The 139,696-nt window shown below is 41.2% G+C and overlaps 5 protein-coding genes across 8 annotated transcripts in view; 2 read left to right on the top strand and 3 right to left on the bottom strand.

Annotated features, from left to right (window-relative positions):
• The first annotated feature begins 18,527 nt into the window (after positions 1-18,527).
• On the top strand, positions 18,528-32,029 carry PMPCB (peptidase, mitochondrial processing subunit beta). The gene is made up of 13 exons (XM_063308052.1): positions 18,528-18,664; positions 20,869-21,009; positions 22,043-22,129; positions 24,603-24,732; positions 25,503-25,701; positions 27,006-27,085; positions 27,598-27,710; positions 28,240-28,383; positions 29,238-29,398; positions 29,929-30,014; positions 30,084-30,172; positions 30,449-30,524; positions 30,613-32,029. The coding sequence occupies exons 1-13, from the start codon at positions 18,566-18,568 to the stop codon at positions 30,675-30,677; spliced, it is 1,470 nt and encodes a 489-aa protein (XP_063164122.1). The 5' UTR covers positions 18,528-18,565; the 3' UTR covers positions 30,678-32,029.
• DNAJC2 (DnaJ heat shock protein family (Hsp40) member C2) lies at positions 30,936-50,607 on the bottom strand. 4 transcript variants are annotated; one of them, XM_063308048.1, is made up of 17 exons: positions 50,455-50,606; positions 48,022-48,212; positions 47,027-47,102; positions 45,666-45,764; positions 44,784-44,925; positions 43,999-44,079; positions 42,877-42,942; positions 40,774-40,865; positions 40,559-40,680; positions 38,964-39,113; positions 38,034-38,122; positions 37,879-37,948; positions 35,650-35,834; positions 34,312-34,412; positions 33,149-33,256; positions 32,418-32,572; positions 30,936-31,068 (listed from the first exon to the last, which is right to left on the bottom strand). In XM_063308048.1, exons 1-17 carry the CDS (start codon positions 50,510-50,512, stop codon positions 30,994-30,996), a joined length of 1,860 nt encoding a protein of 619 aa, XP_063164118.1. In that variant the 5' UTR covers positions 50,513-50,606; the 3' UTR covers positions 30,936-30,993. The 4 variants fall into 4 exon arrangements, with proteins under 4 accessions (XP_063164118.1, XP_063164119.1, XP_063164121.1 ...); XM_063308049.1 differs by having other exon boundaries at positions 32,418-32,560; XM_063308051.1 differs by lacking the exon at positions 30,936-31,068 and having other exon boundaries at positions 32,426-32,560; positions 34,298-34,412; positions 50,455-50,607.
• Positions 50,608-51,619: 1,012 nt separating this feature from the next.
• On the top strand, positions 51,620-64,657 carry PSMC2 (proteasome 26S subunit, ATPase 2). Its single transcript, XM_063308046.1, has 12 exons — positions 51,620-51,774; positions 53,319-53,356; positions 54,407-54,488; positions 55,274-55,373; positions 56,318-56,449; positions 61,206-61,278; positions 61,399-61,494; positions 62,213-62,377; positions 63,006-63,093; positions 63,361-63,563; positions 64,194-64,290; positions 64,399-64,657. The coding sequence occupies exons 1-12, from the start codon at positions 51,705-51,707 to the stop codon at positions 64,554-64,556; spliced, it is 1,302 nt and encodes a 433-aa protein (XP_063164116.1). The 5' UTR covers positions 51,620-51,704; the 3' UTR covers positions 64,557-64,657.
• A 4,293-nt stretch (positions 64,658-68,950) lies between these two features.
• On the bottom strand, positions 68,951-88,282 carry SLC26A5 (solute carrier family 26 member 5). Its single transcript, XM_063308045.1, has 18 exons — positions 87,962-88,282; positions 87,264-87,403; positions 86,468-86,578; positions 84,848-85,014; positions 84,148-84,312; positions 83,663-83,815; positions 83,455-83,537; positions 83,218-83,365; positions 82,233-82,346; positions 81,772-81,849; positions 80,803-80,898; positions 80,130-80,236; positions 77,605-77,674; positions 75,249-75,341; positions 74,162-74,272; positions 72,274-72,486; positions 71,793-71,847; positions 68,951-71,046 (listed from the first exon to the last, which is right to left on the bottom strand). The coding sequence occupies exons 1-18, from the start codon at positions 88,114-88,116 to the stop codon at positions 70,916-70,918; spliced, it is 2,190 nt and encodes a 729-aa protein (XP_063164115.1). The 5' UTR covers positions 88,117-88,282; the 3' UTR covers positions 68,951-70,915.
• A 21,497-nt stretch (positions 88,283-109,779) lies between these two features.
• The window catches only part of RELN (reelin), a 165,668-nt gene continuing 135,751 nt past the window's right edge, over positions 109,780-139,696 (bottom strand). The window contains exons 42-56 of the mRNA XM_063308080.1: positions 138,558-138,814; positions 137,714-137,868; positions 135,938-136,152; positions 134,495-134,672; positions 134,020-134,195; positions 133,240-133,346; positions 132,111-132,353; positions 130,002-130,177; positions 129,433-129,506; positions 128,339-128,500; positions 127,505-127,662; positions 123,681-123,900; positions 122,470-122,667; positions 121,389-121,487; positions 109,780-110,838 (exon numbers count right to left, since the gene is read on the bottom strand). Coding sequence (XP_063164150.1) covers positions 110,742-110,838; positions 121,389-121,487; positions 122,470-122,667; positions 123,681-123,900; positions 127,505-127,662; positions 128,339-128,500; positions 129,433-129,506; positions 130,002-130,177; positions 132,111-132,353; positions 133,240-133,346; positions 134,020-134,195; positions 134,495-134,672; positions 135,938-136,152; positions 137,714-137,868; positions 138,558-138,814 — 2,515 coding nt within the window. The 3' untranslated portion in view covers positions 109,780-110,741. The remainder of the gene's footprint in view (positions 110,839-121,388; positions 121,488-122,469; positions 122,668-123,680; positions 123,901-127,504; positions 127,663-128,338; positions 128,501-129,432; positions 129,507-130,001; positions 130,178-132,110; positions 132,354-133,239; positions 133,347-134,019; positions 134,196-134,494; positions 134,673-135,937; positions 136,153-137,713; positions 137,869-138,557; positions 138,815-139,696) is intronic.

The following is a 139,696-nucleotide window of genomic DNA, read 5'->3' as shown; positions in this document are numbered from 1 at the left end:
GGCCGCCGACCACAGTCTCCCTCGCCCGAAGGGGCCTCGTAGACCTGGGCGCCCGGCGAGTCCCGGTCGAAGGGCGCGCAGGGTCCGGCAAGCTCAGCAGGACGCGCCTCTCTGGCGAGGGACGGGGACGAGGGCACGGGCCGGGGCGCAGCGCGTTGGGGGAAGAGCCCGGGAGGGCGATGGGATGCCGGGGGCCGGGAGCGGCCGAGGGGGCGACCTGGGATGGGCGGAAGGAGGGGAGGAGACGGCGGCCGGGGGCTGCTCCTCCCTGGGGAAAGACGCCAGCCTTGGGCGCCATTCGAGGCAAAGCGGCTCGAAGGCGAAGCGGCTGCAGCTCTGCAGGGAACGCGCTGCCAGCCTTCCCTTGACAGGAACTCGGAAGGAACCCGAATCTCCGCGGAAGGGCGGCTCGGGCCCTCGCTTCCTCCCTCCCCGAGCCCCCCGGCGTGGAAGTGCCCGGCAAGGTCCGGCTCGCGTCTCACCTCTCCCGGCTCGGCTCCCGGAGGGCTGCCGCTTCCTCCTCCTCCTCCTCCATAACTGGGCTCTTGAGCCTCCGCCGCTCCGGGCAAGCCCTGCCGCTGAGCCGCAGCCGCGCCGCGGTCCCTCGCCCGCCGCAGCCGCCGAGGGCAGCAAGGAGAGCGCGGGGCAGGGGCGCCACGGCGCTGGGCACCGCCTCCCCATGCACCGGGCGAGCCTGGCACGGAGCAGCTCCGCGGGGCGCCGAGAGCCGCGTCTTGGCCCCGCCCGGCCCTCCTCCCAGTCCAGGGCGCTCGCGACCGCCCTCTCTCGGGGCGAGGCGGAGCGGGACGGGGCCCCGGGCTTTCGCAGCCTCCTGGCTCTTGGGCGACGGGTAATCCCCGGAACCCTGGCATAAACTCTGCGGGGCAAATGCCGCCGTGCTTCGGATGCTGAGAGGGAATTTTCTGGGGCGGGAGAACGGGATATTGTTGCGGGTGGGGCTTTGAAAAGGGGGATTTGGCGCGGCCAGGTACTGGCAGTGATAAGCGGTCTAGTGATACCATTTCTCCCTGGCATTGCATATGCCAGTGTTTCTCAACCTCAGCGACTTTAAGATGTGTGGACTTCTTGCAAGCTGGCTGGGGGAATTCTGGGAGTTGAAGTCCACACATCTTAAAGTCGCTGAGGTTGAGAAACACAGGCATATACTTTGATAAACAGCGCGATCAGCAGAAGCGGTTGGGGCCCTGCGGATAGTGGCCGGAATTGGCGTGTTTAATCTTTAAACTCTCCCAAGTTTTATGTTATTTCTGCGGCAACGGATTAACACAGTGGTTCCCCTTATGTTGTAACAACATCTTTGGATCTCAGCCAGAAAAAATTCAGCAGCAGCAGCAGACAGAGGGAACGTAGGAGACTTCCACTAGCGATGATCACAACCACTGACTACAGTTTTGATAATTAAGTCTATCATCTTAGGAGGCATTTGGGGATGCCAGAAGATTTGCTGCCTGGACTTATTGCTATCACAGTTATGCCATTGATTGTACTTATTTATTAGATTTATATTCCACCTTGTGTAGAGGAGTTCAAGGTTGTGTATGTAGCCCTTCCTCCTCTTATTTTTCCCCAGAACATCAACCTTGTGAGGTAGGCTGAACAAAAAGAGTGACTGGCCCAAAATTTTATATTGTTAATCGAAGCTGATCAGAGTCTTTGGAAGTGGAGCAGCAGATAAACTGAATTAATAAATAAAAAATAAAGGTGTTTGATGATCATAAAGTTTATGAAGAGTAGACAATAACCTTCCGAACTTGAGTGAGTTAGAATAATATTCAACTTGAATGTGAAGAACTGCCAGATTTTACTTAAGGAAAGCTCCTGGGCAGTGCCTTTAATAACTTAAAAGAGTCTGCAACTCAAAAGGTAATTCACATAACTTATTTCGTACTTCCTTTCCATTTGAATATTCTTGGCATTGTGTCTGTTCAACACCCTTGAACAAGGTAAATTGTGTGAAATACAGTGTGATGACTGCAACACTCAAGCACTCATTAATTACGACTGATAAGCTGCTGCTTAGAAATCTATTTTAATGGTACGAAGCATTTCAGTACAGAAGAAAAGTTGCGAATGAAATTTCCCACGCATTTCTACGATTAAAAGCTCCGTAACTGCAGATTCTTCCCCCCGCTCCCCCTTAGTTGTGCGCCCCCTCTTTCTCGTGCCAGCAGATGGCCGTCATTCATGGATGACCTTGGCGGGAGGAGCTAGCCCAAACAAGATGATTCACATTCCAACCATGCTCCCCCTCCCTGCTGGTCGACTCGCATGTTGACACGTGTTGCAGCAAGATGGATGCGAGTCCAATCAGATGTTCTGGGAACATTTGATCAGGGAGCATGACATACAGTTTCATTGAGTTGCATGTCAGACCGGACAGCAAGAGAATGTGGCATTTCTGTGAATTATCCTCTCATGTTTATTCTACATACCTGTTGATGTGCAATGCTTGAAAGTGTGTGAATCCGTATAAACAGGGATATTGTTCCTAATCTTCCAATAAACACAGCAGGGTCGGCAGGACCAAAATCAGCAAGATGGAGGACGGAGTGTTGTGATGCAAGCCCCACCCACTTTTGAATATGCATGACAACATGCATGCAGAAAGGGTGGGGCTTGCATCACAACACTCCGTCCTCCATCTTGCTGATTTTGACCCCCACCCCATGAATGCTGGTGAATAAACTAGAAATCTCTTGTTTCTAGTATCACTGGGATCAGTATCCCTAACACAGTAAGTAGAGAAGACAGCTGTCCTGCCTCTCTTTTCTTTTTATAGGAAATATTAGCACAAACTTTCAAAAGGCCTTACCCAATTTGGACAACCCGTATAGACCAGTGTTTCTCAACCATGGCAACTTTAAGATGTGTGGACTTCAACTCCCAGAATTCCCCAGCTAGCATTTCAAGTCCATACAACTTAAAGTTGCCAAAGTTGAGAAACACTGATATAGACCGTCAAGCTTCAGTACGAAACTGAATTAGACAGTCCTTCAAGGAACCAATCTCTTAATAAGTAAGTTTTTATTGAAGAAAAGTTTGAAAGCTTATTTTGCATATTCAAATCCTATTTACAGAATCAACATTCACCATTGTCCAAGTTTTTTTCCGTCCAACCTGTGCAATGGGCTGTCCAGCCCCCATTTTTGGTCAGAAGATTTTCCATCTCTCCTCTTTTTTGACAATGGTCAGATCTTCTACAGGTAGTCCTCATTTAACAAGTATTTGTTTAGTGACAGTTTGGCCTTATGATGGTGCTGAAAAAAACGACCAGTCCTCACACTTACGACCATTGCCACATCCCCAAGGTCACATGATCATGATTTGGGTGCTTGGCAACAGGTTTGCACATATGAGCATTGCAGTGTCACGTGATCGCTATTTTTAACCTTCCTGGCCGGCTTCTGGCAAGCAAAATCAATGGGGAATCATGTGATTCACTTAATAACCACATGGTTCACTTAACTACTGCAGTGATTCACTTAATGACTGCTGCAAAAAAGGTGGTAAAATTGGGTTGGATTCACTTAATGACCACTTTGCTTAGCAACCAAATTTCCGGTCTCAATTATGGTTGTTAAGTGAGGATTACCTGTATTCAGTTCTTTCTTTCTGACTGTGAGAACTCTTTCCAGACAAAGGAAAATAAATGCAACGAAATATCCTCAAGCATAATCTACAAGCAACTTTAATTTTCCCACCATCCTTGTTCCTAGACATGCCCAGCAGCCAGATGTGTGAACTAGTTTCATTTAAGCACATACTTCCCAAGTGGTACAGACATTTTAGGAATGTTTTACCTGTTTCAACATTTGATGCCATTCATTACAAATGTGCCTGGGTAACGGAGCCCACCATCTTTGGAAGATACCTTTCCAATATATTTTTCTTTTTTACACATGTACTGTTGCCAAAAAGAGATTTCAAAAACATAGTCAATATTTTAGGGTAGAAATCTACTGTTTGAAACCAAGAGTCACTGCAAAACTTCTTAACAAACAAGTACTTTTACGCGGCAGAAGGGAAAATACTGGACAGTAATCAGATTAACTATTTTTTACTATAATTAAATATAAATATTAATTAAATTGAAATCCCTGCAATGCTTTTTGGAATGTAGCTATTGTAGGCATACCAGACTGAATGTAGCTTTTTAGATGTTTATGGTATTATGTTATAAACTAAAAGTGGACTGAATTATATACTGTATAACTATCTCGCCATATGCTGAAACTGGAGAGAAAGCTTTCTCACCAGTATTTGTGCCCTGCAATCATCCAAAATCCCAAATTACTTATTTTTATCTACTAACTAGGTTCAATGCCTTTCATTTTAGAATAATGATTTTATAAAATATTAACTTCAACTCAGTTGAATTTTTTGCATCAGACAGTTGTATTAGACACTTAACTTCCAATCTTCAATGCTGATTATTGAGAGAGATAATATATGATCTTTTTTAGTTTTTGCTACCCTGTAACTACAAGGTATTATGTGACATTCATTAATTGCATATATTAATAATATATAATTATAATATTAATAATACACAATGCCAGCTGCCTAGAATTTGGGATTTGTAATATCTTTAATTAAGTTTCTGCTTGATGAATATCTACCCTTGAATATCTGTAGGCTATAAATAATCAGTAAAACCATCACCAGTGTAATATGCTGGTTTTATAATTTCCCAAGGGAACTTTTTTAATTGAAACATTTAGGAGTTTCTTTGCAAACCCAACACAAAACCTATTTGTTGTTGTTTATTTGTTTAGTCGCTTCCGACTCTTCGTGACTTCATGGACCAGGCCACGCCAGAGCTTCCTGTCGGTCGTCAACACCCCCAGCTCCCCCAGGGACGAGTCCGTCACCTCTAGAATATCATCCATCCACCTTGCCCTTGGTCAGCCCCTCTTCCTTTTGCCTTCCACTCTCCCTAGCATCAGCATCTTCTCCAGGGTGTCCTGTCTTCTCATTATGTGGCCAAAGTATTTCAGTTTTGCCTTTAATATCATTCCCTCAAGTGAGCAGTCTGGCTTTATTTCCTGGAGGATGGATTGGTTTGATCTTCTTGCAGTCCAAGGCACTCTCAGAATTTTCCTCCAACACCACAGTTCAAAAGCATCGATCTTCCTTCGCTCAGCTTTCCTTATGGTCCAGCTCTCGCAGCCATATGTTACTACAGGGAACACCATTGCTTTAACTATGCGGGCCTTTGTTGTCAGTGTGATGTCTCTGCTCTTAACAATTTTATCGAGATTGGTCATTGCTCTTCTTCCAAGGATTAAGCGTCTTCTGATTTCCTGACTGCAGTCAGCATCTGCAGTAATCTTTGCACCTAGGAATACAAAGTCTTTCACTGCTTCTACATTTTCTCCCTCTATTTGCCAGTTATCAATCAAGCTGGTTGCCATAATCTTGGTTTTTTTGAGGTTTAGCTGCAAACCAGCTTTTGCACTTTCTTCTTTCACCTTCATCATAAGGCTCCTCAGTTCCTCTTCACTTTCAGCCATCAAAGTGGTATCATCTGCATATCTGAGATTGTTAATGTTTCTTCCAGAGATTTTAATTCCAGCCTTGGATTCCTCAAGGCCAGCTTGTCGCATGATGTGTTCTGCATACAAGTTGAATAGGTAGGGTGAGAGTATACAGCCCTGCCGTACTCCTTTCCCAATCTTAAACCAGTCCGTTGTTCCGTGGTCTGTTCTTACTGTTGCTACTTGGTCGTTATACAGATTCTTCAGGAGGCAGACAAGATGACTTGGTATCCCCATACCACTAAGAACTTGCCACAATTTGTTATGGTCCACACAGTCAAAGGCTTTAGAATAGTCAATAAAGCAGAAATAGATGTTTTTCTGAAACTCCCTGGCTTTTTCCATTATCCAGCGGATATTGGCAATTTGGTCTCTAGTTCCTCTGCCTTTTCTAAACCCAGCTTGTACATCTGGCAATTCTCGCTCCATGAACTGCTGAAGTCTACCTTGCAGGATCTTGAGCATTACCTTACTGACATGTGAAATGAGTGCCACTGTTCGATAGTTTGAACATTCTTTCGTGTTTCCCTTTTTTGGTATGGGGATATAAGTTGATTTTTTCCAATCTGATGGCCATTCTTGTGTTTTCCAAATTTGCTGGCATATAGCATGCATTACCTTGACAGCATCATCTTGCAAGATTTTGAACAGTTCAGCTGGGATGCCGTCGTCTCCTGCTGCCTTGTTATTAGCAATGCTTCTTAAGGCCCACTCAACCTCACTCTTCAGGATGTCTGGCTCTATCTCACCGACCACACCGTCAAAGCTATCCCCGATATTGTTATCCTTCCTATACAGGTCTTCTGTATATTCTTGCCACCTTTTCTTGATCTCTTCTTCTTCTGTTAGGTCCTTGCCATCTTTGTTTTTGATCATACCCATTTTTGCCTGGAATTTACCTCCGATGTTTCTAATTTTCTGGAAGAGGTCTCTTGTCCTTCCTATTCTATTGTCTTCTTCCACTTCCGTGCATTGCTTGTTTAAAAATAGTTCCTTATCTCTTCTGGCTAACCTCTGGAATTTTGCATTTAATTGGGCATATCTCCCCCTATCACTGTTGCCTTTTGCTTTCCTTCTTTCTTGGGCTACTTCTAGTGTCTCAGCAGACAGCCATTTTGCCTTCTTGGTTTTCTCTTTCTTTGGGATGTATTTTGTTGCCGCCTCCTGAACAATGTTGCGCACTTCTGTCCAGAGTTCTTCTGGGACCCTATCTACTAAGTCCAGTCCCTTAAATCTATTCTTCACCTCCACTGCATATTCCTTAGGAATATTAGTGAGCTCATATCTAGCTGATCTGTGGGTCGTCCCTAATCTCTTTAGTCTGATCCTAAATTGTGCAAGAAGAAGTTCGTGATCTGAACTACAGTCAGCTCCGAGTCTTGTTTTTACCGACTGTACAGATGTCCGCCACCTTTGGCTGCAAAGGATGTAATCAATCTGATTTCGGTGTTGTCCATCTGGTGAAGTCCATGTATAAAGCCGTCTCTTAGGTTGTTGGAAGAGAGTGTTTGTTATGCAGAGTGAATTGTCTTGGCAAAATTCTATCAGCCTATGTCCTGCTTCGTTTTGTTCTCCCAGGCCATACTTACCTGTAATTCGAGGTGTCATTTGACTGCCCACCTTAGCATTCCAGTCTCCTGTGATGAAAATAACATCTCTTTTAGGCGTGTTGTCCAGTAGGTGCTGCAGATCCTCATAGAACTGCTCTACTTCAGCTTCTTCAGCATTTGTGGTTGCGGCGTATATTTGGATCACTGTGATGTTAGATGGCTTGCCCTGAATTCGAATTGAGATCATTCTGTCATATTTTGGATTGTATCCAAGCACTGCTTTAGCTACTTTACTATTAATTATGAAAGCTACTCCATTTCTTCTGTGGTCCTCTTGTCCACAGTAGTAGATCTGGTGGTCATTTGATGTGAAGTGGCCCATTCCAGTCCATTTCAGTTCACTGACGCCCAGAATGTCTATCTTTAATCTTGACATCTCACCAATAACCACATCCAATTTGCCCTGGCTCATAGATCTTACATTCCAGGTTCCAATGGTGTGTTGATCCTTAGAACATCGGATTCGCCGTTCACCACCAGCACCGTCGGCTGCTAGCCGTCCTTTCGGCTTTGAGCTAGCTGCGTCATCACGTCTGGGGCTAGTTGAGCTCATCCTCTGTTCCTCCCCAGTAGCATTTTGACCATCTTCCAACCTGGGGGTCTCATCTTCCGATGGTATACCGACATATCTCTGGTTGTACTGATCCATTGAGTTTTCACGGCAAGAATACTGGGGTGGGTTGCCATTACCTTCCCCAGGGATCACATTTAGTCTGACCTCTCTGTCATGACCTTCCCGTCTTGGGTGGCCCTTCACGGTTTAGCTCATGGCATCATTGAGGTGCTCAAGCTCCAGCACCACAACAAGGTAACGATCCTTTGCTGAAGCAAAACCTATTTACTGGGTTTAAAAAGGAATAAGGAAAAGATGATTAGAAGGAAAGATTACAAAACCCAAGCATTTGCATGTAAGCCATTAATTTGTTATTCTTTAAAACTGTGCAACATTAATCATCTGCTGTCAGGAAGGTTAGTGGAAGACAGAGATTTAACCAGATTTACTTTACAAGGAACATAATGTATTGTTTGTTTGTTTGTTTATTTATCCAATTTGTCCGCGCCCATCACCTCCCATCCAGGGACTCTGGGCGGTTTTTATTTGCACTTAGTAACTTCATAGAACTGATCTAAAATTTATTTGAAATTCTGCCTTTGTGTACCTTTCTTGTTTCTATAATCAAATTATGTCTATTTCTTTAGAGGGATGGACAGAGAAGACAAATAGAGGGTCCTGCTACATGCATAGCAGACATAGACTGCTTTGAAAGTTCATATCTGAACATTAGTAATTGTCATGTTCTCCGTTTCAATGTCCTGTATACATCGTAACGTTTCACATGTCACTCTTCTAATCCGTGTTTCCCTGTTGGAAATTTCCAGCCCTGCGAGGCTGTAATCTCTGGAATGCATGTTTGGGTTGGTGACTCTATTCAAGGTTACTTTCCCAGGCCGGTGTATGACGATGGTTGACATCTGGGATGGGGTGGTTGCTACGATGAGGCACAGGGTGGAGTTGGCCTGAAGCAACAGTATTTGATTTGTATTTCGCGTGCTTTTGGTTTATTCTCAGCTTTGTCTGTATCTGCACACTATTCCTTTAATAAATCAGTTATCTTAAAGCTCGGGCTTGTGAGACTGAGTATATTGGAGTAGGCAACCATTACATAAAGCCGAGAATCATTTCTTTAACCTTTCCGCTAGCCCCATCCAAGTATTTGGTGAAGAGGGACGCTAGCGATGTCAGAACCCAGACTGCAAGCGTGCGAGGAGGGCGAAGGAGAACCAGACACCACAAGAGCGCTTGTGGTCCCGAGCTCCCAAGCTCAGAGGGCAGCCCGACGGGATAAGCGGGGTGCCCTGACGGAGGACTGGGGTTTACCGTCTGAAGTGAGCGGCGCTACAGGGGATGACTATCGAACCAGGGAGGAGGGAGACTCCGAGGTCGAATCACCCCAAGCATCCTGGGAACCGGAGATCCCGCTGTCGCCTACGGTGGTAGTGACTACGGGTCCGTTGGAAGCCCTGGTCACCCCTGCACGTATGAGGGCGCTGGAGGAAAAAATGGACATTATTGTTGCCCTGTTAAAGGACCACCCCAGGGGGTCGGAATCTCGGCAGGAGGGTCCGGAGGAAGTTCCACCTCGACGGCCCAACCCGGGAGCGAGGTCCCCATCCCCACCAAGGGGGAGAAGTAGGACTGGGGTGTTCCGGCAAGCGAGGGGTAGAGAGTTGGGAGTGACCAGGGAAGGGTCACAGGCAGCGGGCAGGTGTTCGTTGGCCTTTGCGGAGCCAGCGGAGCCGAGAGAGGCGGCAAGAGCCCCCCCCCCTTTCATGGTGAAGTTCGATGGCAACCCTACCAAGCTGTCCTTCTTCCTTACCAACGCTAGAAATTATATAGCTGACTGGGGGCGAAGCTTTCGCTCCGAGTCGGGCAAAATCAATGCCATCGCCAATAAGCTAAAGGGGAGGGCAGCAGATTGGTATGTGCAATTATGCCAAGCCGAAGCCACAGAACTAGAGGAGTTTGAGGAGTTCCTGTGGGCACTAAAACAACACTTCGAAGACCCCTTGGCCCAGGAACGGGCGAAGCGGGCGTTGAGGAAGCTCTCCCAGGGATTCCTCTCCGTCGCGGACTACGCTTTGGAGTTTAAAGCCCTGGCTGGAAAGGTGGAGGACTGGTCCCAGTCGACCCTAGTGGAAATGTTCAAACAGGGACTGGAGACGGAGGTCCTCCGATGGGCGTTGGGACGGGACGACCCGAAAACATTGTATGGGTGGATTCAGCTGGCCGGTAGTGCTGAAGACGCCCTAGAGACGTTCGCCCATAATAAAGAATTGAAACAGGGAAAGTTCAGTAAAAGTGTCCGCACCCCGGGATTCCCAAGCCGCCCTAAGTCGAAAAGTTGGGAGGAGGAGAAAGAACGCCGTTTTGCGAAAGGACAGTGCTTGCGATGTGGGAAAGAAGGGCATCGTGCAGCGGCGTGCCCAAGAAAGAGATCCGAGGAGCGACCTGGGAAGGCGTCCAGCAAGTCCCCTTCAGTACCAAGGAAGGTGAGAGCTGCCCACGCGGAAGACAACCCTGACGATCACCAATTTGGAGGAGAGGAGGAACAGCTGGACTTCGAACAACCGGTGGGAAAAGCCAGCCACCTGCCCTGAATGGTGCCCTAGGGCAGGTGAAAGAAGAGGGGCGCGACCACGATTCGGTGAGTGGGAATTTTCCTACCCTGACGGTCAAGGTAAAATTGGGCTCCAGTACCCGAACTGTGGAAGTGTGGGCAATGCTGGACTCGGGCTGCTCGCGATCCCTGATGCACCCCAATCTGGTAGCCGCATTAGAGCTTCCCAGGTTCCCGTTGCAGCGACCAATGATTTTTACCCAACTGGACGGGACTATGGCCGGGGGAAAACCAGTAACCCACTCCACCGGACTGGTGGCGTTGCAAATGGGAACTCATTGGGAGAAATTACCCTTTGTAATAGCACCAGTGGGGGGCCCATTGGTCATCCTGGGGATGCCCTGGTTTGTCAAGCAAAATCCGGCTATCAACTGGCTGCATAGAACTGTGACGCTCGCTGATGGATTTTATAAGGTGCCAGAGAAGGATTTGTTGGAGGACAATGAAGGGGGGCGGGCAGCCATCACCATGGTACAAACGCTGGAACCGCTAGAGGGACTGCCTGCCCAATATCAGGACTTCGCAGATGTGTTTGGCGAAAAGGAGGCAGATCGCCTGCCCCCTCACCGAAAGACTGATTGTGCTATTGAATTGTTACCCAATGTAAAGTTGCCTAACCCAAAAATCTATGCCATGTCCCCGAAAGAGTTGGCCACATTGCGAGAGTTCATTGACAAGAATCTGGCCAGGGGTTTTATTGAGCCAGCCAACTCTCCGGTGGGGGCACCTGTCCTATTTAGACCTAAAAAGGACGGTTCTTTGAGGCTATGTACAGATTTCCGGGGGCTCAATGCAGTGTCAATATTAAATAAATATCCTTTGCCCCTCCTAAAAGACATGTTAGCACATCTGGCCAGAGGCAAGATTTTCTCAAAACTGGATTTGAGGGAGGCCTATTTTCGCATTCGCATAAGGGAAGGGGATGAGTGGAAAACAGCATTCAACTGTCCTCTGGGGTCTTTTCAATACAAAGTGTTACCTTTTGGGTTGGCAGGGGCACCTGGGGTATTTATGCAGCTCATCAATGAGGTCTTGCATGACCACCTGTTTAAGGGGGTGTTGGTATATTTGGATGATGTATTGATTTATACTGAAACTATGGCAGAACATGTTCACCTGGTGCGTCAAGTGCTTGCTAAACTCCAAAAAGCTGAGTTGTATGCTAAATTATCCAAATGTGCTTTTCATCAATCCCAAATTGATTATCTCGGCTACCGAATTTCAGCAGGGGGGATTGAAATGGACCCAGCAAAAGTGGAAGCCATTGTCACCTGGGAACCCCCACGCACGCGACGCCAATTACAAAGTTTCCTTGGCTTCGCCAATTTCTATCGGGCATTTGCCCAAAATTTTGCAGAAATCGCCCTCCCCCTCACTGACTTATTAAAAACCAAAGCTCAGGGGGACACTCGACGATCAAAAAATCCAGGCGCGCTCCTTAAATGGACTCCAGCCTGCCAGCAGGCTTTTGACGCGCTTAAACAATTGTTCACAACTGAACCCATCCTCAAGCATCCCGACCCAACTAAACCATTTGTGGTAGAGGTCGATGCCTCCGACTTCTCTATCGGAGCCCTCTTGCTCCAAGGTGACCAGTCAGGCACTTTGAAACCCTGTGCATATTTGTCTCACAAGTTTACTGAGACGGAGAGGCGATGGCATGTCTGGGAGAAAGAGGCTTTTGCTGTAAAAGCAGACTTGGACACTTGGCAACACTTATTGGAGGGGGCTTCCCACCCTTTTGAAGTTTGGACTGACCATAAGAATCTCGAAGCCTTAACCACCAGTCGCAAACTCAGCCCCAAGCAACTCCGCTGGGCCAAATTTTTCAGCTGTTTTGATTTCTCTCTCAAATTCATTCCGGGGAGGAAAAACTTTTTGGCCGATGCCCTGTCCCGCCGGCCCCAAGATTCTGGCCCTGCTCCAACTGTCCAAGGCACAGTATGGACTGAAAAGCAATTGGGATTGGCAGCCGTGACACGCAGTCAGACATGCGCCCGTCTAACTCAGCAGCTGGCCACTCCTCCCTCTCAGCAGCCAGCCACTCCTCCCTCTCCCGCTCCGGGGCAGTTGCCAATTTCCTCAGATTTGCAACAACAGTTTCTTCTTCACCTGAAATCTGATACATGGTTGCAGACCAACTTAGACTCTGTTACTTTTCATGGGGGTTTTGCATGGAAGAATGATCACCTTTATGTCCCGGCGGCTTTGCGAAAGACAATCCTCCTGCGCTGCCACGATGATAAGCTAGCAGGACACTTTTGCTACCTTAAGACCCTCCATCTCATCCGACGTCAATTTTGGTGGCCAGCGCTCCTCAGGGACGTCAAAGACTATGTCGCTGCCTGCCCTGTTTGCGCGGCAACTAAGTGCAAAGTTGGAAAGCCCCACGGCTTGCTACAACCGGTGGCTAACCCAACCTGCCCTTGGCAGGAGATCTCCATGGATTTTATAGTGGACTTACCCCCCAGTCAATGTAAAACCGTAATTTGGGTTGTCAAAGACTTCTTTTCCAAACAGGCCCACTTCATCCCCTGCGCATCCATTCCCACCGCGCAGCAGCTGGCCTGTCTATTTCTCGTACACGTGTACTGCCTACACGGGAGCCCCTCCCGTTTGGTGAGTGACAGGGGTTCACAATTTACGTCACAGTTTTGGCGGGCTTTTTTGAAACTGGTTGGCACCAAACAAGCCCTTTCTACGGCATGGCATCCGAAAACGGATGGATCAACTGAAGCTGTCAATTCCACCTTGGAACAATATCTCCGTGCCTTTGTCAATTATCAACAAGACAATTGAGTCGACCTCCTTCCCTTTGCTGAAGTAGCCTATAACAACGCTGTCCACCAAAGTACTGGCCAAGTTCCTTTCAAAACAGTATTCGGCCGTGATTTCGTCCCGATTCCGGAACTCCCGCATCCGCAATCTCTCCCTTCCTCTCTCACCAATTGGGCTCAAACCTTAGCCGACTCTTGGCCAAAGATCCAGCAGGCATTACACCACTCGCAAGCCTCTTACAAAAAACATGCCGACATTAGGCGTTCCACCCAACCCGCATTTAAAGTCGGGGACAAAGTCTATCTTTCCACGAAATTTATCAAATCCCCACAACACTCCAAAAAGCTTGGCCCTAAGTTCGTTGGTCCATTTCCTATTGTTGCCCAAATCAATCCTGTCACTTTTAAATTGGATTTACCACACAATCTTAAACGTTTGCATCCTGTTTTTCATTGCAGCTTACTCAAGCCGCTTGTTCTGTCGGATCGCTGGCATCCTCAGCAAGCACCCCCTCCACCCATTATGATTGACGCTCAGCAACACTTTGAAGTTAAGGACATTCTTGATTCTCGTCGCAACCGCCCTACTTTACAATATCTCATCCGATGGAAGCATTTCCCACACCTGGAGTGGGTTGCCGCTCCCGATGTGCGTTCCCCGAACCTCGTCGCTAAATTTCATGCTGCCTATCCCTCCAAACCTGCTCCGTAATTTTTTTAGGGGGGCAGTATGTCATGTTCTCCGTTTCAATGTCCTGTATACATCGTAACGTTTCACATGTCGCTCTTCTAATCCGTGTTTCCCTGTTGGAAATTTCCAGCCCTGTGAGGCTGTAATCTCTGGAATGCATGTTTGGGTTGGTGACTCTATTCAAGGTTACTTTCCCAGGCCGGTGTATGACGATGGTTGACATCTGGGATGGGGTGGTTGCTACGATGAGGCACGGGGCGGAGTTGGCCTGAAGCAACAGTATTTGATTTGTATTTCGCGCGCTTTTGGTTTATTCTCAGCTTTGTCTGTATCTGCACACTATTCCTTTAAGAAATCAGTTACCTTAAAGCTCGGGCTTGTGAGACTGAGTATACTGGAGTAGGCAACCATTACAGTAATAGTGCATTTTTAAAAAGAAATTAAGACTAAAATAAGGTATCTTCAGTGAGATTACAGTGAGTTTATTCCAAGAATTAACTTGTTTGCTTTGCTTTGCCAGTACAGGTAGGATATTCCAGCTGGACGACTTTGGATCAGTCACTCTCTCTCAGCCCAACCCACCTCACAGGGTTGTTGTTGTGGGGAAAATAGGGAGTGGAAGCATTAGATATGTACATCGCTGTGATGCGTAGCTTCTCCCCAGTGAGGCGCAGACTCGAACTTAGGCTGGCTAAGGAAATCTGGTTTATTGAGAAGGATACGGTCACTAGAGAAAGACGGGAATGAGCACGTGTTGGGCTCCTTCCCTTTATATACCCGTGTGTAGGCCTTGCCTCTTTCCGCCCCCCCCCTTGTCCGTGTGTCCGTTCCTGGCCCTCTTGATGGGTGATTCGGGTGGGGCCATCCAACTGCCATTATCCTCCTTCTGTGTGCGCCCCAGGTGAATGCCCTGGGGCCCTTTGGAGTGGCTGGTGATTATGTTGATGGCCGCCCGGCCTTGGGCGTGCCACCCGTGCAATCTGTTCTTGAGGGGGACAGCCTATGCATGCTTCCTGCCCCTCCCTTCCAACAGGAAGGCATGATCACGTTGTGAGGCATGTATGCCTTAGAACGGGGCATGACAATCGCCTTAAGTTGCCCAAAATAAAGGCGGGACAAAAATAAATAAGTAAATAAGTAAATAAGTAACATTGAATAATAGCAGAAAATTTCTAAGTAACTGGTAAAATAGACTTTTTAGATTGATTTTACATTTCAAAGTATCTCACACTTCAAGAAGGCAGCATCTGGTTTCTAAATGTCCTATAATTCCTACTTTAATTAATTCCTGCTGGCCATGCTGGCATCTGATAGCCCCATCCTCTGTGGATCTGTGCTTCTTTACAGTCAACGAATCTAGTGGCCCTCCCCAACAACCCAGGATTGTAAGTTAGTTTGAAGTTGCCTAAAAAATGGAATTGTAGAAACAGCACCTTACATAAAGAAGATGCAGCTCTTCTAAATGCTTGTTAAGTAGCCAAACAGTAACTAAATTACCTCTGTGGAACATCTTGTTAATGTTTTCTACTACAGATTAAAGTTACTATGGTAACTTATCATTTTGGCCAGGTGCAGAGGTTGAATTCAACTGTCCCCTTTTCGAATGTTAATTTTTGCACCTGGGGGGAAGGAACTTGCTTGGACTTGTTTTAGTTTCTTTTTCTCTTCTGTGTAGGCATGTAGAGTCGAGTTAAGCAGCTCTCACTGAGGGCCTGCAAGAATGCAGAAGCTTTTAAATACGTTTTGCTTTCTGTAAATAAAATTATTTTTATAGAAATGCCTGGTGTGTGACTTTTCTGATCTCTCCTGGGCCAAAGGCTTTCCCAGCAATCTGCCAACACATCTCCCATTCAAAAATATATTTATCCCCAGAGATCACAGGATTCCGTGCTTGAGTTCTTTCAGGGAAGCAGTTTTCCAAAACAGTTACATTCATATTCATCCAGAACTAGTTCTCAAAGTGATGTAGCCAAGAAAAGCGGTATAGATTGCACACAGGGTAAGATTTTAGAAAGGTTAAACAAGATAAAGATATCCCCTAGCCGAGTCTGACTTCTGATGACTCAATAGGCACATCCATGCAGGCCTTTGGTCAGCAACATGAAATTGGTTTGCAGTTGCCTTATTTTGGACTTTTCTCTTTTTCCCCCCACTTCCTAGTCTAGTTATCTTCCGGCAGTCTCCTATCTAAGCAGAGATCCAGCATGACCTGTTTAGCTTTTGAGTTGTTCCCTCCCCTCAAAAAGATCAGCAGGATATTGCTCCCTGCTGAGTAGGCAAATATGGGGTAATACATAAAATAGGACTGTTCCCTTTGTGACACGAGGAAAAGATCTGACACAATTGACTCAATAATAACCTGACTCATGCATTCAGGTAAAATGCAGATTTCAGATTTATTGCAGATGTGTGCAGAATGGAAGCAAAAAGCCACGACTAAAGATTCCTGCCCAAACTGCCTAATTAAAAGCACACAGGCAAGCCAGAACCCCCGCCACACTCCTTCCCCCTTCCACCGACAGTCCAGCATTCCAAGTCCAACCATCCCTGGCTGATACGACCTTGGACACCATCATTAGATGAAACAGTATTCTTTCCCACTCTCAGCAAATCTCCCCCTCCCATCTGGTACTTGACACATGTTGACTCAGATGGCAGAGAACAAAATCAAATGATCTACCAGTTCTTTGATCGTGGGTCCTGACACATGTTTACAATGTACATTACGCAAAGAAAGAGGAGGAGCTTGATAAGGAGAGATAAATAAGCAAAAATCTCTCTGGGGAAGTAGAGGGAAGGAGGTTAGTTTCAAGAAGTTATCTGAATACAAAGAACCAGCAGGATTTGTATCATCAGGAAGAGTTTGATGATCCAAAAATAAAAGTACTAGAGATGTGCAAATACAGTCATGATGGGCTCAGGACTGCCATTATCTTAGATCAGTGTTCTCAATCTTGGCACCTTAAAGATGTGTGGACTTTAACTCCTAGAATTCTGGGAGTTGAAGTCCACACATCTTCAAGTTGGCAAGGTTGAGAAACAGTATCCTAGATGGTTGCCTCCTTTTGACTGATGATAGGACTGGCCTTGGGCTGAAGCTAAGGAACTATTTAAAACTATATAAAAGAACAAGAGAGCAAAAAGAACACATCTTTTTCTAATTTACAGGTGTTAGTGCACCAATAAAGGTTTTCTGTCCCACTGTAGCAGGATTCCCACAGCAGATGTCAGCATCTTGCTGATCTGATCTCAACAATGCCAAGCAGGATCAGTGCCAAGTCCCCCCTCATGGGGGACCATGAGGAAATCCAAGGGCTATTGGCTTGACTGGGAAGTCAAAATGAAGCGCCAAACCACTTTTACTTTGTGGCAAGAAAACAACATGTATATTATTGTATCTGTTTCACTCTGCTTTTGTCCTTTTAAATTTTGCTGGTCATTGAATAAATATTGTTGACTAAATATTATTGATTGATTGTTCAAAACAACATGTGTGCAAGTATTACTGGGAATCCACTTTAAGGAAATTTTGCTTCAGAATTCCCCCTGAAACTACTGTGAAATAAGAATTTTAAAGGATTCAGATCAAATGTTGGTATTGAGAAAAAGAAGTGGCATCTAAATGCTTTTAGTATCTTGCATCCCAAGGGAAAATTTGTGCATGGTACAAGTCTTCTGTGTGGTTAGAACATTCACTACTAATTTATACTGACAGGGTAATAGTAAATATATTAATTGATTTTACGAAGTAGTGGAAGAAAACATCTTATCCCAATCACTATTGTTTTGCAGATAAAAAGGAGCTAAAATTACAAATAAAACACGTTTATAACATGAAACATTTCATTAATTTTGCTGTGAAAAAATTTAAACTTTCATGTTACATAATCACACAGCAAACAATATACAGCACTTACTGCAGTACTGTCTGTGAGAATTAAACCTAAAGAAACTGAATTACTCAAAAATAAATCTGACTTTATTTAAAATCATGTGGCATAATCATAACATAAATTTTAAATCTCTTTCACAGTAGAGACTAAGATTAAAATATACCAATGTCATGTAAGCATAAATAGATCCTGGATGTAAGGTCCAATTACCCAAGTTTGTGATTTTGCAGTCTCATAGTGAATCCCAATATGGCGTTACACAAGAGCAGCTGTTAAAAAGCGCTTCAAAATGCATGGAAAAGAGGAATAGCATTATAATAATAAAAAATATCACATCAGCCCTGCTGTGTTCCAAACAGCTCTCTGGCTTTTTTTTTTCCTGCAAACTGCAAGAGGCCAAAAAAAAAAAAATCTAAAAATCTCCCTCCAGTCCAGTTCTACTGCTAGTCACTTCTTATGCAAGTCGATGTACTACTTTTCTTGGCAACAATTTAGAAGTTATTACTGCCTTCTCAAGTTCCCCCACTTCCTTTCAGCCCTGGGATCTCCTAATAGTCTCCCATCCAAGTACTAGCCAGGTCCAACCCCGCTTAGCTTTCTCAAAATCAACCAAGATCCGGTAGATGCCGCTCCCTACTATGGATGGTTTCCTAATCTGAGTTGATATCCAAAGAAAAAGCCATAAGGAACTTAAGGCACACGTTTTGAAAATGAGGTGGAGGAAAAAAAACACCCACAGTTTTACGGTTTTTTTGTAAAGCACGTGGCTCAGCCCCGCCCACCCCTCTTCGGATCGAGTGACACACACTTCCGGAAATGCTCCGAAGTTAGCCGATTCCTCAGCTTTGGGAGCTAAGATGGCGGCGGCTGTAACTGTGGCTTGCCGAGCGGGCCGGCGGCTTCTCTGGGCCCGGCCGGGACACCTAAGCGCGCGGTGCTCAACCCCCGGACAGCGGGTAAGTGACGATTCGCACGTGACGGGTAGCGAACGGCCGGCTGGACTGCCTTGGCCGCCCTCCACTGCTGCCGGCCGCATCAGGGACAGAGGCATCCTGCTTGACGCACTGCACTTCGGGAGATGTAGTCTCCTGGCGGGGATCGTTGCAGAATGGGAAGGCCTGGGCTATAGAATTCCGGAAGACAGCTAGATGGCAGCGATATAGTGGTGCCATCTAGCGGTTGCCTGGAGTATTACAGTCAAGGTCTGACAATCCCGTATAACGATGGGCGTCTTTTCCTTTTTTTCCCTCCATGGGGAGCGAAGGGGAGTTGCGTTTCTTGCGCTTTGGAGGAAAATTCTGAGAGTGCCTTGGACTGCAAGAAGATCAAACCAGTCCATCCTCCCGGAAATAAAGCCAGACTGCTCACTTGAGGGAATGATATTAAAGGCAAAACTGAAATACTTTGGCCACATAATGAGAAGACAGGACAGCCTGGAGAAGATGTTGATGCTGGGGAGAGTGGAGGGCAAAAGGAAGAGGGGCCGACCAAGGGCAAGGTGGATGGATGATATTCTAGAGGTGACGGACTCGTCCCTGGGGGAGCTGGGGGTGTTGACGACCGACAGGAAGCTCTGGCGTGGGCTGGTCCATGAAGTCACGAAGAGTCGGAAGCGACTAAACGAATAAACAACAACAAGGATTTGTTAAGCAACAAATCGGAATTCTCTGTCGAATTGCTCCGAAATCCAGCCTTACCTTTATTATTGCCAGGGCTGCCCACTGGAAGTTATGGAATAGAAAGGAGCCGAGTTATATTATCTGTAGTTAGAATAAGTACAGATAAAAGTTGTGGTCAGCCTTAATGTGGGAAATTGTTCATTGTGGTTTGTTCACCATGGTTTATAGATTAGAGCATTTTGCAAACTCAGTCATTTGTTTATTCAGTAAAGCATAGATTAGCATATCAGTTGGCTTGACACCAGTTGTAAGCCAGGTTGCTAGAAAATTAGCTGCTACTGGACTTTCAGAGCTTAAGATGTAGCTTTGAAACAGACTTAAGAACAGATACCCTTTCTGGGAATTAATCACAGTTGAAGATGGTGATATTTTAGAGAGCTTTTAGCTTATAAACCAGAGAACAGAGATTTATTTTTATCTTGATTGTCCATAAACTACTCTAGAACTTTTTAACCTTTTTTTGTGCCTTTGACTCAATCTTGATTCCTGGCGACTGCCTGGACAAGCCCCTGCAGTTTTTTTGGCAAGGTATTTCAGAAGTGGTTTGCCATGGCCTGCTTCCTAGGGCTGAGAGGGAGAGACTGGCCCAAGGTCACCCAACTGACCTTGTGCCTAAGGCGAGACTAGAACTCACGGTCTCCCAATTTCTAGCCTGGTGCCTTCACCACTGCACCAAACTGGCTCTCCCTAGAACTTTTGGTAAGGTTAAAATGTGGCATAAGAACATGTTGATTAAATAAAACTTTATAACAGAAGCTTGCCAGGGGCTCCATTTTCAATTTTCGTGGTATGTGAAAAAGTATAATAGTGTTGAAATGAGGAATTGAATGTTGAGTTTAAAAGAGAGCATTGAAATGAAAGCTTTGGAACGTAAGCACTCAGAATAAAGTCTGTTTCTCTCAACATGCAATTCTCTTCATTGGCTGTGTTTTATGATAAGCTACAATATGATGACAAATAACCAAATTGTGGCTTAAGAAAATTACATGATGGCTTAACATGGTACAGGAAAACATCCAGTGATTGGTGAACACATCACATTAAAACATGAGTCATTGCTCATTGTACTTACTGGCTGAATGTTCGGAGACCTTAGAAAGGTCCCTGTGCACATACTTGCATACACATCTATGGCAACAGTGTCTGTCATCATGTGAAGGAGCTCTTTGTATCTTGATAGGGCCATGGTTCCACCACCAAATGCATGGCTTTTGGAGAAGCCAGCTCCCCCCATCTTAAATATCAACTCCACTATGTCCAGGACATTGAGAAGATTTCCTCTCCTTAAAGTGAAGACTCAGTGTGCGTTTTCCTCTATAGGGACTCTCTGCATGGCACTCACAAAAATAATGTTGTGGGCACAGAATTGGAGTCAACCTAGTATTTCCTCTGTCTCAAAACAACCGAAACTTTAATTTCTCTTAGATAAACGTATAATGAATATTTTTATCATACTGCTCACAATATACTTTTTTTAATAGGCTCTCCATCTTGGGAGAAGCAGATACAGAGCTACCAAGGTAGCACCCCAGATCGTCCTGAATGTTCCTGAAACAAAAATCTCAACTCTGGAAAATGGCCTGAGAGTTGCTTCTGAAGATTCTGGACTTACAACATGTACAGTAAGTAACCCTTGCAAATGAAGAGCTGCCTGTTTTGGAGATATGCAGAATATTCCATATGAGAATCATCTGTCACCAGAATGTTCTGAAACTTCCTGTCCCATCCACCCCAGCACATTCCAGGAGTGATGGTGCTCTTACAAAAGTATATTTGGGGTCCAGACTCTATCTGGAACACCATGGACTACTTCTTGTTCTCAACAGTTCATTTCCACAAACCACCTCTGGAATGAGAAACCCTTAGAGAAAAAACAGAAAGTTTGGGAGCCAGATTGCTCCTACACAGCCCATTTTGCACAAGCTTATCTTTCTCCAGACTTTTAATCCTTGGAATATTGCTAATAATTTTTCTAAAAAACTTACTACTTCAAATATAGCACAATTTACGGTTTGAATTGTACATTTTGGTTTATTTTATTTTGCTTATTTATATGGTACTTACACCATCACAAACCCAAGTTTCAAAAATTAAATCACATAATGAAAATAAATGAGGCAGGGCAAGATATAAACATATGCTTCCATGAGATTGCCTTTGCAAGCATTGGCGTGAAGAAGTTTTTCCATAGAAAGCTGCAAACATGGTAAATCTGGTTGCAACTTGTAACATATTTGAAATAGTCATCTTGGAGTTTTATATCTACTATAAAAATGAAATGTAAGATGTTTTGACAAATGGGAAAAAACTGTCTTAATTTCTTTACTGCTGCTGGACCTTGATAGTACAGTATCTGTTGATCTGTTTGTTCAGTCATAGGATACAGAGCTATAAATTAAGAAGATGCTCGCTTGATAGATCAGAAATGCAGAGCAATAAGTAGAACATCTCATAAATGGAGTTGAGCACTAAAAAGGGGTCTAACATGGCACTAAAAAGTTAGACTTCTCTAACTGTTCCTCCATGTTCTAGCTCCTGAATGCCAAACTTGCCTTATTAAGGTTTTAACCATTTCAGCAAAAATCAATATTTGGTTTCCTCAGCATGTTAGAAGCTGTATTTTATTGTTTAGTAAAACAATGTGTTTTGATTAAGGTGGGACTTTGGATTGATGCTGGAAGCCGATATGAGAATGAGAAAAACAATGGGACAGCTCATTTCCTGGAGCATATGGCTTTTAAGGCAAGTTCTTAAAATAATTTCTTTTACTGGTTTTGAAAGGACCAACTCAGAGATTGTATAGTTCTTACTAGTAGATATTCTACAAAAATTATTTGGTTCTGCTCCATTGCAGTTGCCATCAGTAGCCAGTGGGCTTGAAAGGGTAGTCTTTTTTTTTTAAGTCAGCTCCTGCCTCATTGCTTATCACTATTTTATTATTTTACTATTTGGATTTCAGCATAAGCGTTATTCAGTTCTTTGTGTTTTTAACTTATTTTAACTGCTCTGTCTGCATTTAAACAAATTAAAATAGCAATAAATATGACCAAATACTGGTTTTGAAATATTAATTTGTGTTTAATTCAGTAACAAAACCTAATATCTAGGTTCAGATTTGGAATTAAAGCCATGCCAAAGCTCAAGAATCCTTTAGAATTTTTTCCAGGTATGAGAGCTGTTTTGTGTGGTAAAATAATGCTGAAGAATCCTTAGTGGTTTTAGAAATGGCATCAAGACTTAGAGAATAATAGGAAGTTCATACGCTGTTGACATCTTTCTTATATTTTCTTTGCAAGATCCCTGCATTCAGCAAAATCTACTGCCTGTGTGATCCCCACACTTTCTAAATTGAGTAGGTGCAACCCAAGGCCCAGAACTTCATGGATCCCTCAAAACATTTTGGTGTGACACCCAGAATCTTTTCAGATCTTGTCACTCTTTATTACTTTTAATGTGGGAGAAGGAGAAAGCTATTAAATAAAGAGGGAGTAATTACTGAATTAAATTGAATGAACTGTAAATGAAAACCATGCATATTTCTCATCTTTGCCCTGCTGGCTTCTTTGATGGGGCCTGGCCTTTGTATGCTGCTCGTAGTGAATCATTAACTGTGGCCGGGATGTTCACTTTTCCTGGGCCAAGGGCTTCGTTGAGCATTTGCATGGCTTGCCAAGGGTTGGAGCCAGGAAAATAACTCAGATTTCATTTTATATATATTTAGATGCAATTAAAGTGAGGTGCAGATGTAATTCTAGTCATGCATTTAATAACTTTTCCCTACCATCATATTAAGAATTCCAACTCAAGTACAATGTTTGGAAGTCTCTAGGGACTGCACCCAAGGCTTTTGAAGGCCACACTAAGTCCAGAGGTCCAGCAATACACCTCTATTTTTTTAGTAGTATGCAAGGCATGACCTGCTGTGTGTATGACAGGTGCTGTGCTAGTATGGAGTAGCAACACTGGGCTGTTGCCTGTCTTTCGCCTGGGAAAGCAAGTTTATTGAACCAAACTGATAACCCTTGTATTCTCTTGAGAAAAAGATGACCTTTCTAGAAAATCTGGTTATGAGAACTCACAAAAGGTAGAATAGAGATTACTTTTGATCTGTTATATCCCAGACCTCAAAAGAATGAGAAGTGAGTTGCCAGCAACATCACACAGGCTGAGTCATTCATCATGTAGCAGACCTTGATGAAATGTCTCTTCAGCTTATCTTAAGCTTCTGTTTTGGTGAAGAGGTTTCATTGGGAATTTGTACACATTCGTTTTTCCTTGTTACAAAGAATGATTACATTTGGAACCTGCTCTTTGGGCTGGGAAAACACAATTTTGTTGTATTATGTAGTCTACAGTGCTGCAGTGAGTAAAGCAGCCTTTCCCCTGTTGACTAAAAATAGTTTCAAACAAGAAAAGTCTCCAGATCTAGCTGTCTATCAGCTATGATGCTCTCTCCCTCTTAAGCTAAGTGTAAGTATTTCCTGGAATACTTACACTTACCTTAAGAGGAAGAGAGCATCATAGCTGATAGACAGCCACTTTCAACCATCAAATATATTTCTTTGGAGGCCTTATGCTTGAGAGAGATTACTTACATGCTGGATTTGGGCTTCTTTCTGATGTTCTATGGAATCTCTAGGTACCCTGATTCTGGTTGATTTCAACTTGTTGACACACAGCACTTCTTGCCTTCAAAGTACATTGACTACGTTGGGCTGACCCAGATATTACCTATTATGGGTTACCCAGGAATTCACCCTGGAGATCCTCCTCAGTGGGTCATGGCTGGTGCCTACCAGTCCTTGGTTCACTTCAAGGTTGCTGTGTTGTCTGAATGTACCACAATGACTTCTTCCAGCTTGAAGAAGCCAGAACGGAAAACTCAGATAATGGCTTTCATTGTGAAGACAGAGTGCCAGCATTGCTAGAATAGTATTATTTTTTAATTTGCTTATCTAAATGCTTTCTCTTTTTAATCAGGTGCAACTATCAACTTATTAAGATATCAGCGTCTTATATCAGAATAAACAATATGTTGCTCATGGTCCCTCTCTTAGTATCTGCCAGGTCCCCTGCCCCACTTCCTTCTTACTTCAAGCATATTTTTAAAAGGTTGCATTTGTCTAAGATGAAGACCCAGTAAATAATGTCACGGGGCTCTTTTCTTTTTCAGTTGCATCTCCAGTTGAACTAATTGCAGATCCTTAAATTGCAGGGAACCAGAAAAAGGTCTCAACTGGATCTGGAGCTAGAGATTGAGAACATGGGCGCTCACCTTAACGCTTATACCTCAAGAGAACAAACTGTGTATTACGCAAAAGCTTTCTCAAAAGACTTGCCGACCGGTAATTGTGTGCTCTGAAAATCTTTTTTTCTAAAAAGAATGACCTTGACAGGTGACTATTACGTGCCCCTTGACCAAAGACACATTAAATATGGGGTGACCGAATGCTGGCCTTGCTTTCTTTGGCGTATTTTTATTGTAAATCGCCCAGAATCGCTGTTTGAGTGAGATGGGCAGTGACTTAATTTGAAATATAAATAAATAAATAAAACATTTTCCCATATTACCTTCGAAGGCAAACTCTAGTTTACAGTTGCATCAGTGGGCAAGAGGGAGGCAGAATGATAAAAGTAGACTCACATACAGGCCAGGCCCCTTTTGTCCATTCTGACAAAGGCAGGATGTTCCTGAAGATGCTCATATCTTCATATAATGTTGTGCCCTCCCATCTTGGTTAACACTAATTATAAATACTTTCTTCTGGCCTTATTAATCTGGACCAGATGCAATGTTTTCCTTTAGTCCCCAGTTTGATTTCAAATCACTATTTTCTATACCTGCCAGCTGTAATGTTAAATCCATTTAAAATCAGAAGAGTAAGCTTAGCATGTTCTTCAAAATCTGGTGAAATTAAATTGGGATAGGCTGTAGAAAAAGTATAAAAAGAGCATTTTGCTACTGTTCTCTGCTTATGTGCACTATGGGTAATACATAACAGTACGTGCTTTACAGTCCCCCAGTTAAAAATGCCCTTAGAAAGCTGATCAGAATTAAATGGCATTCTTTTGTATTTTGTAACAATGCGGTTGTTATGTCTTTCTTTGACTTCAGCGGTGGAAATTCTTGCTGACATCATACAGAACAGCACCCTGGGGGAGGCTGAGATTGAGCGGGAGCGAGGCGTGATCCTTCGAGAAATGCAGGAAGTCGAGACCAACTTACAGGAAGTGGTCTTTGATTATCTTCATGCCACAGCTTACCAAAATACAGCACTGGGACGGACTATTTTAGGACCCACTGAAAACATTAAGTAGGTCTCACTGTCTTGGCTCCTGTTCCTTAAGTCTCAGATTGACAACCAGCAGTCTGCAGGATCCTATATGGGGCTTTTGTGGAGCCCCCAGAATTCCCCCCATGAGAAATCAAAGAAAATAGCTAAATAAAATATTGTGTTTGAGCCTTTCTGGACCATTTACTTTTGAATATGTGAAGTGCGTTTGTTGCACATTTGATTCCAATAAGTACTGCCTTGATTTAATGACAGACAGTACAAATCCTTGTAAGCCTGCTTAATGGCAGTCTTGTAGTTCTTCAGCAGGTTTATATGTTTGGTAATTTGGGCTTGATAGTGTGCAACTCCTTGTCTCTGCCCAGCTTGCCAACCTTGGCTGAATTCAGAAAGCTAAGCAAAGTCAGACACGCTTAATACTTGGATGGGAGACCACAAGGAAAGCCTTGGCACCACAGGCTGGATTGGGAAATTAAATACCCTCCAAAGACAAAGATGAATCATTTCCATATTTTTGCCAAGAAAACGACCTGGATATATCCAGGTCGTCATCAGGAGTCAAGCTTGAAGGAAACTACGTTTATTAACATGTACTTATTGCATCTTTAAAATACAGAGTCTTAAAACTCCTAGGGGCAACGGCTGTATGATTTGATCAAATGGCCTGGTAAGCATTAGCAAAGGCAGGTGTCATGAGTAATGATGGCGAGCAGGAAGGGGCTCCCATCCAGGGGGGAAAACGCATGCGTAGTACTGAGGAATTAAGCAGCCATTCAAAGAGACACAGATCAGGCCCGCCTTAGCTTTGGGGGCTTATATGTCTGGGTTTTTCCCATGCTTATTCAGTTTGTTAGGATTCTGTTTATGTAGCAGTAATAAACACTAGAGAACTACTCCTCGTCTCAGTGTGATTCTCACTATAGGACATCAGGTGCAGATGAAACATTCTGCCGTTTTGCTAAATGAAAATAAAACCAATCACTTTGATTGGGGGTTACAGGGTTGGAGTGTATTTTAAAATACAGATGCCTTACTCTGTACCCTTCTGTCTCACGGTATGCACACTGATCCCAAATCGAGAGCCAGTGGATTGGGCCCCTTCGTTTTGCAGCCCAAAACTTTGTTTTGCAGTAGATAGGGAGACATGTTCCTTCTGCTGGAGAGACGGAAGCAAATTCCTTGTGGCAGCTCCTTTTTGGAGCAAATGTATAGTGCTGCACTTGGTCCGTGTAGGTTCAGGCAAGCTATTTATAATCAGTAGGGCGTTTTTGCTCCTTTTTTCTCTGGGTGGTATTTTTTAACCCTTGGTTTCACTCATCTTTTAGGTCCATTAACCGCAACGATTTGGTGGAATACATAACGACGCATTACAAAGGACCCAGAATTGTCCTTGCGGCTGCTGGAGGTTGGCTTGATGCAATGCTGTTTGTTTGTGGTGTATGTGTGGTTTATTTTAGGCAAGGGAGATGTAAGGCTCACCTTACCTTATTTCCCTGCTGCTTAGGGCCGCGTCAGTGTTTTGAAAACGCCCGAGACCCAATACTTTGGGACCATTGGCCCTAAGCAGGGGACAAGAACGAAATACGGGAGATTGGCAATAAAGAAACAAAAGGCCATGTATGAATACTGTATGGAGTTAATTATTTTCCTATTTGTTCAACAAATTGTAGGGAGTGGTAGGGAGAACAATGCAGGCTTGGAAAGTATGATTTCTGTAACAGTGGTGTGTTGCATGATCTAGAGTTTTAATAAAGAAGTTTATTTAATTCCATGTTGGTGCCGCCCGACTCAGAACGAGAATTAAAGGTGTGCAGTGGTCGGACAATTATTACAATTTTTTACTTCTCAACTGAAAACTCTGAAAGCTCCCCTCTGTGATCTGCTGATACTGTTCTAAACTGTATGCTAATCATTTAGGAGTTACCCACGAGGAGTTGCTCGACCTGGCGAAATACCATTTTGGCAACTTGCCGTCCATTGAGAAAGAAGGCGCTCCGGTTCTGCCCCCGTGCCCGTTCACCGGCAGTGAAGTGAGTGGAGATTTCCTCTCCTCAGCTGGGCCTTAGACACAGCAGCCTGAAAAAAGGGTTGCTGGCACAACAACAGCGTTAGAAGATTTGGTTAGCTAGCTTGACTGCAAAAACTGCTGAGAAGTTTGAGAACAGAGCAGCGCTCAGCATATTTTTCAAAGCAGCTTGACCGCACTGCCGGCATTACTGGTCAGGTTTTTGGGCTGCTTTGAAACGGATGATTTTTTTTATAGTTCATTTAATGTTGTTCTCTGTGAACTCCTACAATACTGTATCGTTAACTTTATTGGTGTCGACTCTTAGCGACCATATAGATATGTTTTCTCTAGGAGGATCTGTCCCCAACCTGGTCCTTCAGATCTTCCAAGGGTGCATTGATTAGTGCTGTAAAATAGTTATTGGGATTATTGGAATGAAAATGCAAGTTTTAATATTCATTAGATTATGAAACTAGAAGTTTGGGGGTGGCTGTTATGTTAAATTCTCTGGGCCATTTTGTTCATTGTATACATTTGTCCTGATTGATCAGATCCGAGTGCGAGATGACAAAATGCCTTTAGCGCATCTGGCAATTGCTGTGGAAGCAGCTGGCTGGTGCCACCCAGATACCATTCCTCTGATGGTGGCAAACACACTGATTGGCAACTGGGACCGTTCTTTTGGCGGTGGACTGGTGAGTTGGCACCGAGCTACTGCGCAGTTTTAGAGAATTACTGTTTCATTGGTTGCATCTAGGGTGGGTTCAAGTAAAACATTAGCCTGGTTTAAGAAATACGTTTTTTTGTATCTTGGAACTAAAGTTCTGGATTCCTTCTAAAGGTATTTTAAAACTCATCAGAGCTGGAGCCCAGTGTATCCTGATGCCATGTAGGATTCAGTGAGGGAACATGAAATACATATTTTTCAGAAATGGCAAAATCAATCTTTAACTCTCAACAGCAATGATTCTTGTTCAGTTTTATATCCATTGGTCTCTGGGCTCAAGGTGGACTTAGACCATAATCTGTTGGATCTTGCTGGACTCCAGTTACCATCATTCTTTACTATTGCCCTCCTGTCCCTGGTTGATGGGAATTGAGAGAGTACCTCGAGAGCCACCCTGAGCTTGAAAGGGTAGACAACCCAGCGTCCATGGCTACCAGTGTATCCATGAACACTTGACACTTTGCACACTCCGTTATTTTAAGATTGCTTTTCATTGTTTTCAACGGAAAGAATGTGGCAGCTTCCAATATTATTTCCAGGAAAGCCCTTGAGAACCACGGAGCCCGTGTAAGAATTCTCAGAAAATAAAAACAGGGATAGCGATGGCTCGGTGTTCCTCTGCCCTGTGCCCATCTGACCCATGGAAAAAAGACAGCAGTAGGCCGTTTGTGCCAGAATCCCCAATATGCTTTCAGATTTCTTACTTCTGCCTGTAGATCGTCTTACAACTTTGGGATGGGACGGGTGATTAGAGACCAGAGCTATTCAGTTTTTCTAAGCTAAGTGGCACTGAAAAGCTTGCGTCCTTCTCTCTCTCAACAGAATCTGTCCAGTAAGCTTGCTCAAGCGGCATGTCACGGCAATCTTTGTCATAGCTTCCAGTCTTTCAACACCTGTTACACCGATACTGGACTGTGGGGCCTTTACATGGTTTGTGAAGGAACCACCATAGAGGACATGATGTGCTTTGTTCAAAGGGAATGGTGAGGAAACTAACTTTGCTTTGAGGTGGAACCAACCCTGTGGGGTAATATTCCAGGAGTAGATGGCAAGAAATCATCCAAGTAATTTGCACCTTTATGGCACTGCAAGTTAAAACGAGTGTTTTTAAGTAACATTTCAGTGATAGCCAAGCAGAGGGAACTTTCTATCACTTTCTACCACTGAGCTCACCTAAAGCACAGGACACTATGGAAATCTCTCCCTGCTTAGCAGCTGGCTTGCAATGGCCTAAGGTGCCAGTAACTGGATTAGAGGCTGGCCGAAGGTCACTACTGGTGCTTTTGAGTCAGTGGCAGACGCCACCTGCTTCTGAGTTGCTTTGCCTGTGCAGCTGGCTGCAGTAGCTGGCTATAATACAGGCTTTGTTTCCTGCACTCTCTTAATGCTGCCTTCTGAATTATTTAATTATTGCGGGCGAATTAGCGAATAGTCCAGGGGAAAAGTAACCAAAACAAAACACTACGAAGTAAAATGGCAGCTCCGGTAGTCACTCACCCTATTTATCTTACAGGATGCGTCTGTGCACTAGTGTTACCGAAAGTGAAGTCGTGCGTGCTAAGAATCTTCTGAAGACCAACATGCTGTTGCAGCTAGATGGTATGATCTAGAGCTGTTTTTATGCTGTTTAATTAATTTACATAACGTGCTAAAAATCTGTAATCTTAGGTTCCACTCCCATCTGTGAAGACATTGGACGACAAATGTTGTGCTACAATCGCCGAATCCCAATTCCTGAACTTGAAGCAAGAATTGAGGTAAGGAGCATTTGGGGTGCACGCTCATAAGGGTGTCCAATTGTGCCAATGCATTAGGCGTACATCTTTGCATGTGAGACTTTCTGCTGGCTGACGGGAAATCTAAGTTATCAGCATTTCTTAGTCTGCATTCTGTGACACAATTGTAGTTTTCCTGCTGTAAAAGCTCGCCTTTCCTCTATAAAACTGAAGGTCAGCTTGCTGGAGCATATGATGTAAATTGCACATTAAGCTTTGTTCAGAATAAATTTCTGAAGCGTATCCCTCCTATTTCAGGCAGTAGATGCTCGGACAATTAAGGATGTGTGTACAAAGTACATCTATAATAAGCATCCTGCAGTTGCAGCTGTGGGTAAGTACTTAATTAATTAGTTAATTAGTTCTCCCCTTAAAAATTTAGCAGGCTTTGATACCAAGTAATAATCTTTTTCTCATCACAGGGCCACTCGAACAGCTCCCCGATTATGACAGACTCTGTAGCGGCACGTGTTGGCTTCAGGATTGATAGTCCCGTTGAGCTCTCTTGGAGATTTGACACCTGAGAGATTTGTGACAACAGTTAAACTTTCAAGACTGGACGGGTGATAATTTTTCCCCTTCCACCAAATGGCAGGCTTTTAAAAAAGTCACCCTGACACCGCTTGGCTTTTCCAGAACCGACATTCCTGCCTTAATAATCTGTCAAATCGAACCGGCAATGCAAACAAACGGCGGCTTCAAAGAACTGCAGGACTATTTAGAAAAAAAATAATAATAAAGCATATTCTGTATTTGTATTTTTATTACAAAACAAAAACACACTAGGATTGTCACAGGGAATCTCATTTCTTAGTTTTAGCAGCATTCACTACTTGCTCTTGGGCAGCTTTCTTTGCTTTGACCATTTCAACAAGCTCCTAGAGAGAGAGAGAGAGACAGAGAGTTTGTTCACTTCTATTTTTATCCAATAGAGTCTCTTCAGCAGGTTTATTTCTGGAGCAACTGAAAAGATTATCTACCCTTGGCAACGTGATACCACTTGAGCACTGCAAGTGAGTAGCAACATTTAACATTTGCCATTAGAAGATACGAGGGGCATCCAGGGGGGTGAGGGGGAGGCCTCAAAATCTGCAATATTGGGGGAGGGGTTGATGTGCAAAAGGAGCGGCGCGCGCCTGTCACAACCCGCTGCCCACCATCTTGCAGACTTTGACCCAGACGTCCCAGATCGATCAAGTCATTTCAAAAGAGTCACTCTAAAAAACAGCCCTTCAAAGGCTAAACCAGCATCAAGAATTCAGTGAGATTTTACTCCTCTCTTCCAGGTTGCACAAATATTACAACTTAAGGAAGGATCTGATTCAAACTCTAGTAGAACTTCTACAGTCCTATAAAAATTGCCAAGTAAACCCAGACTACTAATCCATTCCTGTTTGTTTTATAGTAAAGGAAGGACAGTTTGCTTTTCAACATCAGCTAAAGCAAGTCTAACTGCTAATGACCTCACGTCTTTTTGGGGGGTGGGGAGGCTGGGGCTTGGAGAAGAAATGTACTTTATGGGTTTAAGCAAGGACTTGTCAACGTGACTTCATGGTAAGATTAAGAGAGACAGTAAAGACCGGATTTACTGTTTTCGATGATAATGCAAGGTAGCTTGCCAGTGACTAGTCTTAGCAAGATATTACCATTTTCTTTTTGTATTCTTTCCAACCCAACAGAATGCAGAAAAGAAATGTTGAAGGACTCAGGACTTTATTTGTAAGCCATATGGCTCTCTGAAAACTGAATGGAGTGGGACCAATTTGATCTAGATGGAGCAATCCACAAAAGAAAGGCTGAGTCTGAAAATGGGCCAGATCAGGCCAGGGCGGCAGAGAAGGGGAAAAAACTAGAAAAATGCCCTGAAGCATCCCTATGGGAGAGTCGGGCAGCGGCTCAGAACACCGATGACTCTTTCCTTCTGAGCCTCCCTCCCTCTTCTCTCCTGGTCACATGACCCTCAGTGAAAGTATTAAGATTAATTAATTAATTAGGGTTAAGACTGATTGAATTCCAGAAGCCATGCTCTGCAGGATTTCCCTATTTTTTAAAATTTCCAACTAAGTGTATTTTATGTGACAATGAAGACAGGTATCAAAAAGTGCCAATATGAAAAGCTGTAAATAGTCTTGGGTTCTGAGTTAATAATGCTCTGAAGCTCCTGCAAGAGCTGAATTGTGTGTTAGTGTTTAATTCTTAAAAAAAAAAAAAAAATACATTTGTTTACCTTATATCGCTTCATACAGTCTTTCTTAGATCGGCCTGGAACAGAAGCTGCTATTTTCTCCCACCTCTCGGGAGTATTCACTGGATATGTTTTTAGAGCTTGTTCTAAAAGCTTTTGCTCTTCTGATGTCCACGGAGATGCATCTGTAAAAGATACTGCTGAAAACAAATGAGAATCTACTGACAGCAAGAATTTCCTTGAAAAGATTTTCCTTCAAAATTCCTGTACCCCAAATGGGTAACTTTCCTTCACATCAAAGTGCACTTCTTTTTTTCAATAACAGTATTTTTAAAACAAACAAGGAGTCATCTTCCAAGACACTTATCTTTATTTCCTAATCTAGTCTTCCTGAGTTTGAAGGAATCCCAATACGTAGGCTATGGCGCAACAGAAAAATACAGGAAAAATACTAAATATAACTCCTTGACATTATGGCAGCCTGGACTCCATTGACATTATGGCAGCCTGGTGTCTAGAGAACTGTCTGCAAGTGTATATCAACACACCTAGAAATGTGGCCTTTAAAGAAATGTGACACCCAAGTAGAAAGTTCCAACAGGCACACTAAAGCAGTGTTTCTCAACCTTGGGAACTTTAAGATGTGTGGACTTCAACACCCAGAATTTTCCAGCCAGCATGGCTGGCTGGAGAATTCTGGGAATTGAAGTCCATACATTTTAAAGGTTCCCAAGGTTGAGAAACACTGCACAAAAGAGTTGTTCTCCATTTACCTTCAAAACGTTCTGATGGTGCAGCACTGTCTGTCTGTGGTATTACTCCATGCTCTTTCTTAAATTTATCAAAAGCTTTCTTATTGATGTCATCCTTTTGATGGGGATCTGACAACAAGGAGATATTAAGACAAATCAGCTGCTAATGAAGTTGCGGCTAATAAAATCTGTTGATTCTTAATCAACTTTTTGACGGATTAAAGATTTAGTCTATGTCTCAAAAGATTCAAGTCTGGTAATATACACTTCTTCTTTACCTCTAGATTGAATTATGGAAGAATTTTGCCCTTTAATAATGGCCCCGTAAGTCTTCTCTCATGCAGATTCTTTTCAGGCTGTCTAACTATGTTCACACACCTATTGAGTTTGCATGGCATATTCTTGCACCGGAGGCAACTTGGGAATGAAAGTTGAGTGTATTTATGACAAGGGCCTTTGTTTTTCCTACTCAAAAGCAAAAGGCTTGAACACATAGTTTAGGCATCCATCAGTTCTCAAAAAGGGAGCCATTTCTGTTGTTCATTTTGCCATGCTATCAACAACTTTAATTTTAGCTCAAGGCTTTTTACCATTCCCAAAGGCCATCAGATTACATTGCTTTCATAAATCTTTATCAATGGTGAAAATATCTGAAATGATTTGGCCTCCATCATGAACAGCAGAAACGCTATTTTATGTATTTTCTCAATGATAGCAGCTAAAATGTGCTATACACGTATAGCACCAGATACCATGTTACAGTAAACCCAGAGATTTTGTCTGGTACATTCAAATTCCATTAAACCAGAGATTTCACAGCCAGTGGATGCACCAAAGCCTGTGCTTCTGGGCATGCATGAAATCTCATTTGGATCTAATGGAAAATCTGCTTTAACAATAACATCCCTTCATCCCACTTACTCCATAAAATTAAGGGGTTACTGAATGATAACAAGATACAACTTTCATTCAAGCATTCAAATATAATGTGCTTGTAAGAGCAACCAGCATCCCAGCAGAGATCAAATAAGAAAAGAGAGGCAGTGGGTTTGAAGGTTCCTTCACTCTGGAAGATGGGAATTTCCAGTGACAGTCAGAAATAATTTTATGCTTGCAGAACATATATTGGATTTATCAGTAAATAAAATGAAGGCATGCAGACCATCTTACAAAGATAACGATACCAAGTTTCTGGAGGCTCTTTGCTTTGTTGATAACATCTTTTGCTGTTCGTTTTATTCCCATCGTAGAGTGCAAATTCATATAATTGGCAATAACTTCCCATCTATGAAAAAGGAAAACACCCACAAGCTTTACAGAATTTTTGAAAGAAATTGCCAAAGGTTGCAATTAATTGGTGGGCTTAAAAAAAAAGAAAAAAGCAAAATGTCTTAATAAATAAATAAATAAATTTTATCTTCTATAAATATAGAAGAAGATATAGAAGAAATAAATATTTTTACTCTTGGACTATATATATATATATATAGTCCAAGCGTAAAAATCTTCTTGGATGCATTAAAAAGGGCTTTGTATCACATAAATGCTATCTTTTCCAAAAAAAGAATTAACTCCCACGCACCTACTTTACAATGCTAGTGCAGGTTATCTGCAAGTTTTAGAGGGAAAAAATAGCTCTCCATCCATTCTAAGCTAGCTAAAATTATGCATTTGGAAATCCTTTATAAAGGCGGTACAGTGGATTTTGTAATGCCCAGGGCTTCCATTCCAACCTACAGCCGTGGATAATGAGCCTTAAGTCTATGGGAATTGGGGAGTTTAGGTACCTGAGCCCTGAAAAATGGTAAAAAAAAATACTGCAAGGTTAAACAACTATGTGACAGAAGATTGGGGGCTATATGGGGTAATGGGAAGGAGGAAAGAGAGACTGGCAAAGATTGGCAGGGGAATGGCAGGAAATTTGGGGCTGGGTGAGATCAGTGGCAGATCACTGGGAAGATGGGGTATTGGATAATTGTGGGCAAAAATGGTGGATGGATCTCAAACCTCTGTCAGCCCTACAAGGCAGATCAGACTAAAAAACCAATGCCATATAGGTCAGGACTACTTTTATTGTAACAGCTATCATAACAGAATCTTGCAGGTCTGAATGTGCTTCCCCCTCCCTCACTTTATCTTTGTGTGAACTGGGGAGGAGCTTGTCTGTCGTTTACTCAAGCTACTTTCTTGGCCCAGGCTCAAGCCCCCCATCTGACCACTGCTTTGGTAGCAGTCCTTCCTCCTGTTCTTCAAAGCCATTCCTTAGGCTCTCTACATCCTTTCATTGCAGGTACAGAGGTCTACCACCTGTGATGGGTGAGATCATGGGCAACAAGGACCACATCTTTCAGCTAGAAAAACTGACTATCCTGAGCATAAAACTGTTCTTCCAAGCATGAGATACCCTTTAAAAAAGTAAATATTCAAAGCATGTAAGCAAGTACCTCCTACCTGTTCTTCCTTTCAACACTGTAGCACAATACTATTGCCAATAGATGCAGAAATAATAAATATGTGCTTACCGTGAGTTTGTCCCAGCAGGAAAGAGATTTACTGCTTTAATTAGTAGCTGTAGGTCATCTTCTGGCCAGTTCCTGCTTCCACCAACACCTCCACTTGTTGACTTCTCAGAACTCTTTGCGGCTTGTCGCATTCGAGCTTCTGCTTCTTCTTTCTCTCTCCTTATCTGCTCATTTACTTGTTCTATCTACATGAATGTAAACAAATGCACCTCTCAGCCGAATTACCAAAAACACAAAACACTTTCTCCAAGTATCACAGAGCTATTATGAGCTCCAAATTTATTTCGTTCCTATCATCACTGTGGGAGAAGAAGCCAACACAGAGAACTATAGAAAGTCAAATGAACTGTGAAATAATGATGAAAAAAGTCTTAGGAATTTAGCATAATGCCTTTATAAAACATGTGGTAAAATTTTCCCAAGTCAACACAAAATAAGAATTTTTAGATGATTCTGCGCTGGTGTTTACTTGGTTTAGTATAGAGATATCCAAGGGCTTAATCTCTTATTTGCTCAGTAGCTAAGTAGTTTTTTGTAATTTATTCCCTCTTGGGAATTACTTCCCTATTTCTGCAAAGAGAGGCATAAAAATAAGAACATTGTGCTGTGGTTTATGCTCTGAATTGTGAGAATGTCTAGCAGTACTATGCTGAATGAAGCTGAGATTAGGGTACAATGGAAGACAGCCATTCACTGTTACTAAGGATGTGGTCTTGGATACCTCTGTCCACCAAATCAGAAAGCATCTACACAATCAACGCAACCTTCTGTTCTCTGGCATGAAAGGTATCCCAGTGGGACACAGCAAACAGTGTGACCTCCTGACTGGGCTAAGGGTACTATGAAGGAAGATCTATATGCTGTAGCACTTTCCCCACCTCTGTGCCTCAAGAGATGCGTGACTACCAAGTGATGATACTAGCCAAGAAGGAAGCAGCTCTACTGTTTTCTGTCATCTGTTGAGGTGACTGCTTTGGAGGAGTTCTGGGATTTTAGGAGGGAATGAATTTTGTGGTGTTGCCAACACTACAGGCAATATTGATATTGATCAATAATTTGGCATGGAAAAACACCTAAGTATAGGTCCTGTCTTTTTGCCTGAAATGAGCTGCCTACATGGTAGGAATCTCCACAAAAATTGGTGAGGATGCTTCTGCTGAACCAAAGGCTGCCTAGTAATAGGACCCACAGCCTCCAACCGGGGCTGCAGGCCCATCCCAAAAACATAGGTTTTCTGGGTGGATTGAGCAACTGTCTCTTCTTATTCAGGATAATTATCCTGATCTGCTGTGCATTCTTCTTTGTAGATCTATCAATACACACTGCCCTGTCTGTAACGTATGAAGCAGAAGGGGAGAAACAAAGGAGGAATCAAGCAAGTTTTTTTTAAAAAAATAATAATAAAGTGATTTGTTATTATTACAAGTTAAGGTGGGGGAGGAGAAAAGAGCACCCCCTTATGGGAAAAAAAAAGACCTGAAGAAAGGTTCCAAAGGACAAAGAGCAATTTTGTATTTTCTCTAAGCAAGACAGCGAAAAGGGGGGACAATCTTCCAAGGAGAGAAGTGTGTGTGTTGGTATATATAAAAACCTAACTTAGATAACGTCCTGCTTTTCGGCAAGTAGGAGTTAACCCCATCAGATGCCTCCTCACTAAATACAGAAAGAAATTTGTGCCATCAGTTTTATGGAGCCAGGGTTCATTGACAACACATTTATAATCAAATAGATGCTGTATTTGCAAAAGTTGAGAGTTTAAACTGAAAGTTTTCAATCCAATTTGGTAGTGAACTATGCTTCAGTTTACACACGCAAAAACATCTATCACACCCCCGAGCCAGTAATCATTTTGTTACACTTCTTCACACCATGTATTTTGACAAACAGATTCATCCGCATAACTTTCTCATCCCTGGATTGAATCACTCAGATTTCAAATTCCTTCTTCTTTTCCTGAACAAAGAGAATTTTCTCCTGTTCTCTCTTCTAAGCACACAGAAGCATTTTTAGCAGATAAAGCTCTGTAGGGCCTCCAGAAAACGTACAACTCTTCAATTAAATGACATTTAAATTCTAGCAGACGTGGCTACTGCAATAAAGTGTGGACAGCTCCAATTTTTAGAGATGCCATTCTGCAGAGAAAGTTGCTTCTTGTGCAACGTTAGGAATGAATTTTGTAATTTCACCCTGGTCTGATTTATTTTTACATGACAAAATATTAATAATTACCTGTTTTTCTACTGCAGCCTTTCCTTCGTCCCTTGTTGTGGATGTAAGTGCTTCATTCAAGCACTGCAGACTAAAAATAAATTATTGAACGATATTTCAGATCTAGCAGAAAGCTGAAGGTCAAAAAACATAGAGCGGAGGTCAGGACTGCGTACCTTGCCAACTCCAGGCGATCACAAAGTTTTTCTACTTCTTCCATCATCTTAACACTTTCTGCCTCATTGTCAGAAAAATAATTCCAGTTCTGAAAGTAGACCACCATATGCTTTATCTTCAGATTTCAGGGGGAAAAAAATTACATACAACCAACATACAAGGTGTTTGACTGGAGCAGGTATGGCCATGCTATAACACTGCCACTAAAACAGAGGAGTTTCATAAGTTCACAAAGAACGGCTCATCCTTTACTTTGAGATCAAACAGTTAAAATAGCAACTCATAAGATGAACAATAGAAATAATTTAACACTGAGTTCATTTATTGCGTTCATATCCAGTCATATTCCTGAGAGCTCGAGGTTACTTACATGGGGTTCTCCCCTAATTTTATTCCATCAACTCTTTCAGATAGGTTGGGAAGGGCTACTCAAGGTCATCCAATGAATAACTGAAGCAGAGTCTCCCCTGTCTACTGTTCTTAGTTACAAGACAACTTTGTCTCTTAAAGTCATTCTTCCCTAAGAATGCTATTTATATTGTTATTTTCTTTCTTGCAGACCCTAAGGCTGCTTACAAAAAGCAGATAAAAGGCACAAAGCACTTACAGTTCTGAAACTATAATTAATTAACTAAACCAACGAAGTACATTCTAAAGCATTTTTAAAAATCAAGAGATTAAAAAAAAACCCCACCACAGATTTCAAAATAAAGTTGCTTGCAGAAGAGCGTTTTAACAGAAAATAAAGTTGTGAGTCAAATAGGCAAAAAGCTGGATCTTAACTGAAAAGTGACAAATACAAATGTTATATCCCGCTTCCATCCCAGGATTAAGAACAGCAGCATATGATATTTTGGATGAATCTGCTGGATTTTGGACTCGGAGTGCTTGACTGAAAATAAGATTTGACATGAACAATAGCTGTGTACCTTGCAGGTTGTTCGCAGTTTTTGTCTTTCCTTTTTGATGGCTTTCTTCTGTATATCCTTCTCTTTCTTCATCAGCAGGGTCTGTTGCCTAATTTCTTCCTCTTCCTTCTCCTTGGCTAATCGTGCCATTTCTAATTCTGCTTGCTTTTGCTGAGATAGAAGAAAACGCTGGGGTCACCTTCTCTACGTTAAAATCACAGGATGCCTCAACAACTCAGTGGGGAATAAAACCAGTATCCAGTCTGAAAATCTCAGGCTCTCTCCTTCTAGCAAGGTTGCTAAGAATGTATGCTCATCAAGATTAGATGGCCACTGACCTGAAGCATCTTAAAAGCCCTAACCCTTCTTACTCCGCAGTAGCCGATAAACTAGAAGAGATCAATTAGTCACAACATTCTAAGAATCAAGTATATTCCACAGAAGCTTTAGGCATAAAGGGACTTTAATATCGTTTATTATTTGATTTTTGTCCCCTTTCAGGATGGTATATATAATGCTTCCTCCTCCGAAGCTAATCTCATCAAATCACTTTATGGTGATCAATGACCAGATCAACCCGTCTTCCTTTATTCCCTACCAACAATAACCCCTTTAAAGTAAATTAAGCTGAGTGGTAGTGACTGGTTTAAAGTAATCTCGTGAGCTTTCATGGATGTGAATCAAGGTCTCTAGTCGTAGTCCAAGCCTTTAGCTGTTCTACCATGTTGGTTCTGTGCCACACATTGCTATAAAAACAAATCAGGCTTAAAATGGGTCTTTTATACTCAACACTCTACCTTTCTTAAAATAAATAATAAACTAAACATACAGATATAATTACTAGATTACATGAAACAGTATACTTCAGCTACTTGGGCTAAATTTAAGTATTTTATTGTGTGCAAACCACAAATTTTAAACTGTTATAGCCACAAGTATGCCAATGCAAAATATCTGATGGGTTAGATCCTGACTTAGATATACTTTAAAATATACACAATGGATTTCATAGGAGCATTCTAATTACAACTAAGCCTGGACACAGCCATGGCTGGATTTGCACATGGTGCTATGCCAATGGTTCCAAATCCAAAATCCAGAAATCACTAGTGAGCTGGGAGGGATGAGCAGGTTGTTTTGGAGGCAAAATAAAAAACAAGAAATGCCAAAAGTTTGGGAGATCCTCAAATCTCTCAGTATTTTGACTTGAACACCCCCTAAATTGCACGAACATCACAACCTTGCAGTATCTGGAAAGCTTGTGCCATTTCACCCATTTTATTTTATTTTTTAAACTAGTAATTCTTTCTTTAACTTAGAGGTCCTGCAGACATCACATGTATTCTGGTGCCTCCAAGTTGCATTGTTGAATCTTATTTTATGTGCTGAACCAAAATATGCTTTGATTGGTTGACTCTACTTCTTGAATAATCCTAGTCATGAATTTGTAAACCAGCATTTATCATTTAGCATGTTGCATGCATGCCACAAATCATAGCTTGCTGCAACGTGTGAACCAGATCACTGTATCATTAAACTACTAAAAACCCAAGGTTCTATGCATATACTTATGATATCTTAAATTAACTCAGCTTCATGTATAGTTTAGAACTTACTTTTTCTCTTTCTTCTTGTTCTTTTCGTTTGGCTTCTACCTTTGCTTTCTTTTCTGCTTCTTTCTTTGCCCTTTCTTCTTCTTTGAACTTTTTTATTCTGGGATCACAGCTGTATGCAGTATCTTGGAACAGAAAGAAAATGCATATATATAGGGGTCACACAAGAGATGGTGTTTAATAATCAGCTGCCCTGAGAAAGCAGAGTTCATACTTACCAACTAATGTCCTTATTCTGTTCATCTCTTCTTTTTTCCTTAATAATCTACCAGCTCTATTTTGTTTTTCAATCCATCTTCTCTCATCTCGACTGCACAGAAAGACATAAGAAAGCTTGGTTCAGTTCAGATACTCCCAAAAATAAAATCAATTCTGGAAATGTTATAAGCTGAAAAAGACATTTACAAAATAAGCCATGGTCCTTCAATGTTCCTAAGCCATCGCATTCAATAGTGCTTAAATCAACTAGTTCTGCAGTGATTTTTTTTATTTACAAAGTTCAGAATAGTCAGCACATATTCTTTCAGAAAATCTCTTTTCCTTCTTTTCTAAAAACATTTTTAAATACAAACCATGAAGGATAAAAGATATATAAAGAGAACAAAATAGTAAAGTACAATTAGTAAAATACAAGTAGATAAACATGGTCTAAAATCTCATGGAAATGGCAGTTTTTCGATATAACCATAATTAGTTATAGAGTTATGAAATGTGTTATATCACTTTTTAAAGGAAACTGTTTGCAACAGGAAAGTTGTATCTTTTGATAAAACTCAGTATTGCACAAAAATCATACTTGCATACACTGGTACATAGACACTTGTGGTTTATCACTCAGTTGCATGCTTTGCCTGAACAGGCTCTGAACTTCCTGCACAACTACACGCAAAAGTTACCGCCCTTCCCACCCTAATCACACTTTTCCGTGTGCAGCTAGGTATATCCTTCTGATAAACAGACACAGTTCTAATTTGCTTCCCCCCCCCCCCATTTTTAGCTGGACAATACTGGAAACCAGCAGAGGCACAAAGCTATTCTTCGATCTTTCCTTAGTATAGCTAGTTCTGTCATACTTATCTAGTGAAGCTAAACAATTAATCTTTTTTTCTAAGTTAATTCAAAACTTGCTTCCTAGTTCAATACTGGCCATCTTCAACTGTCTGAGGTGCTCCATTCCATACAGAACCCCCGTTAGAGTCCTAAGAGTGGGGCAGAGACATTTGTTGTGCTGCTTTAATCAACTTTATTGAGAGAATTAATCTGTAGTCCACATTTTTATCTTAACTAAAGATAAATCAATCTGGTCACACTGTGGTCACACTGTGGTTAAGCAGTTGGGCAAGAACCAGAATTATCCAGGTTCAGGTTTCTTCCATGCCAGCAGCTCTCTGGGTGCCTTTGGGCCAGCCCCTCACTCTTAGCCCAACCATCCTCACGGAGTTGTTGGAATGGGTTAAAATTGGGAAGAGGGAATGCTATCCTTGAAATATGGAAGGAAAGATAGGACACAAATCAAACTTACAACATTGATAATAAAAATATTAGAAAAATGATATTAGAAATGATAATATGTATTTGGGAGGGGGGATTTCAAGTCAGCCTTGACTCCTGGAGAATGCCTGAACTAGTCTCTGCAGTTTTCTTGGCAAGATTTCGGAAGTGGTTTGCCCTTGTCTTCTTCTTCCGAGGGCCGAGAGAGAGTGACTTGCCCAAGGTCACCCAGCTGGCTTTGCGCCTACGGCAGGACTAGAACTCACCATCTCCCAGTTTCTAGCATGGTGCTTTAACCACTACACCAAACTGGCTCTCTGTAAGATGATGATGATGTGATGACGCTACTGTGAGCCAGTTTGATCTAGTAATTAAGGACTAAGAGTGGAGAAAGACGAGTTCCAGTCCTCCTTAAGCATCGGACCAGTCTCTGTCTCTCAGCGCTAGGAAGACGATGACAGTGGCAGACCACTTCTGAAAATGTTGCGTAGAAAACTGCATGGACTTGTGCATGTAGCTGCCAAGAGCCAAGACTGACTCAAAGGCACTAATAATAACAACAAAACAGTAACGTATTTTATATTATTATAATAATATTCAACAGCACAGGTTTATTATTTAATTTCCATAAATCCAGACTTATTCCTAGATAAGGCTTCAATCCTCTTCACAGCTATGTACGCATGAGTATTTTCTACTGAATTCAAAGGGATTTATTTCTGAGGAGACAAGTCTGTAAACTCTTCAAATGTTAACACCAAGTATAATGTGTGAACTTATCTTTTTAATATATTAATCATTCCTTCTGAAACACCCTTTCATTTACACACCATTCTGCTTTCTCTTTTTCTTCTTCGTCCAAGTAAGAAAATTCTCGCCAAGAATCAAAATTATACCTATTGCAGTAACATCAACAGAGAAAGTAATTAAATACTGGAAAAAATAACAGCTCTTTAATATAATTTACAAGACTTTTTAATAGTCCATATTATTAATATGAGAATTCAGCAAAAATTATATTTAATAACATAGTCCAACCAGATAAGAAAGCATTAAAATATCACTTTCATTCTTCTGATTCCTGCAATATGAAAACACCATATCCAGCTTTTACTCTGGACATTAGAAGCACAGGGGAAGAGTCATGGCTACATCATAAAACATGCAGAGTAATATTCTTTACTGTCACATATATTTTCTTCCTTTAACACATATTTTACATACCAGACTAAACACAGCATGAATCAGGCCTAACTATGATATATTTAGGTACATCCATTGATTGTAAAAAATAAAAGCTTGCTTCCCAAAGACATAACCATAAACCAAAGACTTGATACCACACCTATGTAGTAGATCAGTGTTTCTCAACCTCAGCAGCTTTAACGTGTGTTCATTTCAACTTCCAGAATTTCCCGGCCAGCATGCTGGTTGGAGAATTCTGGGAGTTGAAGTCCACACATCTTAAAGTTGCTGAGGTTGAGAAACATTGTAGTAGACCAACATTTGGTCTACTAGAAACCAGGCTAGAAACCAGGAGACTGCGAGTTCTAGTCCTGCCTTAGGCATGAAAGCCGGCTGGGTGACCTTGGGCCAGTCGCTCTCTCTCAGCCCAACCCACCTCACAGGGTTGTTGTTGTGGGGAAAATAGAGGAATGAGTATTAGGTATGTTCGCCGCCTTGAGTTATTTCTAAAATTAATAAAGGCGGGACAGAAATTACATTACATTACATTAGGTCTATGCTCTGAAATTTGAAACTCAGTTACTTATATTTATGGTAGTTTATTTTAGGAAAGATGAGGAAAAAACAGAAATGAAACAGGCTACAGACTACAATATTTTATCACATCATATTTATATGGATTTACTTCTACTAATAACAGTTCCACATTTTCCTAAAAATTTTATCTGTATGATCCTGACAGAAAGAGGCAGAATTAGTTTACTTACCAGAATGAATAAAAGGCATCCACCTCATCAAAGGATGAGTTCATGTCCCCAATCTTAGGTACATTTTTCTTATTTGACCATCTGTAGCAAGTTAGCAAATAAACAAACATTTTTGCAGGAACCATATCCCCAGCATTGTTTTAATCTTCACATCTAAACCTCTGCATTTTCTATTTTTTTGGGGGGGGATTTCAAATTCAGAAAAAAATAAACTAGTGGTCTAATATGATGCCTTGAGCAATTAAATTCTTAACATGAAACAGAACAATTGCAACATGAGCAGCACCTTGGTCCAATGTGTTACCATGCTGCCTCAAGAAATTATGCCTAATTATAATTTCTAGGAGCAATGTAATATTTAAGTGAAGACATCTGGAGTGGAACTTATCCAAGCTTAGAAACCACATTTTATTTTGGCACAGCTCTGCCATGAGAAAGGCAGAGAAAGCAATCTGTGCATCATTCTGAAAACGGGACAATCTATAGTGCCATCTTTTGTAGGAAGCAAGTCTCAAGGTTTTTGGTATCCACAATCCAGGCAAAGCAATGAAACTGCTCCAGCTGTCATCCAGATATGCCACATGCAGAGGTAGGCAAATTTGTTTAAATTCACCAATCTGGCAATCTGTGCACACAACAGTAAGAACTTGACTGTTCTGTTTTTCATCACCCTTAAGCAGACACTCAAGGAAATCCAATGATGGACTGAAAGCATTTGAAAAGCAAAGACACAATAAAACCTGGGAAGTGGGGTGGGATCTCTGACAGTCTAAAACAAAGCTTACCTGGCATTTCTTTCAAAAACTGGAGAAAAAACTTCAAAGAAGTTTTCCTTTCCTTCACTTTTAGAAGGAACTGCATTATCAAAAGTAGGATCTATGCTGTTAAATGCTCTTCTTTTCATAGGATCTGATAAAATTTCATAGGCTGAAAGATGAAATCACACAGCTCTAACTTATTAAATGGGACAGAAAAGCGTTTCAGTAAATGGGGTGAAAATGGAATTCAATTTCTCATTTAACTTATGGACAAGTAACTTCTGACCTTTTAAAGAAAATGGTTAAACTAGAAACAATAGGATAAAATTAATACCCATGTTAATTCACCAGGAACAGGTATTTCGGAACTAATACAGAACTAATAACAATTTCACCAGCAATTAATCAGTGGGAGCAGAGGAGGAATTTTACTGCCAAGGCAGTATAGTTTTCATCTCCAGAAAAATAGAATATTATTTTGTTTATATTGTATCAAGGAGAATGTTCGGAATGAATGCTGCACTTGGCTGCCATGTTCCTGCTGTTTCTTTGGGGACATAGCGGCACAATAAAACGTTTGTGTGTGTGTGTGTGCACGTGCTCAGAGGGATTAAATATAGTGGGCTTTGGGGGTAGAATCAATCAACTGGAGAACTGGGAGGAAATAAGGAAACATAGCTCAGCTGCTTAGAGCAAAACAATAAAGTCAAAATGAAAGCAGGAAGTACAGACAGTGAAAATTATCTATAGTGGCTATTCATAAGACAGAGGTTGGGCATGAAAACTGATCAGCTGATTAGCATATATACTTTTACTTTACTTTTATTACAGTCTTTGACCAGCCAATTAGCACATATAATGTGATAAGACACTTAATTTCTATTTAGTGTTAAATTTGCTAGTTCTTACCTTTTGTAATACAGGTAAAATAATCATTGTCACCTTCACCTATTTGTTCTCCTGCTGCTTTTCGTTTGTCAGGATGGTGCTTCAAAACCATGGCTTTATCTATGGATTAAGGAAAATAAAATCAAATATAATCCATTACACATTATCTCAGCCTACCTTTCAAACAGGGAAAAGTGAGCAAATATTGATATTTTGCATTTTGGCAGAAGCACTCCAGAATGTTAATTGTCCTACTGTATATATCTGGATATAGCTATCTTTAAAGAAGTAGAGAAATGTAGAATTATCCACACTAGGACGCCATTTGATTAATTTTTCTAAAGTAAAGCAAACTACAGTAAAATAAAATACATGTTTCATTTAAGATATTAACACCTTTTTATGTTTTTGAGGAGTAGTGAAAACATGGGGACATCTGAGGACAAGTGAAGACCAGTAAACCCCAAATGGTGATGCATGAATTTTGTTGTAATTTCTTGTTATTAATCCATTTTTTTTTGTTAATGTTAACTCTATTTCTGTCGCTCTATTATAAACTGCTCAGAATTTTTGGAAATCCAGCAGCCTAAAAACCAAAGTAAATAAGTAAAAAACAAGCTACACATATTAAGTAAAATTCTTACTATTAATGACTGGTTATATTCTAATACCTGGTCAAAGTAAAACTACATCAAAAAATTTTGGAATTGAGATGACATTATAAATCACCTCTAGAAGGAGTTAAGATTATTTTTAAGTAAACACATTTTATTTTGGACTCTATATAGCCCCAAATTTGGGAATGCAATACAATAATAATTTTTATGATCTCTAGGTTTTGAACAAAAATGCAAATATACAGTACCAAAAGAGTGAGAGGCATCTCATGAAAGTTACAACTGGATTCATTATAGGCACAGGTATGATTTCTGTATTCTTTATGGTCACAATATGAGCAACAAGCTTTAATGTCAGATGTTTTATATTAAATTCAAGCCACTATAAAATACATTTTACTGTTTTTCTCTAATGTTATGTTAGCTCTTCTGACTCCTCCATCACCAAAGTTCTAAAATATTATTTCCCAGCATAAGTCTTTTAAGCTAAGAACAGAATCTTACAGCTCAGCTTAGCACTGATGTCACTCCAGTCAGGTACAGATCTAACCTTGATGAGGAGGGTAAGACCAGCGGAAGGAAGGAGATTAAATTGTTCCCTTTTAACAGTGCTAGGACTCTCACACTGCAGCCCATGAGTGACTGTGACAAGGCAAACAATTCAGCTTTGGGAGGAGGAGTTTTATTGTTTTAGCATCTTCCAGAACAGGACACAATTGCTCATATAGGGTAACCATTTTCAGTACAGGAATGAAATGAACTTACGGGCTGCTTTGATTTGTTTCTGGGAGGCCTTATATCTTAAATGTCCTAGTCCAAGGACTGAATAGTGATCCTGATTCTGGGAGGGTGAAAAAAAAATGCAAATATTTATAGCAACCCAGGGTTAATAACAACTGCCCACAGAAACTGTCAAATGAAAATAATGTATTTTTTTCCCTTGTAGTCTCTCCCTTGTCTGGCTGTCTATCTTGCCACTACAGAACAAAATGACATAAGCATTTTGCTTATGTCAACAGATCACAGGCTCCCAACTTCAGATTGTAAGTAGTATTGATCTTACTAGAACTCTAAGAACATGAATAGGGGAGTGCAGACATGCAGTTTATATAGTCCTCTGTTCTTTGCTTCTCAAACATGAGACAACTACCACAACAGAAGTGTTGGGGCAACCCTCCCCAACTTGACTCCTTCCAGATGTTCTGAACTACAGTTTGCATCATCCTTAATTTTTGGAATGCTGACCGGAGATGAGTGACTTGTTACCTAAAATACTTACGGAGCATTCAAGTACAGCCCAATATTAATCTCAGAAAAAGACCTAATATAAAATGGCACCAGACAATACAGAAAATCTTTAAATGATTCTAGGAACACCTTCTCAGAAATAATTATCACTGTAAGGCCTAATGACTAATTACCATAGATTTCATTCCCATATAATTGGGCACAAAATAACTACCTTAATCCCCCCCAAATTTTCTCTGCAAATATCACTTCTAGTATGTCAGACACCCAATGTGACCTCTGTATTATTATATAAATATTTCATTTCTGAATATATTTGCTCAAAATGTTTTTGAATATTGATATGCTAAAGCAGACAATACTTTTAAAGAGTCTTCAAGAAGTCAGGGAACAAAAGGTGAATCTATTTGTCACACAGCTTAAAACTATTTGGAAGAATGGCGTTTATACCAGCCGTCATGAAACTCCTATTAAACTGTGAATGTGCATAATTATGCAACATTATAATATACCTTCCAGTCCTTTGGATCAAGAGTTTTTAACATGGGAAATTCTTCTATTTGTAATTCTTCATCTCCTGACTCTTCAGAGAGCTCTTTCTCATCTTCCAGCTCTTGGAAAGAGGCAGAAACATGTATGGTTCTCCTCTTCACAAATGCTTCAAACCATCTTCCCACAGGCTCAACTTGGCAGAGTACAGAAGCTGCGAATACAAGCATTAGAACAACTTAAGGAAGGCTCTTCCCCAATCTGAAATTTAAGTTTCCCTTACCTTGGATGTCCTTATTCACAAGTGTTTATTTGTTTGTTTGTTTGTTTGTTTATTTATTTTATTAATCAAATTTATCACCGCCCATCTCCCAAAAGGGACTCTGGGCGGTTTATTTAGTCAAAGGTAAATGTGTGATGTATCTCATTGATTCTCTAACTGCATCTGGCAATCTCATCCATGAGCACACAGATATCCTGTAACTGAACTGCAGTAATTAAAGCTGAAAAAGCCAGTTTGGTACACTGGTTAAAGGTGATAGACTAGGAATGGGGAGACCCAAGTTCTAGTCCTCTCGTATGCACAAAAGCCAGTGGGCAACTTTGGACTACTCGCTTTCTTTCAGCCCTAGACTGAGAAGTTGAAAAGCATCCCAGAATAAGTTATTGCCAAACCATTTCCAACAACGCTGTCAAGAAAACTGCATGGATCTGTCCATGTAGTTACCATGAGTCAATATTGAAATAATGGACACATACAACAACAGTTAAAACTGAGTTCAGCCAATATAACTGATAAACCAGAAAAGTAACAGCCAGAAAAGTGTATCATTTTGGTAGTGGAGTCTGTGACCAAGAAAAAAAATCTATATAAAAATAAACATTCCTAAGCAGAAGTTCCTTAGCAATGAGTAAAACTCATTTCCTGAAAATACTTAAGTTTATTTTAATCCGAGATCCCGATTCATTTTAATGATTTATCTGAGCAACAATAGATGTCTGCAGAATTATAGCATGAAACAAAGCCATTTCTCCATGGCAGATGAAAAATCCATTCTGTCTCTTTCTTTCTAAAATACAGCAACTGCCACCATCACCACCATCACTAGTGCTAGTAAGTTATCATGCATATCAAGTGTCTTATTTAAAAGTGGTCTACAAACACAACCTGATCTTCTGTTCCTTCTGATAAGTTATTGTAAAATGTGACAACTTGAAAGACTGATTTATGTCAAACAACAGAAATGTGCACAGATAATAAAAGCTTTTAACTGGAGCAAATATATACAGATAGTTTTCTGCTCCTGTTTAGTTTTTATGAGTAAAGTTGGGGAGAATGTAACAGCAGTGAGAGGGAAGCTTGCAAGGCACCCTTGCATTTAACAACTTCCCTGGTGACCAGCTGCAACTAGAAACTCCATGCAGTTAATAAATGCATTGCTGGAAGAGCATCTCTCTCGACCTTACTGTATCAGTCCACTTGGTTTTTGAGTTAGCAATGGAATAAGAAAGCTTGCTTCTAAAGTTCATTGTTCCCCACAGCCTGCTAGGTGGAAAGCACATTTTAAAAAATATATATTCAAAAAATTAGGTTATGCATTTCAATATTGGATGTGACAAAGGAGGCCTTAACTCCCTCCAAATTCAATGAAGAAATGCAGCAGGCTGATCTGTTATAGAACTAGGGAAAACGTAGCATCTCAGGAACTTTTGGAGCCTGTTGACAAACCTGATTTAGTGTATATATTTGATCAGTTTAGTGTATATATTTGATCAGTTTGATCATATATTTGATCATGACACAACTAATAAATTTACAGGACTAAAAAAGCTGCTTCTGTGAAAGCTGTAAAGATGCCCTTCTAGAGAAAGAACAGAGTTACTTGTTCTCTTATTGCCTAAAGAGACGCAATCATTATAAACACCTTAGTCAACCCACGCTGTTGTTCTGTTCCTGACATTAAAGAAAGTGTGAGTTTTTTGCTCCTTTCTCTCCATCCCAGATGTTTCAAGGGCCAAACATGGTAAGCAAGCTCCAGGCTCCTCACCTACTCATTTCCAATCTACTGACAGTCTCGGGATTTCCTAATGGTCTCCTATCCACCTCCAGACAAGGTCAGCCAAGCGCTGCGCTCCTGCTGAAGCACCGAAAGCCATAATTCAACAGGGGCAGCTTTTCCTAGCAAGGGGCCACAAGAAAAGGGGAATCTTTCCCCCTCCTCGCCAGAAGGAGAGGCGCGGGCAGCCCCAGGGACTCCTGCCGGGAAGAGCAGATGCTGCCCAAAGGCCCCGCTTCCCAGTCAGCCCCCTCTCCTGCTCGCCCTCCCGGGGCCAAGGCTGCGCGGAGCATCGCCGGCTCCACCCAGGGTTTCCCCGGCTGGCCAACTGGCCAACCCTGCCTGGGCGTCTCCCGCCCCGGGCTCCAGGAGCGACCGGCTCGGGAAGTCGGCACGTACCGGCGGACAAGGCTCTGGTGACCGCGGTGGCCTGGCCCTCGGGAGCCCCGCGCAGCATCTTGCCCGGCGTCGGCGCTGGCTGGGCCGATCGGGACCGCGCGCTCCCGCCCCTCGGCCCTGCTCGTGGGTTGCCAGGTGCCGGCGCGTGGAAGGGCCCGGGCACTACTTCCGGGGCGTCAGGTCACCGTCGCTTCCTCCTCCTTAGGCTGTGGGGAAAGAGCTCGGAGGCCGGCGAGGGCGTGGGGGGAGTCGAGTCGAGAGGCTTCCGTAGGGGGTCCCCTCCGCCTGAGCCGCTGCGGGGGAGCCCAATTCCGGCGGAGGAGCCCAATTCCGCCCGCCAAGGGCCGTTGGCAGGAGAGCGTTTCTCTCCCCGCTAGAAGAGTTCAGGTCTAAATAGAACGAGGTCGACGTGGAACTAAAGCGTGGCGGGTCGGAAGAAACGAAATGGATGGCCCGGTGAAGGGGTGGCCTTTGGGCTTTCCCCCCGTCAGCTGGGCTGGAGTTTGGCTTTCAACCAAAGAGGAGAAAATCAAGTTTATCAGCCAACCCCCATCGCTTTAACCCTCTGTTTTTCAACCTTGGCCACTTTAAGCTGTGTGGACTTCAACTCCCAGAATTCCCCAGACAGCTTGGCTGTCTAGGGAATTCTGGGAGTTGAAATCCACACAACTTAAAGTGGCCAAGGTTGAAAAACACTGTTTTAAGCAAAGGAAAATATGGAGAGAGAGAGAGAGACACACACACACATACACACACCGTCTGTCTGTATCTGTGTGTGTATATATATGTACATACACACGTATATATGTGTATACACACATACAATCTGTATGATTGTATGTGTCTAGATAAAGATGTCTGTCTATATCTGTGTATATATGCACGTACACATTCTTCCAATTACAGGATTCAGCTCAAATTTTGCAGTTCTTGCTGTATCCTCCAGTGGAGGCACCTCATGAAGCGTTAGTACTCCAAACGAAAGCAAAACAAACTGCCTCCAGCATTATCTTTCTAGGCATTACTGCCAGTTGCCCCGCGGGTTGGGGGGAAAGGATCATAGAGTAGGTCCGACACCGATTTGGTTCCCCCACGAGCTACTTCCGGTGCGGACTTTTCCGCCCAGTCGCGGAAGGAAAGAATGGCAAGGTGCTGCGTAATGCAGGGCTAGTTCGAAGGGATTTTGCGCATGCGCGGAAGAGGGTGCGAGGCTGGGCAGTGGTATTCGGGGCGGCTACAGGGGAGACGCGATGCCGGATTATTTGGGGGCTGATCAGCGCAAAACCAAAGAGGAGGAGAAGGAGGATAAACCTATCCGTGGTAAGAGTTTCACCCAGGCGGTAACGCATAACTTGGGCCCCTTTAAGGCGGCTGTGTTCACACAACCCTCCTAACCAGGCCGAGGACAGATCTCAGGGATGCATTCGCGCAACGCACGGAGCTCGCCTAGGCGGCTTAACGTGTTGGGCGAAGCCAGCTTGTGATTGACTTTGTTGTGAAAATGGGTTGATGACCTAACCGGGTCAGGAGTTGTTGTGTGAATGCAGCCTGAGGAGAGTCACGCACCGGAATTGAAATGCGCGTCTCCTTTCCATCCTTAAGGCGCTTTGGGCTTATTCGGATAATGCCAGTCGGACCAAGTGTGAGACTGAGGCGGCCTTGTCCGGTTCCTCATACTTGCTCCAGTAGTAGGCGAAGCTGAAAAATGAAGGGCATTTATACAAATCCATGTTTCCCTACGCTCGTGTCCTCCGGATGGAACCCTAAGCTCCGTTTAAATGGCTGGAGTTATAGTTCAGAACAGCATCTGAAGAGGCGCAGAGTTAGGAGGTTGGAGCTGTGCAGCATAATTTTACTGTAAAAATCAGCAGATCATTCAACACTGCTAAAATAGTGTAAAACACTGTTTCATTTACTGCTGGTTGAGGGTATTTATTTATTTATTATTAGATTTGTACTCCCTCTTTTTTCCAAGAGTTGGTTGAATTCAGGTGGGTTCATCTGCCTAAAAACTGCTTTTGGCTGTTTCTGATAGCATGGAAAAGCATTTCTGAACTGAAATGGCTTCATCTGATTTTCATTGAGCTTACCTGTGATGGAACATTACCTTTTAGACCATAAGTGGCACTTCAGTAAGTTAAGCTGCTAACTTATAAATCACCTTTAATTTTTGATAATGCTGCAACTTTCCAACTGTATTGTTTCACAGAGGTTCTCGTACTTGGCCACCTCAAATAGCAGTTGTTGAAATCGGTTGGAGCTATTTCTGAACAGAGATGATTGAAATGGGTCCTGAAGGGAACTTTAGTGCCAAAGGCCTAATCTGTAATCAATATATACATGCTTTCTGAGTTAATTAATTCCTAAAGATAAAAATCAGATTTATTTGCAATGTAATCATACGGTTTGCTCGGAATGCCAAATTATCTCTACAGTACCAGCTTTATTTAGTTTATTATTAGATTTATATCCTTCCTTTCCTTCTATAGCTCATAGTGAAGCACCTAGCACTTCCTCCTATTTTTCCCCACAACAACAACTTGATGAGAGAAAGAGAGTAACTATCCCAGGGTCACCTACTGAGCTTCCACGGCTGAAGGAGAACTAGAATCTGGGTCTCCACATTCATAGTCCATCACACCTGTTTAATTTCTTTGCCCTGAACCACTGTACATGTAGAAGAGAAGAGATGAAATAATGGAACAAAGCTCAGGGGTTTTTTTCCCGTTTTGTCCTATAAGGTTGTATATATAGTACCTGATGATAAAGTGAGATTACTGTAATGACCTTGTTATTATCTATTGGGAAACAAAGTAAAATGTCATCCCTTTACTATTTTAAATTATCTCTGTTATGTCTCTCAGCTTTGGATGAAGGTGATATTGCCCTGTTGAAAACTTATGTAAGTACTTCATGTAGCTACCACTTCTAGCATACTTTGAGAACTGGTCATAATGAAATACTTAGGAAGCATCTGCATTAAACAAATTGATAAGGATTCCAGAGGGATATTCACATTTTGCAGCAAAGATGAGAAAGAGCTTTATGGCATCTAAAAGACTAATTGATTGTTGAATATGTTTTCTTGGATCACTTTTGGATCAATTTCCATCTTCAGATGCATAGAGTATTTTCCTCATTGGGTATTTTGTACACATACACACAGAGCTGCTGTTGGAGGGAGAAAGAGAATGGAGTAAGAAAGAAGAGACAGTTACCTGCAGGAGAGCCTTTTTACCAAATAAATAATTAAATACGGTTTAAACATTCTTGCAATGAATTGCTAGATCATACACGTAGTGTGATCTGAAACATAGGTTTCTGTTTAATCTGTGAAATCTAAACTCATCTCCTGATGAATCTGGGATGAATTCAGTCTTTGTCATTTTGGCTAGCAGAGATTATCTACCACACAACACTGTTTTTTGTTAGAAATTGTTCAGATGAGGCTAATACTAGAGCCCTGTTCAGGCACCTCAGAAAGGGATAAAACTCAGCATGGAGTTATACTCTCTGATGTCTCAACAGTAACATTTTATCTGCAAAGGCATCTGTAGTTTTAGTGAAGATTTCTGCACTGAGGATGTATTCACCTTTCCAGCTCAATGTGTTTCAGTTTCCAAGTGAGTTTTGCTCTTTTTGATAGTGCCTGCAGGAAAATGTTATGTGATCGTGTTCTTAAGTTCATATCCTAAACAAAGCAGGGCTTACAAACTTTAAATAAACATTGGGCTGTAGCTCAGTCATGCAGTGCCTGTTTTCAGTGCAAGGGAGCTCTGCTTTGCTCCTTAGCATTTAGTGTGAGAACCACCTGCAACTGACCAGGGTTAGCCAGTGATCAGGGTGAGGAAGCTGTCGGGCCTAGATCGCAGAAATTGGGATAGATTGTTTAAGGTTGCAGTAACACAAATATTGCTTGGTTTTCTCAGTCTGTAATCTTTTTCAAATCCAGGGCCAGAGCACATACTCAAGGCAAATCAAACAAGTAGAAGATGACATTCAACAGTTACTTAAGAAAATCAATGAACTCACAGGTACTTTTTTTTTTAAGCTTTAGAAGCAGTAATCTGTCTCATGCTGGCCTTGACTGTTCAGAGTGCTGAATTTCCTAAGAGGTGAAGTTCAGGGTATCATTTGTGGTAACACCCCAGAAAAGCTCAAAAGAGGAAAAGAGATTAAGCAGAAGGAAAGAAATGAAAGTGTTTCTTCAGCTGAGAAAAAGGGGGAAGTAGAGAAGGTAGAATCAGATAAGAAGGTGCTTAAATGTAGTCTTGGGAATGTTGGCATTGGCTTGGAAAAAAAGACAGCAAGAATCTCCATGGAAAATTGGGGTGACACAGTAGTTAAGAGCAAGGTTTAGGATTTGGAAAGGCCCAGTTTAAATCTATTAAAGAATTGGTTTTCTGGGTATAATTTCTGAAGAGTGCTAAAATGTTTTCTATCCACCTTGTAAAATTTTCAAACTGTTTGACTGTGAAGATCTGCAGGCACCTGCTGCTTTCATCAAAATGAGAAAAGCAGCATCACGCTGCAAGCTCTGTCCCTTTTGGATGTGTGAGTGACATTTCCACCCTTGTATAAAGGGGCGGGGCTTATGGTATGCTGCTTTTTTCAGACTGACCCTTTTTGTACACCCCTGCTCAGGCCATTGGTTTTGACCCTACAATAGCACTGATTTTAAAAGATTTTATTTTATTTTGTCACATTCGAGTTTAATTGGTAGTTGCAATTTGCTATAGTAAGCTAAGCCTTGAGAATATATTGTGTTGATCTGAATGGCAAAATGGCTCCTTGGTTTTGTTCCCCCCCCCCCTTGTAGGCATTAAAGAATCAGACACTGGCTTGGCTCCACCTGCCCTTTGGGATCTAGCTGCCGATAAACAGACTCTTCAGAGTGAGCAGCCACTGCAGGTGGCCAGGTATATACTACTTTGTTGTTCAGTCAGTGTGGCAGCAAGGCCCTATCAAAATGAATAGCGTTCAGTCCTTTATGTATGACACATTCTGCTTGTTAAAGAGTGAAATTATCTTAGGGACCTTTCCGGTATAATTAATTGATTTTTTTTCCCCCTGTTCAATCCTGTCCGATTCTTGGAGACTGCCTGGAGAAGTCCCTGCAGTTTTCTTGGCAAGGTTTTTTGGAACTGGTTTGCCATTGCCTTCTTCCTAGGGCTGAGAGGGAGGGACTGGCCCAAGGTCACCCAGCTGGCTTTGTGCCTAAGGCGGGACTAGAACTCACGGTCTCCCAGTTTCTAGCCTGGTGCCTTAACCACTGCACCAACCTGGCTCTCAGTTAATTGATTATGTGCCATCAAATCAGTATTGACTCTTAGCAGCCGCATAGAGTTCCTCCAGGATGATCTATCCCCAAGCTGGTCCTTCAGATCTTCTAAAGGCTTCCAGTATAACATACAGGGCTATATTTCAATGTGATGGTACAGATGTTGGCTTTCACAGGGAGCTGTTTGCTAGAAGATGCTTAAGTACCTCTTAACTTCATGCATGTTTTGCCCAAACATTTGTTGCATCTGGTGAAAGCCAACATGTTTAATCAATTTGAAGTGGTGCTTCTCTTCACGTTTTTGAAATCCATTTGATGAATGGCAATAACACTGAAAGCACTTTTCAGTGTATATGCCCTTCCTTTGTTGTTGCTGATATTTTCATCTTAATGAAAAAAGAAATCTCTTCTTAATGAAGAAATAAAATGTAACATAAAGAAAAAAGAGCTACTTTTAATTAACAAGCAAAGTAGAAACAGAATACTAGTGTAAATGGTTAAAGCTGTCTGTGAATAATCCTTGGCTGAATGCTGGCAGGTTAAACTTGATTTGTTTATTGAATTGTTTTCTCTTTTGCTTAGGTGTACAAAGATAATCAATGCAGATTCTGAGGACCCCAAGTATATTATCAATGTTAAACAATTTGCCAAATTTGTGGTGGATCTTAGCGATCAGGTGGCACCTACTGACATTGAAGAAGGAATGAGAGTGGGGTGAGTTGGTGCTAATGCTTTATCACCCCGGGATTCTTCAAGAGTAACTATTTTCAATATATTTTAAATATAATTTTGTGAGATTAAGTATGTATCGTGTTGTAGTTCCCAAAAATTACTTGTTACGTATAATAATACAATTCTCATTACAATTCAGTATTGGAAAAGAATACAGTAAGCCCTGATTTGTGCGACGTTGTCCCCCTGGGATACACTTGCAATCCAAACCATTAGTTCAGTTTTCACCAGCTTCAACCTTGCGAATAGCTTGCATTCTTCAGCAGGCATTTTTCCATCTCCTGACTGATAGTCTGACACAGTCAAAAGTAAAAGTACCAAATGAGGAATTAATAAGTGAAATAAAAATGCCTTGATTATCTGCCTATAATGCATCAGAGAAGGAGTCAGTTTAACAACCCTTAGGAGGTACTGCTATTGAGAAAGTCCTATTCTGTATCTTAGGCTGCTTTATCTCTCCTGAAGATAATTTCTGTTGATTGTTCATGCAGGAAAAGCAGTTCTTCGGTGATCCTGGCTGTGGGCTCTTTGGGTTTTATGGGTTTTAAGCAGTATATTAAATCTGGCCTGGAGATAAAGTAGAAGACATAAAATGACATCTAACTGTTACATAGCAATATCAGTGGTTTACAGAAAAGTGATACAATAAACCATAACAGACTTTATCATTTCAAATGATATTGACCACTTGGGAAAGAATTTAGACCCAGTTAGAAACAGCATCAATTTCACCAGCTTTTGCAAAGCAAGGAAAGAGAAGATCCATAAGCAACATCGAATCTTTCTGCAGAAAGTTTCACAATCTGAGTGCCATTCTCCAGAAAGCTCTAGATCTTATTGCTTCCCTAGGAAAATCTTCATTCACCAGTATTTTTTTTTCTTTTAATCAGGTAAGTGAGGTCTGTGTAACGAAGGGCAGCTTTCCCTCAATTGATGCCCTCCAAATATGATGGCCAGTGCCACATTTAAGACAATGGGAGTTGTAGCAGAAAGCACCTAGGGAGACCCAGGTCAGGGAAGGAAGAGTTTAAAGATCAAGAGCCCATTCTGGTTAGAATGCAGCTGATAACAAACCAGATTTTCACATGTCTGATTTGTATGATTATTGGGGAACATTCCAAGCTAAGATTCTGACTGCTGCACTTGGAACTAGTTGTCATTTTCATCTGTCTGTAATATGGTCATTAAGATATAAAATAAACTAATTATTGTGACATCTAGCTGGAACTGACAGTAATTTCTATAAGCATAATATGGGATACAATTTATTTTGCTTTCTTCTGAAGTACTAGCCCACTGTAAAATGCCTTAACTGCAGAGGAATAGAGCAAAAACGGTAAAATTTGAACTGATATCTAATCCTGATATCATACATGGCTTGCAATGCAGCTCTCTTCTGTTAGTGTGTCAATATTCTGAGCATAGCCACTTTCCTAACATGTTAGTTGTTGTTTATTCGTTTAGTCGCTTCCGACTCTTCGTGACTTCATGGACCAGCCCACGCCAGAGCTTCCTGTCGGTCGTCAACACCCCCAGCTCCCCCAGGGACGAGTCCGTCACCTCTAGAATATCATCCATCCATCTTGCCCTTGGTCGGCCCCTCTTCCTTTTGCCTTCCACTCTCCCTAGCATCAGCATCTTCTCCAGGGTGTCCTGTCTTCTCATTATGTGGCCGAAGTATTTCAGTTTTGCCTTTAATATCATTCCCTCAAGTGAGCAGTCTGGCTTGATTTCCTGGAGGATGGACTGGTTGGATCTTCTTGCAGTCCAAGGCACTCTCAGAATTTTCCTCCAACACCACAGTTCAAAAGCATCGATCTTCCTTCGCTCAGCCTTCCTTATGGTCCAGCTCTCGCAGCCATATGTTACTACAGGGAACACCATTGCTTTAACTATGCGGGCCTTTGTTGTCAGTGTGATGTCTCTGCTCTTAACTATTTTATCGAGATTTGTCATTGCTCTTCTTCCAAGGATTAAGCGTCTTCTGATTTCCTGACTGCAGTCAGCATCTGCAGTAATCTTTGCGCCTAGGAATACAAAGTCTTTCACTGCTTCTACATTTTCTCCCTCTATTTGCCAGTTATCAATCAAGCTGGTTGCCATAATCTTGGTTTTTTTGAGGTTTAGCTGCAAACCAGCTTTTGCACTTTCTTCTTTCACCTTCATCATAAGGCTCCTCAGTTCCTCTTCGCTTTCAGCCATCAAAGTGGTATCATCTGCATATCTGAGATTGTTAATGTTTCTTCCAGAGATTTTAACTCCAGCCTTGGATTCCTCAAGGCCAGCTTGTCGCATGATGTGTTCTGCATACAAGTTGAATAGGTAGGGTGAGAGTATACAGCCCTGCCGTACTCCTTTCCCAATCTTAAACCAGTCTGTTGTTCCGTGGTCTGTTCTTACTGTTGCTACTTGGTCGTTATACAGATTCTTCAGGAGGCATACAAGATGACTTGGTATCCCCATACCACTAAGGACTTGCCACAATTTGTTATGGTCCACACAGTCAAAGGCTTTAGAATAGTCAATAAAACAGAAATAGATGTTTTTCTGAAACTCCCTGGCTTTTTCCATTATCCAGCGGATATTGGCAATTTGGTCCCTAGTTCCTCTGCCTTTTCTAAACCCAGCTTGTACATCTGGCAATTCTCGCTCCATGAACTGCTGAAGTCTACCTTGCAGGATCTTGAGCATTACCTTACTGGCATGTGAAATGAGTGCCACTGTTCGATAGTTTGAACATTCTTTAGTGTTTCCCTTTTTTGGTATGGGGATATAAGTTGATTTTTTCCAGTCTGATGGCCATTCTTGTGTTTTCCAAATTTGCTGGCATATAGCATGCATTACCTTGACAGCATCATCTTGCAAGATTTTGAACAGTTCAGCTGGGATGCCGTCGTCTCCTGTTGCCTTGTTATTAGCAATGCTTCTTAAGGCCCACTCAACCTCACTCTTCAGGATGTCTGGCTCTAGCTCACCGACCACACTGTCAAAGCTATCCCCGATATTGTTATCCTTCCTATACAGGTCTTCCGTATATTCTTGCCACCTTTTCTTGATCTCTTCTTCTTCTGTTAGGTCCTTGCCATCTTTGTTTTTGATCATACCCATTTTTGCCTGGAATTTACCTCCAATGTTTCTAATTTTCTGGAAGAGGTCTCTTGTCCTTCCTATTCTATTGTCTTCTTCCACTTCTGCGCATTGCTTGTTTAAAAATAATTCCTTATCTCTTCTGGCTAACCTCTGGAATTTTGCATTTAATTGGGCATATCTCCCCCTATCACTGTTGCCTTTTGCTTTCCTTCTTTCTTGGGCTACTTCTAGTGTCTCAGCAGACAGCCATTTTGCCTTCTTGGTTTTCTCTTTCTTTGGGATGTATTTTGTTGCCGCCTCCTGAACAATGCTGCCAACTTCTGTCCAGAGTTCTTCCGGGACCCTATCTACTAAGTCCAGTCCCTTAAATCTATTCTTCACCTCCACTGCATATTCCTTAGGAATATTAGTGAGCTCATATCTAGCTGATCTGTGGGTCTTCCCTAATCTCTTTAGTCTGATCCTAAATTGTGCAAGAAGAAGTTCGTGATCTGAACTACAGTCAGCTCCAGGCCTTGTTTTTACCGACTGTACAGATGTCCGCCACCTTTGGCTGCAAAGGATGTAATCAATCTGATTTCGGTGTTGTCCATCTGGTGAAGTCCATGTATAAAGCCGTCTCTTAGGTTGTTGGAAGAGAGTGTTTGTTATGCAGAGTGAATTGTCTTGGCAAAATTCTATCAGCCTGCGTCCTGCTTCGTTTTGTTCTCCCAGGCCATACTTACCTGTAATTCGAGGTGTCATTTGACTGCCCACCTTAGCATTCCAGTCTCCTGTGATGAAAATAACATCTCTTTTAGGCGTGTTGTCCAGTAGGTGCTGCAGATCCTCATAGAACTGCTCTACTTCAGCTTCTTCAGCATTTGTGGTTGGGGCGTATATTTGGATCACTGTGATGTTAGATGGCTTGCCCTGAATTCGAATTGAGATCATTCTGTCGTTTTTTGGGTTGTATCCGAGCACTGCTTTAGCCACTTTACTATTAATTATGAAGGCTACTCCATTTCTTCTGTGGTCCTCTTGTCCGCAGTAGTAGATCTGGTGGTCATTTGATGTGAAGTGGCCCATTCCAGTCCATTTCAGTTCACTGACGCCCAAAATGTCTATCTTTAATCTTGACATCTCACCAATAACCACATCCAATTTGCCCTGGCTCATAGATCTTACATTCCAGGTTCCGATGGTGTGTTGATCCTTAGAACATCGGATTCGCCGTTCACCACCAGCACCGTCGGCCGCTAGCCGTCCTTTCGGCTTTGAGCTAGCTGCGTCATCACGTCTGGGGCTAGTTGAGCTCATCCTCTGTTCCTCCCCAGTAGCATTTTGACCATCTTCCGACCTGGGGGTCTCATCTTCCGATGGTATACCGACATATCTCTGGTTGTACTGATCCATTTAGTTTTCACGGCAAGAATACTGAGGTGGGTTGCCATTACCTTCCCCAGGGATCGTATTTAGTCTGACCTCTCTGTCATGACCTTCCCGTCTTGGGTGGCCCTTCACGGTTTAGCTCATGGCATCATTGAGGTGCTCAAGCTCCAGCACCACGACAAGGTAACGATCCTTTGCTGAAGAACATGTTAGAGGAATGCTTTTAAAGGGCTTTAAAGACACATCCAAAATAAGGCTTTTCAATTTCTTTATGCAGCGTGGACAGAAACAAATATCAGATCCACATCCCCCTACCTCCAAAGATTGACCCGACTGTCACTATGATGCAGGTGAAGATGTTTCTTAATTCTTCTTGGTATCTCTAACTTTTCTAATCGGGTATTCTTCATGTGGAACATGTATGAAATTTCTAATTACAAATACATACAGACATCTGTTTTGTCACAAAGGTGGAGGAAAAACCGGATGTTACGTACAGTGATGTGGGAGGATGCAAAGAGCAGATTGAGAAGCTGAGAGAGGTGGTGGAAACACCCTTGCTTCATGTAAGTATGAAGCATTTGCCTTCAACCGTAAATGAACAGCATGCTGTAGACTTGGCTTTTCCCAGCAGAAGGGCATAGATTGTGGATGCTCCTTCTGTAGTTTGTTTATTCGAAATCTCAATAAGGCACTGTGGCTTGTTCTTCTCCTAAACAACCCAGGTTCAGATACCATGGTTTGTTGCTGGCTTCTGATCTTGGTTTGCCAGAAGAAACAGATCAAATGTCATTATCAGCAAACAATGGAAGCTGCTAATAAGTTGCCTGTGGTTATTTTCTTCTTCCTTTAACTTGCCAGAGCTTTTACAGGAATGAAAAGGAGACACCCAGATATTTGGGAGTACAGTTCGCACAATCCATGTTATATTGAGGGAATTGAAATCCATAACATCTGCAGTGCACAGTTGCATATGCTTGGAATGTGGAATGAGTACCAATTGCCATTGGATCATTTATTTTGTTACTACTGTACTACCTAACATTTTTTCAACTCCTGGGATATCCTGTGGGCCCTCAGTTGGTTCTCTATCTCTTTAAAAATGGAAGAGGTTCGTGATAATTCATTGACAGCATTTGAATTATAACCTTATGGCAATCTTCGGCTCCTTCTGGCAAGCTCTTTGCTCCAGTTTGCAAAGTCAGTGATGGGATCAATTCTAGAGATTTTAATCCCAGTTCTTTGTGTTCTCTCTCTGTCTCTCTCCCCCCACCCCGCTTATAGCCAGAACGATTTGTCAACCTTGGGATTGAACCCCCCAAAGGAGTACTTCTGTTTGGCCCACCTGGGACAGGCAAAACACTTTGTGCTCGAGCTGTTGCAAATCGGACCGATGCCTGTTTCATCCGAGTGATTGGGTCTGAGCTGGTGCAGAAATACGTGGGAGAGGTAACGGATAATGTCGGGGAACATCTTGCAAGCTAGATTGTTTTCTTGCCTGGCTTCTCTGTAGATCAGTGTTTCTTAACCTTAGCAACTTGAAGATGTGTGGACTTCAACTCCATGGCTGGCTGGGGAATTCTGGGAGTTGAAGTCCACACATCTTCAAGTTGCTAAGGTTGAGAAACACTGATCTAGATCATCCAAGTCCTTCTGTTGGATCTTGGGTGCAGAACATTACAGACTGCTATGAATGGCATACTTGTGATTCCATTTTGATGGATTTTCCCTGCCCCTTTCCTGCTTTGTTGCATGACAATGAGGAATGCTGGGACCTCATGCCTGTGGCAGTTTTTTAGCATATAGATTCAAAACGCTGTTCGTTATGTAAGGTGTACGTAAAAGACTGTATGTTGGGTGATGAGTGTGGAAAGGTCTGCAGCCAGTACGGTTTCACGCGTATAAATAATTTTGAGCTCAGGGAACTCACATTTACTTAAAAGCTGGTTCAACTAGAGTAATTTGGGATCCACTTTTTGAAATTTTAAGTGGCATAACAGATCAGCTGACAGAAGAAAAACATAGTTACTTTGTTTTCTTCTTTTTGGTTTAATATTCCTTCTTTTTGGTTTAATAGGGTGCTCGAATGGTTCGGGAGCTGTTTGAAATGGCCAGGACTAAAAAGGCATGCCTTATCTTCTTTGATGAAATTGATGCTATTGGAGGTTGGTCTCAGAATGCGTATATTTCTTTAATACATCATGTAACGTTGGCTGTGAATCTTCTTTTTTTATAATGGAAATAAAACAGTGCTTCCTTCCCAAGAAGCTCTTTCTCTGGATATTTATATCTTGTTTTGTTTTGCTTTTAATTTATTTGTAAAATACCAGCATAAGCAGTCAGTGTTGACAGTGTGGGATCAAAAACTTGCCTAGCTTTTAGTCAGCATCTTTAGTCAGCAGACAATTCTGAACTACTTGTTTCTTCATTAGGTGCTCGCTTTGATGATGGGGCTGGAGGAGACAATGAAGTCCAGCGCACAATGCTGGAATTGATCAACCAACTTGATGGCTTCGATCCAAGAGGGAATATTAAAGTGTTGATGGCAACTAACAGACCTGATACCTTGGATCCTGCATTGATGAGGCCTGGAAGATTAGATAGGAAGATTGAATTTAGCCTACCAGATCTAGAGGTTTTAGAATGCTTTTATTTTTGAATAATGTGATGGTGGTGGTGGTGATGAACATGTTAGTGTGTTTATTAGAACTGAGTGACTATTGGTGAAAATAGACTTTTCATATTACATCTCTAAGCTGTGTACCTCTTAAAACAGCAACTTTGACCAAACATTATTTCTCTAGCAAGTTTGCAATTTTTTTGCTCAAGGATCAAATTTCCTCAGATTAATTGGGGGGGGGGGCTACATGCTAGGTTAGAGTGGGCTGAGCTTGACCAAACCCTTTTCTTCCTCCCTCCCCTCCCAAGAACCTTGCACAAGTATGAGGTGATAGTAGAATGCGTCTCTAGTTGTTCCATACATAGCCCATCCTTTCTCTTACTCCTACACGCATTCATCCCTACTCACACTTCATCTGCTCTCTGTTCTGGCACACGTTGGCATGCTCAGAGCTGATCTGTCTTGCCTTTTGTAGGAAGAGCAGGGCAAGTCTTCTTGATCTGAGCCAGGAGTCCTCTTGAAAGCCAGTCCTTAAGGGAACTCACATTTACTTAACTATCTGACTTATTTCTTGTATGCCTGTCATAACCAAAGCCTGATTCTTTTTCTTTCTTTCTTTCTTTCTTTCTTTCTTTCTTTCTTTAGGGAAGAACTCACATATTCAAAATACACGCTCGTTCAATGAGCGTTGAAAGAGACATAAGATTTGAGTTGCTAGCTCGATTGTGTCCTAATAGCACTGGTAAGTTAAACATTGTAGATTTTGTTGGGTTTCTCTCCCTCATGCTTTGTTATCATGCTTCACATTGTTTTTAAATCCATTTTTGTTCCTCCACCCCACTCCCCACAGGTGCTGAAATTCGCAGTGTCTGTACGGAGGCAGGTATGTTTGCTATCAGAGCAAGGCGAAAGATTGCCACTGAGAAAGACTTCCTGGATGCTGTGAACAAAGTCATCAAGTCCTATGCCAAGTTCAGCGCTACCCCACGATACATGACTTACAACTAACCCTGGACCTCTCAGATAACCCTCAAAAAATATAGTTTGTTTCTGTGGAGTGCTGTATTGTAGCTGGATGAGTAGAAGTAAAAAGAACATTCCAACTTAAATGGTGGTCATTACTGAAGGTATAAATGTTCGGCTTCATTGTGATACTCATGATTGTGAGATCCAAGTCAACTCCAAACATTAATGCTTCTTGTTTTTTATTTAATACTTCCTAAATCAAGTGTAAATCTCTTCACCCTATTTAAGTTAAGCTTTGCATCAGGAATACCTTTGAGAAGAGCACAGTAGTACCTTGGTCCACAAGTCCCTAGACATGAGCAACTGTCCCATGAGATGGTTTCCTCCAGCTGGTTTGAGGACTAGGGCTGAGCATCTAAGAATGCTGGAGCGGTGGAATTAGTTTTTAAAAAAGAGGAAAGAAAGAATAAGAAGCTAAGGCATTGTACTGCTGGTGACTGCCTTTATTATAAGCTGTGGGTGACGTGGTGGAGGGCCAACATAATGTTTATAGAAGATTTATCACCATACAAAAATGAATGAATTGGCTATATAAAATGACAAGTGGGATCTCATCAACTATTGCAGTATGAAATGCTTCGGTTTCAGATTCCAACTGCTCCATTTTAAAAAAAAAAAAATTGGTGGAAGGAGTTTGTATGTGCAGGTATTAATAATTTATTAAATATATTGTATAGTGTACTGCCTGACTCTCAATGACTTTGGGAAGTTCACAACAATCAACGCAATCATAATCAAATCAGTAAAACAAAAAATAATAAAAGATAAAGATTACTGGCAGCTGCATTTAAATTCTGATTTCTCTATGGCTATAGGTAACTCATTTCCGTTCTCCGCAATATTTTAAAATTGGATCTTATTGTGTAGCTGGACCTGAGCTAGTATTATCTACCACTTTTCTGTGTTTGGTCCATTTTGTTCTGCGCTCTCTACCACACAGTGGCATCCAATATTATTGAACCATTTTCTCCTTAAGATTTTCATGATTTTCAAACTTTAGGATTAGCTTAACATTTATTGTTCTGCTATGGTTTAGGCTGTATTAATAGTGTAAAGAATAGAGGTGTCACCATGGAGGCATAAACACAGGTTTAGTATCTGGGAAGGGGAAGACCACACAGTTTCCAGATTTTTCTCTTATTTTAGTCCAGTTTACAAAGACAGAAGGAAGCAATTTGGATATAAGTTAAGCCTTACCTGAATAAATAAGTAGTTGCAGTTTTCAGCGGCTTCAGTGTTGCTAATTTGTTTGCATTCTTTAGCAGGCAGTTTCCCCCCTTTCTCTAGGGAAGCAGTTTGCTCTTTCACCATTGTTTTTCTCTTGGCTTGCATTTGTTCCCAAAAGCTTTCTAAGTAAGCCAGTCTTAACCCAGTAGGATGTAAGCCTGCTGTACCTATTTTCCTAGTGTACGTGCGCCCCCGCCCCAGGTCCCTAATCCCTAGTTCTGCTCCAAATTCTCACCCTAGTTCTAAGCAAAGGGCTTACAAATAGTTGGTGTGGTAGCATTTACTCTCCAATGGAAGCATCATTGTGAGTTGAGCAGTCGTACCAGTCAAATAAATATAAGCCAATCCTTTGGCAGGCAAACCTAAATAAATAAATAGAGCTAATCCTTTGGCAGGCAAACCTTTTCATTTGCTATCTTCATCATCTTCAGTCCCTTGAACTGAAGTAGGGTATCTTCAGCACCCTTCTCAAGGTGTACCCTCAAATACTTCAGTGGGTATTAAGCCTGGTCTCACCCCACACCCCATAAATCCTGGTTAGAGTCAACTGCTCAGTCCATTGTAGGCTTACCAGTTAATCTTGCTCTGGATAGAAACCACAGGATACAGACCGACTTCACATGCTATCAGAGCTGTCCAGTCCCTTATAACCGTTCTAAAACAGCTGCCAGTGAGACCCTCCCCAGCATCCTTTGTTGCTGTGACCCGGAAGTTTTAACCCTCCTCCCCACCACCCCACATGCCAACTCTCTCTCTGCCCCTTCTCCTGTGTGAAGTCAAACTAAGTCCTTTTCCCTTAGTCAGCAAGCAAAGCACAATGTGAAAAGACTGGGCTAGGTTTGCCCTCAAAACTCATTTTGATTTCACACATGTGGATCCATGATTACCCCAAAAACACACTCTTGTCACACAGGTGTGCAAAGCAGTGCACTTTGCTCGGAACAAAGCATGCAGATTTCAGGAGTTTTGCTTCAGGAACACAACTAAAGACAATTCTGTTTTAATTTTGAAACAAAACACCCCAATTTCTGGGAGTGCTCTTTTGACCATCCTGTGCTGTTCCACATGATGTGACCGCTTGTATTTGGAGTCTTGCCTTTGACAAGTTCTGAGTGGGTCAATATAGCAGCAAAGGTTAGTTAGACTTAATGGAGTGAGTTGAGGGAGTGAAGTTGTGCAAACTGGTTAAGAGCTGGTTAAGTCACCTAAGTCAGTCATCCTGGAGAAGGCCAGAAGGCAAGCTGGCTGAGCCTCTACTCTCACTCTTCCCTTCCACTCCCTGAGTAGTATCTGAGTACTGGGCTACAGGAGAAGTCAGGTTTCTATAGCTTTGCACCATTTGGGTTGTAGTAGAATTCATTCTGATTCCTTGTATGGCCTTCCATGTTCCTCAGACCTACTCCAGAATCTTCATATATGGCCAACAATCATGCAGATGGGCCAATCAGTAGATGCACACTTCACACCTACAGCACAGGGGCACACGGAGCAATGTTCTGGCCAGTGTGATGCATATAATTCAGACAGAATTCACCCCACACAGATCGTCTTTTGCTATTGCCTGACCATCTGGAAAAGATGCTACTGCTTTTCTTTCTAAAAAGTGCCTTTGCTTTAGGGAAATTGGACCTCATGGGCTGGGTTTATTTTTGGTAGCCTGGGAAGGAAAGCAGGTAACTGATGATAGAATGCTCTTGACATCAAAGGCGGCCATGTGCACACCCTACTCTACTTCCATTCACATGCAAATGTTGGATGTGCTATGATGCTAATGGCAAACGCAAAATTAAGCTGTTGAGCTTGGAGAGGTGCATCAGTATGTTCTTGCTGCGAGTCTTCACCTTCTAAGAATAAGCAGCAGGACGAAAGAGCATGCACATTCCCTCCCCAAAAGGCTCAACCACATAGTTTTCTTTTCCAAAAGATGGTTATACTGGTTTGGCTTAATTGAATGGTTAAGTACTGGTTTTTTGAGAGCTTTTGAGTAATCAGTTAAAAAACAAAGGCTAACCATATTTGATTGACATTGAGTTCTCTGTGCAATCCCTCATCAAAGCCCATTTAACAATTCCAAGGCTCCCTGCTGGTGAGCTCTCCAGTATGTGTTCATTATTTTCATCCCCCTTGTGCACTGTTGGTGCAGTCCATGATGCATTTTGCTTCAAAGGTGTTTGAACTTGTTGATTTGACCTGGCTGCTTCAGGTTTGTTGGCCCAAATCGCTTCAAGTCTAAAAAGACTGGTTTTGCTGAGCAAGATCATACATGACTGATTGCTATATTTTAATTCAGTGCTCCTCTGTGTTTGGGGAGGTAAAGGCTATCGTGTACATACACCACCGCCCTGCATAGATCCTCTTCTCCCATGCAGTAGCTATTATTAAGAATCAGCAAAATCTACTGTTTGTGGATGGAACATGTCAGGAAACGCCGTAATGACTTAGCCAGCCCTTCTGGGCTATTCTGCTAATTTTCTGGAAATAAAACTTCCGAACAAAAGTGATCTTCATTGTTTCCAATAACAGGAACACCTGAAACGTTTCTAGTTTTGTTCCATCTGAATACAGTTCATTTGGAACAATGAAAGCAGTCTGGGTTGAAGACTTGATTGCATAGTTGCGACTGTTTTGACTTTCTGAGCCCACCTCCCCCTTGCAGATGCCCCTGCAAATCGGGCCATTTTGTTCTGCTCTTGGAACAAAATGCATTTTCCATTTCATGCAACCTTAATAAATATGTTTTAAAAAGAAAAAAAAAAGGATTCTTAATTATACAGGAGGGGTAGCCCTAAAATGTCACCAGGGAAAAAGGAGCTATTAAAATTACATATATTCTACTTAAATTTTATATAGAGATGGAAATAGAAGAATCCAATGGAATTTGATTTTCACCATTTAGGCAGCAAGTCAGTAGGTGGATGTTTTGCTGTGACTTAGAGAAAAACCTTCTACTCTGAGTTAATGAAGGGAGGCAATTCCTAGTGGGAATTATTTAAAAGTCTGTTGTGTACTCCTTTGAAACAACTAAAATTAAAACACTGGCAGGTAAATAAGACATAATAACCACAGTTTGGGCCATAAACAAACTGAATATATTAGCAATAGGAAGGGAAAAAAGGGGCCATGTCAAACAAAGTTAACCATCAGCAAAATTTCAAGATTTATCTTCTGACATTTTATTTTATTTAGAAGTTTAACTTTTGACTCATATTTGAACGAAATGTTGGGTTATAAAAAAGCAACAGGACTTCGCCCTAAGCAGGTGGTTGAAAGAATATATTGTCCTAAATGCAGACACAAACACAAAAAGTCCAGATTTATGTTGCAAAGATATCAGAATTATTACCTATATATTCACAGTGCATTCTAGCATTAGTCAACAAGCACTCTAGCAATTCACATATGCTGCAAAAGGCTAGTTCTCTTAAATATAACATGGGAAAACAGGCAGTGTATGGGAGTTACGCATCCTTTGTACAACATAGGTAAGAAGCAACTCTGTTAAAGGGGTGTGTGTGTGGGGAACTGAATGGCTCAAAATTCTATTTCTAGAAACCTGTATATATTAGATAACCAATGAAGTTTATAAACTGATGCTAAATGAAATGGCTTTTGATGGACAAGCCTTCAGCTATCAACATTATAGGCTTGGTTCAGGATTGTAGATATAAAGGAATGCTTGTGAACAGCCTTTAATAGACATACCGATATTCTTGGGTTTAAACATACTATGGAAGAAAAACCTGTTTGTCTAACAATAATACTCTAGCGCAGGGCAATAGCAGTTTGGCAATATTAGTGAAAAGGCAGGAGCTGTTATTGGGGGGTGGGGGAACCCTGGATGCTTAAGGCCTATTCAGTACAGTGGGAGAAATTAAAGCCCGTGCTCAATTTCCCCATTAAAAGTGATTATGTTCGGCTGCATCGTAGTGGTAATGTTGCAACCCTGTGTATATCTACCTGAGAGGAAGCACTATTGAAATAAAGCTGCATAGGACATCCAGCTGCATTCTAGTGAACAAAACAGACTGTCCCTTTGCAACCATCAGCTGGAAAACAGGACATAAATTGTTATGCTTGTTCGCTGATCCTGCATTGCTCTGGGAATCGTCTCAAGAGACTGATTTACTCAGGAGTCGAGTGACGTAAGATTTTTGGAACAGTATTTTTGTGACTTAGTTAAAAACGTGTCAGAGCATAGTAAATATAATAAACATGATCCCATACTTTGGGAAATGTTGTTTCTCCTTTTCTTCTCTTCAAGACTACTTATGGTTAGCTGAAGTAACTATATCTAGCTAACTTTAGCTGTAAAAAGTGGATTGGGGGCTGTTAACCTGTGTGCTAGGCTTTTTTCTCTTCCCTAAACTAGCTGCACTATTGTGTTGTCTTTTGTTCATTCCCAGCTAAATTTAAATAAACCTTACTTAAGATTAGCATTGAATCAGCACAATAACTTTCTCAATGTGAAAATGATGTATTACTCTTGAGTCATAACAATAATTTAAAAAATAGAGCTAAATTGCTCATGGTTCAAAAAGAAACAGTTATAAAACCATAGGCTCATGCTTATCTTAGTAGTCATCAGATGAAAAACCATTTTTCTGCATTGAAAATCTGGAAACGTAGTTGACGTTTTCAAGTTAGAGGAGCAATCATTCTCTCTGTCACACACACAGACACAAACACACACACTGCTCCATTCAACAATCGTCCAATTCTTGCCAGGAATACACTGTTTACAAAAAAACAACACAGTGCATTAATATTTTTCTGGCCCGTTATTCAACCACAACCACAAAGAAAACTGCAAAACACATGCAGCAAAATAGACAAGCCTTCAGGTTCTCTACAAATGCTTGCATTTATCCCACATTTCCATCAACGACTTTTGAATTCAGTGAAAAGGTACAATGTGTGAAAGGATTAAGGCTTCAGAGTCCTCAAACCGAGGGCTGGCAGGGAGCAGGCTGTTGTGGTGCAGGCTCACATACCCATAGGAGTGGCTAGTCTTAGGCTCCGTCCGATCTGTGCAAATTAAATAAATGTCTAGAAGAGCCCTTGGAAGTTCACGTAGGTCCATATCGTTTATGATCTAGGAGCTCAGCTCAACACATTTAAAGGTACGTGGAAGAGAGGCCCATCAGCTGACTGGTGAGGACAGCATCATGAATACTTGGAAAGAACAAGTCTCTTAGAGCTGCTTTCTCAAAAAAGTGCAGTCTAGTGAGGTTGTCCATAACAGACCCTGGTGGAAAAAAAGAAAAAAGATCTTCCAGGCATGGAAGTCAGGGATTGATTTAAGAGTCCCTGTACAGCTACCCAGCCTTTCGTCTACAAGTGAAACTACCTAAAAGAATGACTACTTAGTAAAATAGTCATTATAATTTCTGTACACAGAAGACAAAGCTACATAGTACAGTTCTCATAAGCAAGAGCAAGAATGATTTTGTTCCCCCAGGAGGTGCCGATGGTTATTTCTATAAGAGAAAGCCTTCTGTGGCTCATGAACCTGACATGTTGATTAAGCTGTTTGTGGATGATCACTAGGCTAAAGCCCTGGGAATAAGATTAACTTTTGGCAGAAGCTTCTGTTTATTTAAAACCATAAAGCATGCCTCTCCTTTTCTCTCTGTCTCACATATATCTTTAACTTTAGTCCAGTACTGATTTTTTTTCTCTTTAAAACAGCTTCTCTTTTTTCACAGCTTCCGTATTTCCAAAATATTTGTGTAAGATCCACATTTATAATTAGAAATGCACACATCGATTCATAAAATCCTAGTTGGGCAAGGAATCACACTTCTTTTTTGGTGTGATGTAGGGGCTCACTTGGTGCGTTAAAGAATGTGGTGGACTGCCACCGGTCAGGTTGGCTAAGTAGGAATTCAGGTCTAGCATTTTTGGAAGGCATCAAGTCGGGGAAGACTAGAAAGGACATTCACGTCCTAATGACCGTAGGAAAATTAAACCCACCCTTCCCTTCCAACTTACCATTGCAGGCAGTTATATAGACTGAAATGCCAATTTCTTCATATTCTTTTATAATCTACAACAGAGAAGAAATTAACTTTCAGTTAATATTTGTGGACCTCTCAAAGCTCATTGCAAAATACCTACACATTTGCTATAAAATTCCCTCTTAAAGTTGATTTCCAGGCATCTTAGAAACATTCAGAAGAAATAAGAATCACAATGTTAAATCTCTCAAGCAGTCTTTCTTATCCCAGTGCCTTCCAGATGTGATTAAAGATAAGGAAATAACAACATCTGTTGGGGAGACCCCCCCAAAAGATACTAAACAGTAGAGTAGTAAGCTCCTTTGTGTAATCCCATTGGGAGCAAATGGAGACTGTGCAGGAGATCTTCCTGCAGTGATGTATCTTTTAACTTGGTCCTCTAAGTGCATGAAATAGCACAGAATTAAGCAGATACTTTATTGCCAAAAAGAGTGATCAAAACTGGTAGTACATACTGATTGAAGGGCTTTTGCTCCAACTGAATCCACAAAGTTCACAGGTGAAAAATCCAGAATGATTGAGTGAATGTTGATCCCTGATACCATAAAATGTTCCAGTTCATCAGGAGAGAAATCCTGGGGAGTTGCTTCTGCCACTGAGAATTTTCCATTAAGTGACACTTCATCTTGCAACACTTCATGTTTCACACCATGCTCCACATCATTCGTCTTGGATGGAAGAAAATTAAATACCAATCTTAAGTACAAAGAGTAGGGTTTTGGGAAAACTTGTACATATATTTACAGGAGAAGAGGTCATTTTCTGTTAGTTCTTTTTCTCTGATTATATGAAGAAATTAAGAGATTTTTCATACTGGCCTTTCCTCATCTCTCTGTGTCAGATTATAAATACCAGCTTAACTGTATAATTTCTGTATAACATGGAAACTTGAAGTCCTTTAGAAAATCATGACATCTCGTCCTGCCTCAAAAACAGTCATAACAAAACCACCTTTTACCAAACTTGGTAACAAAGCTCTGAATACAAAATGTAGGCTTTTACGTTTATGTTTGATTTTGATCCAGAAGCCTCCCTAGAATGCTGAAAACAGCATTTGTGAACAGTGATAAAAGTGTGCTAATAGCAATTCACAGGCTATTAATGAAACAGTTTTGCTCTGTTAGCTTAAACCCACCAAGATGACACTTACACATTTTTCATACAATGCATGTCTAGCAGTGTCTCACATTACATTGACTGTAATTAAAAGGAATAATATCTAAGCAAAGAGCATTACTCAATTGCTGTCTATTGCATTTCTCAACTCCTCTTTTCCAATAAAAAACCCTCTTATTGATCGTGGGGAACTTAGAATACCCTCAAAAATGCAGGACTATCAAGAGGCTACCCCCATTAGAATGCAATGCTTTATGTAAGAGAAGATTATTTGACAGACATCCAAGTCCTAACTTGAATTTTACAGAGGTTTATATGGCAGCACAAGAAATCTGAACAGTTGTTTAGCAAACTGGCCATCTAGCAGCTTTTTCAGAACAGATGCATTATATTTCCAGTAGCAACTTAGCTGTGGCATTTTGCACTAGTTCCAAATTCTGGATCAACCTTAGGAGGAGTCTCATATAGAACACGTTGCAATAATGTAATCCTGAGATTACTAATGACTGGATCAAGGTAGCTGGTCTATATCTGAGTAGGAACATCCATAGCTGGTGAATCAGCTGGAGATGGAACTGATTCCTTGCCAAGAAAGCTACTGGCTCAGGAACATCTCAGATTAGACATCTGTTCCTTTAGAGACACTGAACTTCCTCCCAACCACTTTAATTCCTGGAATCCCTTCTTGAAATCAATTCCTCCTTCCTTCCTCACACTGATTAAGTGAAAAGGTGGGCACTAACCTTAACCCTTGTTCATGTGAAACATGAGAAAATAATTCTGGGGTGGGAAGGCAGGGCTGCCCACATTTCTGCCCCCTTTGTTTGCTTCCTTTTCTTTTTTCCTTTTTTGAAAGGGAAATGAATCTATTAAGCCTCAAAGAGTCTTAATGTTTCTAATTTGTCTTTTTTTCCTTAAAAAAGAAAAAGAACCCAGAATCACACCACCAAATCTTGACATTATGGGGCTGAAATTTGGTGGTTTCATGAAGAATATTTCATCACAGCTGTGTAATGAAGCTTTAAAAGGGGCAGAGCTTCAGTCATGCTGTTGCAGATACCACACTGACTCTTTCGACCTTCCTCCGGATGCTTCTGCTGCCCAACCCTGATTTGAAGGAAACCTTGGCTATTACCACTGATCTCAGTCAAGGTGTATAAAATGAAACAAATCTCTTAGCAGATGAACACAAGCCAGTCTGTATTCACCAAGGCATGCCATACTTACCATCTTCAAAACTGCTTTCTTCTTCTGCTCATCCAAGCGCTTCAGTTCCTTTGCATGTCTTTTCTGCGCTTTTTTCTTTGCTGCCAATATTTTACAGGGATCAACACCAGTCTACCCCAGAAAGAAAGGCAAATCCCGTGAAGCTTTATCTTATCTTGCATAGGAGCAAGATAACCTCTTCTGATAGGCTGCTGCCATAATAAATACATGAATCTTTAAGACACTTTCCTTCTTTCACCTGTTTTCCAAAATGTTGCCCCTTAACGAATAGTTTTAATTCATTAAAGCTGTTAATAGCTTGACTGAATTAAAGCTACTAATGAGGTTAAGTTAATTCACTTGCTAAGTTTATCATTAACTTCCATTGCAAAGGGTCATTTTACTGGGGCGTGCTTTAGAGCAGGGAAGAGGTTTTGGATATTCTAGTCAGCTGACCCTTTTCTCAGTTCAAAGCATCACTGGTCACGCTGTAATACATTTTAATACAGTTCAGGAATGTTGGATGTAACATTTTAGTGTGGTAACCCCACCATCCCCATTAAATATATCCAGATGGGTAAATGCGGCAAGAGGGACAAGCAATTTAATTTTTAAGTATCACATATTAGATTCTACACATGCAAGGCATGAGGAACAAAACCACAGGTAGAAACACATTTATACCCATTATGTTCATTAAGAGTTCATCCCCCAATTATTCTTAGCTCTGGCCAAAAGAAAAAGCTATGCTAATTTGGCTAAATACAGCATGGGTGGAACCTGATGAACCTATTATTGGACTGTACCACTTAAAACTACAGGTAAAGACATAAAATCTTTGAGTATCACCATCATCACCACTGCCCCATTAAAAAAAAAATCTCCTGCACAAGAATTAAACTAGCATCTTAAATAGAAATGGTAGTCTCCTCAACTCTGTGCAGTACATCATTTTTTTTTTAGATTGAGAATAACACTACCTGTTACTGTCTCCCCCCGAAGTCTGAAATTCTAGAGCTCAGCAAAGATGTGTTTCATGACTTTACCTACAATTTGGCTATGAAAATTTACAGTGGACTAAATAACAGAAGGAAGGAAGTCTCTTTACCTTTTTCTTCAATGCACTCGTATATAATTCACTGTTGGCAAAATAGAGTGGGGCATTTGCCTGGAATATTTTAATTCCAGGGCATTCTTTTACCTAAAGCATGGCAGAATTAAAGCAAGTAGTAAGTACTCCTTGATAAGTTTCTATTGTATTAAATTCATTAGAACTTGCAAGAATAGCTACTTGTCTACCCCACAAACATAAGTGATGCCACCATTAAGAAACTTACTGGATGTAGGATTGTTACCCCAAGATCAAAGATTAGTGTTTCGATGGGACTATTTTTCTTGACATAAAAGTTGTGTGTTTCTGTGTCTGTGGGAGAGGGGGAAATGGGAAGGATGGAACTCCCATTAAAAAAAATATATGGGAATTTGTACAGTCCTTAAACACTGTGACTTTTGTTCTACCCAGTAGAACATATTTCCTTTCCCCTCTCCCCTAATACTGGCAACACTTCACCCCAAATGAATGTGCTGTTATAAATGTTGCCTTCATGGACTGTTTACGCTCCCAACTTACAGTAAGATCCTTTTTTTTTTTTGGCAGACCACTAAACTATGTCCTATTTGTTGGAATCTCTTTCCCAACTGAAGCAGAGCGGTTTCATCTTCAACGTCCTAATAAAAACCAACACCTTCCACGTCTGTAGTAAACAGAATTAGCAGGCTGGAGCCCAACAGTCGGGTTTGTGAGATGGAAACAGTTGTCATGCAGGGATTATGTCACCTCATTTTTACATGGAGAAGGGTCTGTCTAATCCTTACCACCCTGCATGCAGAATGGTGTATTCTAACAACACATTTTAGCTAAAGAATATGCTAAAAATACTTTAAGTAAATGTACATACAAAAAAAAAAGGCATGATTTTACAACCTCAGAAAATCAGACTGCTAACTCTGCCTTTTGCTCCATAGTATTCAGATTTACCCAAAGTCTACATTTTGTTTAACGCTGGGCCTGCTTACATGAGCCTTAAAACCTGACTCTGTCCCCAGGTCCTGGGTTAGAATGGAGTCTCCTTGTGGGATGTTTTGTGGTTTAAATGATTGCTGATCTGGAGGTCTTCTGGGTGATATATTCTCTGTTTTCACTGTGTTCGATTGTTACCGTTCGTAAGCCACCCAGAGTTGTACACACTGGGGCAGCTGATAAATCTACTAAATAAGCAGATGGGATGTAAGAATTGTCCTTCCATGCCCAATTCCAGATGGAGCATGTCAGCTTTCCAGACTTGCCCGCAAAAAATCTCTGCAGATGAAAACTAATTTCAGAAAGCGCATCATCCAGCCGCCTCTTTGCTCAAATAGTTCTCGACTTGCAAGGAAAGCAGAACTGCAACTGGAAATTGGATTTCCCTCCCCTACCATCCTTTCCAAAATTTCATCATTCAACTTCATGTTTTCCTGTCCTGGAGACCAGGCCTGAAGCATACTAGAAATTACAGGATAGGAAAATGAAATACAGGTAGTCCTCAACTTACAACCACAATTGGGACTGGAACTCTATCGCTAAGCGAGGTGGTCATTAAGTGAGTCATGCCTGATTTTATGACCTTTTTGCCATGGTTAAGTGAATCATGTGCTCGTTAAGCAAATCCAGCTTCCCCACTGACTTTGCTTGTTGGAAGCCAGCTGGGAAGGTTGCAAATGGTGACCACATGACCCCGGGATGCTGCAACCATTATAAATACATGCCAGTTGCCAAGCACCTGAATTCTGATCATGTGATCTCAGGGAATGCTGTGATGGTCGTAAGTGCAAAGACTGGTCGTAAATCATTTTTTTCCAGTGCCGGTGTAACTTTGAATGGCTGCTAAACGAATGGTCATAAGTCAAGGACTCCCTGTAAGAGTCCCCATTGACTTGTATGACTACCATCTGAAACCAGGTAAATGTGCACAGGTAATGCTTTGAATGTGACCTCTCAAAGTGGTTTGGAGGATATGGTAGCACCAATGCATCAAATGTTAAAGCAGCAATGTTTTTGGGGGGGGATCAGGCTGCTTTCAGAAGTGGAAGCAAGTACTACGTCTCTGCGCCTGTGCCTTCTCATCTACGTTTTGAAATGAAACGCAGAGTACGGATCAGCCTTGCTGATCTGGAAACCTTCTGATTTCCTTCTGAACAAACCTTCCAGTTCTGGTTGCTCTTCTTGCTAGCTGCAGTTCAACCCAATCATTCTACTGAGGATTCCTGCAAGTACCTTTTCTTTCATGAACCTGGACTGGTATGACTAGAGTGCAGCCCTTCTAAGGGAGATTCCCTAGAGGATCCTGTTGTTCCACCCCATTCTTAACTAGACAGATTGATTTTTTTTGCTTTCAAGAGTTCCAAGTCTGTTCATACTGCCTTACCTCTTCATATGCTTCCACATCACAATAAATATCTGTGTTATGAATCTGGCCAAGGATTCTATACTGGGGGCTGTAGAGAAAAATTACAGAAATATAATGTGTTATTTGGTTTAGATTTATAACCATTCTTGTTAGAGAGGGAACTATGTGCACTACAGCCTGGCAGAATTCTCAGAAATACTTTTGAAAACCAAACCAAACAACCAAACCTGTTGCTTCACTGAATGTGTCCAAAGTTTATGTCCACCATCAAAACAGTTCCACTGCTTTGAACCCGTCTCGCTGATCGAGAAATAAAGTAAGCAGAGCTGTTCCCAGCAAAACAAGTAGTTATATGAATCTTTACCAAGCATGTGCTAAATGACCATCTACCATGCAAGAAATGGATCCAGGACTAAAAAAGCAGGTACATGAATTCAGAGCAACTTCACCCCACGAAGACTGATCATTTGGGTCATAATTTCAAACGTACTTTGAAGATATTTTGGAGCCAGAGTTCTCTTGCCACCTCTCATCAGCAATACCTCCTTATCCAACCTGACTTGATTTTTTTAAAGACTATTTTCAGTGTTATAAATTGATGGGCAAGCTGAAAGCCAACCTCAGCCTCTAGCATCAACACCATTTCCCAGACTAAATGAAGATGTGCCATTGTGAGCTGCACAGACCTTCTTGGAAAATAAAATGATGGGCGGCCAGAGCTCAAGGCTTGACTTAAAAGTGTGCCCACCTTCCCCCCACCAAAAAGGATAAAAATAAGTCATGGGGCTGGAGAGCATCCTGGCAGACAAGAAGGCCTTTGGGGGACAATCTTACCAGGTTGCCTTCTACCAATTTGCTGTTTTGTGACTTTCAGAGTACTAAAATCATTTTAAAATTCCAAATGTGTCCATTGCACCCCAACCCGCCCCCCCCCCAATCTCTTTTGCTATAAAGCCTCAATCTTATGATGTGGTTATCTGGCTACAGCGTATGGACTAATGTCTGCTTAATCAGAGAAAATTTAGCAAAGATTCCAATAATTACATGACCAGTATTATTAACCCTATCAGATTTAAAACCTATCAGTGTGTGCATGTACTTTTTAATTATCTAAAGGGATCCGATATAAAAAATGCTTCTGGATCTTTTATTGCTCTTCATTTACCTTTTATAGTTTTATTGTAGTTTCAGATGCCTTTTCAAGACCTTTGCACCTGTGTCAAAGCTCTCCCTTTGGGGGCATTTCCTTGTAAGGTACTGACAATTACAGCAGCTTAAGGCTGGAAGGTATTCAATTTTCTACTCTTGATGAAATCATCAACAAGCAGAGCAAGTGTCCTAGGTTGCTGCCTTGTTAAAGTACACCATCAGCCAGAGCTGGGATGTCACCATTTCCAGGAAGAAATGATATCTTTGGGCATGCCTGTTTCCATCCTAGAGCTTCTACATGCCTCCTAAGATAAAAGTTTCTAGGAGGGAAACACACCTCTGAAGCTGGTAGGAGGAAACATCCTGCTAGAAAGTGACTTCCCCTTGCTATCTCTGCATGCTGATCTTGCTAATGGCATGTGTCAATCCAACTCCGAAAAAGACAAAAAGAATTGTTGCACACACAGACACACACTTGGAGGGACACACATGGAGACATGTAATGGTTGCTTCTCCTTGAACTCCATGGCAGTGCTTATGTGGGTAAGACTTATATGTATATTGGTGTGGGATTAAAGTCACACCCACCTAAAAACAGGTGGAGCTTCGATTGCAGCATCCTGGCCACCGTGTTAACTTTTTTGACCATATCCTATGGACATCCCGGTTGTGAGGCTAATCCACAGAATACCCTGCACCTTGAGGGAATATATGGGCTCTGGTGTGCGTATGGGTGTGTGCTATTGTTGACCCTTGAATCTGACAATCACAGAGACATTGGAGGGGATGGTGGTTCAAAAAAGTCAAAATGGCAGCCCGAACAGCATGATTGAAGCCCCACACCCTTTTAATGCGTAACTTGAATCAGATGATAGTAGTAAGGTAAAAGTAAAGGTTTCCCTTGACGTTAAGTCCAGTCGTGTCTGACTCTAGGGGGCAGTGCTCATCTCCGTTTCAAAGCCGAAGAGTCGGCGTTTGTCCATAAACACTTCCGTAGTCATGTGGCCGGCATGACTAAACGGAAAGCCGTTACCTGCCCGCCGAAGTGGTACCTATTAATCTGCTCACATTTGCATGTTTTCAAACTGCTGGGTTGGCAGGAGCTGGGACTAGCAACGGGAGCTCACCCCGTCACGCGATTCGATCTGCCGACCTTCCGATCAGCAAGCTCAGCAGCTCAGCAGTTTAACCCGCAGCGCCATCGCGTCCCTTTTTACATCATAGTAACTGCCATCTTAATTTTTTTTTTACACCCCCCTCCAGCCAATGCCCCTGGATCTTCACCAACCTCTGGTCAGAAACAACACTGAAAGCAGAAAAACATAAAGAAGTGTATTGTTTTTTACTTCTACCCCCAAGAACTTTGTTTCAAAAGTTTAAAAAGTTAACTTTACCTCTGGGTCCTGTACACAATGGTAATTACTGCAAAAGTGATCGAAGTGAGTAAGCCATAGTCTAGTCCCAGAAAAACGGAGGCTAGAAAAGCTACAATCCAAATTGTCTAAAAAGGCAAAGAAATGAAACATCCATTCAACAATATACAGCTACTGCTTTCCAACATGGCTGTCTGGGCCTCACATCCTGAGATGGCAGAATTAGCAACTGCATCTCCATTTCCACATCTGGCAACTACACTGAATAAGCCAGCTAGAAGCAGGTTTCAAATTTTCTGAAATTTACTGACCTGAGACAGAGCATGACTTCTTCCCTGATGCTATCACACTAAGCCAGTGTTTCTCAACCGTGGGAACCTTAAGATGTGTGGACTTCTTAAGATGTGTGGAGTTGAAGTCCACACATCTTAAAAGTTCCCAAGATTGAGAAACACTGCACTGACACCCCCCAAAAGCCCAACAATAAGCCAAAAAAAAAAAAAAAACCCCTGAGCCAAACAACCCAACAATAAATCACATGAGGATCGGCACAGACCCTGGAGCTTCACTCTTCATGAGTTGCTTGATTCACAAATTGCAGTTTTTCCCTGGTGGGGGAATACTGGACTACTGCATCTAATTAAAAATAACAGAAAAGCTGAAGAAAAAAGTGGATGGGCATTAAATCACTCACCAGTTCAATCTTGCTGGTTCTCCAAAAGTGGGCAATATCTCCAAATTGTTTGAACATGCCTTTCAGATTGACCATTACAATTGCTGCCAGCACAGTCTAGAAATATAATTTGAGAACAGTATGATTTTTTTCTGAATCCACTTAAAGCCATGCTGCTTGAAAAAACATTCCTAGCATCTATTCATATGCATGAATTTTTTAAAAGAGGTTCAAAACTTGACAGGAATAAACATTAAGGTAAACAGAAATACTTTGATCTTCTGGGCACACATTTCTGAGAAACTGTCATAAAAACTGATGTTTTTATGATAATTGCCAGCAATATGTTTTGGCTGTCTATAGCTGGTAGCTTTCCTAGTTTTTGTCTTTTAAAAGTTATGTCTTTTAAAACTTGCTCTTCCTGCTTGCTAGCTAACGAGCTTAAATCTGTCAATTATAAATGCTTTCTAAACTCTGACAAGAACAACACAATGAAATACATTCATTGTAATTAAGGATATTCAGAAAGAACTTTAGAAAAAGCTGGTGGTATTTCTTGAGAGCCACTAGAGGAAAGGGTACAAGGTAAGTAACCAATAATTACCCAAAAGGTGGATAATCAAACTCTGAGACTACCAAGCAATAAGAAAGCTGTTTAACAAGCACAGACAGTGTGGTTATAGAGAGCCAGTTTGGTGTAATGATGAAGGCACCAGGCTAGAAACTCGGAGATTGTGAGCTCTAGTCCCGCTGTAGGCACAAAACCAGCTGGGTGACCCTGGGCCAGTCACCCTCTCTCAGCCCTAGGGAGGCAAGGGCAAACCACTTCTGAAAAACCTGGCCAGGAAAACTGCAGGGACTTGTCCAGGCAGTCTCCGAGAATCGGACACGATTGAACGGATTAAAAAAAATGGTTTATACAACAGGAGTTGTATACAGTAACTGTATATTGTTGAATTCTGCTGATTTAGACATATGGAGATCACTTACCTGTGGCAATGGTGCAAAGAGGTAACCAATGGCAATAATGACCAAGAAAACCATGACTGAGGACAGAGTACCTGCAACCTGAACAAAAGACAGATAAACACTTTAGTAAAAATAAGGACAAGGATGTATCAGCTTCTCAGATGAACTTCTGCTAATAAACCTGACCATTTTAAGCATTAATCCCATATAGTACAGATCTGCTGGGCTGGAAAATTTGGGTGCCACAGTCTTAATACATCTGGTGGACACCAAGTTTGGAGAGCTGTTACAGACATTCAGCTGGGAATAAACGTTAAGAATCTCAGGGGTCTTATCTTGGAGCTCTCACTAAAAGATTTCAGTGGACGTTACCCAACATAATGTGGATAAGAGGATACCCTTTAATGGGCCAACTAGGTACCCTATCTTACTCTCCTTAGCGAAAGGGAGAGGTAGCAGATAAAAGTAGGTATTCTTCACACCTGAGTCTTTCCTCCAGTGCCCTCCTGAACAAGACTCCGAGACATTGAGCAAGTGACAGCAAAAGTCTGGAAAAAGGATCCTGTGGAATTACAGATCCCTAATGCAATGAGTTCCTGGGATAACATAAAGAAGAACAGAAGATAACTCATAATAAATACTGTTAAAGAGAATCATGTATGGTAGCACTATGGATAAATGTTAACTACTAAGTAAGAAACCATTTTACAACTGGAGGAAAACACACATTCAGTGGTGTGCATGGGGTGGGTCAAAAAGGCAAGATGGAGGTTGCAACCTTTCGGGACAGGACTTCAGTCATGTGGCCATGACCACTATCTTCCTTTTTTTGACACCTCCTGTGGATCCCTCTACACACATTTACTTATCTTCAATAGTGGTGAAACTCTGAAGTGACAATTCAAAATGGTTATAAAGCTGAGAGGTCTGCAACGTGTTGCAAACCACCTTCCACATACAGATCCTCCTTTACCAAGAATCTAATGATGGATCACTGAACAAATCAATCCAAATAAATTCTCACTCGATGGACGAATGACCAGGCTCAAATTATCCTACTTCAGACACGTTATGAAAAGACCTAGCTCTCTCCAGAGAAGGCTCTAATGCTGGGAAAGGTGGAAGAAAAGAGGGCGACCAGCAGCAAGGTGGATGGACTCAGTTGCAGTGGTGATGGGTGCACCACTGGAAGTCCCGAAAGGACAGGTTAGGGATAGATTGTCATTGAGAAAATCTATCTACGTGGTCGGTAGGAGTCAAAAACAGCTTCATCAATCAGTGATGAAATGGGATGTGTAGTGTGCCCAGAACTATCTAGTGTACATCCCCTCTTGCTAACTCACAGGCCTCGCTAGGGTGCGTCAAAGGCTCTTCTATAGTAAGGAGAGCCTATTGGGAAGACGTGTCATTGGTCGCAGACCTTTATCCAGATAATCAGTGGCAAACGCCAGGTCACAGTTACGTTACCTGATTTCCATCAACTGTATAGCCATGCTTAAGAGCAAAGATTTTAGCCATTGAGATGGTCATGGAAAACCCAACAAGAGCTATAGCAACTGCATCGACAAACACTGCTGGGATGAGGCTAACATCAGGTATTTGGGGACGGGATAATCTATAAACAATGAAGAGGAAAAAAATAGTTATATTAAATTTTGAGGCCCTAAGAATATACCTTCCATATGCATTAACCTTTATCCTTACCCACTGGGAATGTTCCCAACAATATCGACGTTATAAGTCTTGGAAAGATTCATTCCAGCTGAAACTCCAGTACAAATCACCACCTTAAAAACACATAAAACAAAAAGTTATAGTTCAGATAGAAGAACTTCAGAAGAAAAGTTGGGAGAGGGAACTCTTTTCACTTGTATCTGCAGAATGAATGTTTCAACTATGGCTTAAGACCTACCACAATGATCTCCATTGGAATAGGAACCACCAACTTCTTCTTAAAGCGGTCATTGATCTCTTTGCCACTCAGCAATAGAACTATGCAGAGGAGTCCAACAACTAAAGTGGCCGTGTTAGTTTTGGTGATATTGGAGAAAACGGCAATCAAACTCTGTAAGACAACACAATACAGAAAGATAATCAACTAGGTCTTCAGGATGACTATTAGCGTTATCTAATGCCTTGGATGGGATCCATAAAAGAGACCTGTCTGTGGCGTGGGAAAGCAATCACATCGCTTTGGGGACTGCAACAGGAGCGATCTGGTGCCTTCCAAAGGGTTATGATCACCACAACTCCCTTGCCATTGACTGTGTTGTCCAAAGCAAGTAGGAAGCAAAGGGCAAAACAACAAGTCTACCAGGTTGCCTATTCCCATCTTTCCAAGTCTCATTGGCCAGGAACAGCCTAATATATGAAGCATCCTTTTATAAATACACTTACATAAAGAACAGAGAGGGGACCACTGTATCGTTTGATATTAATTCCAAGCAGATACTTCAACTGAGAAGTAAACACATGGACAGCTGCTGCAGTTGTGAATCCACGTACCAGAGGCTCCGTGAGGTAAATGGCCACAAATCCAAAACGAAGGAGTCCTAAACAAAACTAATAGGAAGAAAACCCACATTCTAGGAACGGCCATTGTCATCGGTTCTGATTTTTAAACAACTGTATAGGAACCGCTTCCCCCCCCGCTTTCCTTGCAGGAAAATAGGCAGAAGTTTCCAGTCATAGCCTGCAAGAAGTTATATGAAAATATTTGATTAATGGGAATCGTGGCCAAGAGTTGTCTCTGCATATTTTTTTTTTGTTCTTCTCTATGACTTTTTCCAAGTGGTATATTGTGCAGTGTAAGCAAATCTGTCCAAATTAAACTGAAAATTAAGTTATTTTTGAAATAAAATGCCAGCTTAGCTTAGCAGACTATTTCTGGTTCCATAACGAAAGCAAAGTACACTGTTTGCAATATAGCTCGGCCACACTTGCTCATACTCTAGATTAGTGTCTCATACCTCCTGCCCGAAACACAAAAACACCAGTGGAAGCTATTCAGCCTAATACTGAATTGCAAGAGAGACCAGGAAAATCAGGTTCTGACTGAGCTGAGTCTGCTTCTGAATCCAGCTGTGGCACCCCTCACCTGTATAATTCCAGACAGCAAAGTGACTGCCACCGCTACTTTCACCCGCATGGCATCTCTGGCATCTGTACCGTTGGTAGAGTTGGTGCCCGTCATGTCAAACGGTCCATCCGGTACTTCTCTGACTGCCACTCCACCAATCATCAAGCTGATCACGGCAAATGTTCCTGCAAGAGGGTTGTGTTAGGGGAAGAGGTGCTTATTGCCAACGGCATCAAGGAATGTGAAATAAACCTTGAGAGTCTTGTTGTATTAGAGAGAGAGGAAACATCCGCAGTGCAATTCTAGACATGTGCATCAAGCAGAGGCTTTGCTCCACTCCTTCCAAAATTCAGCCAGCTCACACTGGATAGTGACATAGTGAAAGCAGCCAAGAGTAGACTTCCTTTTGTTTTTTCCATTCAGCTTCAAAATGGCTTTGGGATAACCTTGAGCCTCTTCAGCAGATAAGGACCGCTTCTCTCCCATCTTCAGAAGTCCCTATTTCAGGGCTTACAGCTGGCGTGAGCTTGGTTGTTGGTCCAATTACATCTGAACTTAAAGGGCTTCCAAGAGAGATACACCTACTTGTCTACAGAACTAGCAAAGAAGCAGGCCTATCTCACCTAACTCCATGGCGCTGGATAGCTATTACTCATCACCATCCTTGAAACAGATAATTATACACGTGTGCACAGGCACAGGAACACACACACACACACACACAAATATGTAGGTCATTTTGATTCCTTTAACAGAGTAAGGAAGAATGGCTCCTGCTCTGGTTATTGTATTCTACAGCCTCCTTGATGAAGAATGTTTTGGGGTAAATAAAAACGGCACTTGTTTTTGCTTTGGATATTGCATACTAGAGTTGTTTGGGTCATTTATTACTTTGTTACTGTCAACAAGGACACATACTATAGGCAATACCAGTTTTATCTCCTTTTTTTTTTTTTAGCATTCATAGTCTTTTGCCTAGTACCCTAATGTATTTCACAGGAATCTATAAATCATCTCCGTCTTGCAGAAAAGGTCTGAAAAAACAGGAGCGTGTCTAAGGCTCTGGTGAATTGGTTGTAGAGGCAAGACTGGGGATAGAAACTTAACAGATTCCTGCTAAGTCTTTTGACTTTCACAGAAATTTGCTAAAGGAGTGTCTGTCAAGTCAACTCAGCTCCTGGTGACTTCTCACACATTTCATGTAGCTTTCTTGGCAATAATATTGGATAAGGTTATCCACCACCTTCCTTCTTCATGCTCATTCAGCTTCTACTCTGGAGGACTTCCATCCAGTTACTACCCAGGTCTGATCCTGCTCAGCTTTCCAAGATAGTCAAGGTCAACCAGGGACAGCCACCTACCTGGGCTACATTATTTGGCTGCTGCTCTTATTTTCACACGCAGGAAAGTAGATATTGGTATTAAAGCATACTTGGTAAGGGTACAGTTACAAGATGTTGAGATTTAAATGTCAGGCAGCAATTTCCACATGCAAGATCCATGGCACAGATACAGATAACTTTGACTTGGTGTAACAAAGGTGCTCCCCTTTAAAAAGATGGAATGGGTCCCACCCAACTATATTTCCAAGACCACAGTCATCTAACTATAAAACCATTGATACATTAAAAGATATACCTATTGATATATGTCTGGAAGTTCCAAAAAAAGTATACAGAAAGACTGGATAAAATGAAGAATACAGGCCAAACACTGGAGGGACTGAAGCCAGCGATGCATATGCTAATCCTGGGAGAAAAATGAAAGAAAAAAAAAGCATAGCTGAGAAGCACATAAGATTCCAACCAAATTATTTGAATAAGTGGCCAATGAAGAAGAGTTGGACAGTTGTAACCTATGAGTGTTTTTTCCCCAATTCAATTCTCGGTCAGCAACTAGTCTGAAAGGGTAGTTAACTGCAAAACAAAGACAAGAGTTCCTTCTAACTAAATTATCAGTATGACCCACATCCACAGCCTCTCTTTGGCCCTGAATTACCAGTGGTGGGGAATGGGGAATCAACCAGTACTCCTTAGGGAGATGAAGGGTTGATCTTGTCCCAGGGTCTTCTACATTTTAGGATGTAGCAGCTGCTCTTGTAAACATTCTCTCAATCTCTCAATTTCTCCAAATCTTGGTGGATTTTGGACAGCAACAATAGAAGGATTTTGCAGACTTGTCTATACAACAGTCAAAGGTCAGTCGCTGAAATTATTAAAATACATAAATAACGTGCACTGTTTCTTAAACAGGAGTGGGAAATCTTCTGTTGGGCTACAATTCCTATTAACCCCAACCTGAAATTTTGGGAGATAATGGGAATTGTAGCCCAGCATATATCTACGCAAATTATGAAACCAAATCTGCAGCAGGTCACAAAAAATCTCTCTCATGATGTTGAATATATTTTTTTTGAAGTTACAATTTTACTAACCTTGAGGGAGCTGCATGACCCCCGTGCTGATCCCTGAGATCACATCTTTCATTAAATACTCTTTCACAGGATAGTGAGGAAGCCATGTTAGAATAGGGAAAAAGCTATAGAGAACAGATTTGGCTTTCTTGGAAGAACAGCTGAAAACGTCAAAAGCAAAAACATGTTGTCAGCCAAAAGAAACGAACAAGATGTGCTGAAAGAAAAATTCATTATAGAAAATATATTAGCCCTACCACTGGAAGCAGATATAATGTTTTGAGAAAGCTAAGCATGGGATTTATAAAAGAAACCCAGGCATATTTATCTAGGTGTAAATCCAATTAAAGAAAAGCACATTTATTGCCAGGTTTACTGCTCATTCACATATGGGAGCAAAATTCCAATTTCTGGCATTACAGTGACAATATACTGGTATTAATATGAAGTAGATTTGACCCTCTAGGGTCAAAAAATCCAAGATGGCAGCTGCACCCACATGATCAAAGCTGCCATCTTCATTTTTTTCATCCTCTACATTGCATTAATATCCTAACAAATTAATGTAATTAAACATTGCTAGCATTATATTGGGAAGTGCAGAGAATGACTTCCTTCCTCAGTTTTCCACAGCAACAACCGTTGCTGGATTAGGTTACTTTCTGTGAAAGGCAATATAGGATCCAAGGAATTGCCAACTGATTAATTTCATGTCTTACCGAAGAGAATGTGCTATCTTTTGACCAAGAGGCTGAGGCGTTTTGTCCTTTTTATGCAGCTGCTCTTGTAGGATTCCTTGGCTATATACTTGTCTCTCCACACAGTACATGTGTGATGACATGGGGTGTGTTTCATATTCTCCAACATGTTCCATAGTGCATATTCAATAAATGGAGGACAGGAGAGATGTTCCTTGAGGTTGCTACCGAAGTACACTTGTATACAAAGATTTGCAAGAAGTGTTCCTTTTTATTGAGGAAAACTACATAAGAAAATTTCCAGATCTGGTCCTATGCCACTTTTCTCTCGATCAGAAGTACTGAAAGAGAGAAGACCAGGAAAAAGGAAATTAGCAAATCAAACTGTGATTTCCCCTTCCCATCACTATTTCAGGGGCATTGTCCCATGGTTGATTCTACCATCAGAAAGAGTAAGGCAGTTGCCTCTACCAGCAGGTATTTTGGGAGGGGAGAGAGGGAACAATCTGGCAGCAATCTACCCCAACACATCCCACTCTTATTTTTAATCTCCCTTATGTACACCGCTATTATGCCACACACAGGGCTGCGGCAAGCTGGTGTGCAAATTGTGCACTGCACAAGGATGCCACATGGGGGGGCAAGTTAAAAAAACGTCACAATTCAGGTGCAACAGTGGTCGCTGAATGCCTTGCTTGGATAAGGATTCCTGGTGTCCCTATCCTTTATGCACACAGATGCAAGCCAGAGCCTCTGCATGTTTTACTCAGAAGTAAACACTGGACATTCAGTGAGCAAGCAAGGATCCCATCAAACTGCTGCTCCTCTTTCTCCCCCTCCCCATGTTCAAAGGAACAAGACCAGTTTTCCCAACCTGGACACTCCATACCTGTTGATCTACATCACTTAATATGCCTTTCCTTTAAGGTAACTCAAAAGGGAACCTCTCTCATACATTGCAAACTGGCAACAAAACTGAGTTAGCTTCAGAGACAAGACTGGATGAGAGGTTTTGCAACAGTGAAATCTGGCAGTGAGGGTCAAGAGTGGGAGCATTACAAACAGGTGGGATGCATATGAGCATGCTCAGAGAACCCCTAGATTTGTAGATGTCCAAGGACAATATTTAAAGAGTTGGGAGAGGAGAAAATATGGGAAGCAACTCGCCCCCTTACAAAAACTAAGAAAACAATCCTGTGAGGATTCAGCATATCTATATGGGTGCAGGAAAAAATGGAAAATGGGAATGGAGAATCATGGTACAAGTCATGATTGGCTGACTCACTTCCAGGATGGGTGAAGCTGCAGCTTATGACGTTCTGTTCTTTACCTCCATTTAGTGTTCAGTCAGTTTCAACCAAGGAAGAGGACAACCACTGCCAGGGACCACCTTCTACTGTGCCTTCCTCCTTCCTGCCGAGCTTGCAAGGATCTTGGCTTACCTGGTTGTTCCCTGGTCTTCACCTGGGCCTCCCAAATAAACTACCTCAATGCCAGTCTTTCAGCTTTCTTTTAACTAGTCCCCAAAACTTTCAGATACTTTTGGGAGGAAGAGGAGGAGAATCCATTTATTTATTTATTTATTTATTCATTCATTCATTCATTCATTCATTCATTCATTCAATTTGTATGCCTGCCCATCTCACCAAATGACTCTGGGTGGTGAACACAATTCAACAAATAAAAACAACTACGACTACACAAAAATTAAAAAACATGGCTTTCATGCAGAAGATCTCAGGATCAACTTCTGTGCCACCAGCTGAGATTGAGAAGATTCCTGCCAGAAGCAGGAATCACTGCTGCCTGTTACACAATCCTGGGTTGTCTGTACCAATGGGCTGACAATCAAAAGCAGCTTCTCGTGTGGCCATGGGATGTACAAATCCCAGGACAGGGGTTACAGCAATGGCCAGAAATAGATATGGAAAGCTCAATTGCATTTGGTAGCAACGTGACTGAGCTCCTTCTTTAAAAAGGAGAAGGAATTTTAAAGAGACGATTGCCAGGCATCCTTCTTGTGAGCATTTTTTTGATGTCGATTCTTAGACAACAGTAAAGCTGCTCTGAATTTCAGCTTCTCTGTGTGCCAAAAGGACAATATTGATGAAAAGCTGCTCTTACAAAAACTCAGTGCATTGCAGAAACACAGAATAGCAGCAAAAATAGAGCTGCAGTGCCTTTTCCTTATCTGTCAGATAAAGGCTTTTAAACCCGTCCAATAAAAGCAAGCTTTGAAAGGATTTACTGCTGCTATCGATCAGCAAGCGGGAGACAAATAGACTCTACTGTAGAGTAACGTCACAGGCTAGTGACAGCCGTTCTGCTCGAGTTCAGCACTAGCTCTCCCAACACAGGACAAAACAGAGCTGCTTTTTAATATCTGTCTGTCAGGCTCACAGACCAAATGGTGAATATTTCGTCAGTGGGAGCGATCATAGTGCTGATGCTGTCCTCACTGGGCATGGAAGAGCAGTTGGAAGTTTGAAAGGAAAAGTGAAAACGGTGCAGGACTCCTTAGACATCTGACTTACCGCCTTGTGAGAATGGCCTGTTTCTATATGCTGTGCCTGTAGGCAAAAATCAGCGTTGTGTCTGATAGCTAGTGACTTTGTGGCTACATCCACATGATTTCCTTGCAGGAGTAGAGAAATGGCTTGCTATTTCCTTCTTCCAGAACAGTGTCTCTCAACCTTGGCAACTTTAAGATGCGTGGACTTCAACTCCCAGAATTGCCCAGCCAGCCTTGCAAGGCTGTTCCAGAATGTCTCTTCAACTTCTGCTCTGGCCAAAAACCCTGGGACTTCCTAGTGGTCTTCCATCCCAAGTTCTAACCAACTCTGACTCCACTTAATTTTCCAAGGTCAGGAAATTGATTGCCACCTACCTGGGCTGTGTTATTTGACTGCTATGATTAAAATAACCACAGCTCACCTACAGGAAAATGAGCAGCGGCATTGAAGTAACTCCTGGCTGAGGACAGACTTAAATTAGTATAGAAGATGTTGGGATTTAAATGTGAGACCGCAATTTCCACATGGAGGCTTTTGCGTTGCTCATGTTACAGGACAGATGCAGAGGATTTTGACTTCAGCGTGTGAAAAAAAGTAGCTCCTTTTAGAGATCTTCTGGTGTTCTCCCTTTCCACTACTAACCAAGTCTAACCTTCCTTAGTTTTGAGCCTCAACAAGGTTGGCCAATGAGCTCTCCCAGGCTTGGAATGACCAGTTTGGTCTCCTTTAGACAAGAGACCAGTTGAAATATATTGTCTTATATACACACACACGGGTGCTTTTGAGTAAGTCTGGTTTTTGCCAGTGGCTTGCCACTGCCACCTTCTTCCTAGGGCTGAGAGAGAGCGACCGGCTCAAAGTCAGCCAGCTGGCTTCATGCCTAAGGTGGGACTAGAACTCATGTTCTCCTAGTTTCCAGCTCAGTGCCTTTTAACCATTACACCAAGCTTGTTCTCATTATAAAGACAGCATACTGCATGTTACAAAGACACAATAGTGCTCCCTTGTCTAAAGGAAACCAAACTGGCAGATCTCATTGATCAAAGGAGTGGGAAGTACATAACAATATAAAACAGCCTTTCCCAACCAAGTACCCTCCAGATGCATTGGCTACACTGGCTGAATATTCTGGGAACTGTGGCCCTAACACAATTGGAAGATGGGAGAGTGCCAAAGGACAAAAGGCTGACATAGACACAATGCTTTGCCACGCTCCAGGAAAGTTCACATTTTTCATTTCCTGCAGGAAGTTGTTGGATCCATGTGCTAGAACAAGTGGAAGTCAACAAAGGTATTGCCCCAGGGACAACATTCAAAGTTAGCAATGTTAGCAGCACCAACCTGGTTGCCATAAACATCTTCAAAAGGAATGGCATTGCTCCTGGTTTCGAAGCATAAAAGTTCTTCCAGCAGGCTGGTCCACATATCTGGTTGAACTAGTTTGGCATACTTTCTCTTTCGCCCCACAGCCAGGACAAAACCACAGTTTCTGCTTAGGATTGCAAACTTACATCCAAGTCATTGCTTTGATAGCTCTATGTTATGCACCCATTGTGTGTCTGTATGGCTCGTCCACACATTATCTCAGAGAAGCTACGTTTGATACTGTGGCTTCCTCTTCTACAGCCCTGTCCTATTTACTTTATTTCACAGAAGAAATGTTCTGTCCCAGCTACTATTGTGTCTCCATACGCAGAGATGGGCTGTAGATTGTCCTATTAAAGGCAAGTTGATGTAGCTCATGTTAATCACACCAGCGTTAGCTCAAGTTAGCAAACCCTTGCTTTCCATGGGCAGGAAGTTCCAATTGTTTATTTTAAAATATAACTTTCATGGTCCATTTCATGAATGCTGTTAGGATCTTACTGTGCATTCTGCACTCAAATCAAGCTAAAGAACTAGAGGTGTATTCTCACCCCGACATCCCCCTTCTACTAGTTTTCTTTCAGCAGACACCTAAACATACCTAGAGATACTAATTATTTTTTCATCTCCTGTAAACCTAAAATGGAGTTTGGACATTGCCTGCTGGATTCACATTCGGTAGTGAGGCATGGTTTGTTTTAACTGTAGTTTGTCATACTGGCTTTATCGATTAACAAATGGATTGATTTGATTGATATCCCTCCTTTCTGTGATGTGGTTCTTGCCCAGATTTAAACACTCAAGTACTAATACCCAACCTGAACAAGCTACTGCAGAAAAATATGCATCTATCTGATAAATATTCTATGTTGAAAAAGAAATCACAAAACGCACCTAAGAGCAGAGAGAACCAGCTGGATTCTCCAAGTTCTTTAAAAGAAAGTTGTGATACAAACATAACAGATTATTGAAGATAATAAAATATCCAGAGAGTCTATACATTCAAACATATTAGAATGTATATAAGTAATTTCTACTCAAGAAAAAGTGGTCGTGTAAAAAGATTGAAAAATAAGGTATTAAAAAGAAAGGGGATAGGATATATTCACTACAAATTAAAGCAAATACTTCAGGGATTATGCATTACCATTTCATATGTATTGGTGTGTTACTGTTATTTTATGTTTTTAATTGCTGTTCACTGGCCAGAATCACAACCCTGAGATGGGCAGCCATATAAATTGAAATAAATAAACAAATAAGATCAATTTCAACAGAAGTGCTGCAAACCATCATCTTGAGTTACTTCATCCCCTTACACAGACCCCAAAACGCGGAGACATTTGATCTTATTTCAGATAAATTCTCAATTGCAAGACCTTTCTCTTCCTCCAAAGAAATAACTTACTAACTTCTAGTAGAAGACAAATCTGCCCCACTTTAGACCTGAATTTACATGTTGTCCAGTTTTTATGGCACTAAAGTCTTTGAAAATACAGGTGAAGAAGAGAGAGGGAAGGCTTTTGATTGAAAAATGAGCCACCTTTTAAGAAGTGGTCAACCTAAAACTAAGATCAAACTAAGGACATACCATCTTAGTGAAACTGATGGTGGACCACAGTACATAAAGAGAGAAGTTTAAATAGATCTGGATCATTTTCTTAATAGGATTTCAGAATTTCATCAGGTAAGACTAGAATTGTGCCTGCAAACTGAATCAGTTCGTGAGTTCTTAGGATTCCATCTTTCTCAGTCTTAAAAAGGAGTTTCTCTACATAATGAACTAATGATTGGAAAATAAAGATGAGTTTATCTTGTTTTTATCAATTTTCCCTGTTCCAGTCCAGCTTAGACCACTCAGTGTCTAAATTCAATCCTGATACTGCAATGAGATATTACAGAAAAATGAAATCTCAGATCAGCCAGTGCTCTACAATAATCTGGTGTTCCTGGCTTTATTTAATGTGCAACGTCATCATAGGATCATTTCTAAAGATTTATTTTCATTAAACATTTGTCACTGGGAGTCCCTGTATGTTATCAGCAGAATGTATGTTTATTCTGGGCAAAGAACAGTTTGAAAAGGTCACCAATGTCCTTTTCTGAATCACATGATTCTTATATAGCAAGTTGATTAAACACTCCATATCCTACAATCCATCCAAATGTTCCATGATTCATTTAGATAACCATCGGCTCTGGTTCTTACCGAAAATGGCCAGTCTGCTTCCCTCTAAGAAAATGTAATTTAATTTCTTTACCAGTTTCTTTCCTGTTCTTTCTAGAAACACCAAGGGCCATATCAAAATGTTCTTTAGGCTGATCCTGGCTTGAAAAGTAACTTGACCAACCCATTTCACTTGGCAGCTTCCATAAAGCAAGTGAAAGTTTTAGTTAAGTTGTTGCCACCCCAAAGTCAATGTACATTCAATGGTGCAATTAGGTGGGGTTACCTAGCACTTGCCAATAACAAGAGAAGAAAATATATCCCCTTAGATCAATATTTCTATCGCTATGCCACCATGTTTTCTCTGGATGAAAACTGCCAAACGTTTAAGTCTAAACTCAAAAAGCTTTCCAATAACTACCAGAATAATTTTTATAGAAAATGCAGATTGCTGCAGTTAATATTGACTTAGAGAAATCATTCCCCACCCAACCTGAAGTCATTCAGATGTGTTGAACTTCATTTCCATCAACTTCAGCTACAGGGGCCAAAGGCGAAACTGTCTGCAAGATCAACCAAGTTTAAGTCCAATATACTGGGAAGGCACCGGACTTGGGAAAAGTGACGCAGAACATACTTCTGAAATTCCACTTTATGTAACACATAAATTCTTTCTTCTATGTGTCACATATGCACAATACAGGTACATCCTCACACAGAGAAGGACATAAGAGTCCCTTCTTATACTGATCCTATCAATAGGATCATTCCATTTATATTTAGTTCCATTTCCATTTCCATTTAACTCCCTTCTTGTCTACTCTGGTGCCTCCAGGAAAATTCTGAGCTATTGGCCATGCTTAGATGGGAATTCAGATCTCAGTGATACCAGCTTAAGGAAGGCTGCTTACCTGATAAGCACTGTGCTCTCAGGTAACTCCTGCCCTACATCTACAGAAATGAAAGATGATAGATTCAAATGTTATAGCACATGAAGTACCAATTTATGGTACATCAAGTTTCCTCTGACAAGTTTATACATAAGTTTTGAAATGACGTGTTTGGGGATGCACAGGGATAACTCTCTGCAAGATTTTATAGCCGTATAGTTACTCTGTAGGGGGGTTTGCTGGAAGCTGCTGATACTGTAAGCATGCACGCTGTAATTTACTGCTTATAAAGCCAATTCTGATTTGATACCAAGATGTCCAGCAGAGAGTTCCCTGCTATAAGCACATGTTTTCATGTTTATACCTGAAAAATGTGGGTGCTCAAGCATTCATCTACCCGGCCAGATCTATTCACAGCTGAAATAAATTTTCTATTATATGAAGAGGCTTTGACACAACTACTAAAAACGCAGAATGTTAAGAATTTGGCATTCTTGGTGGCGTACAAGCAAGTTAAAAGCAATCATTAAAAAAAATCAAAACGACAAAACAAAGTGACTGCAGGGGACACCAATCTACAGTATTTACAACCATGCCCCCTACAGACAGACTCACCCAACACTCCGGCACAACACCAGAGAGATCAGCCAGGCCCTCAGAGCCTCACAGAAAGCCAAATCTCAGGGGGCAAACTGTTTCACAGGGTGGGCGCCGGGACCAAAGGCACGCTTCCTGGGTCCCATCAGAAGGCATTACTTCTTTTGCTCTTTTATGAGTACAATATAGAAGTGTCCAAAGAACTATAAACGTACAAGGAAAGAGGCAGAAGCAACATTGCTAGAAAAAGTTGGTAAGTAGAAGAGAAAAAGTAAGATACGTGAAAGAAAGATTTAGAAACCATCTGTTGTGTTGGGGGTGATGATGGGATTTAAGAAAGAATGAGAAAGAAATCGGTCTGGAATTCTTGTTTGTTGGTTTACCCTAGATTTTATACACTGTATGGAGAGACATGCTCATCTACAACTAAATGAGCCAGGGGTTTCTCAATTATCCCACATTTCTGAGTTCACACAGTACACTGAACCAAGGAATGGAGGGATGCACAACTCACTAAGGTAAAATATGCTGGATTTGTCTGTCACTGTGCGACATATGAGCCCAGCCTAATTGCGGCCATAAACTAACCTAATGACTTCAGGTATAGCTGTTAAGCCAAGCAGTGGTTCTAACGGAAAACTTTCATTTCGTGACTAACAGTCACGCAATCCTCCATACATCTGAGTACATAATGTAAAACATATCCTACTGATAAAGCATGATTGAGCAAATGAGTGATGCAAGACAGGAAAACTTCTCTCTCCTGGAGAAGAAAAATTAAGAAGTAGCTATAAAACAGTTAAAGGGAAGAGATAGAGAGGAAAATCAGGTGACCAGCAGAAGCTACAGAAAGATCTCCATGGAGAATTGATCCACTTAAGAAAAGCATTTTGATGGGGGCCAAAATAAAACATACTAACTGATTAAACCCAGACCCAAATCTTCAAAACTTTCAAAAACAAGTTTGCCAAATTCCGACTTAAGCTAACCCAGCTCGCAGGACTACTGTAAGAAGAAATGGGAGGGCAGGGAATCTCCCATATAGCTCCTTGAATGAGATTTCTTAATCTAGCTTCATTGCTCAACTTTGTAAAACTGACAACTTGGTGCAGGCAGAATAATATTTGTCCACAACCCATTTTAAGGAGGAAAAAAACCCCCTCTAAGGCATTAAAATACCAAAATACCTCTTTTTCCAAGTGTCAGCTCAGTTAAACTCAGATTTGGGGGCAAACCTTCAGGAACCCCATCCGGCAGAATGAGGAAGGGGCTCAAGTATCAACAGAGTTACGACGCGTTCCCTCCGACGTCTGAACTTACTTAACGGGGTCCAGTTTGGGTTAAGGATCTTTCCTCTGCTTTCTGGGCTGTTGCTGCTGTCAAACAACCCGGGGCTCTTTTGACGCCTTCGGCAACAACCCGGCACGCATCTCCGCTGGAGATTTCGGAAGCCCGCCGGACCGGGTCCCCCCTCGCCGCAGCCACGGCTCCGGCCACCTCTCCGAAGGGTCCTCCCCGCCCCCCCGGCGCCCACCCCCATCTCCTCCGCAGCCCGGGAGCCTGATGGGCTGACACTGCCCTGCAGCCAGGGAGGGCAAGGACCGCGCGCTCCGCAGGGGCCGGACTGGATCCCCGACCGCTGCGCCGCCAGAGGAAGCAGCGCGCCAGGCGGTCCTCTCCCTAGGCAGGGACCAAGCGGGCTGGTCCTTCTTTCTCTGCCTCGCCGCGCTAGCCAAGACCCGCCACCCGAGCCCGAAAGGCATCCCTCCATCCCGCTTTCTTCCCGGCGAGGGGAGAAGGAAGCGGCCGGCTGCCCTCGAGCCGCGCTGCCGTGCCCTGCCATGCCGTGCCATGCCGTGCCAGGGGCCAAGGCGGTGCGGAGCCCCCGCGCACGGCCCGCGCGCGCGCTCGCTCCAGCCCGGCCGGCCACGCGCTGCTCACCCGCGCCGCCTCCTCTCGGCCTGGACGCCCGGGCGCTGAGGAAGAAGCCGCCGCGGCCACGCTCCGCCGCTCCCGCACCAGAACCCAGCCGGGGAGGCTCTTCTCCCGCCTCCTCCGCGGGGAGGCTCCTCCCTCCGGAACCCGTGAGCCCAAAAGTGGGAACTGCGGGCGGGGGTGGGGTGCGGACCGCGCCCGCCTCGGCGCAAAGGCTGCCGGGAGTGGTAGTTCGCCCTTGGATGCGGAGTCGGGGCTCCGAAGGCATCGCTGCCCCCCGGGGCGTTTCCCCCCCCTCCTTCCTTTCTGGTTTGAGCGCCGGCTGGTCTCCGAAAAGGAACGAAATTTTAAAATTGGAGGGAAGAACAAAAAGAACAAAATTCTAAAATTGGAGGGAAAAAAAAATTCGGTGGAGTGGCAGTGGCATGCTGATCGAGGGCTTGAAATGCCGCTCCGGATTGAGACCAAAGCAGCCCTTGAGAATTAGCGCTTGGCCTTAGAAATGGTTCCTTTCGAAGGAACCGGAAAGGTTTCTCTGCTTGGCTGAAGGTGTGCCCAGATAAACATCCTTAAAGTGCAACAGGTGAATAATGAGCAAGGTTATCCTCCATGACCTATAGAAAGTGATGAACTCCTTTTAATAAAATTTGCTAGGCAGAAAAAGTGCTGCCAGACTCCTCCTGATGATTTACCAGAAGGTTTCTCAACCTGGGCCACTTTAAGATGTGTGGACTGCATCTCCCAGAATTCCCCAGCCAGTGTTGCTGGCTGGGGAATTCTGGGAGTTGCAGTCCACACATCTTAAAGTGGCCCAGGTTGAGAAACCCTGATTTTAGTACCATAGACTAACACAGCTATCCTCCTACAATGCCTATTTTACCATATAATATCTTCTTTATTGGCAATATTTCTTTGTAGGCTTCATACCACAAAAGCATCTCTTAGCAAAACTGTTGCTCAGTAATTCACCACTTCCACCAGATTAATGGTTCTCCAGAATTCCCTGGAGTTGAAGTTAGGGCTGAATGTGGCTACAAAGAAGGTGTAGCGCCGGACCAAGAAACAGGACTTGGAAGTGGGCATATCTTCCAGTGCAAAATGCGAGTTTGGAGCAAACTAACATTTCTCTGACTGCTTCACTGTGTTCTGGAAGGGACCTTTGGCTTGTGACAAGGGGCCCATATACAAATAATGCAAGGCCATGCACGTCGTGTGGTTTGTGTTCCCTACATACCTTAACTCTTCCATCGTTCTTCAGATAGCTTGTTTCTAATTAGGGCTGGATAACCTGTAGGCATTTCTGCCCATTTTTGGAGGTTTTCAACCTTGGAGATCATATTTTTGAGGAATATACAACAGAAACATTCCAATCTTAGGTATGTTCACTCGGTGGGCCCAGCAAGTATCATCTGCTTTACTCCCTGGTAAAGATACTTATCCCAGGGGCTTAATTCACATATTTTAATATGTGCTTGTAAAACATGCTTTATAATTTATACCAGTATTTCTGAACTTTCTGCAATAGTGGACCAGTATATAAATATTCAGGGAATGCAGAGATCATCCAGTTAAACAAATGCTCCCTTTTTATATTTTAGTTTCTAAGAACATGCGGGTTAAACCGCTGAGCTGCTGAGCTTGCTGATCGGAAGGTCAGCGGTTCGAATCCGCGTGACGGGGTGAGCTCCTGTTGCTAGTCCCAGCTCCTGCCAACCTAGCAGTTCGAAAACATGCAAATGTGAGTAGATTAATAGGTACCGCTTTGGCGGGCAGGTAACGGCGTTCTGTGTAGTCATGCTGGCCACATGACCACGGAAGTGTCTATGGACAAACGCCAGCTCTTCGGCTTTGAAACGGAGATGAGCACCGCCCCCTAGAGTCGGACACAACTGGACTTAATGTCAAGGGAAACCTTTACCTTTACCTTTAAGAACATGAGAGTTCACATTTTGTTGGTGAATGGGGTTGCCTCTGTGTATGTGTTCCCATCCCCTCATTTTTAAAGACCTTTTAAAACTAAATTTTATATTAAAAAGTTTAATGTCTAAATTTAAGCATTTATTGAATTGTTTTATTTATTTTATACTGCCCAACTCCCAACAGCTTTTATGTATTTTATATGTCCTGTGCCATAATAACAATTTTAGCACAAACTTGCTGGTCAAAAATGTTCTTTGCTAGAACATTCTGAATACTGAAGAGCTGGGGCATCTGGATCTTCAGCCCCATGAAATTCCTTTTTTAGATATTCATCATCATAGTTTCTATTCTTATGCAAGATCACAATTTCATTTAATGCAGCACGTGTGAACTCATAGTCGGTAATTGCATTTGAGGTCTGTTGGCTGTTGTTGAGTTTCTGAATTTTAGTACTCATGCTGTTACTTGTATTATCTCTTGTACGCATCAATAAGCCAGTTTTTAATCACTGATCCCATCTTGCAAACCACCTGTTGGCATGAATGCCTCAATCTCCCTCAACCATGAGGGAGCAAGTCAGCTCTTGTCAGTTGATGTGCTGGGTGGGGGGTGGGGGGGGGTAGGGCTGAGATAATAGGCAGGCTCTACCTCATGAATGTGGGGAGACGACAGCAGACCACCTGGTGAACATCCATGGACCACACTTTGAGAACCACTGTATTACTCATACATAAAAGTACAACATTTGCATGTGAAAAATAAGCTGCTCAGTGTAGTTCTGAAAATCCAAGTGCTAAGGAGATTTAATTACAGGCTTTGCATGACAGAAAATGAGATTTCCCAAGTTCAACATGTGGTTCAGACCTAGGAGTTAGGTTTCAACCAGGAGTTAGGAGTTTGCAGCTCTCCTAATATTGTAAATTAATTTCCCAGCCAGCATGGGCAGTGGTAAAAGATGCTGAGAGTTGGCTTAATAGTCACACTCTATCTCATACTTCAGGAAAATACACCCATTGTTATCTTACTAATTCAGAGAGTGGTGGGCAACTACTTTGCTGAATCCAGGCCATCTAGGTTACACAAGCATGGTATCAGAAATAGCTAAACTAAAGTAGATGCAAAAATAGTTTGTGATACAGCCTACATATGTCCTGCATTAGCAGAAAAAAACTAAATATTTTCACTAATGGCCAAAACCATTTTTCTGTTCCACCCATAATAGCTAGATTTATTATTTTTATAATAATTAGTTTTTAAGAGCAAAATGTTTTCTGACTCTTTTTATTCATGATAGCAAAATTCAGAACAAGGGTATCATATATACCCATTGGTCAACAATATGACCCAGAGTGAAAAAAACCCCATAGGTTTAAGGCATTTGTAACTGCATAGTATTTGATGTCTTATTGAGATTCCGATAGGAAGGAATGTAAATGATTTTTAAAGTCATTTTTTCAGGAGATCTATCCTCCCACCCAAATGAAACAACTCTGTGTTCAAGGAAAATAATGTTTATATTAAACATACTGCATGATATTTCACCTACTACTGAGATTCTGATAGGAATGAATTTAAAAGTCATTTTTTTCAGGAGGCCTATTCCTCTACCCCAATGAAAAAAATGAAAGTTCAAGGAGGGTAATGTTTATATTAAATACACTGGATGATGTTTCATGTACTTCTGAGATTCTGTTAGGAGTGAATTTAAATTATTTTTGAAGTCATTTTTAGAAGACTCTCTCCTTCCCTGAAAGAACTGGCAGTTTAAGGAGATTAATGTTATAAAAAATACATTGGATAAGTGTGTTATATGCTTATCTGTAAGGTCAAATCCACAGTATGTGTATTCGGTTTTGCTGATCTGCAAGTAAAACCAAACCAAGAAATGCTGCTTATTTTTCTGAAACTAGAGCTATTTTTCTTTATATTAGGCAAAACACTATAGCACATTCTCTAAATCTTGGTATAAAATGGGGAATAAACCTACTCGGTCCATAAAACCAGTTCCCCAAGATGGGAACAATCTAAAATTATGGATGTTTAAGTATGGAAAACAGATTTAAAAGTTCATTGAGGAATCCTTCTTTTTTGGTCATCTGCATTTGGTTTTTAAATGTACACAATTTACACTTGCGTAAATATCACACGTGAGGGTGTGGAAATGTCTAAGTTAGTATTTCTCAACCTTGACAGCTTGAAGATGTGTGGACTTCAACTCCCAGAATTCCCCAGCCAGCTATTGCTGAGACACTAACCCATGTACAGGACAAGCTTGTATTGGCACAGTTCAGCAACCATGCTGAACTTCCCAGCTCTTCTAACAATACAGTAATAGGATTCTGAATTTTGCTCTATAATAAATACAGGGGGTCCTTGCTTAACAACCACTCGTTTGGTGACCAAACTTGCAATGGTGCTGAACGAGTGGTACCTACGACCAGTCCTTGGAGTTCTGGCTGTGGCAGCATCCCCGTGGTTACCATTTGCAACTTTTGCCGGCTTCCTATTAGCAAAGTCAATGGGGAAGCCGGCAGGTCGCAAATGGCGATCATGTGACATCCTCACTTAACAACCCATGGTGATTTGCTTAATGACGGCAACTGGGAGTGCCAGAAGTACCGTTGGTAAGCAGCACAGTCATGTGAGGTTGCGCTTTATGACTGCATCGCTTAGCAATGGCAATTCCAGTCCCAATTGCCATTGTTAACTGAGGACTACCTGTAGAACTCTATAATAGAGTTATGGAATCCTTGGGAGGGAGACGGGTGGTGATAAAATTTGATAAATAAATAAATAAGACCAGAACACTAGTTGTGAACCTCATAATTCTGTCTCACATATACTTATGTTTTTGTAAGAAAGTTCTAAGATTGTGATGAGATCTTCACAGCATTTACATTGTGTGGTGACAAGCAGGGGTGTCTCTGGGGGCGGGGAATCAAAATCTACAAGATGGCAGGCACAGCATTGTGCTTGGCACCCCGCCCCTTTTGTACATGTGTACAAAAGGGGCGGGACTTTGATGGGGTCAAATGCAGCCTCCTTAAGCAATGTGTGCCTGACCCATCTTTAATCAAAACAAATAGAAGACTGTTTCCTGCTTGGCAATTGCACATTCATAATTCTATCAAACTATTTTATGATCATTTATACCCTACTGCACTATGTCATTGCCACACAGGATACCCTCAAAGGTTCAGCTGAATAATAAGTTTCTACTTCTTCCTTCCTTCCTACCTCCAATTTATAAAATCAGCAGGTAAGATATGTACACTTTATAGTGCTTCAGATACAGATAATATATTTCTGGAGCCACTGGTGTCATCTGTATCACCACAATGAAAACAGGAAATCTTTGTCATGTTCACTGTTTCAATGTGCACTGTACATCGTAACATTTCACATGCCATGGTGCTGACGCGCGTTTCTGGTGGGAGGGAGCTGCTGTGAAACCTTGTGCCAAGCTCTGTGTCTATGTTCATTTCAATGGAATGTGTTTGGGTTATGTGATCTGCTCAAGGACCTTTCCTGCGGACCATCAGAAGCCATTAGGAGCACCTGGGATTGTGAGCCTGGGAAGATTCTACGGGGGGAGGGATCTCGTTTGTACCGAGGGTTTTTTAGTTTGCATTTGGCACGCTTTTTCCTTTCTCAGCTTTCTTTCTGAACCTGTATACTATTCTTTAATAAATCAGATATCTTTGTGATCCTGCTTATGAGTCTGATGGTGTTTAGAATAGGCAATCATTACATAAAGCTGAGAATCACCAAAGTTGTACCATTAGCTCCTACCAAGATTAGTTTCTTGTGAGGGAAAACAGTTAACGATGGCCAAATCCAAACCCACGACCGGGAGACTCGAGGAGCCGACTGGCTTGATGCCCGAGTCAACGGTCAGGAGTGGAGAACTGAGCCTCACCCCAGAACCTTCAGGTTCATGGCAGGATTTGAGTTCCAGCCCTGAGGGAGAGGAATCCGAAGATGGGAGAGCACCAGAGCAACCGGCACCCAGCGAATCGCCCGCAGAGTTGATCACCTGGGATGAAATGGGAGAACCCCAGCCAGGGACGTCCCAGGTGTCCTGGAAGTATCGGTTCCCGCTGACCCCAAACGTAGAATCTACCACGGTATCAGAAGGGAGACAGCCTAACGCGCGAGGGAGGGCTAAAAAGGCACTGAAGGATCTTACCCAGGGCCAACTGTCTGTAGCTGATTATGCCCTGGAGTTTAAGGCTTTAGCTGGGAAAATCCCCAACTGGTCTCAGTCAACTTTAATAGAAGGGTTTAAAGAGGGACTCAACAGGGATGTCCTGTGGTGGGCGTTGTGTAGAGACGACCCAAAGACATTGTACGAATGGATCTGTCTGGCCAGCAAGGCTGAGCATGCCCAGCATACCTACATGCAAACCAAACGACCTGAAAAACCACCAGCCACCAGGAGGGGACCCCAAAGTGCCGCAACTGCTACCCGGCCAGGCTATAAAGCCTGGGAAGAGGAGAGATATCGGCGCTATGTGACGGGTCAGTGTCTCCGATGCAGAAAGGAATGGCACTGAGCAGCTGATTGCCCAAAAGCCAAGGCTGGAGACCGAGCGGGCAAACTGCCGGCCAAATCGCCACCCCCATCGCGGCAGATGACAGCAGCCAAGGGGGCAGCTGATGCTGAATAAGTACTCTACTTCTTGGGAGAGGCTGAAGATGACTCTAAGGAGCCGGCGGGAAACGCCAGCCACCTGCCATGAAAAGTGCCTGCGGGCAGGTGGAGGAGGATGGGTGTGAGGATGCTATGGTGAGTGCTGACTGTCCCACTCTAGCAGTGAAAGTGAAATTGGGCTCCTGCACAACGACTACAGAGGTCTGGGCTTTAGTTGACTTTGGGTGTTCCAGGTGTCTGATTCACCCTGATCTGGTTGCTGCTTTGGACCTGCCTAGCTTTCCCCTCCAGCAGCCTTTGATCTTCACACAGTTGGATGGTTCAGCGGGGGGGGCGGGGGGGCGGCGGCAACCCATTTCACTGGAACTGTCACAATGCAAATGGGCAGCCACCGTGAGACTTTAAAATTTATAGTAGCACCTGTTGGCAACCCTTTGGTAATTCTGGGAATTCCCTGGTTGACCTATCAAAGCCCCCATATAAATTGGGAACACAGAACTCTGACTTTTAAGGGTGGGTTTTACCAAGCCCCTACCGTGGAGAGGGGTTCAAGCACAGGGGTTGGAAGGGCTGCAATTGCCACGCTGCGCCCTAGTTTGGCACATTTAGAAGGCTTGCCCGATCGATACCAAGATTTTGCAGACGTTTTTGGAGAAATGGAAGCAGATCAGCTACCCCCCCATCGGAAAACTCATTGTGCCATAGAGTTGGTTCCTAACACTCAATTGCCCAAGCCACAAATTTATCCAATGACTCAGAAGGAGCTTGGGGCATTACAGGACTTTATCGACAAAAATCTGTCAAGGGGGTTTATTGAACCTGCAAATTCCCCAGTTGGGGCCCCTGTGCTTTTCCGGGAAAAGAAAGATGGCACGCTTAAACTCTGTACAGACTATCAGGGGTTAAATTCCATCTCGATCTGCAACAAATACCCTCTACCACTAATGAAAGATATGTTAGCCCATCTGTCAAAGGGCAAGATTTTCTCCAAGCTCGACCTTCGTGAAGCCTATTTTCGCATCCGCATACGAGCTGGAGACGAGTGGAAAACTGCTTTTAATTGCCCATTGGGTTCATTTCAGTACAAAGTCCTCCCTTTTGGGTTAGCAGGGGCACACGGAGTCTTCATGCAATTGATTAATGAAGTATTACATGATCATTTGTTTAAAGGGGTCCTGGTTTATTTAGATGATGTGCTCATTTACACTGAAACTGAGGAGGAACACGAACGCCTTCTCAAACAAGTGTTAAGTAAGCTTAGAGATGCCAAGCTTTATGCCAAGCTTTCCAAATGTGAATTTCACAAAACCCAACTTGACTATCTAGGCTATAGGGTATCTGACAAAGGCATTGAGATGGACCCTGAAAAAATTCAGGCAATTTTAAGTTGGGAACGTCCCCGCACCCGGAGGCAATTGCAAAGTTTCCTAGGGTTAAGTAATTATTATCGGCAGTTTATCCAGGGATTTGCTGAGATTGCTTTGCCCCTTACTGACTTGCTACGTACCAAGGGTCTGGGAGAGACACGCAAGGTAAAAAACCCTGGGGCAGTGCTGAATTGGACACCTGAATGCCAGGCAGCATTCGAGAAGTTAAAAACCCTCTTCACTGCTGAGCTTATTTTACAGCACCCTGATCCTGAATGCCCCTTTGTGGTCCAAGTTGATGCTTCTGACTCCTCAATTGGGGCTATATTGTTACAGAGAGATTCTGAAAATCATTTGAAACCCTGCGCTTATTTGTCCAGAAAATTTTCTGAAACTGAGCGCCGGTGGCATGTTTGGGAGAAAGAGGCTTTTGCTGTAAAAGCCACTTTGGAAGACTGGCGTCACCTCCTGGAAGGCGCTAAATGCCCTTTTGAGGTTTGGACAGATCACAGGAATTTGGAAGCCCTCCGCACCCCCCGGCGTCCCAGCCCTGAACAAATTTGCTGGGCTCAATTTTTCAGTCGCTTTAACTTCCAGTTAAAATTTATTCTGGGAAAGAAAAACTTTCTGGCTGATGCTTTGTCACGTTTACCTCAGGACTCTGAGCACGTGGCAGATATAGTTGGGACTGTTCTCACTGAACCACAAGTGGGCTTGGTTGCCGTCACCCAGAGCCAGACCCGTGTACAGGCAACCCCACCCCCAGCCCCGTCTGGGAAGCGGAAAATGCAAGTTCCTTGTCAGTTACAGAAGGACTTTCTCCAGGCACTGAAATCTGACACTTGGTTGCTAGCTAATAGAGACAATGTTTCTTTTGAAAACAGTCTGGCATGGGTGGAACACCGCCTTTATGTGCCTGAAACTTTAAGGGCTGAGGTTTTGCAGCGTTCCCATGATGACAAACTTGCTGGACACTTTGGTTTTGTCAAAACCTTACATTTGGTTCATCGTCAATTTTGGTGGCCAACCTTAAGGCGTGATTTAAAGGACTGTGTTGCTTCCTGTCCTGTTTGTGCCATATCAAAGCGAAAAGGGGGTAAACCACAGGGGCTTCTGCAGCCAGTGGCCAGCCCATCCCGTCCCTGGGATGAGATTTCTATGGATTTTATTGTGGACTTGCCCCCAGTCAGAAGAAAACTGTCATTTGGGTTGTAAAAGATTTTTTTCTCCAAACAAGCCCATTTCATTCCATGTGCGTCCATCCCATCAGCCCCGCAATTGGCCCGCCTATTTCTCATCCACATCTACCGTCTCCACGGTAGCCCCTCTCATTTGGTCAGCAACCACGGGACACAGTTCACTTCCCAGTTTTGGAAATCATTTTAAAAATTGATTAGCACCAAACAGGCGTTGTCCACATTGTCGCATCCTGAGACTGATGGATCTATGGAGGTTTTGAACTCTGCCCTTGAACAATTCCTTAGAGCATACATAAATTACCATCAGGACAATTGGGTGGACTTGTTGTCCTTTGCTAAGGTGGCTTACAACAATGCTGTCCATCAGAGCACCGGGCAAACCCCTTTTTGTGTGGTTTCTGGTCACGACTTTGTTCCCATCCCTGAGCTGCCACAAATTCCTCCCCAGTCCTGTTCTGCCTCTGACTGGGCTGTTAAGCTAGCTGATTCCTGGCTGGTGATTCAACAGGCTTTGGCTGATGCCCAGGCTGCTTACAAGTTTCAAGCCGATAAACATCGTTCTTTGCAACACGATTTCAAAATTGGGGATCAGGTTTATCTTTCTACCAAATTCATCAAGTCCCCACAGCCCTCGAAAAAGCTTGCTCCCAAGTTCATTGGTCCTTTTCCTATTGTTGGTCTTATCAATCCAGTTACTGTTAAGTTGGACCTGCCTCACAATTTGAAATGTTTGCACCCTGTTTTCTATTGCAGCCTGCTCAAGCCTGTCCACCACTCTTCCCGCTGGCACCCCCAACCTCCTCCTCCTGCTCCGATGATGATTGACGGGCAACAGCACTTTGAAGTCAAGGAGGTCGTTGATTCTTGCAAGCTTCGGGGCACCCTCCAGTACCTGATCTGCTGGAAACACTTTCCTCATCCTGAATGGGTGCCTGCTCACCACGTTAATGCTCCTGATTTAGTTAACCGTTTCCATTTGGCTTACCCGTTAAAACCTTCCGCTTAATGCTTTCTTTCTTTTGGGGGGCAGTATGTCATGTTCACTGTTTCAATGTGCACTGTACATCGTAACGTTTCGCATGCCATGGTGCTGATGTGCGTTTCTGTTGGGAGGGAGCTGCTGTGAAACCTTGTGCCAAGCTCTGTATCTATGTTCATTTCAATGGAATGTGTTTGGGTTATGTGCTCTGTTCAAGGACTTTTCCCGCGGACCATCAGAAGCCGTTAGGAGCACCTGGGATTGTGAGCCTGGGAAGATTCTACAGGGGGAGGGATCTTGTCTGTACCGAGGGTTTTTTAGTTTGCATTTGGCGCGCTTTTCCCATTCTCAGCTTTCTTTGTGAACCTGTATACTATTCTTTAATAAATCAGATATCTTTGTGATCCTGCTTATGAGTCTGATGGTGTTTAGAATAGGCAATCCTTACAATCTTCTTGGTTCACAGGAAGACAAATTTCTCAGCAGCTTTTTTTCTGATAGACTACAACATCAAGTTCTTTTAAGTCAGCACTGTCATTTGGAAACACTGACTTGACAAGCAGTGTGTTCTCTAATGAATAGTGCTTAGTAGTCATCTAAACATAAAAGAGGAAATAGAGTCATATCCTGCTGCATTTGCTCTTTCATCTCAGTTTCTGCTGCTCATACCTAGTAATTTCTAAACAAATTTAATGGTAAAAGGGAGAAAGTTTATGTAATTGATTGACAATCAGATTAATCCTCAGATGTTGCAATGAAAGTCACTAAATTCTTCTCTACTGCTCTTAGTGTACGTGGTCAAACATTAAATGCATTCTAATAGCCAGTCTTAGGCATGAAGGCCGGCTGAGTGACCTTGGGCCATTCACTCTCTCTCAGCCCAACTTACCTCACAGGGTTGTTGTTGCAGGGAAAATAGGAGGAGGAAGGACTATTTGGTATGTTCACCACCTTGAGTTATTTGTAAAAATAATAAAGGTGGGATAGATGTTCCTGGATCGAGAAGCCCTCCGAACAGTCACTCATGCCCTGGTTATCTCCCATATAGACTACTGCAATGCGCTCTACATGGGGCTACCCTTGAAGAGTATCCAGAAGCTTCAGCTGGTCCAGAATGCAGCCGCGCGGGCTATTTTTGGTGCCCCTAGGTTGGCACGTATAACACCGTTGCTGTGTGAGCTGCACTGGGTGCCAGTTTGCTTCCGGGTCCAATTCAAGGTGTTGGTTATCACCTTTAAAGCCCTACATGGCATGGGACCAGGATATCTGAGGGACCGCCTCATCCCTATTACATCGGCCCGCCCCACCTGATCATCCAGAGAGGGCATGTTGCGGACCCCATCCATAAGAGAATTTCATGTGGCAGGGTCCAGGAAACGGGCCTTCTCTGTAGTGGCCCCCACCCTCTGGAACATCTTGCCCCTGGAGGTGAGGCAGGCCCCCTCACTCCTGACCTTCCGGAAGGCCCTGAAGACCTGGTTCTGCTGTCTTGCCTGGGGTGGGAAAGTGAATAATCATCCTTGGGGGTGGCTCGCACCCTAGAGTCCCTCCCACCAGCCTGGATTTTATACCTTTCTTGGATTCTATTTATTTACTCTATTTTATAATAACTGTTTTTATGAGATTTTAATGTTTATATTTTGTGCTTGATTTTATTCTAAACCACCCAGAGTCCCTCGTTTGGGGGAGATGGGAGGTGGCTAGATTTGATTAATAAATAAAAATAAATAAATAAATAGAAAACAAACAAACAGACATTGTAATGCTACAAACTGTGCTGGTATAGCCCATTTTTCTCCATGCTGAGGAACTGCAGAGAGGAAATTCACCTCCACTCTGCTGAGAAGCTAGGCAAATCAAGAGATACTGGGGTGTGTTCCTCCCCCACGTGAGTACTATATAAATACGAGAGTGATGCCTCTTAAGTAAAGTGTTTATGATCTGTATCTATAGAAGCTCTCCCAGTTTCACCACACCAAGCTTTCTAGGTTAGCTGGATGGGTCAAGAACTTCTGAAGGGGTCCCACAAATCTATTTGCTTGTGGGAAAAAGTATCACACGTGGGGCCACCACGTTTTTCGGCCCCAGCATCTTGCTCATATTACCATTTTGTGGAACGTGAGCTTTTCCCTTCTTTGCCTAATGCAAATTTCCTTGTCAGCATACAGCTGCAAAGGTCAGATTTTTATCAGAAGCAGATTCAACTCATCCTCTTTGGTAGAATTGTGGGGAAAAAGGAATGCCACATAAATAATTCGTTGACATCTTTATTGAAGCATTGAATTTTAGTTGGTTCGTTGTAGAGTGAAAATTTACAGACAGTCAAGGGTCGTAGAGTCATTATTGTGTTGCTGGTGGAGGTACAACAGTATCCAAGATACAGGATGACCCCCAAAAGAAACAAACCACAAAGAAACGCAAAGAAACGTTCACTGTTTACAAATCACTCCATTACTACAGAGAGCACATGGCAGCTACTGTAAGTAAATCATCCACAGAGAATGGTTGTACTTTTCAACAAGGAAATAGGAGTTTCTGTTTGGAAGTGGGCTACCCAAAGCATTTCTTGCCCGCAAAACAATGATTAACAGGTAGACAAAGAGAAAGAATGAAGGACATCACGGTCTTGTACAATGACTTCTGAAATTACCTTTTTGGTTAGGTGTTTGTTTGCTTTACGTATAGGATTGAACTTTAAGTCGTGCAGATGTCTCTGCCAATTGCTATAATGTTAATGCAGTGCCATCATGTCAAGTCGCAGAAGATGATACAAAGAGAACAAGAATAACTTAATCATATAAAGTATGATACAGAGCCAAAATACAGTGCATTTAAATACTTAATTGTACTTAATATTGTAGTTTCTGACATAACATATTACGTCTTTTGTGCTTACATGTTTGTTTTTTCTCCTGTTAAAAACAGCTGCTTACTTCCAATACTGCCACTGTAACTGGTATTACAACAGATCACAATTTTTCACAGACACAACAACATTCAAAACATTTACCTATGAGAAAATAAGTCACTTCCCATGAGATCACAGTGTGAAAAAACAGGGTGTAACTTTTTGTCTTGATGGAGGCTTTCAAAATATACCTCAAGGAGGGAAAAAAAAGTCCTCATAAATCAAATTGCAGTGGTCTATTGAGGAGAATGAAAAGCAATACATCACAGGCTGGGAAAGGAAAAGAAAGGAAAGAATGTCTTGTTCTTCACGGGAATCGCCTAAGTGACCTTCGTCTTCTGTTGTAGAAATGCCTGAGCCCATGTTGCCGTGAAAAATTCATCATGTAATTTTGTTTGCGAGTGCTGTTCAATGGAAAGAGGATGGAAGAGAAAAACGTCACTTGCTTTCATCTGTGAGTTGGAGTTCAAATACAAAACCTGAAGACCGCACCCTTGCACCAACACGAACATTGCCTTGTGATTGGTTACCTTCATATACAGTTCTACCATTCTTTTTATTATTTATTTACCCCTTTATTGGGTCTATACGCTATCAAATATTTCAAATTGCACAGAGCACTTCAGAACCAGTTGGCCTGCCTTGACTCCTATCACTTAAGTTCTTTGTGCTAAAGTTAACCAAGCCAGTTCCTTGAAATTTAAATATGCTGCATGGTAATTAACCTTTGCTGTGATTACACTGCAATTCATTTCAGAAACGAAGTAAAAGCTTTTCATTAATTATATACTGACTGACCTTAGATCCAATGATTGCAAATTCATATATACTGTACATATCTATCTATCATCTATCTATCTATCTATCTATCTATCTATCTATCTATCTATCTATCTATCTATCTATCTACACATACATACACACCTTGGTTGAAACATACTAGGGAATAAATCAAGTTACTAAAGAGAGAATGAAATACTGGGTACACAAAACACACTAGAGTGCTAAATATATAACCGGTAAAGAATAATGCCAAACAGAAAGCTGCTTACTTTTATGCTATAACTTTGTTTGATTCCTGAGCAACACAAATTGATTAATTGCAGTACTGGAGCCTTGTAGTATAGTTGATGTTCGCAGCTTACTTAAGTAGATAAATTCTAAACTCAGTTAGTGGTGGCTACAATGCCTGAAGCACTTTTACATTATTCGTATGCATCCAATTTTTATAAATCTCAAGTGTATTCATTTGGGTGCCTGGGGATGGCTTGGGTAGATATCAAATCAACAACATTTAGTACTTGCTAAAAGAACGGTAGCAAGATATTTTTAAAAGTTAATTCCTTTGTGTGGCAATGCATCCCTTTGTCCTCTAGATGGTAGCCTAGCACTGCTTCTGAGTGGCCAATAATTCTATAAATGGAAAGGCTGAATTTTGTGATCTCTCCAAAGTGTAGGTAAAACCTGCCCTCACATGGCAGTTACCATGTTAAGTAATCAGATTTCACCATTCTACCCGGTTGTGTACAATGCACTCTTTTATTTTACGCTACAACACAAAATGGCATTAACTCCTTAGAGAATAAACGAAAGACGGTCTGGGATCAGATTAAGACCTACTCCTTCCTTACTGTAGAATAATTTGTTCTCTATTGACAGATCCCACAGGGTGTCTTCAGAGACACTTCATCCAAAGGCCTCCCCTTTCAGACATCTTTTTTACCCAGTTCATTAGCAAACGTTAGGAGTATTTGTAAACTGAAAATCAACATCTATTTATTAGAACCAGCCTCTCCTCAGCAGCTTGAATTGTCTCCATTGGACAAGCAGAATGGGCAAACCAGGAGACCAAGGAGAGGATCAGAATTAATTCCATTATTTTGATGGGCCTTTATCTCAATACCAATCACAGGATCACTATTGGCTATCTCCAAGATGGTGTGGCTTGCAGGTTGCATTCAACAAATACAACTTGGCTAAGGATTGGGGGCATGTGCTCTTGCCAACTGATCTGAAAAATGTTGAAAACAGAGAAAATATTCTCTTTAACCTATGAATTTTCCATTGACCTCAGGGCTCCTCTGTACTTATTCCAGGACTAGCCCAATGCAGAAAAGCATTAAATCACTGAAACCCATCTGAAATATAGAGTGGTACAATCCAGATACAAACTTACAATCTCATGCCAACTAGGCATTTATCACTGGACTGTCCTGTCCCCAACTAATAGAAGGGATGCATCTGTTCCCAGCCCTAAGCAAATGGTTCAGGATTTCAACTCACTTGAATTTCATCTAGCTTTTGTCCTAAAATGAAATGGTCCACATATGGAACACCCCACTTCTGTTCTGAAAAAGTGGTTACATCTCATTGAAACCACGGAGTCAATTTAGCTATATTTTGATTTTCTTGCTGGATTTCAGTCTAATTAATTTTCTCTGGATTGGGGCCATAATGATTAACTTCTTTCTGGCATCTTTTTAAAAGAGAAGAAACGAGAGATCCTTTGTACCAAGAAAAACAGTTTACTATTTATTGAAGCTATGCTTAACTACATACCTACCACTACGGGGTAGTGAATAAAATTGCTTTTATGTTTGAACACTCAGCAAAATGATGGGCAGCTCCAGATAGTCACCCAAATGATACTTCTTTAGGATTAACCTTAAAAGAGCACCATGTAACTTCAGATAATTCACTGGGTCTATCTGGACATTCCTATGCGAAGTTTAGTAAAAGGGGTAACAATAAAAATATGAAAAAGACACTCAGGGGACTCCACTTTTTCAGATTAAGGGGTAGATTTCCAAGGTGCTCCTTTATGGCAATGGCCTCTTTGCTTTGGAAAATTCCTCCCTACGACCCTGCCAGCCTTCCCTATAGTATCTTATTCTAGGGGTCTCTTAGTAAATGGTATGGTGAGGTCAACTTGATGTGACTCTGTAGAATTATCTATGGGTTTTAGGAGCTGGGGCTAGTTTGAACTTGTTGATTTTATTGTCATTTTAAACCACTCCAACTGGGGTGGTGTACAAGTTGTCCTATAAAATTACAATCTAAATCTATAGAGAAAATATTCTTTCATGCACAAAAGCATCTTTTTCCTTCCATGAGGCATCTTAGTGGGAATGAAATCCACTGTCAGACCACATGCTCTTTATTTTCAGATACACTTCTACAGCAATTCACCTTTCTGGAATCATTTTTACCTGTAAAGAGGTACCAGGAATCCTATATTTTTAGGTAGCATTTCATTCTTGTTTCAAGGTAGCTTTTTCAGCAAGGGAAGGATAGAGACCGTGCTTGATAAAGCACTGCGGGATCGTTTCAACTTAAGCATCCAGCAATTTTTTGCTTTAACTAATCCATATCTGGGATTTTAATTAACATTTGCAAACATCCCACCTCTCTTCAAAATTACTGAGGTAAGTAAGAAAGTAAAACTTTATTGCAGTCATGGACCAGGATGACTAATGTGATAATTTTAGTGCTAGCTGAAAAAGTCAGTAAAATCTGACCCCATGCTAATTCTGTAGATTTTGAGATCTACACAAATTATGTTTGAGGAACACACAATTATATGTAACTAGATTACCTGGAAAAGGGCTGAATTGCAGGCCCAAGCTCTGCAAATATTACTGGTCCTGCTTCCTGGTATCTTTTGTATGAATCTAAATCCTAAATCCTAAATCTAAATCTTTGAATCTAAAAGCTGCTCATGGTTGGACTTCCATGCGGTCAGGACTCCTAAACTCAGGGACCTCTTTATGTGAGCAGGCACCTCCTGGAGGTCTAACGAAGGGCAAGACAAAAGGCATTACCAGGAAACATAGCATCACTCCACTCCCAGTTGAATCCACAGAGGAGGAATTGGCAACTCCAGCCTCTGAGTCAGAGCACCTTCCTTAAAGCTTCTGTATGACCAAGGATCCTTGCAGATGTTCCTTCTCCAGTCCCTGCTAGCATGGTTACTCTTCTGCCTCTTCTCCTTCAGGGAAGGTGTAGGGAAGTCAAAGCCGTAAATGTGTCACTTCAGGTGCTCCGTATGGGGCAACTGCAAGTGCAGCTCCATCGCTCTCTGGGCACGAAGATTAGCGGTCTATAGTGAAGGAGGGAGTGATGGGCCTCTGTGTGCAAGAACTGCATTTGTCTATGCTGGAGAGGATGGCGGGGTACTGATCTCTCTCTCTTTATACCAGTAATCTGATGGGGTCAAGCTCAGGCTTTTGAGAAAGGTGGGCAAATATTCCCTCCACAAAAATCTTATCTCCTAACATTATTTGAAATGGGCTTCTGTAAGACTGGATACAATCCAGTCTGGATTTAATATCCCATGCTAGATTTAGAGTGCTCTTTATGTGGGCAACATGTAAAGAAACCATTACAACGCCCTCAAGTTGAGCGTGGTGGTGTCCATGGAGTCAGTCTTTTTGGAAATAGTATGGAATTGGTGTGCCATTGCCTTCCTCTGGGATGTTCTTTTGGTTCTAACCTACAACACTAGAATTCCCCTGGTGGTCTCCTAGGCCTGACCCTGGTTAGCTTCCCAACCCAGAGGAGGTCGGTCAGAAGGTGTCTATTGCTATGATGTACAACAGTTTTGAAATCATTTATCTGATGCAATTGACTTCCTATTGCTCTCTGTGCTTGACTCTGAAAATTCCCGTGTTTTCCTTTTGAATTTCTGTAAACATTTACATGTGGGACAGATTCAACCCAACAGTCTTCAGTACATATTGCAAAATTCCAATCACCTGCCTTGCAGGTATCAAGAACCTCAAACAGCACCATGATACCCATCAGGTAAGACTTTCAGAGCCCCATGTTTGAAGATACAGCTGAAGCTGATTGATTTCAGCTTCAAATGACAATATCAGGATTAGTGAAGTGAATGAACTGACAATGGCAAAGATATGGCTGCACTGATATTGCAGTAATGAAATTACTTACCTTACTCTAGTGTAAAACCAATGACAGCAAATAATGAAATACAACACAAATTAGAAAATGTATTTCAATGCATGCAGCACTGTGATTAGTCATAAAAGCCTGATGAGGTTTAGAGGCAATATAGGATTTTTCATCTCTTTTGAAAATAAAAATTGAACAAATTACTTGTTAATTTAATTTAATTACTTAATTTTAATTTCTGATTAAAAGAAAGTATATCTATATATTTTTAAGCATTCAAATATTTTTATAAAGAGTTCTAGGAATACAACTTACAATATAACACCCAAAGTTGGCATAAATAATGGGCAAGTTAGCACAATGCTGCAAAAGTCTAACATTTTCATTTCTAGGCTAAAAGTAGATATATTATTTTGTGAATATATATATACGTTTCTGGACTAAAGAGATGAAGCAAAGGAAGTGAGATGTTTAAATGAATGCACTTTATTACTGCTAAAATATTTCAAGAAAGACTCCCCCACCCCAAATTTTTTGCAGTCCCCCAACCTTTAAAATTCTTGTGCCAAAGATGAAACAATCTTAATCATGAAAAGCATGGTGACAATGCATATCTAAAGATTAACTGCATGCCTCTCACTTATTCAAAATATTGTGATTCCAGCATTCAGTTTCATGATAAATAATATAAAAATACTTTGGAGGCTCTTCTCAAGTTTGTGTGCAATTAATAGGTTGGTGCAATTGCAATTATGGTTAGGAGTATCTTTGTGTCTTAATATACTTATGTTGAGAATAAATATTCACACTTTATAGTGAAATAGTTCTTCAGGAGATACATCAGAAAAGAGTGCTGGCATCTTCTGTAAGCAGGCAGGGTGTGGGCTTTGATTAGGGAAGAACTGACATGCACAGGAAGTATCACTCTGATTGTAAACTATTCTTACAGAATAAATACATACACAGAGAGAAGAAATAATCTAGAAAATAGGAGGTAGGTCTATAGATGTCCTGCAGGTTCCAGTTACTTTAATCAAAATGATGAAAGCAGGGTCATGCCATCCTGCTCCAAGCTCCACTTCTTTGAGACATGCGGTGATGTCACAATACATATACAAGAGGGGCGGGGCTTGGGTTGCAATGGCAGGATGCTGCTTTCATCAGGACAAAGTATTCTGCAGTCAAAAATGCATTTAAAATAAAATTAATGGAACAAATTTCTTGGAAGCCTCTATAATTTTAAAAATTAATTCAACAATTAGCCATCAAACCTATTTAAATATAACTAAATATGATGTTGGTTCCAGACAGTTTTCCTAAATCTTTTTTTATAAGAGCTGGAGGATATTACTGATCTCTATCTACCTACCTACCTACCTACCTACCTACCATCTATCCATCCATCCTCCTCTAAGAAACAGGCCTCAATTCTAACTCTTTAGCCCAAAATTTATCTGTAAGAATTCTAGGTTGATGCTTATTTGTTAAGAAAGAAATGTTGGTGTAACAGATGCATGTATCTGTTTAAAAGATTCACAGCAAGCAGTAATGTCTTAAGAATCTCTTTTGCTTGTTATTTTCAACAAGGTTGTTTTTAACCTTTCTATAATGAAGGGGTTTTTTTCACTGAAAGCAAAAAACACTGTTGCTTCAACTGAGGACCAGATGAAAGTGGAGCATGGTTTACTAGGGCCCAAAGATCTAAAGATTCTGGATCTAGTTCACATTCCAAGCCCATTACCAGGAAGTCCAAACAGTAGATAATATTTATATACAATCGTTTCTTTGATTGTTCTATGGCTATGCAGTCCTGTTGACATCTGCCATTTTTATCTTCTGCTAGTGTGAATGTGAAAAGTTCAAAGGAACAAGCGTGTTGCATTACTTGAGCCTGTGGCTGAGAAGTTATTAAAAAAAAAAGGTTGGCATCAACCACTCTAATTTAGGTCTTACTTTATATCTCCCCTCTTTTTGTTCTCTTTTTTTCCTGTGTTTAAATTAGTCTGGGAACTTGTTCAAGAGACAGAAGAATAGAGAGGATTGTTAGCTGGAGTCCAAATCAAACTCAGCCTTGCTTCTGACTGATAGAATCAGTAGTGAACCACCTTTCAACCTGCTGTAATAATTTTCTCCTGCTCATCAAGGAAATCCAAAACTAAAATATAATAGTAAGCTACACTGCAAAATTACAATAGCGAATTGCATTTCAAGGTTGGTATACTGTATGCTGCTCTCTCTCTCTGCCAGCCTGCACTATTGGGATAAAAGCAACAGATGAAATATCAGGATGCTATGGACCAATCTTTTAAGCCAAACCAAGTTGAACTGGGGGTCTAATAACCTCTGAACACCACTGCACAGTTGCTGTTATCCCAAAAGTCTTAGTGCAATTTTAAGCTTTAATAACTTGAGAAATATAACTCCTGCACTTTTCCAAAACATTAATTGAAAGTTTAACTATTTGAATTTCTTTTGTACTTACTTATTTTTGTGAATTTGGAATACTATAATTTGATTTTTGATTCACTCCCCCTAACTGAAGATGGCAAACATTGAAGAAAAATTCAACTGCATTCTCTAGTTAGATGAATTCAAGTCCACAACGGCAGTTAAGAAGAAAATTTGCTTCCCGTTATAAGAAGGAGGGTCCCCACAGAAATTTAATTAACAGCTGGATAAAAAAGTCAAGGAAACTGGGATAAGCTAGGGTTACAAATGCCTTTCAGTCACTGAGCTGATGAAAGTTTTTACAAAGTTCAAAAATCAAGTAGAGCATTGTATAGTGCAAAATGGTGGTTATGTTGAATTTTAATATGAAACATATCACTGTTTAAAACATTTAAATAGTCAATTTTTCTAATGTTATTTTTTTGTGAGTTTGTAGCATTTATACTTCTGAAGTTATTAAAACTTAAAACTGCACTAAGAAACCCTGTACTAATCAAAGCCTGAGTTAATTACAATGCAGCTACCGCCCTTTGTATTTCTTGCAATAGGAGGAAAGTTTTTGTTTCAGAATTTATGGCAGGCTACCTGCTTACAGTATCTGTTTCATATGAAATGAGAACTAAGAAAGAACTATACTTTTTGGTTGCCTTATATGTTAATGTTTCCTACTACAGATTAAGGTTGCTATGGTAACTAATCATTTTGGCCGGGTGAAGAGGTTGAATTTAATTGTCTCCTTTTCATGTGTTAATGGTTGCATCACCTGGGGGGGAGAAACTTGCCCGGACTTGTTTTAGTTTCTGTTTCCTCTTCTGTGCAGACATGTAGAGAGTCAAGCTGCTCTCACTGAGAGCCCAAGACTTTTAAATATGTTTTGCTTTCGTTTTGCTTTCTGTAAATAAATTATTTTTATAGAAATACCTGGTGTGTGTGACTTTTCTGATCTCTCCTGGGCCAAAGGCTTTCCCAGCAATCTGCCAACATTATATTTGTGACAAATCCTAGCTACACTAAAAGAGACACAAAAGTCTACCACTCCTTCAACCAACCCTTTTCTGTTTGAACAAGGAAATGAATGAGTTGTAGAATTAGTTGATTCTCCTTGTGCTTTAAAATATACATATTTATAAATCCATTTATCATATATCCAGGTACTTCATTCAACTTCTCCCATCACTCAGTTTTTACTTTTCTGCCCCAATAGTCAGCCTTCTATGGCTAATGAAGTTGATGTTTTGGACTTTTTCTTCCTTTTTTTTCCGTATTTTTGCCAACCTTGGTGCTTTCCCTCTTGCAACGGGATGGTGCCTGTTTGGCTGAGATGATTGATAGATGGATAGATAGATAGAGAAGGGGAGAGAAAGGGAGAAAGAGAGATGGTGTGATGTGTTTATCTACAGTTATTTATACTGTTGTCTTAAACTCTGAAACTTGTTTGCTGCCCAGAGTCGCTTTGGCTAGATGGGAAGCTATATAAATCAAATAAAATTTTATAGAGATATAGAGCAACTGAAAAAATTAAATCTGTTTTATGATGTTTGTATGTATATATATGTGTGTGTGTATATATACACATACTGTACATACACACACAGAAAGAGTGCACAACTGAATAATTTTAATCTGTTTTATGATATTTTTATTTGTAACCCACTCTAAGGGTCTCTTTAGCAGGAAAACAGAATATAAGCAATATACTTTGGCAGAGTTGCATGTTGATCTTGGGCGTAAAAATTCAATTACCCCTTCATTTTCTTTCATTATTTTTTGTCTTTGTACATCTTGCCTAAATCACAATATCCTAATATGTTGCTAATAGAAAAAAGAAATCTCCTCAAGAACTATGAATTTATGCAGTGAGAACATTTTTTCTGTCTTAACCTGCATAAAAGGTACCAGGCTAATCAGTAATATTCCTGTGTTAGGTTAAACTTAGAAGTTGATGTGATGGAGGCCAAGCTCAGCAAGGCGTGTATTTAAAAAAACAAACCAGGCAGGGCAGCTAAGCATGAATAATTACTTAATATTGGATAAAGGCTATAATTTGGGTATGCATGGATGCCATGCAAGCTGATGCCGTTCAGTGCAAAATATAGCAAAATCAAGTAGAAATGAAGGGATCTTGAGTTGCTCTTGTCATTTTCACTTGTTTAAATTAGGGCTTTCAATAGACTTATAGAGGCTTTCTGATAGTAAATAGAATGACTTCCTTTGGAACAGATCAATAGTGACTTCATTTAAATATTAGCGCTTGAAGATATCTCTCTGTGGTAATGAGATTTTTGTCAGCTAATGTGCAAAGCAGACTTCCTTCAACCATCTACTTAAACCCAATGGCTTGATTTGCACGAGCCTCCTCCCAACAATCTAGTAACCACCTAGAATGGCGTGGGATGTGGGGATGGAGAACCGTAGGACAAGGGGCAACTGGCAACAGTCAGTCTGAAGCCCCCTGTGTAAACCAGAACTCAAGCAAGATAATTTCAGCTATGCTCACTGCAATCTCTGGTGTCCCACTATGGGGAATTTGAGAGGGTGCTGCCCCTCATTTTTGAAGGGGAGGCTGAGCAAGGAGGAGCATGGAACAAAAGATTTAGATCTTGGCCAACAATTCTAAGCCAAATAAAATTAGCTATAATTACATCTTCTTAATCTACTAGGGCTTAGCTGCAAAGAATGTAGGACTAGTTATGATGATTAGATATGGGTAGCCTCTGAACCAATGGCACTTTCCATAGCTAATGTTAAAAACAGATAATTGCAAAGAATAATAATAATATAACTGAAGCTCAGTATCAATTGGTTCTTCCAGCCCTAATTTAAATGTGAATCAAGAAACTGATAGTTTCATAGTTAATCAACATTTTCAGATGGAATCTTAAAACTCCAATTTTATCAGGCGGATTCTTCCAAAATTTTAAATAAAATAATGTTGAAACCTATCTACTGGGTAAGCACACCTCTCTCAGCCAACCACCGTAGCGATGAATCCCAGCCCGGCATGACACTAGAATTTCAGGAAATTGTTAGAGAAAAAGTAAATCATCTTCCTGTGATGTAATAAATATAAAGTGGTTATTCTACCATGAGATCATTTTAGTGTGGGGAAAGAATTAACAGGCAAAAACATTTTAGTTGGTAAAACTGTAGTGGGAAAGAATATAATGTTCTCTGCCCACAGAACCTAATATAATTAAGCTGATTCTCAATAGTATTCTGTTGTTTTAAAAACTGAATAAGGAATTACTTGCCAAAGTCAATAGCAATATTACTCTGCATAAGAGCAACACAAACTAACAATCTTGTATTTTGTTGCAAAGGACGGAAATCAGGTTTATATTGCTGAACTTCCCTTTACATTGTTGAAGCTTAATGCCCTAATTATACTCCCCCTTGTATTTCAAAAAGCCCCTATATTCCCCTCCTTCATTTCACAATAGACAGTGCACTCTGCTTTGCAGGTTAAAGCTTTTCAAGCCCCACATTTAAATAGGAATTGATCATTACTCAGTTGAAATTTTCCATCCTGATGGAAGAAAATCAGAACTTCCCAATATTGGTCTGGTGGTCATATGAGGGCATGCTTTATACTCACTGAACGACTTCTATGTGGTCCAGAGCCCATTGATCATGGCCCGTGCCACTGTGGCGGGACTGCCACCAGCGAAGTAACACCCCCTTCATTCGTGCCTCGCTAAAATGAGAGATGACACAGTTAAGAGAACAGAAAAGAATCATACAGTTCTCCTCAGTTTCCTGATAGCCTTCAGATGTTTTGGACTTCAGTTCCTATAATCCCTTGCCAGGATGGGTGCTGAGGCCCAACATGCATTGAAGAGATCATGTTGCAGAAGGTTGATTTGGGTGTGTCCTCTCTTTGAAGCTGATAGCCTTTAGATGTTTTGGACTTCAGTTCCCACAATCCCCTCCCAGGAAGGGTGCTGAGGACTTACATCAGTGTTTCTCAACCTTGGCAAGTTTAAGATGTTAAGGTTGAGAAACACTGCCCTACATACATTGAAAAGATCATGTTGCAAAGGCTGGTTTGGGTCTGGTTTGTATCTGAAGCTGCTCTTGCTGTAAGCATGAAAAGGCAGCCTGGATTTTATTAAACATCAAGGTCTGGAAATAAAAACAGTATATACCAAATAAAAGCTAGCTGAACTGATCCTATTTTGAGCTGCAAAGCCATTTTAAAATTTATCAAGGAATCTGGCTGTGTAGCACCAGAAAAGTATATCAGAGTCCAGCAGCTCTGCCCTAGAAACGGATGCTGGCTTTGTCTCAGAAATGCTGAGCCACTCACTGCCCCTCAAGCATGACCCAATCCACAGGAATGTTGTGCAGATAAAATTGGGAGTAGGATGTGTAGTGTCTGGAGCTTCTGAAGAAAACACAGGATATAAATGCAATAAACAAACATTAAACCAGTTCATTTTCACTGAAGTTGTATTAACTAAAAATAATAATTGGTTTGGATAACGGCTTTTCCGTACAAAGATCACATTTTCGAAGAGCGTGTTTTGTTGTTTTTGTGATAGATTCAAATGGCAGCCTTTCAGTAATCCAGTGTCCCATTCCTCTACCTCTCTCAAAACCAGATTCCCTCTGTGCTTTATTTGGGGGGTTAGATGAGTTTTCGCTGTAAGAGAAATGTAGCATAACTGCGTACTTACAGTGGTACATTGTAAGACACTCTTTGGGCTTCTATAAAGTCTTTTGGCTGGTGTTGCGCAATGACTTGCCATGTAATCCCATTGTTTACGCTGTACTGGAGCAACACAGCTTTGTCCACAGTGTTGGGGTCACTGAGATTAGTGTTGCAACTATCAGTTTGTGAAAGACTTCCAATTTGCAAAACAAACATTATTTTGCTGGGGGGGAAAAAAAGGCAGGAGGAAGGATGATATCAAAGAAAAGGAGTTAATTCATGATCTACGACAAGAACAAAAGAATTACCCAAATATTGGCAACTACACTGACCCCACACACCCACACCAACTAAAGCATTAGAATTCTTAGTAGTTAGCGCAATCAAATAATTCAATTATTGCAATAGGTAACTTTCTTCCTGGTGTTTCTATTATTATGTCTTTTATAAACATCTAGCTATGGTCTGATGGAATCTATTATGTCTCCCATAGTCCCATTTTGCTCTCTCAGTCCCTACTAAAAACTAGTTGTCAAGGGTTAGGGTTAGGATGGTGTATTTGTAGACCCAGTCACTAATCTGTACTAACTTAGAAAAGGGACCTTCCTATTACATTTCTATGTCTTGACTTATGGAGCATCTGAATGCATCCAAGTCAAAGTGTTTCCCATCTGCATACTATTCAATGCCTTGCACTTTGTGTTTCTTAATTCAAAATTCATGTGAGCATTTTTTTTTTAAAACATCTAGCTAGCACAAAAATACCATCTAGGATCACACTTTTCCATGTGTTCAGAACACATTCATGTACCACCAAACTTGGAAGGCATTACTTCTGTGAGCTTATCTGACAGAAATATTTAGTGGTCCTTGCTATGTGTTTAGGTATGATTGGGAAATTGGAAATAGTGGAGCATTGATTGGGTTTATTGCTCTCCCGGATTATGAATCTTGCATTATTGAGGTATGGCATTACCTTAAAAATGTTGCTTTTTGGAAATCTCACAGAATCCACAAAAGTAAGCATGGACAAGCAATGTTCAGACAGAGTCTCCTCTTTCACATATAGACCAAATGCTTGAATGATTGAACAGAAGCTGTGCTACTGAATTATCTCTCTAATTTTACTACTTAAAATTAGTCCCAATTTCACTGCCATTCATCTCCTGAACGCCTTTACATTTTATCACACTGTTTAATGAGGAAGCATTTCCGATTCATGATCCCGAAAATTACCTTGCTCGGGTTAAATCCAGGGCCTTTGTCACAGCTTGCCTTATCTGACATCCGTTGAAATATAGAGAATCACCATGAGCATATGGGGCTAGCTGCCCACATCCATTCCCTATAACTCCACCCTGAATAATTTCCCAATTGATTTCAGTAATTCTTGCCGATTCAAAATTATCTTTAATGTAGCTGGGAAGTTCATGGTTGAAAACAGAGCAGTCATCACCTAAAAAGAATAAATAAAAATATCTCATATCAACAGTTGTCAAGTTATTGCAATTGAAAATTTATATTCATGTTTTAAGAATGTTCTATGGGTCAACTCATGTCTTTAAATGTGGATGGATGCAACATGTACACTCAAGATACTGTACAGGTAGTCCTTGGTTAACAGGTTAATTGGGACCAGAATTTCTGTCGCTAAGCTATGCAGTCATAAAGCACAACTTCATGTGACCGCATCACTTAGCGACAGCAATCCTGGGACTCCCCATTGCTGTCATTAAGCAAGTCCTAGGAGGTTGGGAAGCAGGCCAGCAGACAGGTAAGGCATGACATGAGAGTGGCGGGGCCAGGGGTGGCTGCTGCTGGGTGGGGGAGATTAGAACAGTCTTTCTAATTTCCCCCACCCCACCCCACCCATTTTAGAAGAGTCTTTTCAAATTTGGCATCCTTCAGATGTATCAGATTTCCATTTCTAGAATGCCAGCTGAAGTTCATTAGGAGCTTAGTAGGTTGGGGAAAGAAGCTTTAGCATATTAAAAATTACTTTTTCCACCTCTCTGTGTTCAACCAACATTTATGTTCAAATGCTATATAGTAACAATGAAAAAAAAATCACAACCTTTTTCTCCAAGGGCATCTGCAACAAAGGCCCCTGGCTTCAAAATGGCAGATGCAACTGGGTGATCAAACTCCTGCCTTTTTAAACATGCATTACACACATTGCACCCAGAGGAGGAAGAAGGAGTAATGGGTATATTCCTCACCTTGAGTTATTTATAAAAATAATATAGGTGGGATAGAAAATAAATTGAATAAATAAATAAAAAGGGCAGAGCTTTGAAGCCAGGGAATGTCCCAGTGGACACCCCACCTTGTCTCCTTAATTTTATCCCCATATATAGAAGAAATTAATGATTTTTTTTGAAGGGATAGATCATTCAGATAGATATTTAATTATAATTTCATTTCATTAATCAATTTTGGCTTTGCCAGCTAAAATTGATAATTCCAAAACTATTGCCTTTTTCACTGGAACACAAACATGACCACTGGTTATGTGAATTCCTAAGGAGTTTTACTATGCATACAGAACAGATAAGAACCAGTAATTAATTACTCTTACAGTATGTATGCAATCTGAAATGGAAAACAACAATCCTGTGATTTTTTTTTAAACTACCAATGGTATTATGGTACAAGGTATTTAAAAAGTCCAATCATTCAACTCTCAACAGAGGGGCTGACCACCTAAGTAATCATTCCAATAATGCAGTGTTTCTCAACCTTTAAGATGTTTGGACTTCAGCTCCCAGAACTACCCAGCCAGCATGCAATAACATTACAGTATCTCATGGCCTCTCATTTTGTGGAAGGAGCTTGGTTAATAAAGGGAAATATATGAAGCAAACAGATTATTCAGACAGAAATAATCAGACAGGAACCAGACAGGCTTGAAGAACGCTTCTGAAGTAACCTTACAAGTTGGCGTGGTGGTCCCACACTGATCAGAACTGGTCCTTATCTACAAATAGAGAAAATGTCCATACAGAATGCATGTGCCATAAATCTTCTAGAAGACTGATGTGCACATGACATAATGTAACCTTGCTTGATTATTCATAATCAATTATATGAATATTAATTAAATGAATATGTATACTGGAAACATACATATTCTATTTTTGTTTCTATTCAAGTTCTTTTTTCCTTTCTGGAGAAGTGCCTGATGACCATCATACTTTTTAAAGTAAAGATGCTAACTCTGTCCAGCTTTTTGGTTGTGTTACTTGGGATGTTTCCCAGCATAGCCTATTCAGGTAAGACAGACAGGTAGAAAATTGGAAGGACACACCCACGAACATCAACGGGCGGCCAGAAGACATGATGAAAATTCCTTAATCTCTTGACACATAGACAGATTCAACCACAATTTCAACTGGGAAACTGTGGGTCTTTTAGAGCAAGCTGTCATGATCGCTGTTGCGATGTTTGCGACATCGTAACAGCTCGCATGACAAAGCCTGGATGCGTGTCAATGACTGGAGAGGTGCGGGCGATAAACAGGACAAAGAAGGTAATGGGTTTGGGAGATCTATTAAACAACAAGGTCTCATCACCCGGTAATCGGCCATTGACACCATTGTCAAAGAAATGATCAGGGCGAGGTTCGGAAGGGCGCGTCCGGGCTTTCGAGGAACATCGAGGTCTAATCGCCCAGTAATGGACCATTAGCTCTCAGGAAGATAAACGGGGCGATGCCCAGGGCGAATGGGGCTGGACGACCTCTCACCTATCAAGTCTTGATGGCCTGTCACTCCGTGGAACTCATGGGGCACACCCGGGGAGTGTGGGGGTGGAGCGCTGTTTGGCGCGAGACTATTTAATTCAACTTTTGGCGCGCTTCCCTCACTCTCAGCTTTTTACTGGTGTGCATTCTATTCTAAATAAAAGCCAGAGCTTAAACATGATCTAGAGTCTGAGTCTTTTATTTAGTCTTAGGCATTCCTTACACAAGCCAAATCCAGAAATGCTAGGTTGCTCCTGGAAACTTGGCGTTCTGACTAATCAGCCATCAATAGAAACATAGAGATAAACACCAACTACATACCATTTAAAAGATACAATCAAAAGTCAAAGAAAGAAATAACAGGCCAAAGGACATTCTCCCTAGCATCCAACACCCAGATAAGCAGGAAACAGCACAAGATAAACAGTAAGGGAAGAAACAATACCTTAGTCAAGGAATAATCAGGAAAGAAACCTCATCCCAAGTAAGATTAGCAGGACAAGCTACTACTGTATACTGCAGGGTTCCTCAACCTTGGCAACTCTAAGCTGTGTGGACTTCAACTCCCAGAATTTCAAGTCCAAGTTCAAGTTCTGGGAGTTGAAGTCCACACACCTTAGAGTTGCCAAGGTTGAAGAACCCTGGTATACTGTATATAAACAACCAGCAAACTTCACTCCCCCATGCACAGATGATGTTACCTAGTCCGGTAAAAAAACATCTGCAGGAAAACAAACTCAGAGAACATCAAGAACTCAACAGTTCAACCCTGAACGACATATATTCTCTACTATAGAAATAGGTTGTACCAGTGTTTCTCAACCTTGGCAACTTTAAGACATGTGGACTTCAACTCCCAGAATTCCCCAGCCAGCCACACGTCTTAAAGTTGCCAAGGTTGAGAAACACTGGGCTATACTATTGCAGGATTGAATTTTTTCCAGTTCCAAATTGAAAACAGAAATGGTTCTATAAATATGAAGTTCAAGCTATTTGAGTCTCATAATATTAAGATTTCTGTAAGCAAGGACTGCTTTTTTTACAAAAGGAGGTGGAATTTGGGGATCCTTTAAGCTTAGCTGTATATGAAACACACAGGATATTCCCCATTACATATCTTTTCCATCTTATTTTATTCTACTTATGCTGTGTTTATCTAAGAAGAAATGATTCATCTACTGTATGTTCAGGGAAGTTGAATGGTTGACTCTATCCAGTGCTACAATGGACCCAAATTTTAGTGAGTTTATTTTATTTTCTTAGTATACAATTTTATATGGAGCAGGTTTAGTTTTATTTTAAAAGATTATAACCTGACCTTGGTATTCTTCATCGCAAATACAAATGGCACCGGTAGTGCAGTATCCGTGGCCACTACAGAGTTTGGGACAGGCTTCTCCAATGTACACGTGATCTATTGCCCAGCTTTGCTTTTCTGGTTCTTCTCCTTTTTGAATCCACCGGAACTGAGTTGCACTACAAAAAAAATTGCCCACAAGATGTCATGATGCTTTCCAGATAATACTGATAATTTTTATGCATTATTCTAGCATATGAAGTAGCCATCTTAAAGAGTTATTAGAAAGTCAAAGGCTTTTTGTATCCTACGGCTTTGGATGATATTTCACTTGCTTTCTCTGCATGACAATTCAGAGATTTCCTACTCCCTATAGGATATGGAGAGCATTAAAACTTCATTTCTCCAATACACCAAAGTCAGTGAACGTTACGTGTGCTGATGCTCTGCTGGTAGATACTCTCTAATAGGGACTCAGGGGGAATATTTCTACTATATTTGCTGGAATTAGGCTCTGAAAGCGAAAAGGTATTTAGAGCATATGAAGGTGTTCCTGTAATATCTATCTATAACTCTTTAAAACAGCTGCATCTTTTCCTGGGGCTGTGCAACTGCCCTCGGCATTTAGACGGTAACCCCAGGAAATGACACATTTGGGCAAAGGAATTACAGACAGAATCTATCTGCATACTTCAAAGCACCTTTTTGCTTTTGAATCCAAAGGGCTGCACAGCTCAAATATATATTTGGAATCCCAGCTCATAGGAAGCACTGTTCAAAATATGAATCCCTACCTGCTAAATGCATGAAATGCTATAGCAGCATGGTGGGGCCACATTTCAGAGAATAACCTACCTGGAGGAGACATGATCAGGCAGCTGGATGGTTATCCTTTTCCAGGTGGAGCTATTGACGGAGTTATATATGGTAGCTTCGTGAAACTGAAATGGGGAGCAGCCCACGCTGTTGGAGGAGGACGGAAGGCATTGTGTCTGGACAAGCTGCCATGAATCTAATCTGAAGGAAGCAAAAGAAATAAGGTTGCTAGCTGTGGAAGGGCGAGAATGCCTGGGCATTGGCAAACATTGGCAAACCCCAGAGTGACTTCCCTCCATTCCCTTTAAGCCATTTCCCAGCCTAAGGACATAACAGCTGCCAATAGAACAGCAGTGTTCTCACCTCTGCTGAGTGACAGACTCTGGGAAGCAGCTGCTGGAAGGGTGCATTGCCTTGTTCTTTTGTTCCCCCATCACCCCTCCATCTCAAATGGAGATAATTTTGAAAAAAATAAATAATTGTAAACTTCCCAGAGTAGCCAGGAGACGGGCAGCATACTAAATAAATAAATAAATAAATGTGCTTCCAAACAGGAAGCATCAAGGCCATAAACATAAAAAGACTGAGGACATTGAAGAGGCTCAGGAGCTCTGTCTACTGGCTGGTCATCGACTTGAATAAAGTAGGAGGAGGACAGAGTCCAAAGCTCGATGACAAACCAGACTCCAGGGGGAAGGAGGAAAAGGAATTGGCCTGCCCCAGGACGACAGTAAAATTAGGGGAGAGACATAGAGGAAGTTAAAGTTAGAACAGGTAAAGATTCAGTGAAAGATAAAGTTATATGAGATAAGAGTAAGCAGAAGGGAAGTAGAGCAGGAGTAGGTTATTAGTCATATAGCATGTGCAACAGAGTAGCATAGTATATAGTAGTGTTTCTCAATCTTGGGAACTTTAAGACGTGTGGACTTCAAATGCCAGAATTCTCCAGCCAGCCATAATAAACAAGACATGTTTATGAATTCCAGTACTGGAACTTGAATCAAAGGATATTTGACATTCATATCTATAGTTACATTTATATTCACACAAATGTTGAACAACTCTGAACGTAGGTATTCTGAATCTTCAAGTCCAGAGTATTTTCAATTGTGGCCATAGATTTTATAATTTACCTAGCATCCTTGGAATATTCCAGCATTACTGAATGAAGGTCACCACAAGATGTTGCTTCACAGCCAACCACAATCTGAAATAATTAAAGTGAGATACATTTTCTCTTCAGTTTTGTCATTCTTTTTCCTTGTCCCTTCTTCAGTTGGAACAATTTATTCTCATTGCCCATTCTGATAGATCATTGCACACGTTCCAAACAGCCAACCCAGGTGATATCCCCAGAAATTCTTGAGCTTTAGTTAATCAAAACTTTGGTAATAATAGCACATTATAATGATATTCCACTTCTGCTTCTTTTGGATAAGAATAGGCTTCTTCTCATAATCAGTAAGAGAGCTCTGTCCTCTAGTTATTCATAAGGCTTAGACAGGACTCTTTCAATAGACCCACCATCTATGTATTCATATTAATCTGATGCTATTGTTAGATGCACTCGTATAACTTCCATGAACAATAATAAACAATATACAGTAAATATTGGATAAAATTTGAACAAATCTACTCATGTGTCAGGACTAATCTGATTAAGTCAATGTTTTACTCTGAATGCACAGAAATATCTTCTTACTTTAAACTGTATCATATATCCCGGCTGTATAATGAGTTCCCGAGAGGACAGGATATTATGTGTCTGATCCTTTTTCTTATTTGGCCAATAGAGATGAAATGATGGATTACCACAGAATCCTGCAGTCCTGACTGCATTTGGATAGAAACTCCAATTTTCTTCATGGGAAATCCCTTCTATTAACATCAAGGAGACAAAATTAACATGAAATTTATTATATGGAAATACATACAGAATTGTTAAAACATGTTTGTATATTCAGGATATGAAGCTAAAATATCCCCCAAAGCATTAGGGAGATAATAGGCAGCACAGTGTATCCCAATAGGGTCAAATTATAATTTTGTCAATAAGAACATCTTCCCAGTTGTACCATCAGAATTCTTTGTAAAGATGGGGAGTAATTGAGAGAGTTGGAGATGCTGAGAGACAAGTGGAAAAGAAGAGGGATCTTATTAGAATATTAGAAAAAGATAACAGAATGTTCTACATTCACCATCAAAATCCCCCTATGAATTTCTAGGTCAACCAACAGCCCATGGACTGCATATAGCCCTCATAATGCTTTTTTCCCCCAATGCCTGTTACTTTTTCCTGCCAAAGAAACCCTTAATTAATTAATTAGATTAGATTTATATGGCTGCCCATCTCAAATATATGACTCTTAGCAGCTAACAGTGATTAAAAATAAGATAAAAGCATTGTAACAAAATAATAAATAACATATACGTTTGTCGAGATAGAAACCAACCAACACAATCAACATAACCATGATATAGGCTCAGCCATACACCCAGGGCCCTCGGCTCAGTTACAAAACCAGGTCTTCAAGGAAGGCCTTATGGAAAGGCAGTAGGGTTGGGACAAGTCTAATCTCTGCAGAAATGGTGTCCCACAGGGTGGGTGCCATGACAGAAGAGACTCTTTTCCTGGGTCCCACCAGATGACACTCCATAATAGATGGGACCTGGAGCATGCCCCTTCTTCCGGATCAAACAGGATGGGTAAATAAAACTGGGGAGAGACAGTCCCATAAGTAATTATTTAGCCTCACTAATATATTTATATTTTCTAGCACTAGAAAAGTGGAAAAAAGTGGGTCCTAGCCAGCAAAAGCTTTCCAGCTACTGCTCATGGCGCTGTTATTTGCCCACCCTTTTTGAACGTTATTGTCAGTGATGGCATTGTGAGATCATACAAACTGATGGCAATGCCTTATTTCAAAATATGGTGGGATTATGTACATATAGTTAAATTTCTTATAATTATTGGTAGTAGGAGTAGTAATTTTGCAAGGTAGTTCTACAATGGAAGTGAGTAGAACATTTGGAGAAAACTCTGTGAGAAAGCTCTCTGTATGTTTTTGAAAGAGAAATGCAAATGTGTATTTGAAAGCCCATCAATTAATGTAATTTATTAATTTACTAGCATTTCTATGCTGCTCTGTTCCCAACAGCTCAGAGTGGTATACAGAGAAAAGAAAAAAAAATAGAAGGTTAAAAACACCAGTACTCAACATTATGAATTATAGTAGCATTGATCAAAATGGGGAGATATCAATACCCAACATCCCCCAAATGCTCTCTCCCCAAATGTTTTCTCAGACATTTTTACTTCTTTATGGAAACTCATTAGGGAGGAAATTTGTTTATTTAATTTTTATCCTACCTTTATTATTTTTATAAATAACTCAAGGCAGTGAACATACCTAATACTCCTTCCTCCTCCTATTTTCCCCACAACAACAACACTGTGAGGTGAGTTGGGCTGAGAGAAGGTGACTGGCCCAAGGTCACCCAGCCAGCTTTCATGCCTGAGGCGGGACTAGAACTCACAGTCTCCTGGTTTCTAGCCCAGCATCTTAACTACTAGACCAAATAGTTGTTCTATACGAGAACAAACTGTTCCATAAGAAAGAGGCTGAGATGGGTTCTCTGTAGATGGAAACTTCTTGGAGATAGGACCCACAGCAGGGTCTCCCCTGGACCCTGGATCTTACTGGACAAGCAGATTCATTGTGGAATAGGCAACTGTGGAGATAACCAGGCAATAACCAATGTAGGGCTTTAATGTCTGGGTAAAAAAGTAAATTCTCTACTTGATTCTTACCATCATCAAATGTATCCACCAGTTGACTTGGATTGATTTCTGCTCCACCAATCAGTATATTATCCAGGGCCCACTGAGCACGATCAACACCAGAAACAACAATTCCATTGTTAATCACAAATGGCTGCCACCAGCGCAGGCGGGTTGTGTTGGTTAGAGCATCTTCTGGGAGCAGAATATAATCATGCCTGATGGAGATATATTTCTGATAATCCATTTCATGGAGCAATGTCCACAATATTCCTGTATTACAATGATCCAAGGTAAAGCAAGAACCAATAAATGTCTGAAATTCCTTGATGAGGTCTGAACAACTGATCTATTATGATTTTTTGAGTGCTGCCCTTTTATGAAATGAGAATAACCCTCCTGCTCTCAACAACTGTTAAGAACATGGAATATATATTACCTGCCAATGTATACCTTGATTCTAAAGATTTCCATACATACGTTCCTTGGAATAACATCTGCACATTGCCTGCACAGCTTCGTGACTTGTAGAATAATAATTACAAAGCAATAATGGCTTTATCTTATCCATGGATAATGAAAAGATAAAGATGCCTCAAATAATGTATTGGAAAACAAACTTAACATCTATGATTTTCTAAGAGAGTTATTTTGCTTACTCATCTGATTATCTCTTAAGTATAATCAGTGCTGGAATCTTTAATAAGATTTAATAAGAAATATACATGCAAGAAGGAATGTTTCATTCTATTTCTTCTAGAATGCAGAAAAGTATCTTTCAAGGACAGGAATAAAGCAAATATGAAAACATAATTTTGAACATTGAAGTATTTTATTTATGCAACCCAAAATAAATAAGCATATGAGTTTCAATCCACTACATTTAATTATACTGGTATATATCAGGTATCTAAGCTTTGTTTTGTTTTTTTTCTCAGTTATGTATTGCTAGAACAAAAATTGGAAAAAAGGAGTCACTGTTGAAAGCAGCAATTTTAGAAATTAGGACATCAAGAGAACTGCATTTTTAGAGGCAGAGTCTAAGCTCTATTGCAAAATATACCTTCGCCTATAGCCAACATTCTTTCTCTGCATATTTTCTAATGTTAGACTGTTAAACTAATTGAAATATTTGTTAAGTATCATATAAATCACTTGCCTCCATCTGTTGAATAATCCAGTAGAACTCCTTCCTTCCGACATGTTGGTCTATGACAGGTGGTCATGTTGTTTTCACTCCCTATTCTTCCCCAGTATTGTAGAAACCTGAATAAAAATGTATAGCTAAGTATATATTTCAATATCACACTGGAAGAAAGTGAATGTGCGTTTAGTTTTGAACGCCTTCATTTCTAAAGGTTCTTTTGAGCGAACCATGAGGCTCAACATGAGACTTACTTTTGTTACTTAAATATGCTGAACTTCCTAATCTGATTCCTAGACACTGATATCACTGTGGGAAAACTGAATTTCAGAAACTAGATTTTTGGTTAGAGCTGGAATGTGTCAGCCATTTACGCAAGCAATTATATGGAGGCTTTTCCAAACATTCCTTCTCATCCCTACTCCTTCTCTTGTATTTTCTGGGCTAAGACCATTCATTTATTTAATAAATTGACCCCTTTCAACAAAGGGATCAAAAAATGCATATAGGGCTGCAGCGAGTGACCTTAAACAAGATGAATTATATATCGTTCAGCTTTGAAACGGTGGATAATTTATTAAATTATTAATAACGTTTCACGAGGTTAGCAGACGGATGTGGTCAGCTGGGGAAATAAGTCCTTCCTTCCTTCCTGGATTGACACTTAAGGATGAAAGATTTATGTACTGTTGCCGTGTCTCCCAGCCTTCTAGAGGGCATGTTTGTTATTATTCATTGCTAACCCTCATTGAAATGGATTAGCTATGTTCACCTCTATTAGGTAAGCTGACCTACTTTGCGCCCCTCAGATCCAAGTCTTGAGTGACAGCCTGTCTCACTGTAGCTCCACCAAAATATAGTGCCGTGTCCTCTGCCAGAACCCCACATTCCAGGCAAGCCAGTCCACCTTCCAGAGACATCCATAAATCAGGCCGAATTTCTTCACTGTCAAAGCGCTCCTTCAGGAAGGTCTGTTGAGGGATGGTAAGTTATGAAAATATGCTAATGGTCTGTTTTCTTCTTTTAGGTGAAAGGTTCAGGAAAATACCCTTCCTTCCTTCCTTCCTTCCCTTGTCCCCATAATATACCAAAGTTTATTTTACATCTGAAATAGATTTTGGAATACTAGCCTTATATTTTCTGCAGAAATATAATCTAAACATGTACTTTTATAATCATTTGTGATATGCTATATTTGCATGACTTTGAATACAGATGTTTATTTAGTTTATTTGCATTTCTTTCTACCATCCAAATTCTGTTTAATTACCTTCAAAGGATGAGTCAAGTAACAGTTTGGACCAGAGAAACCTGGATCACAAATGCACTGCTCTTTCAAGCAGTCTCCATGGCCTCTGCAGTTTTCAACACAACCAGGCCCAAGATAGAAATTGTCAATGGCCCATTGCACATCAGAGTACTTCTGATAAAATCTGAATCGTACTGGGCTGCATTAAGACATAAAAAGAAACTGAAATTATTACACACATCTCGATGGCTATAGGCCATGACTTCTAGAAGATACCATTTCTCAGCTGTGGAATGCTTTGTAAATATTAATATGAGTTCAAATTAAAAGAAAGGATTTGTACAAAAAATAAATGTATGAACTGTTTAATAGGGATACATTGAAAGTGGTGAATTTGTCTTCACTGAAATTTGAAGGGAAGCCGAAAATTGAAGCAAAGCCAAATGGTCAATTACCAATGATGTTCCAGGAAAAGATTTCCTTATACCAGCAAACAGCTGGATTAAGTGACCTTTGCTGTCCTTTGAATTTTATTATTCAATATTTTACATTTTCATTTCTTTCTGAAATATATATATTACATTTCTCCACTCAGTATGGTGCCTTATAGTGTGACATATTAAGAAAAAATCCAGAATATGAATAAATTAAAATCCTAAAATAAACAATGTAGAAGTGTTTACAATGTGTACAACATTTTAGATCCAAACTTTCAATATGATTACTATTATAGTTTATTTTATGTAAAAAAGATCAAACCGTTCTACTCAAATCTTATTATGTGAATGAAAAAAATGTATAGCTGAGCTGCATTAATACAAAAAACGAGTTTTCCAATAATGGAAACAGTCCAGGCATACTTATGGAGAAAATTATTTCAATACAACTTTGTCTGGCCAACTGAAGTTTTACAAACTAATTGCTGTTTCTTTATGTTTCCCAGAATTCTTTGTTCATCAAGATAGTTAGAAGCCAGAGAAAAAAAGGACTGTGAGACAAAGTGGAAGAAAGAACAAGCAAATGCTTTTAACCCCTCCAGTTCTCAAAATCCAAATTCTAGTTGTTAAAGCTAAAACTATTTTCATTTTTTGTGAGATATGAAGCTATCTTGGCCAGTGGAAAACAGAAGTATCTGCTTGTTTCTTTTTGCAGCATGCTTTCCATGTGGCTTTTCATTGAACTTGAGCAATAAGACTCTGTTTGGGTATCTCAAGATTCCACCTCACTCTTTCTATGAATGTCATTTGATAAACCTAAGTTTTGAAAATCAGCCCTTCAATATTTCTGGTCCCAGTTTTCTGGCTTCTAACCAACTTACCTGATGGATAGTTCTTGGAAATGCAAACACTTTCAACTATTTTGCACAATGGTCCGATCTTTCCATCTTGCATACATTGCAGTATTTCCCCCCTTTTTTATGAGGCCATACCTATATGTCATATTTAAGTATACTTTCCTACTTACTTTCCTACTAGGTTTTCAGGCAATGGGTATGTTATCCTTTTCCATCCTTTGGTTGGAAAGAAGACAGATGGCTGTGAAACAGCCCCAGAGCACTTAGGGTCAGCAGGTAAACACTGAGGGATTAGGTATTTCCAACTCACTCCAAAATCTGTAGAATATTGTACATGGACTTGGTTTTGAGCAATTTTTTCTGAGGTTTTACATCCAACAGAAATCTAATGGGTGCAAAAGCAGAAATACATTTTTTTTGTTTCAAACTGTTTTAAAAAATGAGCAAAAATAATTCAGATTTTGATGCATAAGACAGTATTACCTGTTTCATTAAAAGGGAAAATCCTGAGATACACAAAGCCTTGTTTAGGATTTTACAGTATGTCAATGGGAGAGTCAGAAATCTTGACATTTTGACTTTAAAGACTGAAGATTTAAAGACCAGCCTGGTCTTTATGCAACCAAGCCTACCTTTGCATCAACATGTGAATTTCAGTTCAGTGGCACTCACGTTTCACACGAAAAATGCATAATACTTGAGTTCCACATTTGATAAACTGACAAATTATTATAAATAATTTTATACACTGTGGAAAATGTACACTTTATTATTTTTACTTTTTAAAATTTATTCAAATTTATTAGCTCCCCAACTCCAGTGGACTCTGGATGGCATATAAAGCTGGAAAATCCATAAAAACAGATAAAACATCAAACCAAACAGACAGCCCAGACTAAAACAAAACAAAATCAAACAAAATACAATGATACATTAATATATCAACCCCAGGCCTGGGACCAAAGCCAGGTTTTAAGAGCTTCCCGGATTTTGAAGCTAAAGCAGCTGTGTGATTCCAGTCCTGCTAAATATCACTTCCGTGCATTGCAAGTTAATACATTCGGAAGCCAACAAAAGCTATAGAGAAGATTATTTTCAGTAAAACATGTCTCTGAACATGAATTAAGGCAGTTCATTCCACCTTTAGAGCCCTTTATGGTTTCAGAAGAAATACCTGCTCAGATGTGAATATTTCAGGATCCTACAATCTACTGATACCAACATTAAGGGCACCAAATTATCCATCGCTTGGAAATAGGCCTTTTCAGGAGTGATTCTGAATTACAGAACTATATCTGCCTTATAGTTAGACTGACAAATCTCTGGCATAGGATAAATGTATTTTGCAATGTTTTTATTCATTCGTTATTGAATCAATTTTTATATTGCTTTCCAAATCAGACATGAGAATTTTTGTTTAAAAAATGACAAATTATTGGATTTTATTTTAATTGTACTGTTTTCAGGTCTGGGGCCTATTCTTACTTTTTAAATTCAGCACAGGGACTTATCCAGGCAGTCTCCCGGAATCAACACTGACTTGAAGTCACACACAAAAAAGTGGATATTGTTTTAATTATTTCAGTTTCATTGTATTTTTTTTTAAATTGCACAAACCATTTTACAACTTGTTATAAGTCTCTTAACTGGGGCCATTAACGCTCATTGGGAAACACCTTAAGGAGCCTTTTTAAGGCTCATTTAGTAAACATTTTCATGGGCTATTAGTGAACATTGGTAGCCCACCAATCCATACCACTGGGACACAACATCTTTTTACTTGGTACTCCAGCACGTAGCTCGTCATTACAGTAGGTACACTGATAAGCCTAATGAAGATATCCAAGACCAGCCAGGAGTCTGTGGCTTAGACAGACTTCATTTCGGAAAGCTGTTTATGAATTCAGGGGTTCATAAAATCTCCATTCTTTAAAAGTGGCATTTACCTTGAACTGCATGATCCAGTGCTCTGTAGGAGTTAAATCATGGGTGACAGCATATACTTCTCTGCCGTCATGACTCCCGCACATCATGACCCCATCAGGAGAATCACAGAACTTTTCAATGGAGCAGTCATCATGGAACATCCAGTGCTCATTCACTTAAGAGAACAATATTCAAATCAGTGTTTTAAAACCGTAGTATTTCATAATCTAATTGGTTAATCTGGTTGTCTTAATTACTGAAAACAAATGTCTGGATAATTGAAATGTTAGTGGATTATAATATGATTATGAATTATTGTCATGAGTACTGATGGTGAGCAGGAGGGGGCCCCTATCCAGGGGAAAAAATGCATGTGTAGTTTAGAGGCTTCATTTCTTTCCTTCAAAGAAACTCAGAGCAGACCCGCCTTGAGTTTTGGGTTTATCTGTGTGGGTTTCCCATGCTCTTTCAGTTTGGCAGGATTTTCTATCTACTGGAGCATTCAATAAACACTAGAGACCAACTCACTATCTCAGCGTGGTACTTCGCTTTAAGTTAGGACAATGATGTTCTTATAAATAAAATGCTTTAGCTAGATTCCCACATTTTAAAGAAAGCTGAGCTTTGCAATAACACTAGTTTTTTTTTCCCATTCATAGTTTGAGGACTATCAACATTTTTCCTGCTCTACACACCAGTCTTTTGAACTGCCATATGTTTAGAAAAAAGTGAACAGTTGATGCTTTTCTTACCACTCTTTGAAAGACTTCTTTGCTTGATTTCTTCTTACTACAGAAATGTTAAGCGCAAACCCCCCCAGTAAAACTGACTTTCCCACTGAGTCGCGACTGTATCAACACTTACCCATTGTCCTGTCATCCACAAACATATCAAAAGCAATTCTGCCTGTCGGTCCTGCATCTGCAGGAGAGCGTTCGTGCTGGGGCAATGGTGCACTGCTAAAGGTATCCAACATCACAGTCCTCTGATCCGCTGAACCCGATATCAACACATTGTCAATAGCCCAATCACTCTGATCTAGACCCTCATGTTTAGGCTGCCACCAGCGAAAACGAGTTCCCACTCGTTTGGCCTCCGGGGGAAGGAGGATGTTCACAAAGCTAAATTGAGAAATGTCACATGTTATTTGTTTAATTAACTTCTTTTTTTAGAAAAGTATATAAATTATGAAATATGAAAGACCCATAAAAAGAATAAAATACAAAAGTAGAATGTAAGTAGGTAACCATGGGATCTAAAATATCATGGAGGCCACAGTTTTTCAAAATATCCTTATTTACTTATATAGTTATGACATATATCACTTACTAAAGGATAATCTAAAAGTTGCCATTTTACTAAATCAAAAATAACATTTTACCATCTAAAACTTTTATTTTTTTAATGAAATTAATTTGGAATGGACACTTCCAGTGGCATCTGTGGGGGGATGGTGAGTCAAGCCAGTCAGTCTGAGGTAAGCAGCATTGCAACATCACAACACAAGCCTTGCCCTTTTTATGTGTCTGTTGTGATAACACTTGCATGTCCAAAAAGGGTGGGGCTTTATGGGACAGGGATGCAATGCTGCTTTCTTCACTTTCAAGAAATGAAGTCTTGGTCTTCTTAACAATCCAGGGTCCTATTTGCTAAATCTTAAATAAATAATAATTAAATAAATCAGGGTTTCTCAACCAGGGTTCCATGGAACCCCAGGGTTCCATGAGAGGTCACTCAGGGCTCCCTGGGAGATCACGATTTATTTAAAAAATTATTTCAAGTTTGGGCAACTTCACATTGAAGAGGCAAGTTTCATTCTTTATTTTTAGTTTAAGAACACTGTTAATGCATATATGCAGGCCTACCCATGAAACGAATATAATAGTTTTGTAACTTCTGGCCTATATTTGATCCTGAATGTGCAGGGGTTCCCCGAGGCCTGAAAAATATTTCAAGGGTTCCTCCAGGGTCAAGAGTTTGAGAGAGGCCATGCTAAACTATGT

Source organism: Candoia aspera, chromosome 7 (genome assembly GCF_035149785.1).
Source record: "Candoia aspera isolate rCanAsp1 chromosome 7, rCanAsp1.hap2, whole genome shotgun sequence".
Lineage (NCBI taxonomy): Eukaryota > Metazoa > Chordata > Lepidosauria > Squamata > Boidae > Candoia > Candoia aspera.
This window is presented reverse-complemented; position numbering and strand designations above follow the sequence as displayed.

Coding starts and splice junctions, on each gene's coding strand:
- SLC26A5 (XM_063308045.1), bottom strand. CDS start 88,116: ATGGAACATGTTGGAGAATATGAAACACACCCCATGTCATCACACATG. Junction 80,237..80,802: donor GAACCAGCAAGATTGAACTG/GTGAGTGATTTA, acceptor TTGCCTTTTTAG/ACAATTTGGATTGTAGCTTT. Junction 71,047..71,792: donor CTATATAACTGCCTGCAATG/GTAAGTTGGAAG, acceptor TTTTTCCACCAG/GGTCTGTTATGGACAACCTC.
- DNAJC2 (XM_063308048.1), bottom strand. CDS start 50,512: ATGCTGCGCGGGGCTCCCGAGGGCCAGGCCACCGCGGTCACCAGAGCC. Junction 47,103..48,021: donor TTGATCCAAAGGACTGGAAG/GTATATTATAAT, acceptor TCACCCTCCCAG/AATCAGGATCACTATTCAGT. Junction 40,681..40,773: donor CAGAATAAGGACATTAGTTG/GTAAGTATGAAC, acceptor TTCTGTTCCAAG/ATACTGCATACAGCTGTGAT.
- PMPCB (XM_063308052.1), top strand. CDS start 18,566: ATGGCGGCGGCTGTAACTGTGGCTTGCCGAGCGGGCCGGCGGCTTCTC. Junction 27,711..28,239: donor GCCCGTTCACCGGCAGTGAA/GTGAGTGGAGAT, acceptor CTGATTGATCAG/ATCCGAGTGCGAGATGACAA. Junction 28,384..29,237: donor GTTCTTTTGGCGGTGGACTG/GTGAGTTGGCAC, acceptor CTCTCTCAACAG/AATCTGTCCAGTAAGCTTGC.
- PSMC2 (XM_063308046.1), top strand. CDS start 51,705: ATGCCGGATTATTTGGGGGCTGATCAGCGCAAAACCAAAGAGGAGGAG. Junction 62,378..63,005: donor TGCAGAAATACGTGGGAGAG/GTAACGGATAAT, acceptor TTGGTTTAATAG/GGTGCTCGAATGGTTCGGGA. Junction 63,564..64,193: donor TTAGCCTACCAGATCTAGAG/GTTTTAGAATGC, acceptor TTCTTTCTTTAG/GGAAGAACTCACATATTCAA.